The sequence below is a fragment of the Microcaecilia unicolor genome, chromosome 8 (genome assembly GCF_901765095.1).
Source record: "Microcaecilia unicolor chromosome 8, aMicUni1.1, whole genome shotgun sequence".
NCBI classification, from domain to species: domain Eukaryota; kingdom Metazoa; phylum Chordata; class Amphibia; order Gymnophiona; family Siphonopidae; genus Microcaecilia; species Microcaecilia unicolor.
Window position 1 is genome coordinate 214,397,176 of NC_044038.1, and position 121,896 is coordinate 214,519,071.

A 121,896-nucleotide genomic window follows, 5' to 3' on the forward strand; every position below is an offset into this window, starting at 1 on the left:
GCTATTTTGTCATCCATGTTCTTTATGTAATATCAACTGTACCTTTTTACTCTGGAATGGCGAATGCCATGACGGAACATTGTAAGCCTCACTGAGCCTGCAAGTAGGTGGGAAAATGTGGGATACAAATGCAACAAATAAATAAATCAATAAATAGAATCACACAGGGGAGGATTCTATATATGGTGCCTGAAAAATCCATGTAGTAAACATTTCCGCCTACGTGTATATTCTATAAGCGGTGCCTAAGTTTAGGCGCAGTATGTGGAACATGCCTAGGTGGAATTCTCAGTGCTTAAAACTATATGCATCCATTTACACCAACAAAAGTTATTCAAAGTTGTTAACTTGCAAGAGGATTGTGAAAAATTACAAGAGGACATTACAAGACTGGGAGTCTGGGCATCTAAATGGCAGATGACTTTTAATGTGAGCAAGTGCAAAGTGATGCATGTGGGAAAGAGGAACCTGAATTATAGCTACGTCATGCAAAGGTTCCAGGACCAGGAAAGGGATCTAGGTGTCATCGTTGATGATACATTAAAACCCTCTGCTCAGTGTGCGACGGCAGATAAGGAAGCAAATAGACTGTTAGGTATTATTGGGAAAGGAATGGAAAACAGAAATGAGGATGTTATAATGCCTTTGTTTCACCTCAAATACTGTGTGCAGTTCTGGTCACTGCATCTTAAAAGTGATATAGTGGAATTAGAAAAGGTACGGAGAAGGGCGACAAAAATGATAAAGGGGATGGGACGACTTCCCTATGAGGAAAGGCTAAAGCAGCTAGGGCTCTTCAGGCTTGGAGAAAGACGTTTGAGGGGAGATATGTTAGAGATCTATAAAATAATGAGTGGAGTAGAACGGGTAGACGTGAATCCGTGGCACTCCGTATAAGAGGTTTGGGGAGGCTAAGCTTCCCCAGCCCAACCATGACCTTCCCCTGGCTGCTGCCCCCACAAACGCAGGCACAGTCCCTCCTTCCTTCCTGCTCTCAGCTCCCAGACCGGCGGCCCTCCTCATCTCCGTTCCTCCCTCCTCCTCGTTCCTCCCTCCTCATCATTCCTCCCTCCTCCTCCTCCTCCCCCCCCCCCCATGCGTGCATGTGTTTTAACCCTTTTACTTTCCGTGGCAGCAACATAAGTGACGAAGAAGGCACTGCGGGCTCGCTTCCGGCTCCAGCTTCTCCCTTCCCTCTTCACATGATGATGCATTTCCTGTTTCCGTGAGGGCGGGACACTGTGAAGAGGGAAGGGAGAAGCTGGAGGTGAGCCTGCAGTGCCTTCTTCTTCACTGATGTCGCTGTCACGGAGAGTAAAAGGGTTAAACGCATGGGGGGGCAGGAAGGAACAGAGAGGAGGGCTGTCGGGGAGCTGAGGGAGGGCAGGGAGAATCGCTGGACATGATTGGGAGGGGAGAGGAGGGCAGGGCAGGGCAGGGGGAGAGAAGAGATCACTGGAGAGGAGGGGAGAGAGGAGAATTGCTGGCTAAGGATGGATGGAGGGGAGGCAGGGGAGAGAAGAGATAGCTGGACAGGAGATGAGTGGAGGGCAGGGGAGAGAGGAGAATTGCTGGACATGGATGGAGGGTGCAGGGGAGAGAGAGGAAATTTGCTGGATATGGATGGATGGAGGAGAGGGCAGGGGGAATGGAAAGTTGCTGGACATGGATGGATGGAGGGGAGGGCAGAGGAGAGGAGAATTGCTGGACATGGATGGATGAATGGGGTCAGGGGAGAGAGGAAATTTGCAGGATATGGGTGGATGGAGGAGAGGGCAGGGGAGAATGGAGAGTTCCTAGACATGGATGGAGGGAAGGGGATGGCAGGGGAGAGAGTAGAATTGCTGGACATGGATGGATGGAGGGGGCAGGGGAGAGAGGACATTTGCTGGATATGGATGGATGGAGGAGAGGGCAGGGGAGAATGGAGAGTTGTTGGACCTGGATGGATGGAGGGGATGGAAGTCAGAAAGGAGATGCACATGGATGGAGGGGAGGGAAGAGAGGAGAAATGCTGGACATGGATGGAGTGGAAGGCAGGGAAGAAAGGAGAAATGTTGGACAAGGATGGAGGGAAGGAAAGACAAAGGAAGGAGATGCACACGGATGGAATGGAAGGGAGAGAGGAGAAATGCTGGACATGGATGGAGGGGAGGGAAGACAGAGGAAGTAGATGCACATGGATGGAGGGGAGGGGAGTGAGGAGAAATGCTGGATATGGATGGAGAGAGGGGAAATTGCTGAAAGGGCTGGATTGGAACACTTTGAGGGTAGATGTTGAAACTGGAGAAAGGACAGAGACAGGGCTACAGATGGTAGACAGGACTCATAAGGACACAGAAGGATGGTGGACATGGTGAGAGAAAAAATATCAAATGGAAAGAAGACACTGGGACCAAAGCTAATAGGAAAACTAAATGCTCAGACAGCAAAGGTAGAAAACATTTTTTTATTCAGAATTTATTAATTGGAATATGTCAGCTTTTGGAAATGTGCATCTGTGATATTTTGCATGCAAGTTTCAATTTTTCTAGTATTGCTGCATGCTGAGTCTGACTTCTTGAGGCAACTTTCCAGTTCAGTATTTTGCCTTCATATCTATTGTGTCATGTGTTTTTCATGTGTGATCAAGATGCAGTATTCTGCTAGCGTGTAGTATTTGCAGCCTTTTTTTTCACTAGGTTGTGTACTGGTGTTTTAGAGTCCGGCGTAATTATAGCGCTGCCTTTCCACGCATAAGGTTGTAGCTCGTCCTGTCCTTGGACGTAGTGCTGTTATGGTTTGGTAAGGTTATGAGTGTGTTTTTGCACAAGTTTGTGTATAGTGTTTTGCAGTGGAGAGATTGTGTATTGGCCTTACTGAGGTGGCACCAAAACATCAGAAAGGGTGTAGAGCCTAAATCATGACACACTACCTCTTGAAGGATCTACATATGGTCATTAATAAAAGGAGCTCATTGAGAACACTATCCACCCTAAAAGGGTGTTTTGTGGCTCTACATGAGAATTGTGATATTATGATCCCTTGTTTCATATTGTTGGCGGTCTGCATTTTCCGTATGGGTGGTATATTGCTGTATTAGGTTCTGCACAGTGTAATATTTATGGTACAGTAAGGTTCTGAGTGTGTTTTTGCACAAAGTTGTGCATAGTGTTTTGCAGTTGAGCGATTGTGGTTAGTATAAGCTTTGAGCAACCACTTTATTCTTTGACATATGATACATATCTAATATCTAAATTTAATAAAAGGTATTAATTAATTATACCAGTTGCAATTTTGTCAGTCACACATTGTGAACGACTATACAGATTTTTATTAAGAACATATATGCCACCTAAGAGGGCTGCACGGGTGATAGAATCTTGTGATGGGACCTGCCCCAGGTGTGGTGGTGGGGAGGCTAGTTTAGGTCACATGTTTTGGTTGTGCCCCTTAGCAATGGAGTTTTGGGGGGAGATCACTCAAGTATTACAGCAAATGTAGGAGTGCACTTTGGTCCATGACCCCCTCCTGTTGTTCTACAAGTACAAATTCTCGGGATCACCACCTAAGGGGTTCAAACGTTTTGTGTGTCTGGCGACATCACATGGGATCTCCACCATCTTAAAGTTCTGGCTGTCTGACTTGAAACCTCCATTAGCCTATTGGAGAGCGCAGTTACTTCACCAAATGAAACTTGAAAGATGTAGCGTTCACTCTCTAGATAGTGTAGCGGGTGAGAAATTTCGCATACAATGGGAGCCTTTACGGCTGACCTTACCTTCCAGAGGCCGCTGTTATATTTTGAACATCTGAACAGCTCATTGGTGGGGAGGAGGGATGGGGGGGTGGGATAGTTACTTGGGGATGTGTGTTATATTGAGTTATTGATATGTGGGTTGGGTCTGGATGTTATTGTGCCTGAGTTCGAGACTGGACAGTTTCTATAGACCTTAAGAGAATTGCATTAATCTAAATGACAATGAGGATTTCACCCTGGAAGTGAACCACAAATCTAAACAACAAGGAAGTAAAAGGGATAAAAGGTTACGTTTGATGTTGTTGGTCTGTAGCATTTTGTTTGTAGGTGCTACTGCTCCTCGATCTTCTTTTTTTTTTTTTTGCACAATTTTATGGTAAGATATATTCCTTAATAAAGTTATCAATACAATGTTGAATTTTAGGTGGGGAAGGGTGGGAGAAGGGAAGATGGGTAAATTGTTAATCTTGATGACATATAGATATGTGCAGGATTGCTCAGTGTACTGTTATTGGTTTCTACATTGTACATGGCTGGAAGATTGTATTGTTTCTTGCTTGTGTGATGTCATCAATAAAAACCGTTGAATATAAAAGTTATTAATTGTGACTATTTTATTTTTACATTTTTTTCTGTGTGTTATCAGACAATTATGGATGTAAGCTCTGCCCCTTATCCCACCCCTAACCCCACCCCCTTTAGCCTCCCCAAACAGTTGGGCCACCGACCGCCTATGCGTGAATCACTTGTTTACTCTTTCCAAAAATACTAGGACTAGGGAGCACGCAATAAAGCGTAGTAAATTTAAAACGAATTAGAGAAAAACTTTCTTCATTCAATGTGTAATCAAACTCTGGAATTCATTGCCAGAGAATGTAGTAAACGCAGTTAGCTTAGCGGGGTTTTAAAAAGGTTTGGATGGCTTCCTAAAGCAAAAGTCCATAGACCATTATTAAAATGAACTTGGTGAAACTCCACTGCTTATTTCTAGGATAAGCAGCATAAAATGTTTTGTACTTTTTTGGGATCTTGCCAGGTACTTGTAACCTGGATTGGCCACTATCGGAAACAGGGTGCTGGACTTGATGGACCTTCGGTCTGTCTCGGCATGGCAATACTTATGTACTTATGAAAATGTGGCGTAAATCCCGGCACATAGATTTACATGCACTAGCCCATATTCTATAACAGTGTGATGAATTTTAGTACGCCTATGGAACGTCTATTTCCCCACCTATAACCATGCCCACGTTTGCCTGCATGCATTAGAATTTAGGCGCAGCGCATTACAGAATACATTTAGGGCCCTATTTAGCAAGCAGCATTCTAGTGCATTAACATTTTTAATGTGCGTTAACCATGTAAGTGCCTTCAATATCCCCATAGGCGCCTACATGATTAGCACGTGCGCTAAGTGTAGGTGTGCTAAAAACACTAATGCACTTTAGTAAACAGGGCCCTTAGGGAATTGTGCGTATAAATTCTAATTATTGCCAATTAGTGCTCATTATTGCTTAAGTGCTGTTAACAATGTTGATTAGCTTGTTAAGCCAATTAAGTTACACACGTTATTATATAATTCATTTGGATTTTGGCGTGGAAGTCTAGGCACGATATATAAAATCTGAGGGTTAGTGTATAACTGCACCTAGCTGTATGCACCTGCAATTAGACCTGCTATGAGCAGGCATAGGTGTAGGCATCTACAGGGAAAGGGAAATGGGAATTGATATACTGCTTTCTGAGGTTTTTGGAACTACGTTCAAAGCGGTTTACATATATTCAGGTACTTATTTTGTACCGGGGCAATGGAGGGTTAAGTGACTTACCCAGAGTCACAAGGACTTGCAGTGGGAATTGAACTCAGTTCCCCAGGATCAAAGTCCACTACACTAACCACTAGGCTACTGCTCTACAGTTAGGTGTGATTCTATAAGTACATGCATAAAATTTAGGAACGCCTCAGAACACCCCCAAAATGCCCCTAGCCACTCCCTAAATAGTTACACACGTTAGGATTGTGTTCAATTCTGGTCGCCGCATCTCAAAAAAGATATAGTGGAATTAGAAAAGGTGCAGAGAAGGGCGACGAAAATGATAAAGGGGATGGGACGACTTCCCTATGAGGAAAGGCTAAAGTGGCTAGGGATCTTCAGCTTGGAGAAAAGGCGGCTGAGGCAAGATATGATAGTGGTCTATAAAATAATGAGTGGAGTTGAATGGGTAGATGTGAAGCGTCTGTTCACGCTTTCCAAAAATACTAGGACTACGGGGCATGCGATGAAGCTACAATGTAGTAAATTTAAAAGAAATCATAGAAAATCTTTCTTCACTCAACGTGTAATTAAACTCTGGAATTCGTTGCCAGCGAATGTGGTAAAGGCAGTTAGCTTAGCGGAGTTTAAAAAAGGTTTGGACGGCTTCCTAAAGGAAAAGTCCATACACCGTTATTAAATGGACTTGGGTAAAATCCACTATTTCTGGGATAAGCAGTATAAAATGTTTTGTACATTTTTGGGATCTTGCCAGGTATTTGTGACCTGGATTGGCCACTGTTGGAAACAGGATACTGGGCTTGATGGACTTTTGGTCTTTCCCAGTATGGCAATACTTATGTACTTCTGATTTAAGTACAGATCATTATAGAATATGATATGTGCATAAATCCTAATTAGTGCTGATTGGCTCATTATTCAATTATGTGTGTTAAATTAGGTTCAACCAATTTAACAAGCGTAACTCTAGGTGCCATATATAAAATTTGGGCATTAGCACATTTTAATGTGGGATCTTCCTGCATGCTGAACCCATTTCTAGTGCACTTCTAAAATAGGGCTTTTTTTTTTCCAGGTCCTGCACTAATTATTCCATTAGCCAGCTTTGGAGTCTCCAGGCCATTTTTTTTATTTTTTTTATATATATATTGTTTTTTTTTTCCTTTTAGACCTATCCACAAAATATACAACTGAAGGTGTCTTCTGCCCAGATCTGTAAAATCACACAGGATTGTTTTTGTTTGGTCAGTCTTATGGATCTGCATGTGGAATTTTAATTAGCACTGTAAAAACAAACAAAGGACAAACCCCCTTTGGTCACAAAGTCTTGGGTTTTGAATCATCCGGTCATGCATTCCCAAACAAACAACAACAAAAAAATCCCCACACATACAATGAAATGGTTATGTTAGAAGCCCTGTTTCTGATTTGGACATGCAAAAATGGCATTTTGACGTGTATGGAAACAGAGAAAAATGAAGGCAGATCACACACACATCTAAATCCTGGATATACATGTCCAAATTACAAATATGACCTTTTATAGATGTCCACAGACTCCAGATAATCAACATGGGTAAAGGGTTGCTCAATAAACCTCAGCAGTAACTCACTGTGTTCCATGGGAGCCAACTTTTCAAAATGACTGAGGGTGCTAAACCCAACAGAAATTCTCTCTCCCTGGACACAGTCAAGGAATTTGTTCAATATTGGGGGTGCCTTGTGTTCAATTATACGTGGAGGGGCATTTTCGATAGAACGCCTCAATCAGAATTTGGACGCATGGGATAAACATAAAGGAATCCTGTTCAGAAGGAATGGATCCTAAGGAGCTTAGCCAAGATTGGGTGGCAGAGCCAGCCGGTGGTGGGAGGCGAGGATAGTGCTGGGCAGACTTATACGGTATGTGCCAGAGCCAGTGGTGGGAGGCGGGGCTGGTGGTTGGGAGGCGGGGATAGTGCTGGGCAGACTTATACGGTCTGTGCCCTGAAGAGGACAGGTACAAATCAAAGTAGGGTATACACAAAAAGTAGCACATATGAGTTTGTCTTGTTGGGCAGACTGGATGGACCATGCAGGTCTTTTTCTGCCATCATTTACTATGTTACTATGTTATGTATATGTTTTACAAAAATGTTCAAATTCTGAACAGGAAAGAAGGTCATGTTCGAAAAAAAATAGAAGTTTCTTTTTTTTTATTCGAAAATGCTATGGATGTCTTGTGATTTGGACGTCTTTTTTTTTTTTTTGGTCCATTTTTGAACAAAAGATATCCAAATGCAAGACTTCCAAAACAGAAGAGAAGTGAAGTGACTTAATGGTTATTGCAGTGGGCTGTGATCCTGGCAAAATGGGTTCAATTCCAACTACTGCTCCTTGTGGCTTTGGGCAAGTCAAATGCACAAGGTGCATTTTTGGATATGACATCTAAGTCTGAATTTGGACGTTGTTTGTAAAACGTCCAAAATCAGAACAGGAATGGTCATTTTCTACAAAAAAAAAAAAGTCTCTTCCTTTTGAAAATGCTGTTCGGAAAAATGTTTTGTGATTTGGGGGCATAAGGGTAGGTGATCCCCAATTCTCTCCAGTGGTCTTCTGATCACTTGGGTCACCTCTTGAATGGAGTAGAGGAGTAGCCTAGTGGTTAGTGCAGTAAACCTTGATCCTGTGGAAGTGGGTTCAATTCCCTACAGCTATTTGTTATAAAAACAGGTCTAGCTCAAAACATCTAAGTGTTAGTCTTGGCTGTTTTTGTTTTGTTCCATTATGGCTGAAAGACTTCTAAGTCTTTAGAACACCCAAGTCCCGCCTTGAACCAGTAGCGTAGGAAGGGGGGGCGGGAGGGGCGGTCCGCCCCGGGTGCACGCGCTCGGGGGGGTGCCGGCCCCGCTGGTTCCCTGCTCTCTCTGCCCCGGATCATCCTGTTCCGGGGCAGAGAGAGCAGAGAACCAGCGGGGCCAACACAGCTCCGAGTGACGTGCACTCAGGGTGGATCGGCCCTCCCGCAGGTAAGAATGCGGTCCGGGGGGGTTGCGCTCCGGGGGGGATCACGCCGTGCTGCACCTGGGGGGGTGCACAGCGGCGACCCGCCCCGGGTGCCATTAGCCCTCGCTACGGCACTGCCTTGAACACACCCCTAGCATGCCCCCTTGACATTTAGACGGACTTCAGAAAAAGGCGTCTAAAAATATGTTTCAAAAATTCTGATTTGGACGTCTTAGTGAGCTAAACGTCCAAATGCAGACAAGTCACTTTTTGGATGTTTTTCTCTTTTGAAAATGAGCCTGACAGTGTCTTACATACTCGAGTCTTCACTGGCTATACGACCGCCTCCTTGCTATGCGGTCATATAACCAGTGAAGACTCGAGTCTGTAAGACACTGTGTATGAGTAAAGTGAACACAGTGCACTACTGCTGAGGTTTATTGACCAACCCTTTACCCATGTTGATTCTCTGGAGTTTGTGGACGTCTATAAAATATATTAGATTTCCGGAATTGTTGTTGTTACACATATCCAGTATTTAAACGTAACAGGGTCTGACTGATTTGGTCAAATTACAGATATGTGCATACAACAAGTGGGCATAGTCTGGGTGTGTTTTTTTTTTGTTTTTTTTTACTTTAAAGTTTTTATTGGGTGTGTTTTTTTTTTTTTTTTTACTTTAAAGTTTTTATTGGGTGTGTTTTAGGTGGGACTAGGGAGGGCCTAAAGATTTACATGCACTTCCCATTACAGAAGGTGAATGCCTGTTTATGTCCACTGAGATCAACATCGGGATTTACATCTGCTCCCAGGCAGTGTTCCCTCTAAGCTGAGTGAGAGCAGCGGCGTACCAAGGACGGGGCGTTGGGGGCGGTCCACCCCAGGTGCACGCTGCAGAAGGGGTGCAGGGAGCGGCTCCACTAGTTCCCTGCTCCCTCTGCTGTTACTTCCTGTTCCGGGGAGCAGGGAGCAGGGAACCAGCGGAGCCGACAGCCGTGCAGCTGCTCCCAGCACACCAGCAGGTAAGAATGCACCCGGGGGGAGGGCTTGGAGGTGATGCGCTGGGGGGGGGGGGCGCTGCACTGGGGGAGGGGGTTGTGCTGCACCCAGGGTGGGACAGATGACGCTGCACCCAGGGGGGGGGGGGGTGCACAGTGATGATCCACCCTGGGCGATGGCCAACCAAAGAATGCCACTGAGCTGCCGGTAGGGGGTAGTGCTTCAATACAGTGTTTTCAATTACTCGAGACAGGCAGGTTCTCTAGAATTCTGCAGAGCTTGCCTATCCCTCACTATTGAAAATATGGCAGTAAACCAGCGCCTCCCTCTGTCAGGACTGAAGGTGGAGGACTCCTGCTCAGCTTAGATGGAACTGTGCTCCTGGAGACATATAGGTTATAGAAAGGTACTTGTTTTGTGCAATGCTCCATTGGTGGGATTAAGGAAGGTTACCCCCCCTTAACAACCCAAGCTTTTTGGCTCCCCCCCCCCCCCCCACCACCACCACCCTCAAAGCAATACTTAGAAAAATGTAGACATATATGCGCCCAATGTTTATTAAAAAAAAAAAAAAAAAAGCTGAGCTCCTAAGTCAGGATATTAAATTTTGTGCTCTATTTTCAGCCAAACTCAGGGCCACCTTTACCAAGCTGCAGCAGAAGGGGGCTGCGCTGGTGTTGGCGCATATTTTTCACACGCACCAAGGCCCCCTTTTACTGCAGCGGGCAAAAGGGAACAAACTGGCATAGACCAAAGGTCCATTAAGTCCAGTATCCTGTTTCCAACAGTGGACAATCCAGGTCACAAGTACCTGGCAAGATTCCAGAAGAGTAAAACAGCTTTTATGCTGCTAATCCTAGAAATAAGCAGTGGATTTTCCCAAATCCTTCTTAATAATGGCTTATGACTTTTCTTTTAGGAAATTATCCAAACTTTTTTTTTAAACCCTGCTAAGCTAACTGCTTTTGCCACATTCTCTGGCAATGAATTCCAGGGTTTATAAGTGAAGAAATATTTTCTCCAGTTTGTTTTAAATTTACTACTTAGTAGCTTCATTGAATGTCCCCTAGTCCTAGTATTTTTGGAAAGAGTAAACAAGTGATTCACGTCTACCCGTTCCACTCCACTCATTATTTTATAGACCTCTATTATATCTTCCCTCAGTCGCCTCTTCTCCAAGCTGAAGAGCCCTAGTTGCTTTAGCCCTTCCTCAAGGGAAGTCATCCCATCCTGTTTATCATTTTTGTCGCCCATCTCTGTACCTTTTCTAATTCCACTATATCTTTTTTGAGATGCGATGACCAGAAATGCACTGCAATGCGCACAGCTGGTACTCTGTAATTAGGTTCTAAACATCAAATTGCTAAATATTAATCTGTATTGTAAATAAACATGATAATTTTAACTTTGTTAGGCATGTACTAGCTTGTTTGATTGAAACTCGAATCAAATCATTTCAGTCCAGCATGCAGTTTTTTGCAACTTGAATTTTGCCACTAGGCACAGGAGAAATTAATAAGTTGACTTTTTTTAACTCCTTTGCTCTGAGAAACATGCAGCAATTTGATGTGGCTCTGTCAAATCTACCAGGTGTTTTGTGCGAACCTGCAACAGACTCACATACATCCACTGCGGACTTGGCTTGCTTAAAAAAAGAAAAGTTCTTTGCAAATCAACTAGAACCTGCAGATTTTGGGGGGGAATGGTCACATACTTTTTTTTTTTTTAATGTTTACATACTGCTAATCTCCATCACAAAGACTCTGAAAGATCTGCATTAGCCTGCAAAAATCATCCTATAACAAGGATCAAATTCCAGCAAACGCCTGAGTCAACACAGCCACTGAAATGAAGGTTAATTAGTGTCAGGGAGAATTGCATTATGATTTTATTCTCAGTGTCTCAGTGTAATTTTAGTGACTCCCCTTCGTGCACAGCAAATTTATTTGCACATCTGCTTGAACAATAAGAACAGCAATTTAGGGTTCTTTGTTCTACAGGGAGCAAACAAATGTTGAAACTATTAGCCAAGTTCTGTGCTTGTTCCACTCATCTACACTTCTGGTTAAGTGTACAATTTTATTAGTGCATCCCCTGTCCAAAAATTTAGAAATTGTGCGCTTAGCTAAGATTTAGAGACCAGCTGAATTTCGGTTTCGGTTATGGTGCTTAAGTAGAGGAGTGTGGTAGCCGTGTTAGTCCACTCTTAAGGTTATCAATAGAAATCAAACAAAATAAAACATGGAAAAGAAAATAAGATGATACCTTTTTTATTGGACATAACTTAATACATTTCTTGATTAGCTTTCGAAGGTCGCCCTTCTTCCTCAGATCGGAAATAAGCAAATGTGCTAGCTGACAGTGTATATAAGTGAAAACATTCAAGCATTACTATGACAGTAAAATAGATACCATTGGAGATTCTACATGGAATGTTGCTACTATTGGAGATTCTACATGGAATGTTGCTATTCCACTAGCAACATTCCATGTAGAAGGCTGCGCAGGCTTCTGTTTCTGTGAGTCTGACGTCCTGCACGTACGTGCAGGACGTCAGACTCACAGAAGCAGAAGCCTGCGCGGCCACGTTGGTGATCTACAAGGGCCGACTTCTACATGGAATGTTGCTAGTGGAATAGCAACATTCCATGTAGAATCTATAGAAATCAAACAAAATAAAACATGGAAAAGAAAATAAGATGATACCTTTTTTATTGGACATAACTTAATACATTTCTTGATTAGCTTTCGAAGGTTGCCCTTCTTCCTCAGATCGGAAATAATGGTGCTGAAATCAGTTTCAAAGCAGAAAATGTGTGCTTTTTGACCCATTTGTCTCCCTCCCTCCCTCCCTTATTTATTTATTTATTTATTTATTGCATTTGTATCCCACCTTTTTCCCACCTATTTGCAGGCTCAAAGTGGCTTACATAGTTTTGTTAACACAATTGTTCTTGGATGTCAGGTACAATTATTGTTGTACAGAGATTAGTTAAGGGAAGAAGTAGAGAGTAGAATAAAATGCTTACCCTCCCCTCCCCCAAAATAGAAGTTGTCTCTCCTCCAGGAACCCTTCCCCCCCCCCCCAGTGTGCCTCCTCCCTCCACCTGTAGACCCCCCCTTGGCCTATTTTACAATCCCTGGTGATGGTCTAGAGATATAGTTGGGGCAGGAGTGATCCTCAGTTACTCCTGCCCATTCTGACTCTGCTCTCAAAATGGCTGCCATGACTGGGGCATCTTTCCTGCTCTGACTACACTACTTGACCACCAGGGATTGTAAGGTAGTTTGGGGGAGAAGGGCTACTCTTTGGATCTACGGACTCTTAGTAGAGATTGGGTGGTGACGCCGGTAATTGGGAAGCAAAACCGGTGCTGGGCAGACATCTACAGGCTATGTCCTGATCATAACTGAATAGATAGGGATGGGTTGGAGAGTAAATTTTAAGGGGCTTTGATGTTAGCTTCAGAACTTTTAGTACAAGAAGCGTGCTGGGCAGACTTCTACGGTCTGTGCCCTGAGAAAGGCAAGGACAAATCAAACAGGTATACATGTAAAGTATAACATACCATGTAAAATGAGTTTATCTTGTTGGGCAGACTGGCTGGACCATACAGGCCTTTATCTGCTGTCATTTGTTATGTTACTCTGTATTTTTTTTTATACTGCAATTGCAAGTAATACAGTTATGATCTTGCATAAAAGTTTTTTATGCTAAATAGAATGCTCCAAATAAATGCTTTTGATAAAAAAAACTTTAGCAGGAATTCAAGTCTGTCAATTTGGGATGATAAGCTCCTGAGGAATTAGCCTCTCTGTGGAGTTAAGGATGTCAGCTGTCACTTCAAGCGTGGTGCAAAGTCAGACATCATAAAAGCACCAGAGCTTTTAATTTCAGTTTTCATTAGCTGTGTGGAGGTTATTTTGCTTGGAGGTAAAATACGATCTTTTATTACTTAAATTATTATATTCTGGCTTGGATACTGTGGGGTTAGCAGAGGGATGCAAACTCTGACAATCCCCAGCAGTCCTCACTGGTTCACATTCACACAGCCAAACTTGAGTTTTCAGCTTCGGTTTTGGCAAAAACCAGGTGATGAGTTTTGGCTGCAGTTTCAGCTTCAGCCGAAAGCTTTCAGATGGTTTCAGTTGACCTCTACTAAGATTAATACGTGACCATGTTCAGAATCTGTTGTACTCAACTTGCAACTCTATGTTAAGGGGGCAGGAGAGTTATCATGGTGCAGTATTAAAGGCAGGCTTTTACCACACCTTGATTTACCCATGGGAATCAAAAACCAGTGGTAGCCCAGTACTACAGGTTACTGACGTCTGTGGTATCGGTACTTTATGCTGCTTGTGTACTATCACACTAAGGGCTAAGGTTTGGAGTGGAGGAGTGACCTAGTGGTTAAAACACCAGTCTTGTAATCCAGAGGTGGCCAGTTCAAATCCCACTGCTGTTCCTTGTGATCTTGGGCAAGTCACTTAATCCTCCATAGTCTCAGGTACAAACTTAGATTGTGAGCCCTCCTGGGACAGAGAAATATTCAGAGTACATGAATATAACTCACTTGGAGCTACTACTGACAAAGGTGTAAGCAAAATCCAAATAAATTATTTGAGATTCTGTTGCTACTATCTGAGATTTTACATGGAATGTTGCTACTATTTGAGGTTCTACATGGAATATTTATATTATCTGAGATTCTACATGGAATGGTGCTACTATTTGAAATTCTGTTGCTACTATTTGAGATTCTACATGGAATGTTGCTATAGTGGATGAGTGGTCTAGTGGTTAAAACACCAGTCTTGCAATCCAGAGGTGGGCAGTTCAAATCCCTCTGCTGCTCCTTGTGATCTTGGGAAAGTCACCTAACCCTCCATTACCTCAGGTACAAACCTAGATTGTGAGCCCTCCTGGGACAGAGAAATATCCCCAGTACCTGAATATAACTCACCTTGAGCTACTACTGAAAAAGGTGTGAGCAAAATCTAAATAAATAAAAAGGCTTTACTAAATGGCACTATGGGCACATTAACATTTTTAACGTGTATAAATGCATTAAACACTAATGCACCCATAGAAATGTATAGGCACGTTAGCGTTTAGCGTGCCTTAAATTTACAGGCGCGTTAAAAACGCTAACGCACCTTAGTAAACATACCCCTAGGTGTCACTGGTGCCATTTTGGATCCTGGTGCAGACAAAGGCAGGAATGACTAGAGTTCGCTCCTGCCCCGTGACCCATTGGGCCACCAGAAGGAACCTTTCCTACCAGATTATCTTCCTCTGTAGTGGCTCTTATGAATTTATTTTGGAAGCGACTAAACACGGGAATTTGGGTTTTACTAGATGAATAAATGTCTGAAGAATGAATAGGCCTCATCAGTTAGTGAACTGCTTTTCTGAGCCCCAGCTACAAGAACGGTAATTTTCAAAGTCATTTTCATGGGTAAAGCAGTGTTTTGTGCATAGATTGTGACCCGTTACAAAATTGCCTACATTATTACAGTAATACAGCTACATTTATTTGTGCACAGTCTATATGAGTATGAATTTGTTCACTGCCTGAAGACACATTCCTGAGAGAAGAGTAAGGGATAGACTGGTATTTATATGTAAATTTAAGAAAATTTGAATGCATGCATAGAAGTTTATTTATTTATTTATTTATTGCATTTGTATCCCACATTTTCCCACCTTTTTGCGGGTTCAGTGTGGCTTACAATAAGAAATGAATGATGGAAGTACAATTTGTTACAAATTGGTTATGGATTACATTGTGCAGAATTATGCGAGACAATCGAAGTGTCATTAAGGAGTGCAACAATGGAACACAAACGTTGAACATTGGAAGGAGACAATGGGAGCTTAAAGGGCAATACTAAGGCATAAAGACATATGGTATACATATTTCTGTGAGTAAAGGTATGAGTGATGTGAGAGTACGGGGGATGAGAGTTCAGAAGTGGATGCATGGTGCATTAATGAACAGTAAGTGTGGACTTTATGTGTTTTGGCTCTTTCCGTAAATTTTTTCAAAAAGATGCGTCTTCAATAATCTGCGGAAGGAAGCTTGCTCGTGGATCGTTCTTAAGTTGCGCGGCAATGTATTCCAAAACTGCGTGCTCTTGTGAGAAAAGGTTGACGCGTGTAGCGTCTTGTATTTCAAGCCCTTGCAATTGGGGAAGTGGAGGTTGAGGAAAGTTTGGGATGATCTTTTGGCGTTTCTGGGTGGTAAGTCTATTAGCTCAGACAAGTAGGCTGGGGCTTCGCCGTGGATGATTTTGTGGACTAATGTGCATACTTTAAAAGTGACGCGTTCCTTGAGTGGAAGCCAGTGCAGTTTCTCTCGTAATGGTTTTGCACTTTCATATTTTGGCATTCCAAAGATGAGTCTGGCTGCTGTATTCTGGGCTGTTTGAAGTTTCCTCAGTATATGCTCTTTGCAACCTGCGTATAGTGAGTTGCAGTAGTCCAGATGGCTGAGTACGAGGGATTGCACTAGGCTGCGAAAGACGGATCTTGGGAAGAATGGTCTTATTCTTTTCAGTTTCCACATGCAGTAGAACATCTTTTTGGTTGTGTTGTTTGCATGAGTTTCGAGTGTTAGGTGGCGGTCGATAGTGACTCCAAGGATTTTTGAGCGTTTCTGAGATTGGAAGGTTTAGGTTTGGTGTGTTTATAGTGGTGAATTCCTTTGTGTTGTATTGGGAGGTGAGTATCAGGCATTGCAAGTTATGCAACCCATGTGCTGGTGTAAATTTCAGTGCACGTTTTTTTTTTTTTTAATAATTTTCAAAACAGAAATATGCATCTACTTTCAGTTTGAAAATCAAAGGAAGTCAGAACAAAAAGTTTGTATGTATTTTTTTTTATCCATGCATGCACTTATAAAATCAATCCCCTGTATGACACAAGTATTTTATTTTGTGCAACATTCTTCCAGAACATTCTAGCATTCACTGTAGAATCAATGGACCTTGGCATATCTCTTCCTCTTGTCTGGGTTATCTATTTAAGATAAAATGTGCTGATATTCTTTGCTGGAAGGTAGCTTACCATGCTCAACTTGTAAATGTTCAGTGTGCTTGTTGGAAAATAATGCAGATGCTGTTTCAGGGAGTTTTATTTTTATTTAAATTTTTGCTCACACCTTTTTCAGTAGTAGCTCAAGGTGAGTTACATTCAGGTACTCTGGATATTTCTCTGTCCCAGGAGGGCTCACAATGATCTAAGTTTGTACCTGAGGCAATGGAGGGTTAAGTGACTTGGCCAAGATCACAAGGAGCAGCAATGGGATTTGAACCGGCCACCTCTGGATTGCAAGACCAGTGCTCTAACCACTAGGCCACTCCTCCACTCAGCAACATTCCATCTAGAATCACCAATAATAGCAACATTCCATGTAGAATCTCAAATACTAGCAACGGAATCTCAAATAGTAGCAACGTTCAGTGTTCCACTGCACTAACCGCTAGGCTACTACTCCACTAGCAACATTCCATGTAGAAGCCTGCCCTTGCAGATCAGCTGCGCAGGCTTCTGTTTCTGTGAGTCTGACGTCCTGCACGTATGTGCAGGACGTCAGACTCACAGAAACAGAAGCCTGCACAGCTGCGTTGCTGATCTGCAAGGGCAGGCTTCTACATGGAATGTTGCTAGTGGAATAGCAAAATTCCATGTAGAATCTCAAATAATTTTTTAGTAGTAGCTCAAGGTGAGTTACATTCAGGTACTCTGGATATTTCTCTGTCCCAGGAGGGCTCACAATCTAAGTTTGTACCTGAGGCAAGTTTGAACAAGGATAATTTGGATCTGTTGTCTGATTTGCCTCCAAAATAGATGTAGTGTAATCAGGGGGCGTAGCCAGACTTCGGCAGGAGGAGGGGTCCAGAGCCCGAGGTGAGGGGGCACATTTTAGCCCCCCCCCCCCCCCGGCGGCGCCGACACCCCCCCACCATTGCTGACTTCCTCCCCCTGCCGCCGACCCTCTCGACCACCCCCTCCTGCCGCCAACCTGCCGTCGCCTACCTTTGCTGGCGGGGGACCCCAACCCCCGTCAGCCAAGGTCCTCTTCTTCTTGCCAAAGGGTTTCTTCTGTTTCTGACATTCTGCATATTGTACGGTGGGAGGGGGGGGGGTCGGGCGGGTCATCGGCAGTGGGGTCCAGGAACAAATCTATGGGGGCCCAGGCCCCCACTGGCCCCATGTAGTTACGTCACTGAGTGTAATAATTGGCAGAAAGTCTCACATAGAGCAGTAAAAAGATTTCTTCAGTGTTGCTGTGTTACCACTAAGTATTAAGGACCCTGTTTACAAAGCCGCGCTGTAGGCGCTCAAACTTTTTAGCGCTGCAAAAAAATATTGCTCGTTAATGATAGAGACACCCATTATAGTCCTATGAGTGTCTCTACATTAGCATGCGCACTCATTTTTAGCGCGCACTCAAATGTTTCTGCGCCTACAGCACGGCTTAGCAAACAGGGCCCGTAACCTCCTATGAATCTCATCTTAGTTTTTCAGCACAGATATTTACGTTTTTCACCCTCGTTACAAGTGACTTGTGTTTCCATTTCCCACCAGAAAGCCAAACTATATTTATGACTGTTGTGATGTTATTGTTGAAAATGAGTCATGCTCAGCCTGGTTTTTCCAGTAGGTCAAGCTTATATTGGGGTTAAAACTGAGCTAGGAGTGCATTAAGTAGGAAATCTTGTATGGTCATGGTATAACTAGAGCCCTTTCTGGTCTAGGCCTCACCCTCTGGAATGCACTTCCTGACAGGCTTCACTTAATGCAAGACTATCTCTACCTCAGGTGAAAGCATGGCTCTTCAACCAGGCCTTTAATGGAAGAACTAACTAACTTGCTAGTCTCACACACACACACACACACACACACACACAAGGAGTAGCGCTGGTTGCACATACTGTAGAAGGACTTGCTTATCCGCTCCTGCCCCAGCTGAGATCATATTCATCCACCTTTCTGACTTCATATGCAATTTTCTTTAAATTAGTCCCCTTATTTTCTAACTCCTGCTACTCTATCTTAGCTATCTATATAGTCCACCTCTTACGCTCCATGCCAGTGGTTCCTACTACTACTTATCATTTCTAAAGCGCTACTAGACGTACGCAGCGCTGTACACTTGAACATGAAGAGACAGCCCCTGCTCGACAGAGCTTACAATCTAATTAGGACAGACAAACAGGACAAACAAGAGATAAGGGAATATTAAAGTGAGGATGATAAAATAAGGGTTCTGAACAAGAGAATAAGGGTTAGGAGTTAAAAGCAGCATCAAAAAGGTGGGCTTTTAGTTTAGATTTGAAGACGGCCAGAGATGGAGGTTGATGTACCAGCTCAAGAAGTCTATTTCAGGCATATGGTGCAGCAAGATAAAAGAAACGGAGTCTGGAGTTAGCGGTGGAGGAGAAGGGTGCAGATAAGAGAGATTTACCCAGTGAACGGAGTTCCCGGGCAGGAAAGTAGGGAGAGATGAGAGCGGAGAGGTACTGAGGAGCTGCAGAGTGAATGCACTTATAGGTCAATAAGAGGAGTTTGAACTGTATGCGGAAACGGATAGAAAGCCAGTAAAGTGACATGAGGAGAGGGCTAATATGAGCATAATGACACTGGCGGAATATTAGTCGTGCAGCAGAATTTTGAATAGATTGAAGAGTTTTTTTGAACAGTTTATGGCACCCTTAGCATCCAATAAATTTTTTGCAGCACCCCCCCCCCCCCCCCCCCCCCCCGGCCACACAGGTCTCCACCCACCCCACCTGAACCAAACAGGTCTCCACTGCCCCCCTTCGCTACACATCATATCCAATATTTCTCCCTCTCTCTACTATGCATCATCTCTCCTTTCCCTCCACCCTTGTGTCCAACATTTCTTCCTCTCTGGCCCCTCTCCCCTCTCCCCTCTCCATGCAGCATCTCCCCCTTCCCTCGACCCCCATATACAAGATTTCACCCCTTCCTCTCCCTCCAACTCATGTCCAACACTAATGCCCCTCATTCCTCCTGCAGCATCTCTCCTTTCCTCCCCCACCCCACTCACAATTCTCCCTCTGCTTGAATGGGTCCCCGGCATGGTGCCTGTCGCTAACCCAGAAACCTCCCCTTGGTTTCATGATATTTTAACTTGCTGTTCTTACAGGGTCAGGATTAATTGTGCTTACTTTTGTTTATCTCTTTCTGTCTGCCAGCTGCATACAAAATCTCTCTCACCCACGGAGGACCGCTGTTTTCCTGCCACACATGGCTGGGGCAAGCTACCGATCACAGCTCAGCTGTGATTGGTCACAGAGCCTGTCTGGCACCTAAAAGGGTGATCCTGATTTGGAAACAAAGAGCCTCACTCCTTGCTTCCCAATCAGGATTGCCCTTTTAGGAGCCAGACAGGCTCCGTGACCAATCACAGCTGAGCTGTGATCAGTAGTTGATTCTGAATGGGCTAACCTATTTGTTTTTGAACAAGATATGAATGTGGTATTGAGACTCTTTTTCCATAATTCTCAAACTCTTTTCTTGGAAATAGGATTTGGATTTATCGGACGTTACTTAGCAAATTCAAGAGAGAAGAAAGGTGCTCTTGGCTATGCGGCAAGATACTTGAGCATTGGGGGCAACTTTTCAACTAACCTATCCTTGTAAAGTAACGTATCTATATATTTTTCTCACCAGAACAGCTGAGAACTTTACTTCATATGAAGAAAATTGTGGCTGGTAGAATCTAACTTCACAGCGGTTGGTTGTATTTGGAATATAAGTGAGCGGATTCATTGTGCTAGGGCCTTGTTCATTTAATAGTTTCTTTATTTGGATCTCCTTATCCTGACTGACCTTACTCTCTCTTAAATTAAGAAGGATTATGAATATATTACTTTATTAGGTGATTTCCTATTTTCTTTTGTTTCTTATCCATGTTTCTGTTTACAAGTGTTATCTTTTTTTTTTTTTTTTAATTATTGCTTGAATTTATAAATAAATACTTTAAAAAACATTGTAATAACAGCATAGAGCAGTGTTTTTCAAAGTGTGCACCACAGCACCCCAGTGCCCCACAGCAAACTCACAGGGGTGCCACGGGGCAGAGGGGAGGTTCACAGCCTAGCACCGGGACATCACTTAACTTTAACATATTTAAACAAAGTTAAGTTCCAGGAAATCTAACTACTTCTCAAGTCATTCACAATCAGTGCTTGATGTCACTGTTACTCAAAGTCTTCCTACACAAATTCTCCTTCGTTGAACTTGTCTCATGCAACAAACCAGGCATCCATGACCCTTCTGAGTAAGATTATTGCTTCATTCTGCCACTTTACTGCAAAGAGCTGTACAATTATGGCACGTGCCAGCCAGGAAACAAGCCTGCAACCCTCCAGGGTCCTTGCTGGCTAAACAAACTTCCATGGGTTGTAGAGGCTTTGCTGGAGAGTATTTCTGTATGGCCTGTAATTAATCCTGTGCTCTATCGGAAATCAAAACCCTTTCGTCAAGTTATTTCAGACAAGATGATGCATTGTGACACAGAAATCCAGAAAGAAAAACATAATGAAAAAGATGACCACCTTTGGTGTAGACCTTCCTCAAAGTAGCCAGCCAAAAGCTCAATGATTATAAAATACTTAATTCTAGGGCTTCCCACATCTGTCCCACATCCCAGAGCTACCCGGAAAGCCTGACAGGCTGTGGTGCCTCCAACAGGGGTGGATTGTACCAAAATACTAGCCCGAGGGGGGAGGAGTCACACTAGCTCATCCTCTTACCTCATGATACCATTGACCAGAAGAATCCCCATGGCCCAGTCTGCAATAACAAAAAAACGTGTGAAGCTCTGAGCAAATGAAATGTATTCTTACTCCTGTTATCAGCAAGGGCTATGTCTTCTTAGACAACGATCACGAATAGCAGAAAGGATCTGGTGAAAGACTGGATCTATATCCAGGAGTTTTTTTTTTTTTTGAGGGGGTACTGAGTACCGGCACCTTTTCCATTGTCTGCTAAAATTGGTGTGCTGGAGCAGGCTCTCACTGGCTCGCAAGAGCCGGTTGTTAAGTTTTTAAGAATTTGGGGAGCCGGTTGTTTAAGTAGGGCCCTCCATGGCTACTTTAACAACTGGCTCCCAAAATGTGGGCTTGGGCCCCCTGCTGAATTATCTTTTACTTTGCTGGTGGGGATACTGAGCCCTGCCAGCCAAGTAAATAGACTACTGCTGCTCCCCACTCCTTGTTTCCAGCTCTGGGCAGCAGGCTGGGACTTCTCGAGCACGTGAGAGAAGTTCCAGCATGCTGCTCAGAGCAAGATGTTGGGAGTGGTGGCAGTCCATTTATTGGCTGCCAGCAAAGGTATGCCTAGCGAAGGAAGGGAGGAGAGAGAGGCAAGTGTTGCTCACCCACCCCACCCCAGCCACCCCTGGCCCTTCCAACTGCAGAGCTGGCTACGTCCGGAGAAAGAGCCTGTTGTTAAAAATTTGCCAGCACACCCCTGCATGGACCCCAAGTTTTAATGAAAGAGCTCAGGTTCTACACATCAATTCTGCCTTGTCATAGATTCTGTGACTGGTTGCGGGGGGGGGGGGCCTGGCTTTTGTGGGGTGAGTCTCTCAGTGATCACCCCATCCCTAAAGGGTGGCCTGGCTTTTGAGTACCGGCACCTTTTTCGCTAGAAAAAATACACTGCCTGTATCAAATGTACTAAAGTACTAATTTACAAAGAGGCATTTTCAATAGTGCATCTAAGTCCGGCGTTTTACACAAAACGTCCAAAATCCGAATAGGAAACAAGGTGTTTTTTGAAAAAGAAAAACGTCTATCTTTTTTTTTTTTTTTTTTTAAATACTGTTTCAAACAAGGTTTTATGCTTTGGATGTTTTGTTTTTTGGTCCATTTTTGAAGAAAAAGAAATAAGTGCAACGCGTAGAGATCATACCATTGGGATGTAGGAGAAGCGCGTGCAGCGGTTCGACGAGACCACGCGATTATCTTCCAAACAGTCTTTTTCAAGACTATTATACCACTGTTGAAGAATCAATTACATCATTATCCAGTCATCTTTTGTGTAAGAGACTGTTGTGACATCTTCAAAGAATCTCCCATCGTCATTTTTCTGAACCACCCTGCACAGCAGACTCCTGATGCAGGCCTGACGGCCGAAACACAACGTTGTGTCGAGTCTTCGAAACTCTCAATAAACTTTCATTTTAAGAACATCCTCCAGTCTCTGATATCCTTGGTCGCTCTCCCACTTTCTGTTCTATGTAGGAGAAGCCAGCATTTTTAGTAGACTAGTCCCCTAGACATCCCAGGAGATCAATGGGGCATTCTAGAAGGCACTTCTGTGCACTTCATAAAAATACTCCCAGGTACACATCTCACCTTTGCTCCCTTATTTTGTCCCCTGAGCCCTCCAAAACCCATCTAAAACCTTCTACCCCCCCCCCCCCCCCCACTCTATACTTCTACAATAGCCCTCATAGGCTATTGTATGGGCTTATATGGGGGTACAGCAGGGTTTGGGTGACTTTGGGAGGGGTCACAGTTTCCACCACAAGTGTGATAGGTAGAGGGAGATAAGGACCTGAGTTCCCCCCCCCCCCCCATCCATAGTGCACTGCATCGACCACTACACTACTCCAGGGACCTTCATGCTGCTCTAATAGACCTGACTTTAACAACTGAGGCTGTCATATAGGCTGGTAAGTCATAATTTTATTCACATTTTTTGGAGGTGGTAGGGGGTCAGGGACCACTAGAGGGGTATTGGGGGGTCACCCCTGATTCCCTCCAGTTGTTATCTGGTCATTTAGGGCACCTTTTTGTGCTTTATTCATTATAAAAACAGGTCTAGCTCAAAACATCTTAGTTTTAGCCCTGAACGGTTTTGTTCTGTTCTATTATGGCTGAAAAACGTCTAAGTCTTAGGAACAGCCACATCCCACCCTTAACACATCCCCGACATGCCCCCTTGAAATTTGGACGCACTGCAGAAAATAGCATTGCAAAATGTCTGAAAAAAATAGCTTTCAAAAATACTGATTTGGACGTTTCTGTGAGAAAAACATCCAAAATCTGCTTTATGCCACTTTTTAGACATACATGGAGGGGCATAATTGAACGAAAACGCCTATCTCCATGGGCATTTATCTCCAAGAACGGGTCCGTGAAGGGGCGGACCGAACCGTATTTTGGGAAAAAATAGACGCCCATGTTTTATTCAACAATGTGTGAGCTGGGCGTTTTTGTTTTTCAGCGATAATGGAAAATGAAAGCGCCCAGCTCAAAAACGAATAAATCCAAGGCATTTGTTCGTGGGAGGGGCCAGGATTCGTAGTGCACTGGTCCCCCTCACATGCCAGGACACCAACCGGGCACCCTAGGGGGCACTTTTACAAAAACAAAAAAAAAGGTAAAAGAGCTCCCAGGTGCATAGCACCCTTCCCTTGTGTGTTGAGCCCCCCAAATCCCCCTCAAAACCCACTGCCCACAAGTCTACACCATTACTATAGCCCTAAGGGGTGAAGGGAGGCACCTACATGTGGGTACAGTGGGTTTGGGGGGGTTGGACGACTAATAAGCATTAAGCAGCACAATTGTAACAGGTAGGGGGGATGAGCCTGGGTCCACCTGCCTGAAGTCCACTGCACCCCCTAACAACTCCTCCAGTGACCTGCATACTGCTGTCAGGGAGCTGGGTATGACATGTGAGGGTGAAAATAAAAAGTTGAGAAACTTCATTTTTTGTGGTGGGAGGGGGTTAGTGACCACTGGGGGAGTCAGGGGAGGTCATCCCCGATTCCCTCCAGTGGTCATCTGGTCATTTAGGGCACTTTTTGGGGCCTTATTCGTGAAAAAACAGGGTCCAGGAAAAGTGTCCTAAATTCTAGCTAAAAACGCATACTTTTTTCCCATTATCGGTGAAATGCGCCCATCTCTGTTCGGCAGATAACCACGCCCCAGTTCCGCCTTCGCCACACCTCTGACACGCCCCCATCAACTTTGTCTGCATCCGCGACGGATTGCAGTTGAAAACGTCCAAAAATCGGCTTTCGATTATACCGCTTTATTCGTTTTTGTGAGATAAACGTCCATCTCCCGATTTAGGTCAGAACTTGGGCGTTTTTCTCATTCGATTATAAGCAGGACAGTAACATAGTAGATGACGGCAGAAAAAGACCTGCATGGTCCATCCAGTCTGCCCAACAAGATATACTCATATGTGTATACCTTACCTTGATTTGTACCTGCCTTTTTCAGGGCACAGACCGTACAAGTCTGCCCAGCAGTATTTCCTGCCTCTCAACCACCAGTCCCGCCTCCAATCACTGGCTCTGGCACAGACCGTATAAGGCTGCCCTCCACTATCCTCGCCTCCCAACCACCAACCCCTCTTCCCCCACCTGCTCCGCCACCCAATTTCGGCTAAGCTTCTGAGGATCCATTCCTACTGCACAGGATTCCTTTATGCATATCCCACGCATGTTTGAATTCCGTTACCGTTTTCATCTCCACCACCTCCCGCGGGAGGGCATTCCAAGCATCCACCACCCTCTCCGTGAAAAAATACTTTCTGACATCTTTTTTGATTCTGCCCCCCTTCAATCTCATTTCATGTCCTCTCGTTCTTCCGCCTTCCCATCTCCGGAAAAGATTTGTTTGCGGATTAATACCTTTCAAGTATTAATTTCTTTTTTGAAAATGAATCCCAAAGAGTGCCAGAATTAACTACCAGAAAGTCATTAAACATGCTAAGAGGTCTTATTGTACTAAATGAATGAAATCTAGCAACAGTCCTAGTAAGAAACTGTTTCTTATTGCTATGGATTTCTCTAATCAACTTCCTACAACTAATAGCTTGCCATTACCCAACCTTGCAGCTGATACATTTGGTAAGTATCTTTCTGAGAAAATTATGAATGTTTGTATCTATTCTTCTGTAAATATTGTGTGGAGGGAGTGGTCTAATGATTAGTGCAGCGGGCTTTGATCCTGGCAACCTGGTTTGATTCCCACTGCAGCTCCTTGTGACCTTGGGTAAACTCACTTAACTCTACATTGCCTCAGGTACAAAAACTTAGGGGGCCTTTAACTAAAGCTTAGCTTCAGTTATCTGCTGCAAGACCCATATGAATAAAATGGGCCCTGCTGAAGATAACTCGAGCTAAGCTTTAGTAAGAGACCCCCTTAGATTCGGAGCCTTCTAGGGATAGAGAAAGTACCTGCTTCAGAGATGCCAAGGTACCCAGCTCCAGGCTGGAGACTTTGAGCCAGTACTGGTTTTGAACTTACATCCCAAGGTAGTGCGGGATTTGTAGTGCCTGATCCTGGCCATGGTTATTAGTGCTGCAAATCCTATAATGCACCAGAATGAGGTGGTCAGAAATCCAGGATGGGCCTAAAATCTCCAGCCTGGAACTGGTTAACTTGGCATCTCTGCTGCTTATAATATGTACAGTGTTATAAGCAGCAGAGATGGAAAAAGAAATTAAAGAGTTACATTTATACCAAGAGACAATAATAAAGGATTTAATAACACTTAGACGGCGAACAGAATTTCTGGAAAATGTGACAAGGAATAATAATATTAGATTTTTGAATTTTCCTAAACAATTTGGGATACTACCAAGAGAAATGCTACGAAAATATATTAACGAGATACTAGGAGTTACAGAGGAAGTAATACCTCCATTCACACAGATATATTACCTACTTTCAAAAAACCCTGTATCCGAAAAACACTAGATGTCTCGGTGTTGTTGGAAACCTCAGACAGTGATTCAATAGTTAAATCTACATTGATAGCAACGGTGGCTTTATCACCAGACAAGAACTGGTTAATGAGACTATTTTTTCAAAATAAAGAGAACAGCTTTCTCAGACTTAAGGTTCGACTTTTTCCTGATGTTAATAAGGAAAGAGTGGAGGAGTGGCCTAGTGGTCAGAGTGGTGGACTTTGGTTCTGAGGAATTGAGTTCAATTCCCACTGCAGGTACAGGCAGCTCCTTGTGACTCTGGGCAAGTCACTTAACCCTCCATTGCCCCATGTAAGCCACATTGAGCCTGCCATGAGTGGGAAAGTGTGGGGTACAAATACAACAACAAAAAAAGAAGACAGAGATTTCTATTGATGAGACCAGGTGTACTCCAATTGGGTGGAACTTTTTTTCTCAAATACCCTTGCAAGTGTGTTATAAAATATCAGTCGAATAAGTTTATATTCTTTGAACCCTCTCAGCTCTCCACCTTTTTGGCAGCTAAAGGGACTACAGGGGTGTTGGAATATAGCTCTTAGCAAAGTAATTTGGGGTACTGTAAGAAGCACCGACACAGTCAATTTTCCCGCGTTTATTTCTTTAAAATATATCCATATTTCTCAATCTTGAATCTCACCATTGTGGACTTTAGCATAATGTGGCAGTACATTTTCTTAAACCTTACTATGTATATTATTTTCTTTACAAGTACTAGTTTGCTTGTTTGTATATTATAAATTAATAAATAAATAATAATTGAAAAAAATATGTACAGTGTTGCGTACATCTAGTAGTGCAATAGAAATAATTAGTAGTAGTACTTTGTAAACTATGGTAGCCCTGATCCTGTTCTGTCTGATGCTACACTTAATATGTTGAAGGTTTTTCCATCCAATCTCATCCTTTCAACATAGCAAAATTATAGAATCCATTGCCACCAGCAAATTAATGTCCAGTCTCAAATACACCATTTGTGTCCAAACTTCTGGAAAAACCTGTCCATAGGTGGCTCCATAGTCATCTCAGTAAAACCAATGCATTGCATCCATGCCTACATGGGTTCTGTCAGCATCATAGCACAGAAACCTACCTCACAGAATTCCAGAGTTCCATTTCATTGATTCTGGGAAAATAATTGTTGTGTCACCCAACCTCTCAGCTGCATTTCAGGTAATCAATCTCCTATTAACCAAATTATTTGAATTTGGTTGCAGGGGCTCCATATTAAAGTGGTTTTGGTCATTTCTAACTTCTAGATCATATCCGGTCTTTGCTATTGTTAAATCTTCAGATAATTTCCGCTCAGTACCCCCAAGGCTTTGTTCTGGCCCCTGTTCATCTCAATCTTTTCTTGAGTTCAATGTCAGCTTTGGTTCAGTCTCTTTGTCGACTATATACAGTTTATTGACCCTCTGACTCCTCAGCTGACCCTACTCAATACCTTGAGAAATAAAACGTAATTTATTGATAAAAACCAATTAAAACATATGCACATATAAAACATATATATATAAACAGCCCGACACAGGCCGTGTTTTGTCCAACAGGGCTGCTTCAGGGGCTTGACCGCTAGTACGCATGTGCGGGTGTTTTTTGCCTTCCATGCTGCTAGCGGATGTGTGTTCCTAGCTGCCGTTAGAAGTCGGTAAGAGTGATTGACAAATTTAAAGTTTTGATGTTTTAATAATGTGTAAAATATGTAAGTAGGATTGAATATTATGCACATTACATTTGTAGGATGAATGAATAACCCTTGAAGACGCCATAGTTGGCGAAACACAATTGTGTCGGGTTCTATGTTTCATTCTACAGTCTGGAAGAGTTTCAGGCAAAAGAAATCTTTATGGACATTTCTACTGGACTTATAACAAGTTTTGACGAAAAGAGCAGCGCCCTGGTGTCCAAGTATAGAGAAACACAATTCATACGACATCTGGTGGAATATCAGTAACGATAGACAATATCTATACTATTTAAGACTATATGGGACAGCAGATATGATTCACGATAGGATATGTCAAGATAGTTATATATGAAGGTCCAGTTGATATGTGATGATTTAATATGTGCAATAATAGGATGTTTTAAGAATTCATTAGGAAATTATATTAAGATTGAAGTGGATGAATGAAAGAAAGATCGAAAGTGTATGTGATCTGTTTTATTGGATGTGTGAGATATAAATATAAAAATATTTTTTGAGATAATGAAGTTTGCATCAGATTTAAATAGAAAACGGTTGTTTTTAATATTAAATTAAAAATAAAAAAAATTAAATATATATATATATATGTTTTAATTGGTTTTTATCAATAAATTACGTTTTATTTCTCAACGATCTGCTTTGTTCATCTTCCATCTTGGAGTCTGCAGACCATCTGCCCTTGTGCTTTCTTGGTCCCTACTCAATACCTGCCTTGACAAGGTAGCTCACTGACTACAGGTAAACTGTCTCAAGCTCAGCCCCCTAAAATTGTTTGCAATGGGCTCATTACATACAAAACTGATCCATCTATTTCAGCTCTTAGACAGATATTCTATTCATCTCTCAAACTCACTCACAATCTTGGATTTTTGTTATTGACACTGCATTGAGAGAGAGAGAGAGAGAGAGAGAGAGAGAGAGAGAGAGAGAGAGAGAGAGAGAGAGAGAGAGAGAGAGAGAGAGAGAGAGAGAGAGAGAGAGAGAGAGAGAGAGATCCCCTACATTCCTTCTTGGGTCTTGCAGTCAAAGGGGAGGAGTAGTCTAGTGGTTAGAGCACCAGTCTTGACATCCAGAGGTGGGAAAGGAAGAGAGAGAGAGAGAGAAAGAGATGATGAAACCAGAAAGGAGGAAATATTTTTTCCCTCAATGAATAATTAGGCTCTGGAACTTGATGCTGGAGGATGTGGTAACAGTGGTTACCCTATCTGGATTTAAAAAAAGGTTTGGACAAGTTCCTGGAGGAAAAGTCCATAGTCTGTTATCGAGATAGACATGGGGGAAGTCACTATTTGCCCCAGGATTGGTAGCATGGAATGTTGCTACTAATTGGGTTTCTGCCAGGTACTTGTGACCTGCATTGGCCACTGCTGGAAGCAGGATACTGGGCTAAATGGACCATTGGTCTGACCCAGTACAAACAAACAAAAAATTTAGTTACAACATTCTTATACTCCATTTCGTGTTGCACTGAAGACCTATTTGCTTGAAACAGCTTTTGCAGTCTTATAACTCTTATTGTTTTTATTTTTAATGAGAGACAAGAGTGCAGCAGTGCCCAGTGGTGAGACTGCAGTCTCTGAATGTGTGTATATCTTACTTACTCCTTTGGTTGGTTGGTTGGTTGGTTGGTTGGTTGATAGATTCTTTCCTTTTTTTATTATGGAGCTCTGCCTTTAATTCTATCAATTTTAACGTACAATGCTTTGATTTGACTACCAAAAAAAAGGTGGTATATTAAATTTTATTAAAAAAATATGCTGACACATACACATGCATTCCTGAGATACGTTACAAAAAGCTCTACATTGGCAAGTTTCAGTTCCGATGTCTGCGGTCTATGGAAAATGGGTCCCAAAATCTAGTAATCTAAATCATGTGCAACTTTCTTTAAATTAGTCACCTTACTTTCTAACTCCTCTTACTCTCTTACCTATCTATGGGCCTTGTTTGCTAAGGTGCGCTAGCGTTTTTAATGCGTGCACAAAAATTGTGCATGCTAACTGTGTAGGCGCCCATAGGAATATTGTAGGTGCCTACACAGTTAGCGCACGCTAATGGTTAGCGTGTGCTAAAAGCAGTAACATGCCTTTAGCGCAGCTTAGTACATGGGGCGCTATACGTTAACCATCTCTCTGACCTCATATGCAACTTGCTTTAAATTAGTCACCTTATTTTCTAACTCTTCTTACTCTCTCACCTATCTATATGTTCCATCTTTGCTTTACCCTTCACTATCAGTTAAAATGTTCTATTAGATATTGTGTTGACATTGTAAGTCATATTCTTCGAACATGGCTGATGTTTTTAGCGATCTACAGAACCCGCTACTACGCACTAGAATTTTAGTGGAGGAGTGGCCTAGTGGTTAGAGCACTGGCCTTGCAATCCAGAGGTGGCCAATTCAAATCCCACTGCTGCTCCTTGTGATATTGGGCAAGTCACTTTACCCTCCATTACCTCAGGTACAAAGTTAAATTGTGAGCCTTCCTGGGACAGAGAAATATCCAGAGTACCTGAATGTAACTCACCTTGAGCTACTACTGAAAAAGGTGTGAACAAAATATAAATAAATAGTGACAAACAAAACAGTGTGTTTACTGCAAGGTGGTCTATTTGCTCATTGACATTCAAGACATTCACCAATTGACCCCTGAAGCAGGCGCTGAAACACAGCCCAAGTCAGGTTATTTTTCATTAAAGTTTCCACGTTATTCCAACTTTGAAGGCTCTTTTGTGCTTTGTTTGTGTTGCCAAGTAGTATACTATGCCATACTTTGTTTTGTTATTTGAATATTTTTACTGCTGTAATTGCCTATCGTTCATGTTTGATCTATTCTTACTGTACACTGCCTTGAGTGAATTAACATAGTAACATAGTAGATGACGGCAGAAAAAGACCTGCACGGTCCATCCAGTCTGCCCAACAAGATAACTCATATTTGCTGCTTTTTGTGTATACCCTACTTTGATTTGTACCTGTGTTCTTCAGGGCACAGACCGTATAAGTCTGCCCAGCACTATCCCCGCCTCCCAACCACCAGCCCCTCCTCCCAACCACTGGCTCTGGCACAGACCGTATAAGTCTGCCCAGCACTATCCCCGCCTCCCAACCACCAGCTCGCCTCCCGATCTCGACTAAGCTCCTGAGGCTCCATTCCTTCGAATTCTTTCAAAACGTCGGTAAATCCTAATAAATAAATAAATAGTAATAAAGAACAAATAGTTTCATGATTAATATTGCTTCTTATACGTCTTGGATAAATATATTTTTCAAACGGTGGAATCTAAAGCCGCTGAAATAAAAAAATAAAAAAATAAATATTACTCCATTGCAACCAGTTGGGCATTTAGGTGCGAGAAGAACTTTCTATGAAAAATTGACTTCAGCCAAGCTTTGACCAATCGCTAACCAGGAATGATTTCTTTTCACCACCGTGACTCTATTACCCTCTGTTCGACCCCATCCAGATTCTCCGCACTGTAAACTGTAGGACACAGAAAAGGGCAGAGGTTAGCCTGCTATGTAGGGTCCAGAACTCATTCTTAATATACAAAGGAAATACATTTCAAAATACACTGCCAAATGACGCATTAGCCCGCTGCGCTGATGTTTAAGCATTGTCCGTCGGTCAGCTAGTTGGAAAGAATGCTTTAACATAAACTTTGTGTGTGAAAAAAGCAACTTAGGTGTTCTTCTCCCCTCCTACCAATGCAATTCTTTATCCTAAGAGTTTCTGATTATTATTATTTTTTTTTTTTATCACAAAGCCTTTGTTTTCTTTATAAAGAAGAGACAAAGTTTTCTTTCCTATCAACAGCTTAGCCTGCCATGCAATTTTACAGCAAAAAGAATCCCTTTGAAAATCAATATATCATTGCCAAGTCATACACAAACAGAGGGTGAAGCAAGCTTAGTAAACAAATAGGCAATTCGTTTTGAATTTATTTTCTCTCTCGCTCTCTCGCTCTCTCTCTCTTTAGCCAATCTATGGTAAGCTCAAGGTGACTATCAAACTATTGCACCTCTCTGGTTCATGTTTTGAATCAGTAGTCTGGGTGGGTTAAGTAAAAAAAAAAAAAAAGCTTTAGAAATCATATTTCACAGGCTCAGAATGGCCTTACTTTTCAGAGATGAGTGAACCTTATAATTATCTCCCAGCAAAACACTCATCATCTGACCTCCGTTGGTGGTGGTAGGCCAGCAGCATCCAGGACTGCTTGCATGCAATTTGGTTTTTTTATCTCTTTATGCCCGGATGCTAGAAGTGCCCTGAACAACTAGTTAAGATGTCAGGCATGCAACTGCAAAGGTACTTTATTATATTAAAGCTCACACTTAAGCAGCAGGCATATGGCTTTTTTTAGCAGTTTGGTTCTGTGGGACAGGAGCATAGCTAGATGGCAAATTTAGGTTAGGCCTCAGCCCAAAGAGGGTAGGCCCAGAAACTCATCTCTTCCCTGCCCTCCTCGGCCCCCCTCTGGTGCTCTCACTGCTCCCCCCCCCCCCCCCCCCCATCAAACAAAAAGAAATACCTGAGCTGGTGGATATATCCCACCAACTGAAGAACTCCTCCTGACAAAAAGAACATTTACTCCCTGCATGGTGGGTGGAAGTTTCCCAGAGCCATTGACATGTCCAGCCTCTGCGCATGCGTGCAAACTGAGCATGTGCGAGGGGTAGATCCATAGGAGCTGGCTCTATGGGTGCTTAAGCACCCCCAATATTGAGAATATTCCTTGTATCTGTCCAAGGAGGGGTTATTTCCATTGGGCTTAGCACCCTCAATAATTTTGAAAAGTTGGCTTCTACGGGTAAAGCAGCAGCGGCTCAGCAAAACTGCTGGCTGGACAGGGTGTGTTCTTTCTGCCGGGAGAAGACCTTCGGCTGGTGGGGCTTATGTTTCCCAGCCAGACAAGCCTACGGAACACTGATTTCACGTGGGCTGACCCCAAAGCGGGTGGGCCCCGCGTCCCACCCATGCCCATCCATGGCTACATCACTGTTGTGGGAAGGCAGGAGTAAGGTGGAGAAGAACAGGAGAAACACTTCCTAACCCCTTCTAGGTTCCTTTTAAATATAGTAGATATTTATGTTTATTCATTTACTTGATATACCACTATGCGGAACCTGATCAAAGCGGTTTACAGGCTTATTTTCGAAAGTGATCGCCGGCCATCTTCCGACATAAATCGGGAGATGGCCGGCGATTTCGCAAAAGTAACAAAATCGGTATAATCGAAAGCAGCGTTTTTGACACCATCGCCGCTTTCCCGTCGCCACACCGGTGAAAGTTCAAGGGGGCGTGTCGGCGGCGAAGCGAAGGCGGGACATGGGCGGGCATGGGCGTGGCTACCAGATGGACAGCTTTTGCGGATAATGGAAAACAAAAAAGCGGTGTTCATCAGTATTTCGCCGGGTTTACTTGGTCCTTTAATTTTCATGACCAAGCTACTACTACTATTTACTACTATTTAGCATTTCTATAGCGCTACAAGGCATACGCAGCCTCAAAAAGGTGCCCCAATTGACCAGATGACCACTGGAGGGAATGGGGGATGACCTCCCCATACTCCCCCAGTGGCCACCAACTCCCTCCCACACTAAAAAAATTAAAATAAAACACTTTTTTTGCCAGCCTGTATGCCAGCCTCAAATGTCATACCCAGCTCCCTGACAGCAGTATGCAAGTTCCTGGAGCAGTTTTTAATGGGTGCAGTGCACTTCAGGCAGGCAGACCCAGGTCCATTCCCCCCCCCCTACCTGTTACACTTGTGATGCTAAGTGTTGAGCCCTCCAAACCCCCCCAAAACCCACTGTACCCACATGTAGGTGCCCCTAATTGGTTGTTAAATATCAATTATTGGTGCAGGTTAGTGCGGGAGCCCCTCCCGCCATCTCAATGGATGGCGGGAAGGGCTCCCCACTGAAGTGGCCATGCGATTTTCTTTTCGTCAAAAATGGACAACCTTTTACCCGCTGTAGTAAAAGGGGGCCTCAGCGCGTGTCAAAAAAAAAAACACGCACTGACGCTAGTGCAGGCCCCCTTTCACCACAGCTTAGTAAAATGGCTGTTCTAGAGTGACGCAACTTATCAGTTGAATATAATGAATAAATATCTGACCCCTGATTTTATCTCCTCTTCTCCAAAATATAGAACAGGAAAAGTTCTCTACAATGACGAATCACAGAAGGCAAAAGTAGAGACTAATAGACGATTCACCACTGAAGACGTGAGTCCAACAGTCTTTGATCTAATAAAGACTGTTGGACTCACGTCTCCAGTGGTGAATCGTCTATTAGTCTCTACTTTTGCCTTCTGTGTATCTCCTCTTCTCCACCATCAAGGATCCTTCCTGCTTGTCTGGAAATATGCTAATTTATCAATTTCTTCTGAACAGTTCTGCCAACAAGATTTGTAGCAAATATGTTTTAAGGAATTTATCAGACACTGTTCAAGTGCAACATGAATTTACAGACACAGAAGCGAGCCCACCATATGTTACATGCAGAATGACTTGGTATTAGCTCAACATATTTTCTTGCATCAAATGTGTTTTTCCACTGGTATTTAAGAATTAAGATGCTAGACAAGAGTACCATTAGGGGAAAACGTTAATAACTGAGGCCCCCAGCAGTTATATAAAACAGTTCCAAATGTTTCAAAACCACATTCAGGAAGGGAAGTGCTGAAGAGGTTCTTTGATAGATATCAGCCCCATCTCTTTCCATGATTACATGTGCGATCAGCATAACTGCTCTTTTGGATTCTCAGGCAATGGGAAAGGTTTCTAGAACAAGTGTTAAATTAGCACTTTTCCACTTACCTACGGATGTTTTCATGAACAAGGTAACCTTTGCATGTCCACAGACAGGATTGGAGGAGTAGCCTAGTGGTTAGTGAAGTGGATTTTGATCCTGGGGAACTGGGTTCAATTCCCACTGCCTTGTGACTCTAGGCAAGTCACTTAACCCTCCATTGCCCCAGGTACAAATAAGTACTTCTATGTAAACCACTTTGAATGTATAGTTGCAGAAACCACAGAAAGGCAGTATATCAAGTCCCATTTCCCTTCCCTTCCCAAAACAGCTTCATCTCTTATTGGATCCAGAACAGCTGTAGCTGCAAAATATGTTCTATCTCAGTGTTTCCCAAGTCCGGTCCTGGAGTACCCCTTGCCAGTCAGGTTTTCAGGATATCCACAACGAATATGCATGAAAGAAATTTGCATATAATGGAGGCAGTGTATGCAAATCATGTTCATGCGTATTTGTTGTGGGTATCCTAAAAACCTGACTGGCAAGGGGTACTCCAGGACCGGACTTGGGAAACTCTGTTCTATCCTTCCACCAGGCAAGAGAAGTAACCTGATGCGGAGCAATGTGGACTCAGGGCTGCCGAGAGACATAGCTGGGCCTGGGGCAGAACCGGACCACTGCAAGCTGCCCCCCACCCCCACCCACTCACGCTGCCCCCCCCCAACTTGAACCGACACTTCCACCTGCCCACCCTCTTACCCTTCTATCTTTGCCTCCAAGGGGGGGCCCAGGCCTGGCACAGGAAAGCCACTTCCTACATGCCTGCTCCCGTGGTCTGTCCTCTTCTGCTCCTGTCCGTTCCCGGGAGTCAGGCAGTGGCGTAGCCACAGGTGGGCCTGGGTGGGCTGGGGCCCACCCACTTAGGGCTCAGGCCCACCCAACATTAGCACACATTTAGCGGTAGCCGGTGGGGATCCCAAGCTCCGCCAGCTGAAGACTTCCCCCCTGATGGTAACGAAAACGCTACTGTCCACAATACCAGCACCTGCGCATGCTCAACTTTCAGCGCATGCCTGCTACAGACTGCCAAGGTGGAAAGGAGCGTTTTTTCACAGGCTGAGATAAATGTTTTTGGTGGGGGGGGGGGGGGTGAAGGGAACACTTGGTGCCCACCCACTTCTTGCCTAGGCCCACCCAAAATCTGTTGTCTGGCCATGCCTCTGGAGTCAGGACCTGGATGATTGCGATATTGAGCTAATGAAACCATCCGGGTCCTGGGCGGCATGCAGGAGCAAAAAAGGACAAACCCAGAAGCAGGCAGCAAGAAGAAGCTTGCCGGCACTGGGCCTGGGAATTCCCCCCCCTGCCCCCCTCCTCTCGGCAGCCCAGAACCTGCAAATGGTCCTTCTTATTGGCACTTTCAGTACCATGTCATGTATTTTACTGCTATTATCACTATTTTCCACTTTTTACTTTAATCATTGTTTTACTTTGGCAACACGTGTAAGATTGTCCTGCCAATAAAGTTAGGTGAATCTAAATTTTAACACGCTGCTCAGTACAATCTCAATTACTTTAATTCTTTTGTAAGTAGAATGCAGGCAACCCCCTTTTATTTTCTGCACATGCAGTTGGGCTAACATGAAAAAAATCAGGGCTCTGAAACAGAGAGAAAGACTTGCCCATGACAGGTTCCAAAGATCCGATCAGAGATTGTAAGGCAGTGATACACAGCAACAATGCTTCAGGACATGATCCTTAACCAGAAAGCCTGCTGTTAAGAGAGGGTTTCTATCATAAGCAATGGGCAGAGGCTGATGTGAATCCGACATCTGTTGAAGCATGGTGCGTCAGCCTCCATGGACCTGAGAGCCCAGTTCTGAAACTCCTCAAGTAGATGTTAGCCTTTAAAGAACAGCTCATGCAGAAGTTGGAATGCTTCTTTGCTCAACTCAATGCGCAGGTTTAACATTGTCAATGATGAGAGCAGGGGCAGTCCAGCCAATACTTAAGACCTCTACCCTGCCTGAAACCGATGTCTTGGCACCGAGGCTGTCCCATTGTACATTTCTAGTGCATCAATGAAGGAATCTTCCCATCTCCCTACCATAAGAAAGCTGTGAGAGTGACTGTTCACAGAATCCTGAAGAAAGTACAGATGAATGTGGGAGATCCTCCTCTTTGTACCCCCCTATTCACTGGAGCCGACTCTGTGGGTGCTGTGGGTGCTTGAGCACCCCCAATATTGAGAAAATTCCTTGTATGCGTCCAGGGAGGGGTTATTTCCATTGGTCTTAGCACCCCCGATAATTTTGAAAAGTTGGCTCCTATGCTCCTATTAATGACGTTCAGGTTGACTGTATGTGCAGAATCCAGAAAGCTCTGGGGTTTGAGTAGCAGCAGTTTCCTCTCCATTTCATATAGGTCAGACTCGCTCTCAAAAGAGCCAAGAGTTCCAAGACTTACTCTTAACTGCTGCTGTGGAGAGAGGCTCGGACATTGGAGTCTTATGGAAAAAGGTTCTTTCAGAATGTTGTCCTTTTGACTCATATAGCATTCCATCAGCTCTTCATAAACATGTACTTGTGAAACTGTGCGCAATGTTTCAGAGTTTCCTAGGGATAAGTCCAAGAAATTATTCTCATTAGTAACCAAAGGAAAGGAGTGTGGACAGTATAGACCGAGTGACTTATGATATTTATGAAATATACGAAAAAGTGGGATGTTTGACCACGGAAACCAGACTGGAGAGATTAATTCTTCTAAAAACAAACGTTTATTAATAAAAAGACTTGACACAAACGCTGTGTTTCGGCACCTAGGCCTGCATCAGGAGTCTCACTAGGCGGAGGGCATCTGATGCGCAGATGTTGGAGATTATGAGCTGGTTAAGTATAAAGTCAGATGAAGTTGTTATGATATTTATGAAACAGCATTGAGAGATTCTGCCATGGGGTTTGGTTCGCAGACTCACCTGGCTGCAGGCCTCTGACCTCAGGAAAGGTATGTCTTTGGCCGTTTTCAAGTCCAGACTCAAAACCCACTTCTTTACCACTGCTTTTGACTCCTAACTCACTTACTGTGTCCTTTATCCTCACCTCTTTATTCCCTTACCCTTAATTGTTCTGTCTGTTTACCTGTCTTATCTAGATTGTAAGCTCTTTGAGCAGGGACTGTCTTTTGTGTATGGTGTACAGCGCTGCGTATGCCTTGTAGCATTATAGAAATGATAAGCAGTGATGATAAGTAGTAGTTTTACTTTGCTGACCCTTTCTCCTCAGAGGTGTTGTACTTCTTAACGGTAAATTTCCATGCACGTATGTGGACATACACATTGATGCATTTGTATTCCCTGCAGAAACAAAGAAAATCTTTCTTAGCCAAGATAACAGTAAATTTGAATTTGTAGACCACTTTTTATTAACCAAACAAGAGAGCGTTTCCATCAGTTCAGACACATATGCAGCCACCTCTGGGATGCATGAGCTGGCACCATATTCATCTCTCCCCATGGTTCTGGGGGTTATGCAATTATGGGATTGTTTTCATTCATTGTAGTCACCAAATAGTTTTCTGCTGGAAATGGTTCTAAGGTGTGAATCCAGGAGAATCAATATCCATTGCCCTCCTGCTCATTCTAAGATCAGCTAAAATAAGTACATAAGTAATGCCACACTGGGAAAAGACCAAGGGTCCATCGAGCCCAGCATCCTGTCCACGACAGCGGCCAATCCAGGTCAAGGGCACCTGGCGAGCTTCCCAAACGTACAAACATTCTATACATGTTATTCCTGGAATTGTGGATTTTTCCCAAGTCCATTTAGTAGTGGTTTATGGACTTGTTCTTTAGGAAACCGTCTAACCCCTTTTTAAACTCTGCCAAGCTAACCGCCCTCACCACGTTCTCCGGCAACGAATTCCAGAGTTTAATTATGCGTTGGGTGAAGAAAAATTTCACCTGGACGTTTTGATAAAATTTGATAGCACAAGAGAAAACTGTAGCAGAATCACTCATAAATGGCACTTTCGATAATCTACAATCTGTTCTGATCCAATCTATGTCACACGTGTCCCATTTACTAAGTTACAGTAAGGGTTTGCAGCTACCGAACGGTAATTGGCAAACCTCTGTGTTAACTATTGGGGAAATTACAGCAGCATCCAATCAATGCGCAGAAAAAAAGTTTTAATGTGTGTCACGTGCATGGCAGAAAACACATGTAGTTAGCGTCACCTACTGAGGTGACATTCATTAACCGATCCACGTTATCTGTTGCATTAACAATTAATGTACAGTCACTACCTCCACTTCAACTGTAATGCACAGTCCCTGCCCTTCCCATCCCCCCTTTCTGCGTTAGCTGTTTACATGGAAATTAGAGTATGCTGTTAAAGTATCTCAGGAACTGTTAGCACAAAATAACAGCCACATCAACAGCTAATGCAGCTTAGTAAATTGGTCCCATGTGACTTTCTCTGGATTTTTATTTATTTATTTGTTGCATTTGTACCCCACATTTTCCCAACTATTTGCAGGTTCAATGTGGCTTACATAGTTACCGTCAAAGACGTTTGCCCAGTCGGTTGATAACAAGTACAAGGTTGAAATGTGATCGTATGAGGTATTTGTGGAGGGTCGGGAAGGATAACGATTGCATGTTGTCCAGTACGGTCAAAGTCATGCTGTGTTGCTGGGTGAAGAGGGTTATGTGGGGTCGTTGGGGTAGGCCTTTTTGAAGAGGTTGGTTTTTAGTGATTTCCTGAAGTTCTGGTGGTCGTGGATTGTTTTCAGGACTTTTGGGAGGCCATTCCATAGTTGTGCGCTTATGTAGGAGAAGCCAGCTGCGTAATTTGTTTTGTATTTCAGTCCTTTGCAATTTGGGTAGTGTAGGTTTAAGTAGGATCTTGACAGTCTGACTTTGTTTCTTATAGGTAGATCAACAAGGTCTGTCATGTTTCCTGGGACAACGCCGTATATGATTTTGTGGACTAAGGTGCAGATTTTGAAGATGATCCGTTCTTTGATTGGGAGCCAATGCAACTTTTCACGAAGAGGTTTGGCACTTTCGAAGCGTGTTTTGCTGAATATCAGCCTGGCTGATATTTCCTTCCAAGGCCTGGCTTCAAGCATTATCGATGAGCTAGGTTTAGCAGAGTCTCTCATTTCCAGACTGTTTCTTAGGGTTTTTCATGGGTTGATGCTTTCACTATAGATCATAAAATAGCAAACTACCTGCAAACACATACACACACACACACGCTCATACTCCAACCAGATTTCTTATCAACCTTGTTTGGATGTGTGAAGGGGACTCAGTTAATGAGGGGCTAATGCAGAAAATACACTGATGGCTGAGCGCACAGCTTCTAACGTGAACATAACGCTTAAGTTTTGCTTGCCCATGCAGCAAGCTAAACATATGCAAATTTGAAGAACTCAGAAGTTTTGTGCTAATCAGGACAAGCATACCAGACACATGTGCATCAGGCTTTGCGCTGAGGTGGTTAGTACTGTGCACATCTGAGCAAAATGATAGTGTTTGCACATGTGCTGTATTGTTATTCTGAGGACAAATATCAGCATTGCAAAATTTTTTGTGCACATAAAATTTATGTAGGGCCAATATTTATGCAGAGAAATCATTCTACTACCTGCACAGATACAATTTATTTCTGCTCGGACTGTGCACAGAACCATCACCTCCTATTCTCGCTTACAAGCAGTAGCACAGTCATGGGGGGCTTCAGCGCATTGGGCCCCCCACACACACACTTTGGGCTTAGACCCCCTTTAAAATTGTGGCACCAGATGCACGGCTGGCGGGGATGCCCAAGCTAGCAGGGTGGTCCAGCTACTGGTTCAGGCACTTCCGCACATGCTCAGTTTATGCATTGAACTGAGCATGTTGGGATGTGCCGGTGTCAGAAGCTGGAGCACCCTGCCGGTTTCCTCGCTGCGTCAGCAGTACAGGCGTGGCTTCGGACAAGAATCTCTTCTGCTGGCGGGGCTTGAACATCCCCACCAGCAAAGGCATGATTCAGGTATTGGGAAGGGGGAGGAGGAGGAGAGAGGAGAACTGACAGGAAATACTTGCACCCCCCCCCCCCAAATTGAGTCCTGGCTAGGCCCCTGCTTACAAGTTGTGGGTACTGTTATTTTTGCAAGAAACTTGCATTAAATCCTCACAGACACTACTGTAGAAGAGTGAGCTCCTTCCCAGACCTGGCATTCAAGTTCTCACTTTGCGTTCGCCTTAGTCTTTCGCATACGTTTCTGCATTGGGGCTGAATAGCTAATAGCCTCATTACTATTCATTTTAATACCCTGTGCAGTGTGCAGTGGTGTCTAGCACAAGGTTCTATGCAGGATTAGCTGCTATGCAAAATCCCTTTCTGCATCTTGCAGCTAGAAACTTGTGTGGAGACATCTCCTTAACCAAACCCTACCTTCTGCACTAGTTTTCAGCCTCAGCCCCTCAGCACTTTCCTTTCAGAGATGTTGTTCTTAGATCCTGCCAGCTGGAAGCAAAATGCGACATGCGCAACCTTCAAACATCTGGTGAACAGTTCAATACAGCCAGCTGTAGAGAAAAGAAAAGAAAATATAAACAATTTATTTAAGTTTTCAGATTTTTCATTCGTGATTGATTTACAAGTTAAGAAACATTGACCTGCCATGACTGTGAAGTATCCCGTTTTCGGTGCTATAGGAATGTGTTGTTCTCGACTCCTCCCTCTCCTTTTTTGCGCATATCCAGCAGATAGCCAAGACCTGTCTCTTCTTCCTCTATAACATTAGCAAAATTCGCCCCTTCCTCTCCGAGCACACCACTCGAACTCTCATCCACTCTCTCATTACCTCTCGCCTTGACTACTGCAACCTACTCCAGACCAGCCTCCCACGTAGCCATCTATCCCCCCTTCAGTCCATCCAGAACTCGGCCGCACGTCTTATCTTCCGCCTTAACCGATATACTCATATCACCCCTCTCCTCAAGTCACTCCACTGGCTCCCAATCAGATACCGCATACAGTTCAAGCTTCTCTTACTCACCTACCTTCTCTTACTCGATCTGCGGCCCCTCCTTACCTCTCTACCCTCATCTCCCCTTACATCCCTACCCGTAACCTCCGCTCTCAAGACAAATCCCTCCTTTCAGTACCCTTCTCCACCACCTCCAACTCCAGGCTCCGCCCTTTCTGTCTCGCCTCACCCCATGCCTGGAACAAACTCCCTGAGCCCATACGCCGTGCCCCCTCCCTACCCATCTTCAAATCAATGCTCAAAGCCCACCTCTTCAATGTCGCCTTCGGCACCTAATCACTACACCTCTTCTCAGGAAATCTTAACTACCCCAACTAGACATTTCGTCTTTTAGATTGTAAGCTCTTCTGAGCAGGGACCGTCCTTAATTGTTAATTTGTACAGCGCTGCGTAACCCTAGTAGCGCTCTAGAAATGTTAAGTAGTAGTAGTAGTAGTTCTTGACAGCGGTAAACCTGGAGCATTGGGTTGTGTGCTATCTCTGTAGGTTTTAGGTTTCTACTATCCTTCACCCAACGCGTAATTAAACTCTGGAATTCATTGCCGGAGAACGTGGTGAAGGCGGTTAGCTTGGCAGAGTTTAAAAAGGGGTTAGACAGTTTCCTAAAGGACAAGTCCATAAACCACTACTAAATGGACTTGGGAAAAATCCACAATTCCAGGAATACCATGTATAGAATGTTTGTACATTTGGGAAGCTTGCCAAGTGCCCTTGGCCTGGATTGGCCGCTGTCGTGGACAGGATGCTGGGTTCGATGGACCCTTGGTCTTTTCCCAGTGTGGTATTACTTATGTACTTCTGCACAGAGAAATATCATTAATGCTTCCTCAGAGTGTGTGCAGTTTTCAGGAGGAGGAGATATTTGATACTGTTTTTGAACATGGACTGCATTTTTATCATTGAGATATTTCATGCTATCATCTTTGAGTTGTCACACTTCCTAGTACAGCTTGGCTAGGGTCCATTTATTCTCAAAAAGACCTTTTCTCAAGCACCTATATTTTATCCCTTTCAGTTCAAACACCTCCTTCTTCTGGATCTGAAAGTGTCCCAGAGAGAGTGGGCTGAGGGGAGTTCCCCCAACTGTTAGTTATTTATGAGCTGTCCTTATGTCTTAAAAGCTGGTTGAAGGCTTTGCATTGGATTTACAATGAGTACTGAAAATATGTTTATGTTTAATATAACATCTACTATAATAAAACTCACCCTCAACGTTCTGAAGACAACGTTCTGAAGTCACTCAGTCACTCACTGAAGGGTTCATGGATTCATGGTGGTAAAGCCACAACACTGACCATGTCTCTCTGCCCTGCCCTTGCATGACGGACCAATCAGAAAAAACACCCTCAACATTCTGAAATACAAAGGACCATCACAACACCGTTCCCAGGCAACACTAGGCAACGTAAGACGGACCAATCAGAGGAAACTATGTGACAATAAGGGAGGAGCATTCCCCAGCAGAATGGCTCATTATCTGTGCAGCACGGAGAGCACAGAACCACCGCTGGAACGAGAGAAAAATATTTCTGCTGTGGGTATGTGCAAAAATAGACCGGGGGAGGGGGGGAGAAATTTTTAAATGCCTAATGCCAGTACTGAAGAGTGCCAGAGGGCCTATAGCACAGACTATATTTGGGTTCGCTTGACATGGAGTCAGAGGAGCTGGAAAACAACGTGTCCGTCACCATCTGGGACGTGGGCGAACAGAACAAGCTGCGGCCCAACTGGAAGGATTACCCGCGACCCAGCCAGCAGCAAACAGCGACCAAGGAAGGGGAAGGAGTACTCCTTCCCTGCCTAGGAATCGCTGGAGACTGGCTGCCAAACTAACGAAACAACCGCACACCGACGCACCACCTCATCATTCAAAAGGCATCCACTCTTTCTTCAACAGAAATGCAAACTAATAATACAAAACAAACAAAGAATACATGGTTTCTCAGGCAGCTGCAGGTAACTCCCCGCCCCCTTCCTCTTCCCCTTTTGCGAAAGTGGCCAAGGACGTGCCCAACCATCCCCAGCCTCAGGCAAGCTGTCTCCCACCTCGGGGATTCCCCGAGCACCTGGAAAACGACGGCGCTGATTCCTGCAGCGCATAAATGTTCCAGCATTCCCCTGCAGCCGGCCTGAAATGGACCAAACATACCGGATCACCCCCCAACGGCCCGAGACCATGCTCTTCTCCCTTCCGCCAACTTAAAACAACCATCCCCGTCCTCAGGCAAGCCGTAACCCACCTCCAGGATGCCCAGAACCCCAGCCCAATAGAAAAAGATGGCGCTGCTTCCAACAGCACATTTCTCTTCCAGCATTCCCCTACAGCAGGCCTGAAAAGGCCAAAAAATACCGACAGACAAAGAACGTGCTCCTCTACCTTCCGCCCATCTAAAACAACACTGCTGCCTCAGCACAACACAAAAAAAAAACATGGGAAAAAAAAAACTACACTCAACAAAGGCTGACCCCCCTACAACCACATTTACATTTCACCAACAGAAAGACCCCCCTCCACAAACCTCCTTGACAGACAAAACCACACACACACAATACAACAGAAACACACCCTCAAAGCCACACACCAATCCAACCCACTTTGCCAGCACAGCACAGCACATCCCCCAACCCCCAAGCAAGAAACAAAACAAAAAAAGACACACATCAACAACCTGCACACACACCGCACCCTCACACACACACAAAATAACTCTGTGACACATACAAACACACACAAAAAAACCACATGCTAGCCCCCGTTTCATTAGTTTCGGAAACGGGCCTTTTTTTTACTAGTTTTATATACTGCCAAGCTTAAACAGATCATGGCAGTTAACAACTAGATAAAAATAAATACAATATAAAAGAAAAGAACTCCAATAAAAAGACAGAAAAGATCTAAAATACACAAGGTGAAATGTGTACACACTTTAAAATGTATTTTCTGTATTGAGATCCAGTTAAGAATCATTAATGTATTTTTTTATATAGTATGAGAATACCAGAGATGAAACAATCCCTTTATTATTGATTGATTGATTGATTGATTGATACAGTGTCTATTTCTAAGAGGTCCTTTTACTGAGTAGCATTAGGTGTTAATGCATGTCTAATGGCGTACTGTGGGGCTGCTTCAGGCATCCTGCAGTAACTCCAAAATGTGCACGCACTAACCGCACACTAAAAATATGTGTTCTTTTTTCTTGGAGGAGTGTGTCAGGAGGTAGAGAATGGGCATTCCTGTGCTAATCGGTTAGGGGTACTTTTACTAAGCCATGATGAAAAGTGGCCTGCGCTAGTGAGCTGCAGGATGATTGCCTCATTCCACTCTTCCTTGGCCTAGGAAGAGTGGAATAAGGCAATCATCAAGAGCAGACCACCACACAAGAAGTTAAGTGTTTCAGACCTTCTTGTAGCGAAGGGACATTATTCTTTATGATTAGGAAGCATTATCGGTGCTTCGTTGTGTTGAATTAATGTTTAAAAACATTGGGGGGTTTTTGCCTATGATGAGGTACAAATCCCCTTAAGACCAGCAATTGGTCAACGGGAGTACGTGTTGCTAGTGAGATCAGAGTTGGATCCTGTAGCACCTTGAGGTTTTCTCCCCATTTGTCATTATCAGCGGGGTGGTGTTTTAAAAATTTTTTTGCCACCCAAAGTTGTTTTTCTTCCATACATGAGCAGTGGGAAGCATTCGGTGTTGATAACTATATATCCTGCCACCACCTTTTAGTTTTTTTGAATGAGGGCACTAAATGGCCGTGTGCTAAAATCAAAAGTAGTGCATGGCTATTTACTGCCTGAGCCCTTCCCACCACCCATTGACCTAGCAGTAAGACTCATGCACTACACATGCGGTACTCATGCAGCGTGCACCAACGTGGCCGTGCTGCCGATGATCGTGGGAAACAGCGCATTCCAACTTTGACATTACCATTGGGTGGGTGCAATAGCTGCCCCCAGCGGTAGAAGATAGAAAAATATTTTCTACCGCAGGAAACAGTATGCGCCAACTTCAAAATTACTGCCAGGTGGGTGTGCTAACCAGGTGGTAGCAGTGGCGTAGCTACAGGTGGGCCTGGGTGGGCTGTGGCCCACCCAATTTGTACTCGGGCCCACCCAAAATTGTGGCTCTCTTGCTGTGGCTAGTGGCAGTCTTCAAACCCCACCAGAATTTCCTCATCATCAGGCAGTCAATGCTCTTCCAAACGGCAGCTGGCACCACACACTGGCCCCTCTGCACATGCTCAGTTTTCACCAGGCGGAAGCACTGAGCATGTATGGGCTACCGGCAGCAGCAACATCTCAAGTCAAGTGCTGCTAGCTGCTGTTTGGAAGAGCACTGGCTGCTCCAGGAGGAGGAAATCTTCAGCTGGTGCAGTTTGGGGATCCCCATCAGCTCAGGTATTTAATATTTTGTGTTTGAGGGTAGGGGGCGAGCACAGTTGAGGGAGGCCAGGAGGGGCTGAATTCCATGCCCATCCACTTTGGACTGAGGCCCATCCATAATTGGTCGTCTGGCTACGCCCCTGGGTGGTAGTGTTGATTTGGCACACGCTACATGTGTGTAGCCCTACCACCACATTGTAAAAGGGCCTCTGATTGTGTTTACCCAATTATTAGCATGAATTGGCTCATTAGCCAATTTAGTTGGGCATGCAGCTCAGGATAGCACGCAATTTTGCTTGTGGAATTTGCATGCCATTTACTGAATCCAGCCGTTGGTTCATTGGCATACCTTCTGAATTTTAGTGCATGCTAAATCCATTTAACAGGCAGTAACATATGTATCAACACACATTAAAAAAAGTTTCAATGCAGGTTAAACATTTTTGTTTTCTTATTAAAAACAAATGTGTGAAACTAACCAGATTCCAAAAATTGAGATAAAAGCCCAAAGGAACTCAAGCACATATTTACTCTTTCCTTTCTCATAAGATAGGTAATAAACAGAAATAAAACAAAACATAGAAAAAAAATAAGATGATACCTTTTTTATTGGACTAACTTAATACATTAAGGTATCATCTTATTTTCTTTTCTATGTTTTGTTTAATTTCTATTTACTACCTTTAAAAGTGGGCTAACACGGCTACCACATTACTCTGCTCGTAAGATAGCAAACTCGTCCTGTTAAAACTGAATCTATGCTCTCCTAATCTTCCTTGACTGGGTTTGGATGTTGTAAAGACAACACAGAGAAATGAAGTCCTGGATATTTTCCATAACTGAGCTTCAAAGCTAGCATAATTAATAAGTCTACACTGAAACCTAAAGCTGATATTAAGTCTAAAATATTTATGTGCAGCTGAGATAATCATCTTAAGGATGTGACCTGCTTAGTTTGATAAAGAATTCTTTAATGATAGCCCTAGATTCACACTTGCATAATGACAGCTTGCAACCAACAGGAAGTTGTATGAAAAATGTTTTTCAAGCATTGTTCCTTCCTGATCTCAAAGATGGTGCTAAGTATTTAAGTCTACACCCTGCATCACCCAGCATAGAGATGTTAATTGTTCAGTGAACTACCCTTTTTGCATTTAAATGCAGAAAAAAAAAAGTTACATCTTCAGTAGAAATTCCTTCTTCACAGTCTGGCAATCAGCAACTGTTCTCCAGTAACACAGGAATCAGAAATGATAAAGGTTCTGCAATTGTTTCAAGTTTTTATTGATTGTATTATAGTATTCTGTTGTTATTTAGATATATTGTTTGATTCCTTGATTCAGGGGGTTTTGGATGCCAGCTTTACACTAAGATTTCATTATTGTATTCGCTTTCCATGAAAATTCTTTTAAACTGCCTAGGGTATAGAGCAGGATATAAATGAAAAATTAAGGAATTTGTTGAATCAAAGAATCATTGAGATAAGCTCTTTTAAACAGGGTGGTCTTTAATAGTTTCCTGAAGTTCAAATAGTTCTGGGTTGATTTTAAGATTCTGGGTAGAGCATTCCATAATTGAGTTCCTATGAATGAGAGGCTGGACGCATAGGTGGACTTATATTTAAGGCCGTTGCAATCTGGGTAATGTAGTGTTAAATATGAGCGGGCGGAACTAGAACTGTTTCTGGGTGGAAGGTCAATAAGATCTAGCATGTAACCAGGAACTTCTCCATAAATTATCCTGTGGATCAAGGTGCAGACCTTAAAGGCAATGCGTTGCTTAATGGGGAGCCAATACAATTTTTCACGAATGGGCTTGGCAGATTCGAATTTTGATATACCAAAGATCAGTCTCACTGCAGTGTTCTGGGCGGTCTGTAGTTTTTTGATTAACTGTTCTTTGCAACCTGCATAGATTCCGTTGCAGTAGTCTAAATGGCTAAGTACCAAGGATTCTGTTAGTTTGCGGAAGACATCATGAGGAAAAAAAGGTTTTATACGTATAAGTTTCCACATTGAGTAGAACATTTTCTTCGTGGTGCAGTTACAACTCTATGTTTGATTTTCAAGGTCCTCAGACAAAATGGGCCAGAGTACTTAAAGAATAAGCTAGCCCTTTGCACACCCTTAAGACCTCTAAGGTCCTCTCAAGGATCATCACTATCTGTACCTTCCTCAAAAGAAATTGTATGATGTGGGTACACTAGTGAGCTTTCTCAGTAGTAGCCCCCAGGCTCTGAAATTTACTCCAAGATGGGCTACCTATAACTCGAGACTACCTCTACTTCAGGAAGCAGGTGAAAGCTTGACTCTTCTCCCAATCCTTTAATACATAGGGTGACTGACTATACACCTATTTCTGCACCTGGACTAGCTTGCTACACTCACTGTAACTCAGATCAGTTCCTTATCTCTTGCTGAACAAAGAACTTGCCTTGATTTTAGCTCACCATCAAATTATCCCAACTGACTCTGTACCACGCATCTTGTTCCCTTGGTCCCTCAGCTATATGGTAAGCCGTATTGTAGAAAATCTTTGACACCTTATCTCTGTTAGTTGAATGTTCTAATGCATGCTTATTAGGTATATCATTAGTACTATACTAACACTGTATTATATCTCTGGTATTTGAATTCCAGTGCTGTTAAATGTGCATATTTTTGATACTGATTCACAGTAGTTCTATTATTAGGTTTCAATTTACTGTTTTCAAGTTTACCTCGCTTATAGTATTTATGTTTATTCTTGGTTATTTTACTATTGTAAGTTTTATGTTAAACTGTACCTGCTGTACACCGCCTTCGGTGAATCTCTTCATATAGGCGGTTAATAAATCCCAATAAATACATAAACAATGAGATGATTAGTATTAAAATAAGCATTCAGAGCAAAGCACAGCCATTTCCGAGCAATGCACAGAAAGGAGCACCTACCTTTAACGTGCAAAGTTTTCCAGGAGGTCTGGAGCTGTCATGTAGCATGACGGTGACTTCTTGCCCCCCCCCCCCCCGCCTCCCCACCCCCCTCTTGGCAGCCCTCCTGTGAAAAATTTGTCATGGAACAAAAACAAAAAGTCTAAAGCACATTGTGGAGGCGTGTCCACGGCACCCACAGCTGGAAAAAAAGCTACACACAGCTTTCATACATGCATATATAAACAATAAAACCCCCGGGATGTGAAAGTTGTCGTGGAACCTTACGGAGCTTTTCCAGTGGACATGTATGACACACGCCTAGGATGCATGGCTATGGCGCAGTTGTAGCTTTTTTTTTTCTTAGGCATGCATATAGCATCGACGCTTAGGGAGCGACTGTTCTACGCATCTGCTAGGCACCTTATCTACCGAGCTGCTTGCTGAAATTGCACTCAGCTCATTTGCATATGATTTCCTTTGAACATCACTCCCTATTTCGAAATCAGCAAATTCAACTGCAGATTTATTCATTTATTGATTTTATTGCACTTGTATCCCACATTTTCACACCTATTTGCAGGCTCACTATGGCTTACAAAGACCTGTAATGTCTTCACCATTACAGGATAAAAAGATACAAACTAAGAGCACGTGGTTTTTAATAGTGACTTTTGAGCATTGGCCCCTAGAATGGACTGCAACTTAACACTAGAGAGCCAAGTGACATCCACAACAAAGAAAATGTTCCACTCAATGTGGAAACTCAAACGCATGAAACAATTCTTACCGAGGGAAACATTCTGCAACCTGATACAATCAATGGTACTAAGCCATGTAGACTACTGCAATGGAATTTATGCGGGATGCAAAGAACAAACCTTAAAATTAACTTCAGACCGCTCAAAACACGGCAGCTAGGCTTATCTTCGGAAAAACGCGATCTGAAAGTGCAAAACCCCTTCGCGAAAAACTACACTGGCTCCCAATCAAAGAACTCATTGCTTTCAAAAATCTGCAGTCTGGTTCACAAAATTATCTATGGGTGAAGCTCCGGGATACATGACAGACTTGATCGACCTACCAACTAGAAACACATCCGAATCAACACGAACGTACCTAAATCTGCACTACCCAAGCTGCAAAGGACTCAAATAGAAATCAACTTACGTGTCCAGTTTTTCCTACATAAGCACACAACTGTGGAACGCATTACCAAAAGCCTTGAAAACTACGAACGACCACCTAAACTTCCGGAAAACACTAAAAACTAACCTGTTCAAAAAGGCATACCCTACCGATCCAAGTTAATGCCTAATCTCTGCAACACAACAAAACTAAAGAATGTATTGGACATAACACAACTCTTTTGCTGTACGATTCCTTAGTGTGGTTGTGCCACATGAACTTTATCTTACCACAACATCACTTTATATTTGTTTACACCAGAGTCTGTAACACCTCTCCGGTACTATGTAAGCCACATTGAGCCTACAAATAGGTGGGAAAATGAGGGATATAAATGTAACAAATAATAATAATAAGTGCTAACACACATTTAACATAGGAAAAATGAACTAATGCAGGAATTGGCAAAGTGCTTTGTGTTGTTTTGCTATTTGCGCATGCTGTGTGGTATTTATTTATTTATTTATTTTATTTTCGGGGCGGGGGGTGGGGGGAAGAGCATGTCAGGGTTGGATAATAAATCAATGAAAAAATATATGAACCCTAAGGGAAAAATAAATTAGCAAAAAACAAAAGGGGAATCAATCCCACAAACAAATCACTGCAACTCGGCAGACACCAAGGGACCTGTAGGTGGTAACATACAATGAATTTTTTCAAAGAATACATAAAAGGAAATACGGAGAATTCAGTATAGGCTATGACTGACAGCTGAGCTAAATCCAGTGAGAAAAACTGAAATATTTGGCTCACTTAAAAAGCTCTGTACATCATTAGACTCCTCAATATTTCCTTCACCAAGCTTTTTTAATAATATTCTTTATTTCTTTATATGTTTTATATTTCTTTAAACCAACAGGTTCCCAAAGAGACTTATGAGTGTAGAAAAATACATAAAGCATCCATCTACTAAAAATAACTGTCTCTCAATGAAAAAGAAAGGACCAAATGTCCATAGAATAAACTCGAAAGCACCAGTCTTTCAAAAAGTAGTAAGAACATGACTTATCTTATTATTTCAACGTTCTCCCTTAAACTGCTTTGCAAAATGTCCAACAGGGCACCCTGTTTCAGCAACTCCTTCATCAGTGACGCCAGTGCTATAATACTAAAGAATTATTTATTTATTTATAAACATTTATAATCCGCCCATCCAAAAATCTGGGCAGAGTACACTAAAACAAACATAACCAAATCACATAAAACACCATCAATAATATCAATAGCATAGACAGAACCCTGATCCTGAAGCCCAAACCAACCCCTCAGTGGATATCTCATCAAAGTGGGATGGAGAATAGGCTTGGAATGTACCGAGAAGGGCAACGAAAATGATAAAGGGGATGGGATGACTTCCCTATGAGGAAAGGCTGAAGTGGCTAGGGCTCTTCAGCTTGGAGAAAAGGCGGCTGAGGAGAGATATGATAGAGGTCTATAAAATAATGAGTGGAGTGGAACGGGTACATGTGAATCGTTTGTTTACACTTTCCAAAAATACTAGGACTAGAGGGCACGCGATGAAGCTACAAAGTAGTAAATTTAAAATGAATCAAAGAAAAATTTTCTTCACTCAATGTTTAATTAAACTCTGGAATTCATTGCCAGAGAATGTAGTAAAAGCAGTTAGCTTAGCAGGGTTTAAAAAAGGTTTGGATGGCTTCCTTAAGGAAAAATCTATAGACCATTGTTAAAATAGACATGGGGCAAAGCCACTGCTTGTTTCTAGGATAAGCAGCATAAAATGTATTGTGCTTTTTTGGGATCTTGCCAGGTACTGGTGACCTGGATTGGTCACTGTTGGAAACAGGATGCTGGGCTTGATGGACCTTCAGTCTGTCCCAGTATGGCAATACTTATATACTTACATACACTAATATTAGTACATGCTAACTGAATAATGCTGACATAATGCAGGAGCCCTTAGTACCTCCAAGATAGGAGGTGGTAAGTGGCCCCATGCTAATACTAACATTAACGCATGGCCAGAAAAAGATATACTCAGAAAAGGCCATATTTACAGCAACATTAGAAACGGGCTTAGTGCATAGTAAAGTCCTGTGTTAGGACATGCTAAGCCAATTTACTAGTGCGGCTTAGTAAAAGGGCCCCTACATTAATTAGACCTTAAAAATCGAGACTGAAATTACATATGAAGTTATCCATAGGACCCTTCTTAAAAAACAGGACATCAGAAATGTACCAGAATTAGTTAACACTGAATTATTCTTATTTTGGTTACTTTATCATATTGTCATTATTGAACGCTTTTCACTACCCTTAATTTCAGCAGTTGAAATGTATTGATTACCAATTTTATTCTAATTTACTGTGTGTACTCTATATACTCTGATTGGAACATTCTTCTGTATTTCTTATTCCTGAAATGGCGATCGCCACTACGGTATTTGTAAGCCACAATGAGCCTGCAAAGAGGTGGGAAAATGTGGGATATAAATGCAGAAAATAAATATATTAATTTTATGTTTACTCTTTGTAAAGATTTTCACATACTCAGTAAAGTCAAATTTATTCACAATAAATTGCCAGAAAGCTATGCTTGACCATGCAAAATCGGCGAAGGCAATCATTGAAGAAATCTGACTTATTTTGAAAGTAAATAATATAACTTCAGGGTTGGTTAACTTTTCAGGGTAGAAATAGAGGAAAACCTGATCAGTCAAAGCAGACTGTCTAATGTTCTCTACAGGAGGTCTGAATAATAGGGAGTATGCTCAATTTATCACTCTCCAAGTCACAGGACACCCCCAGCAAGTTTCAATCAGGAGGTTTCCCAGAAGAAGGCATAATGTGAGAAGGAAAATTGTTAAGTGTCTCTGCCTTAGCTTTAGGGCTTGATGTTCAAAGCTCCGGTGCTGAATCCAACAGTAACAGAAAAACACTGCTATCACAACTCCCTAATGCTCAACACTAATGAGATGCAAATGTAGGTGGGCTCATAGCTTGTTTGGAAGTTAGGGAAAGGATGGTGCCTGGCGAATGCACTCAAGAGTTGAGCCTTAAGCACAGCTCTGCAGCGCATGTCCAGATCACCAGAGGGGAGGAGGGAAGGAGGAGGATGAGGTGCCAACTATGGGCGAAAGCCGAAGGACCCCCACTTCTCTCTGTTGTGCCAGGATTTCTACCTTGGGATCCCATGAAAAAGGCAGCATTACATAGAAAAGGAGCAGAAGGCAGGGAAAGAAAATTAAAACAGAAGGGGACAGGCGAGACAACAGAAAGAAAATGTGCATGGAAGTGAAAACAGAGACTGAACATGAGAGGCAAAGTGGCAGAGTGCGCCTTGAAGAAAACTGTTTGCTAATTATTCTAAAAGCCATTTGAAAGATCTGAAACAGTTCAGAGAGCTCTCCAGAATCTTAATTTTAAAACTTCTCCATGAAGTAAAATGAATCCTTGCTGGAGCGTAGCCAGGCACCCAATTTTGGGTGGGCCTGGGCCCAACATGGGTGGGCAGAAGAACTCCGCCCTGTCCCACAAGTGATTTGAGCTCGCCCTCTCTTGCCTGCATGCCATATGATCTCTCAAACATCCCTCCTCCCCTGCATACCTTTTAAGTAGCACATTTTCACCGGCAGCGAGCAGCAACTAATACACACTGCTCATTTTGGCCCTACAGCCTTCCCTCTGATGCAACTTCCTGTTTCTGCATAGGCGGGAATATGTCAGAGGGAAGGCTGTAGGACCGGTGCGAAGAAGATTGTATCAGTCGCTGCTCGCTGCAGGTGAAGATCTGCTATTTACAAGGTATGCAGGAGGGACAGTTGTTGGGAGTTTTTGGCTGGTAGGGCTTGGGGATACCTGCCAGCCACTTCATAGGTGTGCTGCTACTGAGTGGGCCTGGGCCCACCCTTGGCTACGCCACTGAATCCTTGAAGAGAGATACTGTGCCCCTTCACTGGTTCCTAAGGGAAGTCTGTAGCACCTTTAGCTGCCTTCCCTATTCCTCTCAGCAAACAGATCACAGCTTGGCACAACCCTAATACCAGGTCCAAACTGGTTGACAGCAGGAAGCAGGGCCGGTCTTAGCAAGTGCGGGGCCCTATGCAGACCAATTTGGTGGGGCCCCATCCTAGCCCCGCCCCCAGCCCAAGCTAAACTTGTACAGAAAAACTGTTTGAAATAATAAGCACAATGCTATCATGAACCCCCCCCCCCCCCCCCCCCCAGAAATTATTCAGTTCAAGTCCACTACAATTAGTAGTTCCAATTCTCATAACCCCGGGGGGGTCAGAAGTGCGGACACACAATCTCTCCACTGCAAAACACTATACACAAACTTGTGCAAAAACACACTCATAACCTTACCAAATCATAACAGCACTAATTCCAAGGACAGGACGAGCTACAACCTTATGCGTGAAAAGACAGCACTGTAATTACACCAGGCTCTAAAACATCAATACACTACCTCGTGAAAAAAAACAAAACAAAAAGGGCTGCAAATGCTACATGCTAGCAGGATACTGCACCTTGATCACGCATGAAAAACACATGACACAACAGATATGAAGGCAAAATAAACTGGAAAGTTACCTCAAGAAGTCAGACTCAGCATGCAGCAATACTAGAAAAATTGAAACTTACATGCAAAATATCACAGATGCACATTTCCAAAAGCTGACATATTCCAATTAATAAATTCTGAATACAATACTTTTTTCTACCTTTGTTGACTGGTCATTTAGTTTTTCTATTCGCTTTGGTCCCAGTGTCTTCTGTTTTATGCAGTGTCTTCTTTCCATTTGATAGTTTTTCTCTCACCATGTCCACCATCCTCCTGTGTCCTTATGTGTCCTGTCTACCATCTGTAGCCCTGTTCCTATCCTTTCTCCAGTTTCAGCATCTGCCTTCAAAGTGTTCCGATCCAGTCCTTAAATTCAGCAATTTCCCCTCCATGCATATCCAGCATTTCTTCTCACTCCTCTCCTTCCATGTGCATCTTCTTTCCTCCCCTCCCCTACATCCATGTCCAGCATTTCTCCTCTATCCCTTCTCCTCCATCCATGTGCATCTCCTTCCTTTGTCTTTCCTTCCCAACATTTCTCCTCTCTCCCCTGCCCTCCATGTCCAGCAATTTCTCCTCTCTCCCTGAGCCCTGCCCTCCCATCCATGCTCCTCTCCCCTGCCCCCTCCATTCATCATCCCTATCCAGCAATTCCCCTCTCTCCCTGAGCCCCCTCCCATCCATGCTCCTCTCCCCTGCCCCCTCCATTCCATCCATCATCCCTATCCAGCAATTCCCCTCTCTCCCTGAGCCCCCTCCCATCCATGTTCCTCTCCCCTGCCCCCTCCATTCATCATCCCTATCCAGCCATTCCCATCTCTCCCTGAGCCCCCTCCCATCCATGCTCCTCTCCCCTGCCCCCTCCATTCATCATCCCTATCCAGCCATTACCATCTCTCCCTGAGCCCTGCCATCCATGTCCAGGTCCTCTCTCCCTTACCCTCCCGCTCCCACGTTCAACTGCCTGCCCGCCCTGGCGCCCTCTTTTCACCCCCCAACCAAGGATGGCTCTTCGTTTTTTTTTTTAACTTTACCCGCCTCCATCGCCGCAATACAAGCGTCACGAAAAGCGCTCCTCCTCTCCCGAGTTTCCCCGACGTCTCTAGCAGAATGCAGCAGAACTGGAGCTCTTCCTGATTCGTTCATTCTCAGTGTCCCGCCCTCGAGGGCGGGACACTGAGAATGAACGAATCAGGAAGAGCTCCAGTTCTGCTAGAGACGTCGGGGGGACTCGGGAGAGGAGGAGCGCTTTCAGTGACGCTCGGATTCCGGCGAGGCGACGACGGAGGGTAAAGTTAAAAGGAAAATGAAGATCCTTGCGGCCGGGAAGAGGCTGACTGAGGCGTGCCGCGCGGGGCCCCCCTAAGCGCGGGGCCCTATGCGGCCGCCTCGGTCACCTCGGCTTAAGACCGGCCCTGGCAGGAAGAGCGCCCTTGTTTGGCGCGCTATCTGCTGAGCATTGGGGAGGAATATGGAATGACCTCTTCAGCAGGCATTTGCATGCTCATTGCGCTCTGTGCCTGCAAACTCATTGGCTCATGCGCTCGTTGGCTCTCAGCATTTGGCACTACCAAATGCAGGCGCTAATCTGGGACTAATGACCTCTAGTGCCCGCACTTGCTTCTGAGCATCGGGGCCTAGGCTCTGTATTTATAAAGAATATTTGCCATGTAGACTGGAAAAGATAGACTCCTGGTCTTTAATTCTAGAAGGGTGTGTGCCAAAATTTCCAACTAGTGTGAAAATGTGCATACACAACTTATAGAATAAGGTCAGTTGCATGTATAACTTAATGAAACAATAAGATGCATATTGGCCTCAACAACCAATTATTGTTTATCATTAGTACTAATTGACAAAGGAAAGGGGATGGGACTTGATATATTGCCTTTCTGTGGTTACAATCAAAGCGGTTTACATATTATATATAAGCTACTTATTTTGTACCTGGGGCAATGGAGGGTTAAGTAACTTGCCCAGAGTTACAAGGAGCTGTAGTGGGAATCAAACCCAGTTCCCCAGTATCAAAATCACTCCAAGGGGAGACATAGACATAGGAGAGACATAGGTGGATCGGGGACATGTCAGGCAGTTATGTACATAGGTTATAGACCGTAAGAATAGCCATACTGGGTCAAACCATGGTTGATTTAGCCCAGTATTCTGCTTCCAACAGTGGCCAATCCAGGTCACAAGTACTGGCAGAAGCCCAATTAGTAGCAACATTCCATGTAGAACCCCAAAGAGTAGCAAAATTCCATTCAGAACCCCAAAGAGTAGCCACATTCCATTCAGAACCCCAAAGAGTAGCAAGATTCCATTCAGAATCTCAAATGGCAGCAACATTCCAGAAACCCAAAGAGAAACAAGATTCCAGAATCTCAAAGAGCAGCAGCATTCCATGCTACCAATCCCATGGAAAGCAGTAGCTTCCCCCATATATATCAATAACAGACTGTGGACTTTTCCTCCAGGAACTTGTCCAGCTATGCACCTAACTGCCTAAGGTTAGGCACAAGCATTCATGCCAGCCGTTGAGCTAGTGTAAGTGCTCATAACTAAAGTCTGACACATAAATGCAAACTTACAGTAGTATTATATAATAGTGGTTGCACACACAACTACTAATACAGGATTCGCACTTACCCCTGAATTCTATAAAAACTGCGCACGCAAATTTGGGCAGATGCCAAATTTACTTGTGCACTTTACTTACATAACAAGCCAATTAGTGACAACAATTGACTTTTTAAGAAGCAATTATTGCCACTGATTAGATTTAGTTAGAACTTAGGCATGGCCCCAAAATGGGGGCAGGGAAATGGGATAGCCATGGACATTTGAGGGTGAATCGGGGGTGTGGTTTTGAGTTACATGCATAATTATAGAATATGGGGGCTCTTCACCACGTTTTCATTGGGCCAAATGGTAGCACCAAAATTTACGCGCGACCCCTGTGTCTAAGCTCTGTTCTATAAACCGCGCCTAACTTTAAGCACGGTTTATAGAATAGCACTTTTTTCAGTGCCGATTTTTTTTTGTGTCATATATAGTGTGCATCATCCCAGCACCTAACTTTACATAAGTACATAAGTAATGCCACACTGGGAAAAGACCAAGGGTCCATTGAGCCCAGCATCCTGTCCACGACAGCGGCCAATCCAGGCCAAGGGCACCTGGCGAGCTTCCCAAACATACAAACATTCTATACATGTTATTCCCAGAATTGTGGATTTTTCCCAAGTCCATTTCGTAGTGGTTTATGGACTTGTCCATTAGGAAACCGTCTAACCCCTTTTTAAACTCTGCTAAGCTAACCGCCTTCACCACATTCTCCGGCAATGAATTCCAGAATTTAATTATGCGTTGGGTGAAGAAACATTTTCTCCGATTTGTTTTAAATTTACTACACTGTAGTTTCATCGCATGCCCCCTAGGTGATCTATAGAGAATTACTCCCCTCTCCGCCCACACACACAATTCCCGATATTGAGACATGATAGGCAATGTGGTAGAATGCATCTTGAAGAAAACTGTTTGCTTATTACTGCAAAAGCCATTTGAAGATCTGAAACGGTTTAGAGTAGTAAATTTAAAACAAATTGGAGAAAATATTTCTTCACTTAACGTGTAATTAAACTCTGGAATTCGTTGCAAGAGAATGTACTAAAATTGGTTAGCTTAGCAGGGTTTTAAAAAGGTTTGGATGGCTTCCTAAAGGAAAAGTCCGTAGACCGTTATTAAAATGGACTTGGGGAGAATCCACTGCTTATTTCTAGAACAAGCAGCATAAAATTTATTGTACTGTTTTGGGATCTTGCCAGGTACTTTTGACCTGAATTGACCACTGTTGGAAACAGGATACTGGGCTTGATGGACCTTCGGTCTGTCCCAGTATGGCAACACTTATGTACTTATGAGACAGCGAGAGTTAGACCGGCTAAATCCTACTGTCACTGGTGGATCTAGAAATTCAATTCCAGGGCTGTATCTGGCCACCAACATTGAATTTCTGGATTTTTTTTTTTTTTGGTTGGGTGCTGCAAACATTGCCAGTTAAGACAATATTCATTGGCTGACCAGCTAGGTTCTAGTGGCCAGAGACACCTGCTATTTATGCAGGTCTATCTGGCCACTAAACTTAACTGGTTAGCCACAGAAAACCAGTGGTAACTGGCTATGTTACCCGACATAGCCGCTGACCAGACTAGCCGCTGACCAGGATATTCAGCAGGGGATGAATATTGGCAAATAGCCAGCTTGAGGGTATTTAACCGGCCAGGTGCCATTCCTGGCCGGTTAAATACTTCTGAATATCGAGCAGACACTGTTTAATCAATATTTGGCAAATCATGATTCAACAGTGCCAAGCCCCTCCATGAAAAACTGCATTGGCTGCCAATCAAAGAACATATTACTTTCAAAATCTGCACCCTAGTCCACAAAATTATCTATGGCCAAGTCCCAGGATACATGACAGAACTTATAGACCTACCAGTCAGAAACATAACCAGATCATCTCGAACATACCTAAACCTCCACTATCCAAACTGCAAACAAATTAAATACAAAACAACCTATGCGTCCAGCTTCTCCTATACAAGCACACAATTATGGAACGCACTGCCAACCTACGACCACCTAAACTTCAGGAAATCATTAAAGACCTACCTGTTGAAAAAGGCATACCCCGCCGACCCAACACAATACAACCAAAGTTTGAACTGGACACTAAATAGTCTTTCCTCTCCTTGATTCCCATTGTAACTGAAACATATGTTCCTTACTCAACCATAATACCACCTGTATTTGTTTCTTTACCAGACTGGCAAATGCTTCTATGGTACTATGTAAGCCTCATTGAGCCTGCAAATAGGTGGGAAAATGTGGGATACAAATGTAACAAATAAAAATATGCCCAGGTACCACCTATTCTTGACTAATTCTTTGACTCCTCTCTCTCCTTCTCTGCGCATATCCAGCAGATAGCCAAGACCTGTCGCTTCTTCCTCTTTAACATCAGCAAAATTCACCCTTTCCTCGCTGAACACACCACCCGAACTCTCGTCCATGCTCTCATTACCTCTCGCCTTGACTACTGCAACTTACTCCTCACCGGCCTCCCACTTAGCCATCTATCCCCCCTTCAATCTGTTCAGAACTCTGCTGCACGTCTCATATTCCGCCAGAACCGATATACTCATATCACCCCTCTCCTCAGGTCACTTCACTGGCTTCCGATCAGATACCGCATTCAATTCAAGCTTCTCCTTCTTACCTACAAATGCACTCAGTCTGCTGCCCCTCACTACCTCTCTACCCTCATCTCCCCTTACGTTCCCCCCCGTAACCCTCTTCCTGTCAATACCCTCCTCCACCACCGCCAACTCCAGGCTCCGCTCATTCTGCCTCGCCTCATCCTATGCTTGGAACAACCTTCCTGAGCCCTTACGCCAAGCCCCCTCCCTGCCCATCTTCAAGTCTTTGCTTAAAGCCCACCTCTTCAATGCTGCGTTCGGCACCTAACCCTTACCGTTCAGTGAATCCAGACTGCCCCAATTTGACTGCCCCTATCGGACCGACCGTTCACTTGTCTATTAGATTGTAAGCTCTTTGAGCAGGGACTGTCTCTCTTTGTTAAATTGTACAGCGCTGCGTAACCCTAGTAGCACTCTAGAAATGTTAAGTAGTAGTAGTAGTAGTAGTATTACATATAGCAGTGATTTAACCAGAGCTGAGATTGTGATGTCATAATGCCTCATTCCACCAATGCCTAAGAGCCAACCTCATCAGTGATGTCACAATGGCTTGATTGTCCTATATTTGTCTCACTCTTATCTATTAGATTGTAAGCTCTTTGAGCAGGGACTGTCTCTCTTTGTTAAATTGTACAGCGCTGCGTAACCCTAGTAGCGCTCTAGAAATGTTAAGTAGTAGTAGTAGTAATTGATGCCCTTAAATTGCCACAGTAACCAATATTTAAGCAATATTTCACAAAGCAGCCTCTGATCACTTAATAACTGCAAAGAATGTAAGTTAGTTGTCTCAAACAAAAGGCGCCGGTCAAAGCCTTTTTTTTTTTCTGGTGATGTCCCGGCACTCTGTCAATCTGACTGGTTGTCTGTTCCCCCCCTCACTTCCAGCCCCAACTGCCCCTATCCTTATCCCCAGTGCTTTGTAATAAATTTTGATGGGCTAAGGTTGAGCGTGAGAGTGGGCGATTGAAGTCAGGTCACTTTTAACTCACTCATCCCTAAGATTACATCCTGCAAAATGGAACTGGATAGCTATCGTTTATTCACAGGATATGGCCCTGTTCCAAGACTCACAACAGCTCCGCTGAATATGGGTAAGAGTGAGCTCAGGAAGACTTTGTGAGCAGTGGTTACATGGAATCAGGCTATGTTGTGGATTCCAGGTGTTTTGAGTGATACTTTTCAGCAAACATCTTTGGGTATTGCTAATGTATATCCAAAAACATTCAGTAGAGGTCCACCAAAGTGGAGAACTCTCAGATCCCACAGGATGTGGTAACAGCAGAAAACAAGTGGGAAATTGACCGTGGACTCCAGAAACGAGAGTGACAACCTCGATATTTTAAAGAACATTTATTGATGAAAGTATCAAGGATGTCTCTCTCGTTTCTGGAGTCCACGGTCAATTTCCCACTTGTTTAATGCTGTATCCAAAATAATTACCATACTGGAGTATTGTACATGTGACATGGCTTTATATTTTAACATTTTTATGGCACCCATTAACAATATCTCAATGCAGTGTTTAAAAAAAAACCTAAATCTGAAAATGATATAGGGTAAAACAAGGAAAACTTATTCATGGAGGTCACAGGACCAAGTGAAGGAATAGCTTAGTGGTACAGTATGGGTTTGACATCCAGAAGTGACCGGTTCAAATCCCGCTGCTGCTCCTTGTGATCTTGGCCAAGTCATTTAACCCTCCTTTACCTCAGGTACAAAATTAGATGGTGAGCCCTTCAGGGACAGGGAAATACCTATTGTACCTGAATGTAACTCACCTTAAGCTACTACTGAATCACAGTTAGTATAGTTCATACTGGAGACACTATACTCTAGTATGAACTATACTAACTGTGAAAGTTAAGTACTTTAGTGAGGATCAATGAGGATTGCGGTGGTGCCCCTTGAAAACTGCATGGCTCAGTTAAGCCAATACGGAAGCACACACGCTGATCTGACGATCCCATAAATAAAATAAAGCCTGAGTAGATCTGTATAATCAAGCTTTATATTGATGTGAAGTTGAGCATTCTGAAGTTGTTGATCAATACGCTCCCTTCACCAGCTATATTAGTATATGCAGTATGTCAACAAGATATGCTGTGGACATCCTCACAAAACATCCCTATGGAGGAGCAGGGAAACCAGTATTATCGAAACAAGATGGACGTCTATCTTTCATTTCAATAATACGGTCGGGGACGCCCAAATCTTGAAATTTAGGTCGTCCATAGAGATGGTCGTCCCTAGACTTGGTCGTTTCTGATTTTCAGCGATAATGGAAACCAAGGATGCCCATCTCAGAAATGACCAAATGCAAGCCCTTTGGTCGAGGGAAGAGCCAGAATTCATAGTGCACTGGTCCCCCTGACATGCCAGGACACCAACTGGGCACCCTAGGTAGCACTGCAGTGGACTTCATAAATTGTTCCCAGGTACATAGCTCCCTTACCTTGTGTGCTGAGCCCCCCAAACCCACTCCCCACAACTGTACACCACTATCATAGCTCTTACGGGTGAAGGGGGGCACTTGGATGTGGGTACAGTGGGTTTGTGGGGGGTTTTGGAGGGCTCACATTTACCACCACAAGTGTAACAGGTAGGGGGGGATGGGTCTGGGTCCGCCTGCCTGAAGTGCACTGCACCCACTAAAACTGCTCCAGGGACCTGCATACTGCTGTGATGGACCTGAGTATGACATTTGAGGCTGGCACAAAATATTTTGAAAGATTTTTTTAAGGGTGGGAGGGGGTTAGTGACCACTGGGGGAGTAAGGGGAGGTCATCCCTGATTCTCTCTGGTGGTCATCTGGTCAGTTCGGGCACCTTTTTGTGCCTTAGTCATAACAAAAACACGACCAGGTAAAGTCGTCCAAGTGCTCATCAGGGACGCTCTTTTTTTTTTCCATTATGGGTTGATGACGTCCATGTGTTAGGCACGCCCAAGTCCCGCCTTTGCTACACCTCGACACACCCCCGTGAACTTTGGCCATCCCTGCGACAGAAAGCAGTTGGGGACGTCCAAAATCGGCTTTCGATTATACCAATTTGGATGACCCTGTGAGAAGGATGCCCATCTTCCGATTTGTGTTGAAAGATGGGCGCCCTTCTCTTTCAAAAACAAGCCCGTAAGGGACCCTTTTGTCAAGCGGTGGTGAAAAGTGGCCCGTGGTAGTGTTGGCACATGGGATTGGCATGGTCAAGGCCAGTTTTTACCATGACGGGGAAGAGGCATTTTTTTTTAGTTGCTAATGGCTATACGCTAATATGAATATTAGCGTGCGGCCAATTACTACCTGAGCCCTTACTGCCATCTATTTAAAAGGCGGTAAGGGTTCACATGCTAACCTGGCAATAATTGGGCAGTGCACACCAATGTGCCTATGCAGTTCGATTACTGCCAGGAACACCTAGTCCCTGCCCTCCGTGCTAGAAAATAAAAATTATTTTCTAACGTGGGAAACAGCACACAGAAAACTCAGAACTATCGCCAGGAGCCTGGGCACGCCTGGTGGTAGCGCTGTTTTGCCGTGCACTACCCGTGTGGTAGCCCTACCGCCGCTTGATAAAAGGGCCCCTAAACATATTAGGGTCACACATGCACATACATGGTGTTATCATAACTCGTCTCTTTAGAAAGTAGGTTAAAAGGACACAATTATATTTTTCATTTATTTGGCACTGTCTTTGTACTGATCACCTTATGACCAATTAAGTAATGAGGGTGGACAGTGTACCTGACCCCTGAGTTGAGGAGTAGCCTAATGGTTAGTGCAGCGGGCTTTGATCCTGGCAACCTGCGTTCAATTCATAAGTACATAAGTAATGCCATACTGGGAAAAGACCAAAGGCCCATCAAGCCCAGCATCCTGTCCCCGACAGTGGCCAATCCAGGTCAAGGGCACCTGGCAGCTTCCCAAATGTACAAACATTCTATACATGTTATTCCTGAAATTATGGATTTTTCCCAAGTCAATTTAGTAGCGGTTTATGGACTTGTCCTTTAGGAAACCATCCAAACCCTTTTTAAACTCTGCCAAGCTAACTAACCACCTTCACCACATTCTCCGGCAACGAATTCCAGAGTTTAATTATGCGTTGGGTGAAGAAACATTTCCTCCGATTTGTTTTAAATTTACTACACTGTAGTTTCATCGCATGCCCCCTAGTCCTAGTATTTTTGGAAAGCGTGAATAGATGCTTCACATCCACCTGTTCCACACCACTCATTATTTTATATACCTCTATCATGTCTCCCCTCAGCCATCTGTTCTCCAAGCTGAAAAGCCCTAGCCTCTTTAGTCTTTCTTTATAGGGAAGTTGTCCCATCCCCGCTATCATTTTTGTCGCCCTTCGCTGCACCACTGCAGCTGCTTGTGACCTTGGGAAGTCACTTAACCCTCCATTGCCCCAGGTACAAAAAACTTAGGGGTCCTTTTATGAAGGTGCGATGAAAAAATGGCCTGCGGTAGTGTAGGCACAGGTTTTGGGCGCGCACAGAATCATTTTTAAGCGCACCTGTAAAAAAGGCCTTTTTTAACTTTTTGCCGAAAATGGACGTGCAGCAAAATCAAAATTGCAGCGTGTCCATTTTGGGTCTGAGACCTTACCACCAGCCATTGACCTAGCAGTAAAGTCTCACGTGGTAACCGGGCGGTAATGACCTACATGCGCCAAATGCCACTTGGTGCGCATCCGAAAATAAAAATTATTTTTCAGCCACGCGTATCGGATGCACGCCAAAAATGAAATTACCGCAACAGCCGTGTGGTAACTCCATTTTGGTGTGTATTGGGCGCGCGTAGATGCTTACGAGGCTTAGTAATATGGCCCCTAAGATTGGGAGATCCCTAGGGACAGAGAAAGTACCTGCGTATAATGCATACAGCGCTGTGTACGTCTAGTAGCGCTATAGAAATGGTTGGTAGTAAGAGTTGTGATGTAGAGTTAAGTGACTTTCTTGAGATCATTCTACTAGTGGAACTGCAAAAGGGCTTCCACCTCATAATTCCAGTATACACTGGATTTTCCAGCACTACTACTACTACTACTTAACATTTCTAGAGCGCTACTAGGGTTACGCAGCGCTGTACAGTTTATCAGAGAAGGACAGTCCCTGCTCAAAGGAGCTTACAATCTAATGGGCGAAATGTCAAGTTGGGGCAGTCTAGATTTCCTGAATAGAGGTATGGTGGTTAGGTGCCGAAGGCGACATCGAAGAGGTGGGCTTTGAGCAAGGATTTGAATATGGGCAGGGAGGGGGCCTGGCGAATGGGCTCAGGGAGTTTATTCCAAGCATGGGGTGAGGCGAGGCAGAAAGGGCGGAGCCTGGAGTTGGCGTGGCTGACTGAAGCTCCCTGCCTAAACTGAAGCATTTGCATTAACAGTAATATTGGAAAATAAATATAAGCAAATAAGCTGAAGACCGTTTCCTGATCTTGGCAATAGAACTGCCTAAAAGAATAGCTTCAGTCCAACAAGAAGGCACTTTTAATTAAAGACACAGCAATTTCCTGACAACTAACCTGGAATGTACCACTTGCATTTTTATGCTAGGTAAACAAACTCTTCTGCATCTGCTATTTCCCCTCACCTCAAATATTTGTCTCAGCTCTACTTTGGCCTTTATCATTTGGATGTTCCAGCAAAACAGAAAAAACACTTGTTTGTTTATTTACCCATCCCGCATGCTCAGCATTCTTCTGGTTTCATTAGTGCCTTTTGGAATGTATTTCTACACCTTCATATTATTACTCTAAAAGGACTGGGGGATGGGAAAGCAGAGATGCCATATTTCTTAATAGGGGCGGACTGACCTTTTGTGTAACCAGGCAGTGCTCGAGGGCCCCGGTGCAGTTGGGGGCCCAGTACCTCCTCCCCACAACTGTTTCCCTTCCGTCACTGGGTCTGGCACCCCTCTCACTCCCCCTCTTGGTTTACCTCAAAAGTCACTTTCTCCTTATAGGGCCCGGATGTTTGCTGCTGACCAGAACCTTCTCTCTGCCATGACTCCCCCTCTTTCTGACGTAACTTCCTGCTTCCTCAAGGGCAGGCTGAGGCAGAGAGGTTCTGGTCAGCCGCAGACAGCCAGGACCTTGTATAGAAAGGGATTTTTGACGTAAACGCGAGGGGAGAGAGCCAGATCCAGGGACAGAGAGGAGAGGATTGCCTTGGAGGGGGAGAGATGTTAGACCTGGAGGTGCATAATTTTATGTGCTGGGATATCAACTAAGCGTATTCTATATACATCTAGGTGTCGCTTATAGAATAGACAGCCGAAATGTTTACCGCATGGATTTTTTAGGCGCCATATCTAGAATCTGGCCTTTTTGTGGTAGCCTGTTCTCAAATGCTAACCTACATTAATCCACTGACTCTATAAAGGTCACCAAAAATTGCATGCGCAAATTTAGACACGTTCCTGATTTGCCTGTGTAATTTAATAGAATAATAATGAGCCAATTAGTGCCAATAATTGAGTTTTTAACAAACAATTGTTGATACTAATTAGATTTAATTGGGACTAATATGTGTAAATGACAGTTGCCTAAACTTGTGCACAATCTCTCCGCTTATACAGTTCTTCGATAAACCATACCGAACTTTAGGCGCGGCTTATAGAATACTGTTTATGCGAGTATTTTTGGTGCCATTTGTACCATATAACAGTGGCGTAACTATGTGGGGCTACGGGGGCCTGGGCCCCTGTAGATTTGGCCCTGGACCCCCCTGCCGATGACCCTCTCAACCCCCCTTCCCGCCGCCAACCCGCCATCGCCTACCTTTGCTGGTGGGGGACCCCAACCCCCGCCAGCCGAGGTCCTCTTCTTCTGGCGCAAGGCTTTGTTCAGTTTCTGAGTCTGACATCCTGTTCAGGACGTCCAACTCAGAAGCTGAACGAAGCCTTGCGCCGGAAGAAGAGGACCTCGGCTGGTGGGGGTTGGGGTCCCCCGCCAGCAAAGGTAGGCGACAGCGGTGGCAGGGGAGGGTTGGCAGTGGGAGGGGGGATCGAGAGGGTCATCAGCAAGGGGGGGTCAAAGTTGGTGGTGGTGGTGGCGGCGGGGGGTGTCGGCGGAGGTGGGGGGGGGACTAAAATGTGCCCCCTCACCTCGAACTCTGGACCCCCCTCCTGCCGAAGTCTGGCTACATCCCTGCTACAGAATCTAGTGCTAAGGACATAGCTCCCTTTAGCAAAAGGGCCTGCAAAGTTTTTTGCTATGCATTTGGAGACATTTTCTTCCATTATAGGCAGTGGAACAGGTTAGACCATAAAGGCCAAGGCCTCACCAAATTTGTCAACAGCCAAGTGGGAAGTTGGAGATGGCTTGAGAAAGACCAGGGACACGGGATGATCATCAATGATAAAAACACTTTATTGCTGATACATGCAAGGCCCGACATGGCACCATGTTTCGGCACTAACTGACTGCCTCAGGGGTCTGTGGGACATGAAACATAAATAAAATATGATGAAACATGAAAATATAAAACAGTATGAAATACATACAATTAGATTAATGTACATATAAATGTACATAAAAACAAATAAATATTGCACTTCCAGACATATTGTTACACAGAATGATGATTCAAGAGGGATATAGTTGAGCATGTGTATTAGTGATATGTGCATGAAAAATATACATTTGTCAATGAATATAATTATCATAACACTAGTAAAGAAGGCCCGTTTCAAAATGCAATGAAACGGGCGCTAGGAAGGCCCCCCTCCGTCCCTTCGTGTCTCCCTCCCTCCCGAGTTGCACACCCCGTCGCTCGCAATTGAACCTTCACGGCCCTCCCACCGAGTTTTAGACTCCCTCCTCCCTCCGATTACAACCCCCTCCCTTCGCGTTACTGCCTGGCTCCCCCCCCCCGCGGCGCGACCCTGTGGACACCACCTTTAGCGCCGGAAAACCTGCCCCGAAGACTCTGCGTACCTGTGCTGAGGGAGGTGAAGTTGTTTTCAGGGCTGCGGGGTGTTCCTTGTTGACGGAGCATCTGTTGACGTGTCTGTGCGTGCATCTGATGTCAGACGCACGCACAGAGACGACAGATACTCCATCAAGGCAGGCCCCGCACTCGAGAAGAGAAGTTCGTCGGCGTTAGCAGAGGTAGGGGAAGGGTTCGGGGGAGGTTTTTCGGAGGAAGGGGCGGTGTGCAGAGGGTCGCGGCAGGAGGGGTCCAGGGGGCAGTAATGTGGAGGGGGCGTGTTGGACTCGGAGGGAGGGGGGAGTGTGTAAGTGGTTGTTAGGGGCGTGACGAGCCTTGAAGTGGGAGGGATGGAGGGAGTGAGATGTGGGTGGGTGGGTGGGGGCTGGTGTGTTGATGGCCGTCTGTGTTGGGCCCTCAACGTCATGACGTTTGATGCAAGGGCGGGGAACACAGACATGGTGAGTTTCATGGCTTCACCACTATGAAATAACAAACCCTTCAGGGAGTGTGCAGATGGCTTCATCAGGTTTTGTCTTCAGAACGTTGAGGTAGCGTTTTATGTACAGATGGGGCTTGGCTGAGGGCGGGTCTATGAGTGAGGGTGACTGGTCCTGATAGCCTAGCCTACAAAGACTACAGGAGTTCAGTGCTTCAGTGCCTTGAAGTGAGCTTCAGAACGTTCGAGGTGGGATTTATTTATATAGATAATCACACATTTAAAGTCATAAAAACTTTGTAACAAAAGACTTCATTAAAAACTTTATAAAAAATTTGTCCCCATATAGCATCAGATGAGGGGGATGAGGAATGCAGGGAGAGAACTTGGTTTGTTTGGCCCTCCCTTGGATCTACAGTACATCTCCCATGTTGACTAAGCAAAAATTAGGAGTACCACAGAGATGGGAGCAAGTATCATTTGGTGAACAGCAAAATCAACCACTTTCAGTCAGATTTAAAGTAATTTCTCCTTTGATACATGTGTGGTGCGACATTTCAGTGGTATGCACACCCCTAGCTAGAATTTCAAGTTGATTAGGATGAAATGTTCTCCAGTTGAGTTGCTTTATACTGTCGTTCAACTCATAGGTTTGTTAACAAATAAAGCTGCAGAAAAGAAAAAGAATGAGGTTCAGAGAAGAAACGCAGTTCCATATCCAACATCAAAATCCCTTTCAAGAGTTTCAGTCATTGATGCTGCTTCTGACCTTGAGCAAATCAACTTTGGCAGAGCTGCCAAGTTACCCATTCCAGGAGAGACCCGACTTTTTGGCCAGTCCTGGATTTCTGCCATCCTCAACCTGGTGCATTTTGGGACCTGCAGCACTGATTTCAGTGGATAGAATCATGGACTACAAATGCTACACTGCTTTGGGATATAAATTTAGAACCAGGACTGGCTACCAAGTTTCCCTGCTCCTGGAATGGTAACTTGGCAGCTCTGCTATGGGGCCATTTTACTAAAGCTTAGCACAAAGCTAACTTCTAAGAAGCCCATGAATATAAAATGGGCTTCTCAGCATTTAGTGCATGCTAAGATTTAGTCAGTGGCGTTCCTAGCCTGGATGACACCCAGGGCGGATCGCCGATGCGCCCCCCCTGGGTGCAGTGCACCCCCCCCCTGTGAAATGGCACCTTCCCCCCTGGTGAAATGACACCCCCCCCGGGTGCACACCGCTGGGGGGTGGGGTGCCGCGGCACGCGCCTTTCGGCTCCAAGTTCACTAACTTCGCTCGTTCGCTGCAGCTCCTTCTGCCCCGGAACAGTTCCGGGGCAGAGGGAGCTGTAGCGAACGAGCGAAGTTAGCGAACTCGGAGCCGACAGGTGCGCGCCATGGCACCCCCCCAGCAGCGTGCACCCGGGCGGACCGCCCCCCCTTGGTACGCCACTGGATTTAGTAAAACAGCCCTTTTATCTTCCATTCAGTGGCGTACCAAGGGGGGGCGGTCCGCCCCGGGTGCACGCCGCTGGGGGGTTGCTGCGCGCCTGTCCACTACGTTCGTTCTGTGCTCCCTCTGCCCCGGAACAGGTTACTTCCTGTTCCGGGGCAGAGGGAGCATGGAAACGAACAAAGCGGACAGGCACGCGGCACCCCCCCAGCGGCGTGCACCCGGGGGGGGTCTTTTGCCGGAGGGGTGTCCTTTCGCCGGAGGGGGGTAGCTACACCCGGGGTGCAGGGCACATCGGCGATCCGCCCCAGGTGTCAGCCCCCCCCCTAGGAACGCCACTGCTTCCATTGCCTCCTTCATTTGTTTTTCTGTGTCCAAGTGTGCTGACATGGATCACACCACTTTATCATGGCTTTGGAATGCACTTAATAAAAAAAAGTAATCTATTAGCACAATCAGTTGCATTATAACTTTGCCGAGAGGCACGAACACAATTGAAAATATACAAAGTACATTAGGAAGAGGAAGCTGATATGCTCCTCAGTCTGCCTGTGATGTTCTGCTGAAACAGGTCCTCCTCCACAGCAGAATTGTAGCAAAACACAGTACTGGTTTCCAAAATGTAGGTGCATAGCCGGTACATAAGTATTGCCATACTGGGGCAGACCGAAGGTCCATCAAGGCCAGCATCCTGTTTCCAACAGTGGCCAATCCAGGTCACAAGTATCTAGCAAGATCCCAAAACAATTCAATATATCTTATGCTGCTTATTCTATCATGCAGCAAAGAAAGGGAGCAGAGTACAAAAAAAGTACCAGGAGCCTTCAAAAAAAGGGGAATAAAACCTTTAATCATATATTTTGAGGAACAAATCTTTGAATGGACTCAACACGGTCCGTGCTTCAGCGCTGAGCACCTGCCTCAGGGGTCATGAAGTACGTACGGCTGTATTATACAATTCAGTATGTTTGATGGAAGCAATATGCTGCGCCACCATGCTAGCCCTTCGCATAGAATCAAGTAGAGAAATACTCTCATGAACAAACTCCTCTAGTCTCGAAATCTGTAAAGCTCCTGGTACTTTTTTTGTTATGCTGCTTGTTCTAGAAATAAGCAGTGGATTCTCCCCAAGTCCATTTTATTAATGGTCTATGGACTTTTCCTTTAGGAAGCCATCCAAACCTTTTTTAAACCCCGCTAAGCTAACTGCTTTTACTACATTCTTTGGCAACGAATTCCAGAGTTTAATTACACGTTGAGTGATGAAACATTTTAGCCGATTTGTTTTAAATTTACTACTGTGTAGCTTCATTGCATGCCCCCTGGTCCTAGTATTTTTGGAAAGAGTAAACAAGCGATTCATGTCTACCGGTTCCACTCCACTCATTAATGAGTGCCCTAGGCAAATTTTCAGGCTTCCACCCTCTCAAGTAAATTTTAGGCCCTTAGCCTGCAGCCCTGCCCCCCCAAGATTTTGATTATCAAAGTTAACAGTCATGATCATCACACAAAAATCTTATAAAAATGTAGGTCAGGTATGTGCTGATGGTTCGTTGAGTTTGTGTGGCTGTCAGGATCCATTGTTTTGCTTTCAGTTCAGCTGCCCCAAGAAGCTGCCACCCTAGGCAGCCATTTAGCGGTAAATTTAAGGAATGGCACCTAAATTTAGGCACTGATATACTGAGTGCATTTTTTCTAGTGAAAAAGGTGCCAGTACTCAAATGCCAGGCCACCTTTCAGGGGTGTGGTGATCACTGAGAGACCCACCCCACAATAACCAGGCCCCCTGCAACCAGTTAGAGAACCTATGACAAGGCTGAATTGGTGTGTAGAGCCTGAAATCTTTCATTAAAATGTGAGGACCATGGGTCAATTTTAGCAGACAATGGAAAAGGTGTCAGTACTCAGTACCCCCAAGTACTCCCTCAAAAAAAGCCCTGGATATACTGTGCACAAAGCATACATTCTATAATTTATTTATTTATTTATTATCACATTTGTATCCCACCTTTTCCCACTGATTGCGGGCTCAAAGTGGCTTACAATAATACCGTAGTATAGTTACAATGCAAGAAGTACAATTTTTTTTTTTTTTTTTTTGCAAATTTCGGAGCTGCACACACAACTGTCATTATAAAATACTAGCGTAGGTCTGCATTCACTTTAGATATAACCACTTACACCCACCAAAGTCTGGTGTAAATAATCTTGCCTAACTCTAAGGAGTTAGGCATGTAAATGTTAGTAATCTATAACCTGTGTGAATTAAGGGTATACATTCCCCTGAGCTGCTCATGCCCTTGAGAACCAACAGAAGAGGCGATGATCTGCAAACCAGCGTACCAGCAGAAAAAGAAGCAGACCAAAAAAAACCTGAAGTGCTGAGCAATTTTATTGAGACTGTCACTCGACGTGGCCATGTTTCGCCCTACAGCTGCATCAGGGGTTAAAAGCTATAGGGGATGGAGCAACCAGCTGTCAGTAAGGTGGTGAATCTGCTCTTTTGAAAAGAAGTACTGCACTGCCATTTTGGATAAGTTATTTTTTTTTAACTATTAGGAGAATGCTGGTTGCTCCATCCCCTATAGTTTTTAACCCCTGACGCAGCCATAGGGTGAAAGTGACCACGTCAGGTGACTGTCTCAATAAATTTGCTCAGCACTTAGTCTTTTTGGTCTGCTTCTTTCTTTTTCTGCTGCTGCTCATGCAATCTCCATATCCACACCCCCCCCCCCCCCCCCCGATAATATCAACATTCCATATAGAATCTCAAATAGTAGCAACATGCTATGTAAAATCTCAGATGGTAGCAACAGAATCTCAAATAATTTTGCTCATACCTTTTTCAGCAGTAGCTCAAGGTGAGTTACATTTAGGTACACTGCATATTTCTCTGTCCCAGGAGGGCTCACAATCTAAGTTTGTACCTAAGGCAACGGAGGGTTAAGTGACTTGCCCAAGGTCACAAGGAGCAGCAGCGGGATTTGAACTGGCCATCTCTAGATTGCAAGACTAGTGCTCTAACCACTAGGCCACTCCAGCAACATTCCATGTAGACCAACATTCCATATGGAATCTCAGATATTATCAACATTCCATATAGAATCTCAAATAGTAGCAACATTCCATGTAAAATCTCAGATAGTAGCAACAGAATCTCAAATAATTTATTTGGATTTTGCTCACACCTTTTTCAGTAGTAGCTCAAAGTGAGTTACATTCAGGTACTCTGGATATTTCTCTGTCCCAGGAGGGCTCACGATCTAAGTTTGTACCTGAGGCAATGGAGAGTTAAGTGACTTGTCCAAGATCACAAGGAGCAGCAGTGGGGTTTGAACTGGCCATCTCTGGATTGCAAGACCAGTGCTCTAACCACTAGGCCACTCCTCTGATTAATTTAAGCAACAAATTACCTTATTCTATAAATTGCACTCACAACCTTGCACACTAAGGGCAAGATCCAATAAATGGTGCCCAAAGTTAGGCACCGGATGATCCGTGTTAAGCTAGAATTCTGTAAAGGGTGCACTGCGGGGAGGAAAACATTTCTGCCTAAGCGTATTCTATAAGTGGCACTTAGATTTAGGTGCGGTATATAGAATATGCTTAGTTGATATCCCAGCACCTAAAACTACACCAATGAAAATGTGGCATAAATCCCGGCATGTAGATTTAAGCGCAGAGGGCCATATTTATTTATTGCATTTATATCCCACATTTTCCCACCTTGCTTCAGGCTCAATGTGGCTTACAATTGTCTGTCATGACTTATGCCATTTCAGAGTAAAGAATAAATTGGTAATAGATATATAACATGGATGATAAAGTGAACAGTCAAGTAACAAAGGGAAAAACATACAATAGGCATCACATATTGAACATGAATGACATAATAAAATTAACCAATAATGTAGTTATTCTATAACCACATGTGTAAATTTCAGAATGCCCATAAAATGCCCATTTCCCCACACATAACCATGCACCTTTTTGCCTGCGTGCTGTTAGAAGTTTGGCGCACTGCGTTATAGAATGCGCTTAGCGAGTTGTGTGCATAAATTCTAATTATTGCCAATGAGTGCTCATTATTGCTGTTATCAATGCTAATTAGCTTGTTAAGCTCATTAAGTTACGCGCATTGTTATAGAATCTGCCTGGATTTCACAGCGGATCTCTAGGCGCACTATATAGAATCCAGGAGTTTGCGCCAAATTTTGGATGCAAGCAGTGAGTCCAGAACTTTAAGTTAAGTACTGAATAAATATGTTTAAGAAGATTGTACTTTTATATAAAGGACCAATGAGGATTGGAAGTGAAGAAAAGGCAGTTATGTGCAGACTATTATGGCTCACTAGCTCTGATGGTCCAAAAATGTTTTGAAAACATTTGCATTGGTGTGGAAAAATTGAAAAGAAAATAAAAAATGAAATAAACTTGAATGACTGCATGAATGTCAGTTTTGTTTGTAAGATAAGCTTGAATTGCTGGGACTAAGATTATTTTTGTGTGAATTGAGAGCCCAAATGATGGCAGTTGGGAATGTATAGTAATGTGGTGACCCATTTATTAAAGGTTTGGCACTTGGCAGTGGGCTTGCCGTGTGCCAATCTGGAACCACCACAGGAGCCTGGTGGTAGTTCCCACCCCCAGCATGTGCCATTTCTGGCGCTACAAAAATATCTATTTTTGTAGCGCCGGTGCTTAACCTGGCAAAAATAGGGTAGTGCCACACGCTGACCGGTTACCGCCAGGTTAAGCGCAGGAGCCCTTACTGCCATCTCAATGGAACATTGTAAGTCTATGTGCTTTGAAAATATGCCTCATAATATCACCTAGAGACTGAAGAAAATAAAATGTTAAGACGAAAGAGTGATAGAATAGAATGCTGAGGTATTTCCCCACGCTAGAGGCTCTGGTTTTGAACGCCTAGCGTTCCGACATATGCTTTGAGACCTCTCCAGTAGCAAGGAGTAAAACCAGTTCTCTGGCCAGATTTGATAGTAAAACCAAAGGTGAAACCTCTAAAAAAAATTGTATTCAGACTCTTCCTTATCTGAACCTTTCTGTAGGTTGTCTATTTATTTATTTATTTGGATTTATTTACTGCCTTTTTGAAGGAATTCACTCAAGGCGGTGTACAGTAAGACTAAATCAAATATGAGCAACAGACAATTACAGCATAAAAATAACAATAAAAGTATGGCATAGTACACTACTTACAGTGTCAACAATACATAATAGAACATTTTAATTGACAGGGTAGTGTGTAAGCAAAGAAGGACCATATAGATAGTAACATAGTAACATAGTAGATGACGGCAGAAAAAGACCTGCACGGTCCATCCAGTCTGCCCAACAAGATAACTCATATTTGCTGCTTTTTGTGTATACCCTACTTTGATTTGTACCTGTGCTCTTCAGGGCACAGACTGCATAAGTCTGCCCAGCACTATCCCCGCCTCCCAACCACCAGCCCCTCCTCCCAACCACCGGCTCTGGCACAGACCGTATAAGTCTGCCCAGCACTATCCTCACCTCCCAACCACCAGCCCTGCCTCCCGATCTTGACTAAGCTCCTGAGGATCCATTCCTTCGGCACAGGATTCCTTTATGCTTATCCCACGCATGTTTGAATTCCGTTACCGTTTTCATTTCCACCACCTCCCGCGGGAGGGCATTCCAAGCATCCACTACTCTCTCCGTGAAAAAATACTTCCTGACATTTTTCTTGAGTCTGCCCCCCTTCAATCTCATTTCATGTCCTCTCGTTCTACCACCTTCCTATCTCCGGAAAAGGTTCGTTTGCGGATTAATACCTTTCAAATATTTGAACGTCTGTATCATATCACCCCTGTTTCTCCTTTCCTCCAGAGTATACATGTTTAGTTCAGCAAGTCTCTCCTCATACGTCTTGTAACGCAAATAAGAGAATGGATAGATAGGTAAGGAATGGATCCTCAGAAGCTTACCCGAGATTGGGTGGCAGAGCCGGTGGGGGGAGGCAGGGCTGGTGGTTGGGAGGCGGGGCTAGTGCTGGGCAAGACTTCTACGGTCTGTGCCCTGAAAATGGCAGATACAAATCAAGGTAAGGTATACACAAAAAGTAGCACATATGAGTTTATCTTGTTGGGCAGACTGGATGGACCGTGCAGGTCTTTTTCTGCCATCATCTGCTGTGTTACTATGAGGCTTATTTTCAAAGCACTTAGCCTCCCAAAGTTCCATAGAAACATATGGAACTTAGCCTCCCAAAGTGCTTTGAAAATATGCCTCTATGTATGTTACTAAGAGAGTATGAGGAGTTAGAAAATAAGGTGACTAATTTAAAGAAAGTTGTACGTGAGGTCAGAGAGATGGTTAACATATAGATAGGTAAGAGGAGTCAGCAGTGTTCCTGTCCCATGACTAGGCCTGGAGTGCAGGAGTAGCCTAGTGGCTAGTGTAGCAGACTTTGACCTTGGGGAACTGGGTTTGATTCCCACTGTAGCTACTTGTGACCTTGGGCAACTCACTTAACCCTCCATTGCCCTAGGTATCAAAACTTAGATTGTGAGCCCTCTAGGGACAGAGAAAGCACCTTCATATAATGTGTACAATGCTATGTCTGGTAGCCTGAAGCCCCACTGAGAATGGTCCAAACCCTCCTCGGCAGGAAATCCTGTGGTTCATGAGTGATAATGTGTACCAATAGTTTACCTTGATCAAAGTTTCAATGCACGTCTGCTGCTGTGGTCTTCCTCTGGGCCTTCCTCCTTCAACACTTCCAGTATGTTCCAGCTCTCTCTTCTTTCCACATGTCTTAAACACCCCACTCTTCTTTCCGTCATCTTTTCCGCACTGTCTAGTTTCTCGGTTCCTGACCTTGTCGTGTCCTGTCACCCCCCCCCCCAAAGCATCTGACATAACCTCCTCCTCTATCACACCCCCATCGCTCATTCTTTTCTCTTTCTTACACTCCGACAATCTGCCCTGTAGTCTACTTTTGGTTTCATTACCATCTGGTTCGCCTTTCCTTTTTTTAAATCAGGCTACTCACGTCTTTGCATTTCAACCATCTAGTTCATGGTCTCCACTCTGATCCTTCCGGCAAGGCATCCACATGTGGTTATTGCCGTTCTAGGTACCTAAACTCATCTCGCTTTCTTCCCTCCAGTTCTTGCTCTTTCCATTTCATCACTTTCAGGGCTGAATTTTGCTGCCATATACTATGTTTTTGTTTTGACGATATTCAGTTTCCATATTTGGAAAAAAAAGATGAAACAGAGAACATGTTGACAGGTAGAGATGTGAGACCCACTAGATTTCGATTTTCCTTTCCTGTTGTGATACCACAAACCTTCCTTCATCTCTGGCTTACTGTCACTTCCTCACAAGGAAGGGTCATATGATTAGTACCATGACAAATACCTCAGCCAGCATGGGAGCCAATCAAACCAAAGAAAAAATGCTGGTACAGGGTTTCACCGGCTTTTATTTTACTAAGCCACATAGGTGCCTCCTCGTGCCCAACATGCATTAATTTTGAGTTACTGCCTGGCTACCGCGTCTGCTAAGCTCGCCGGAAAATATTTTTATTTTCTGGCATGGGCGGTAATCGGCATTTTATGCAGATATACCATTACCGCCCAGTTACCACATGAACCCTTACCGCTAGGTCAATGGCTGGCGGTAAGGTCTCAGACCCAAAATGGACGCGGGGCAATTTTCATTTTGTCGCACGCCCATTTTCAGCAAAAATTTTGAAAAGGAATTTTTTTTACAGGCGCACTGAAAAATGATTCTGCGCATGCTCCAAACACGCGCCTACATGACCGCAGGCCATTTTTCAGCATGCCTTTGTAAAAGGGCCCCTCAATGTCTAGCATACTGGAAAAAGGGGCACCATTGTCGTGTTAGTCCACTTGAATTTGTTAACTCCCCAAAAATTAGTCAGGAAATGTAATGACTTAGCTTATACATCAGTGCTTCTCAATCTAGCCCTTCAGCAATCAAGTTTTCAGGATATTCACAATGAATACTATCAGTACACAAAAATACTTTACTATCAACATGTTCGCTCCTTCAAAAGCAAAGTCCACTGCACTTTCATGCATTTAAATTGATCTGAAACAAAACGGGGAGGAAAAAGCCTCAGATATTGCATGGCTCTGTGTGCCTGGGCTCTTTTTATCTGCTGCTGTAAAAACAGCCCTGGTGTACAGGAAAAACGGCCCTTGCCAGCGTAGCCCCCCCCCCCCCCCCCGCAGCTTGGTACAAGGACCCCTAAGTCACAGGGAGCTGAACCTGCTTCCCCAGGATCTCAATCCACTGATGTCCATCAGGCAGCAGTGGGAATTGAACTGGTTCCCCAGGTCTGCACCCGGCTTCACTAACCACTGGGTCTCTCCTCCACTCACCTTATTGTGGATATCCTAAATACCCAACTGGGCTGGGTTTACACTGAGGACTGGGTTGAGAGCTACTGCAATAAATTGATACCACATTATGGATATGTTTTGTTTTAACTATATAGTTTTCTTTATTCCTTTTCTGTTCTAGAATCAGTTGTGGAGCCTGAGTAAAACAGCAGCAAAGCAGTGACTGCCTATGCTGGAGTAAAAAAGATGTATAAGTGGTGTGGAAACACAAAACAATCCAACAAATTCCAGAAAAATCCACAAATTGAAAAATGACTATATTTAAAGGGAAATGGCCTCAAACAGCTCCAAGATCAAAAGCAATCTCAAGGAGCTTAAACAGACCTAACGGTCTCATCATCATTGGCCAAAAAACCTTGTAATGCCACAGACCTGAATCTTCTTCTAGTGTCTATGGTCAAAAGATATTGTAAACGTAGATCACTGCTAGAACCAGGGCTTTTTTTGAGGGGGTACTCGGGGGTACTGAGTACCGGCACCTTTTCCAGCGTCTGGTAAAATTGACCCATGGACCACAAGTTTTAATGAAAGAGCTCAGGCTCAACACACCAGTTCTGCCTTGTCATAGATTCTGTGACTGGTTGCAGGGGGCCTGGCTATTGTGGGGTGAGTCCCTCAGTGATCACCGCACCCCTGAAGGGTGGCCTGGCATTTGAGTACCGGCACCTTTTTTTGCTAGAAAAATTGCACTGGCTAGAACACTATGCAATATCTAATATACACAATTACACTTATCTTTATGAAGTGGTGCTCAATGGATTGCTGCTCTAGGCTGTGTGCGGTCCTTCACTTCCAGCCCCGAGCCGACGATGGCCAGCGTTTCGCTGCTTCTTCAGGGTCTTGGGCCAAAAATGGGACACACGCACAGCTCTCCAATGCAGCGTACTACCAGTGTATGGTGGAGTAAAATCAACAGTTTATATTATAATGTAATTTCAATTCATTAGCTTAAAGCCACGAGTAAATCCATGTACTTAACAGCAGGGAGTTTTGTCATATGTTAAATGTTTATTTTGTAATAGAATTCTGGTTCTCAGGCTGAAAATACAGTCTCCTGTTCTCCATTCTAATATTTTGTGTCTCTTAATAATATTAGGGGCAGGTGTGTTAGTATCTGCCCCACAACATATCGTACACAACACTATTCGGTTCCTGTAAAATTGTGTTTGGGATTAAATTTTAAATGATATAAAGCCAGGCAATTACATACCCAAAAATAAAAACATGACAATTTTCTAAATACACTTGCACTGGTAATCTACAGCTGAAACTATTTGGAAGTTGAAAAGAAATATATAAAAGAGATTCTACTGGAGCAGTTCAAAGATTCATCAACTACAATTTTGTTAAGCTCTAGTTCATGATGTGATTTTAGCTGAATTATTTTTCTCTCTACGTTATCCAGAAAATCGGTGCAAGGAGTTAATGAAAAACTCTTTGAAAGTGTTAAAAAAAACACAAGGGCGCTCAGCAATGAAAAGCAAAGCGGGATATTGTTGCATTAGGATCGTTCCTATTATTAATTTCCGAGCGGACTTCAAGTCAGTTCAGAAGAACAGAAAAGGATGCACCGGTTACAAAAGCCTGGCAGCCGGGCAGCGGCCGTTTTGGTTGCGGGCAGAGGGGCCAAACTACAGCCCCCAGAATCCCTCAGCGCGCCCTGATCAATGGAACTTATTTGAATAATCTGCGAGTCTCTTGGACTCAGGCCAATCAGCTGTCAGGGACTCATGATAAATCGCAATGCATTATTGATAATCATAATTACCCTGACATGCGCGTTTCCAGCCAAAGGGCTAATTTCCCAACTCTTGGAATTTGTTGTGAAGCTGGAAATAATTGCAGCGATTTCGGTGGTGGCCGATGCCTGCACCATGTCGAGGCGCAAACAGGCGAACCCCCAGCACATCAACTCCGAAGAGCCGCTCCTGGATGCGAGTGGTGAGTAGCAGCTACTGTAGGGAAGGGGAAACAAACTTCAGAGAGCTCCTTTTTTTTTTTTTTTTTTTTTTGCTTAATGGATTTTTTTCTTTTTCCTCCTCGCACTGGACTTTGGCCGGGATCACGACCTCCGACTGACCAGTCGATATTTGCAAAAGTTAAAGATTGTTTTTTTTTTACTGTTAATGCACGTACATCTTTCTTTTTATATATCTACATATAATGTAATAATGAGGTAGGAAATGGATTATTGAAGATATCTGGCTGCAAAAGGGAAAGAAAAAAAAATTGTTGACCAGGAACAAGGGGATCAGGACCTTGTGTGGCGGCCGCTGACCACCAGCCATAACTCCATTACAAAAGATACTCGGACAGTTGGGAGTGATCGCCCCCTCCCCCCCTTTTTCCGGGCGTCCGATCTTGTCTAGGGGAGTTATTGGGGGGTGGGGGTCACAGCCCCGGGCATCGGGAGCAGTTTTTGTTTGTTTTGCAAGGGTGGGGGAGGGGGGGTTGGGAGATAGATCGGGGACGCCGCTGATCTGTTGCGTGCGGGTGGCGTCCGGCTTCCCCCTGGAGCTGGTTACTGTTTCATCAGAAGAAGGTGAACGCCAGTCCCAACTTCAATCGATCCTGGATCCCTGCTGCTCCCAAACCGATTCCCAGCTTCACTTCTCTTACCCAGGTCCTTCCTTTGGCCCCGGGGAGGGGGGAGCAGAGTTGCTGCTGTGCGCGTGCTGCTGCTTTGGGATTTTGTTTCGTGTACCTCTTTCGTTATTATTTTGCACGCCTGAGATCCTAATCGCCCTGGACCTTTGCAGCCTGACCTCCAGCCATCTTTGATTTCCGACTTCCAAAAATAACTCCGGTGAGCTAATGCGGTTGAAATATCGCGAAGGGCCCCCGCTTTGCAGGGCGGCTCTTTATTTATAAGCTAAGCAAAATAGACTAAGTTTTGAATTGTGAACCTGGACTGGATGCCCGGGAACGAAAGTGAAGAGCAAGTTAGCTGTGTAGATAAGAGTCAGTAATATAAACGAAATGTAGGAATGTAACTTTTTTTAAACTTGGTTTTAGAATGCAATATTTAACCCTGCCTTTGTAAGGTAATCGTTTCCTCAGTGGGGTCGCGTGGCAGGGCGTTAACCCCCACCCGGGGTTGGACAGGTTATCAATCTCTGCAAAAAAAAAAAAAAAATCAAGACAGACCTTTATGTTTTTGATCTTTGGCCAAAAATGAATTTTTTTTTTGTAAATTTTGTGTTGGAAATTAATTTCTCAGCTCTCTATAGATTTCTTCCAGTAGTGAGACCTAAGCCCTTGTTTGGGGAGGCTGCTTTTCAGTTCACGTGTTTAGGATAAGGTTGCTTTGCTTTGCTCCCTATGGATCGCCTAGTTTACAGTTCAGGAGGAGCCCGATCCTGAAAGGCAGGAGATGCCTGTGGCTTGAATCAGGATTGAAAAAAGATCTGATCCATGCTGCGATTTAGAAAAAGCTGGGACTGGCCCCGTCCTCGGTAACGATGAACCATAGAGTTTCGTTTTGGTTTTATGATTTTCTGATATTTTTCTATTTGATGTTTGTATTATTTTGGACGCTGCCTCGAGTCCACAGCGTGGCAACGATTTAATATTAGTTTCAGGTTGGAACTGGGTTATATAGATCACGATCATGCATTTTATTAAAACAGATGCCTGGATTTTACAGTAGGGGAGGTGGGTATTATTTGCCTGTAATGAATTAATAATCCATTTTGTGGACATTGTATACCGTTTCAGAACAGATGACAAGTTAATTTTTGTGTTCTCTCACTTTTTTCTTTCTTTTGGTTACTTGATGAATGAAAGAGGGTAGGGGGTGGAAATTGAAACACTGCCCCACCCCCAACCCTTTAAGCCGAAACCTACGTTTGTTTTAGAGGTCCGGTTAATGGTGACTCAAACAACTAGCTCGCCAGAAGGCAATAAATCCCATGTTTAATGCATGACTGTTTTCCTTTGTGCATATGGTGAGGCTGGGGGGATGGAGGTGATGTTTCCACTTGAAAATCTCTGTCCGCTGCTGGAGCTGCAGAGCTAGTGCAGAGCGTAGGGGGACTTGATAACTATATCTCACTAACATTTTAAAACAAATGTACTTTTTTTTATTGTTGTTGTTTTGAAACATTTTGTAGGTAATCACCTGAAATGCGGATGCATTTTTAAATACTTTGATACGCAGCAAACATTTCCAAATAACTGGCAGCCCCTCTGTAGGCTCACCTGTTGCATCTTATATAATATATATTTTTTAATTACATATGGTCAATGATCACCCCACGTCCATCCCGCTGTACTGTAGCCTTTCGTAGGTGGCAAATCTGGGCTCTTGGGATGCTGCTGAGAACTGGGTTGCCCGAGGGCGCCACCTAGGGGCACGTGGCCGCATCCGCAGAGAAACTTTGTCTCTTTAAATGCCCCGAAGGAACGTACGAAACTGACGCCTCAAGATTTACGTGGATTGTAGAGATAATGGGACTCTGCTGGTTCTTTCAATTTTTTTGGGGCGGGGGGGGGAGCATTTTGTAATTAAGCACTGTGCTTTCTGGATTGTTTACAGTACAATATGGTAGGCGACACACTTAATTAAGGTGGAGTCAAAGCAAGCGATAATAAATAATAAAAAGCCCTTAAATGACCATTGGACAGGATGGTCACTTCGTGGCTTAATCTGGAATATCTAGTAGATTTTCAAACATTTGCTCCAAACAAAATTAACGTTATCAGATTTACGCGTATAAGACTGTCCCCTTCGGGCTTTGTTGCAAAAAGAGTCTGATTTTTCTCGTCCTAGTATATGGATTGTTTGTCTCAGATGAAACACATTTTAAAATATTAGCACCTCGAGGGTGCGATGTTCTTCTGGAACATTTTTGAAAATCTAATTTCCAAAGCCATTTGAGACCCACCTCTGAGAACAATGCGGCGTTTTAGTGCAGACCGGTGAGTAATTAACAGATCAAAAAACCAGCAGGTGGCCTGGGGAGCACAATGCAACATATTGAGCATTAGCATCTGTACAAAAGAGTTAAAATGCTCATTACTGTGGAAAAGATACTGGATTACACTACCATGATCTGTATTTTAATCTTTAGAATTTTAACTTGTTTGTTTCTGAAACACTTGAAGTGGGAGAGGTTATGATTTTGTTTTCATAGGTGTAGTTGGTGGACATTGAAACATACATGATGGGAGACTGGGGCATATTATTGATCCATATTCAGTATTGGTGATTTCTTGTGTAGCTTATTTTTTTGTATCTTGAGGGAAAAATCAGATTCTGCTGGAATCTCTTTGCAGGAAGTAATTTTTACATTTTTATTTTTGCCCTATGCAAATAAGTCTGTTTTCTGTTCAGCGAAACTTATAAAGAATCTGTGATCTAGCTGAGTCATAAAAAGTTATATTTCCACATCGCCAAGCGAATTAGTATTGTGCAAGCTCTAACTTTAAAAGGTGTTCAGTCAAGTAGTGGTTGTCGGAATGGACCTTAAGTACCCCCTAGCCAACCAGGTTTTTGGGATAAATTAGAAATGCAGAAGAAAGCACTACAGCAATGAATAAGTATAGGCGAGATCTGTGCATTGCCTATACTGCTCGTACACTGCTGAGATCTGGAAAACTAGACCGGTAAGGTCAGAGGTGGGCAAACCTACAGACTTGTCCAAGTTTAGTCCTTGAGGGCTGCAAACAGAATATCTCTAATGAATATTCAGTCATTACATCATATTACATCTGTTGATGTAATGATAAAATTGTTTGCTCAGTTTAGAAAGTTTACTCGTTTAGTATTAATGAATATTCAGGAGATAGGGCTGCAAACAGAATGTCTCTAATGAATATTCACAAGACTATACAACTATGTATACTTTTTTCACGGTAGTTCTATTAGTTTTCAGTCTACTTTTTTTCAAGTTTACCTTATTGATTGTATTTGTTTATTTTTGGTTATTTTATTCTTGGTTATTTTATTCTTGTTATGCTGTTAACAAAATTGTAAGTTTTTTTATGTTAAACTGTACCAGCTGTACACCTCCTTAGGTGAATCTCTCCCAATAAATAAATAAATTCATTAGGGGGTAAATTGAAAATCTGGCCTGTTTGTGGCCCACGGACTGAACTTGGACAAGCCTGCTGTACACCAGTCCCAGGAGTCCTTTCCTCTGTCTCACCGGTAACATAGTAGATAGTAACATAGCAACATAGTAGATGACGGCAGAGAAAGACCTGCACGTCCAGCTCTGCCACCCAATTTCCGCTAAGCTTCTGAGGATCCATTCCATCTGAACAGGATTCCTTTATGTTTATCCCACACATTTTTGAATTCCGTTACCGTTTTCATCTCCACCACCTCCCGCGGGAGGGCATTCCAAGTATCCACCACTCCGTGAAAAAATACTTCCTGGCATTTTTCTTGAGTCTGCCCCCCTTCAATCTCATTTCATGTCCTCTAGTTCTACCGCTTTCCCATCTCCGGAAAAGGTTCGTTTGCGGATTAATACCTTTCAAATATTTGAACGTCTGTATCATATCACCCCTGTTTCTTCGGTACATTGCCTTAGAGTTCATCCAGGCCAGTATCCATTACCCAAGACCAGTTTCATGCATGTGTTGTATAACATGGACTTTCTAGGCCTTTGTTGATGAAAGTTAGGAGGGAGGTCTCCAAGTTACAGCATGAGAGGGTCAGTAATGCTGTGTTCTGTTTTCCTTCGGGGAAGGAGGAGCAGACACAAGCCATAGCTATCCCCCCCCCCCCCCACCCAAAAAAAAATCCTTGTGGCTGGGTGGTGGTGAGGGAGGGCCAAGATGAGAATTGTTCTTTGAAAGAGTCAGAGTCTTGGACACTCCTCATATTTCCATGTATAATTTCTAGGGCTGAACATTATTTTTAGTGTTCTAACTCGAAAGTAGTTCATTTTTACTCCTTTCCACTTCTAGCATTACCCTCATGCCAGTTAGAGGCACACACTTGGAACTGATGGGGGGGAAAAAAGATACAAATTGAAAAATACTTTTGCATCCTAGTCGGTTTTTCTTTTTAGCGATGCTCTGTGTATGGCTTTTTTTTGTTTTGGTCCTCATTTGGCCTGCTGTGCTCCAGTGACTGATATCTTTGCATTTTGGGGATACATTTCCTGAAGGATTGTGCCTGCTTTAGTTTTTTATCAACATCCTGTTGTACTATAAAACTGAAACCCCACAAAAGAAAGACAGCTTGTCTCAGCTTAACTTTCCTGGGTTACTTTTATTTCCCTTGTGGCACAGCTGCAAGGAAATGCTAATTTAATTAAGCGTATTGCCTGGCCTGCTGAGCCAGTTCAGCGTTAGCTGAGTGTTGGTCTGATTTTGGCCACTTGGTTATAACCATCTGTGTTCCGCCAAGCTTCACAAGACTTGGAAGCATTTTTCAGCATTTTCAGTTATTTAACTGCTTTTAAAATCTTAACATGCTGTCTGTACACATGCTGTTTCTTGTTCATTTTATATTTAGTGCATAGTGCATGTCTTCCCCCCCCCCCCCCCCAACTAGTAGCTCAAGGTACAGTAAGTAGTTACCAGTCTCCACAGGCCTTACAATTTTAAGGGGTCCTTTCCAAGCTGTGGGGTAAGTTCGCCTTGGTGTACCTTTTGTTAAGGTTTTTCCCCACCTGCTAGGGCCATTTTTCCCGCAGCCAGAAAATGGCTGATATTCTATCTTTTTGAATTAATGGCCATGTGCTAATGTTCAGTTCAAATCCTTCCAACCTCTCTTTTCACTTATATATCTCCGATCCTATACAATTCATCCACAGTTCTTAATAACTTTTTACTCAAGTGACCTCAGTGATGCTCACCGCCCACCACCCTTACAGGATTTACGTGGCGATTTCTAAAGCATCTTCCTCTTCATCGGTCAACTTTTCTTTAGAACATATATATAAACTTTTATCCAATGATTTTTAATTTACTTATCTTTTCAAAACTTAGTCTAAAGTTTTGAAAAGATAAGTAAATTAAAAATAATTGGATTAAAGTTTATATATATATATATATATATATATATATATATATATATAGTAATGTTCTAAGTTGACCGGTGAAGAGGTAGATGCTTTAGAAATCGCCACGTAAATCCTGTAAGGGTGGTGGGCAGTGAGCATCACTGAGGTCACTTGAGTAAAAAGTTATTAAGAACTGTATAGAAATTGTATAGGATCGGAGATATATTGAATGAAAAATTGAACTGACAATGACTGAGATATATAAGTGAAAAGAGAGGTTGGAAGGATTTGAACTGGATGTGAAGAAGCATTTGTGGTTACACTTTGGGATCCAGTATAAAGACCAGACAGTGGGCTAGTAAATGAGCCATGTGCTAATGTTGACATTATTGCATGTACATTAATGAAAATTAGCGCATAAGCTCTTACTACACCACCCATTTTGTAGGCAGTCTTAAAGGGTCATGTACTAATCAGCATGCGGTAATGTAGATATGCTGAGTAGGTCAAAAACACCCGCTCTCTGCCCCGGCACGCCCTACATGAGAACATTTTTAAAAATTCTTTTCTGCATGGTTTGCACATGCTAATGCCAAACTTGCTGCACGACACCTGAGTGCATCTTGCAGTAAGCCCAGAACTTGCATTGGCGCATCACGTAGCCTACTAAAGGGCCCTAAGTTCGTACCTGAGGCAGTGGAGGGTTCAGTGATTTTTGCCCAAGGTCATAAGGAAGGTCATCATTGTTGCCTGATAAGTTTGGCCTGGCTCTATGTCTCAGATTTGTAGCATTTCGATGACCATTTTTCAACCATTGGGTTAAACTTGGGTTTTCCCAAGCTTGCAGTTTAAACCAGATGAGAGATCTGCATACATAGACCTTGAGTGTTCAAAATTTACTTCTTGTTCACTGCAGGTATTCCTCAGGGAGAGGAAGTGCCCTATTGGTTGGAACCAGGGATTCCAGGGTTCAAGTTCTGCTTCTGCCACGGACATTCCTTGTGATAAGTCGTCACTTTAGGGTCCTTTTTTACTAAGCTGTGTTAAGCAGCTAGTTCAGGTTTTACCATACATTAAGCTGGCTGCCACCTTTTAAACCAGCCAGCATAGTAAAAAAACAGGGCTAGCTATTTAACAGGGTAGAGGTGGGAATCGGGCATGACCCAGGTGGGCTGGAGGAGTGAATGGCCCCAATATAGACCATTGACAATGCCTTTTCCCTTCCTCCCAGATCCCTTTGTGGAAGGCTGACCCCTAGTGGTAGTACAGTGAGAATACCGCTAGGGGTCAGTGGTGTCATTTTGGAACTGGACAGGATAGGAGCAGATGGACCACTCTTGCCTTGTTCCACTAGCCCACCAGAGATGGATCTAGGATACATTCCAGGGGTGATCAGAGGGATTTGAGGGGTGGCGGGAGAATTGGCTTTTGGGAACTGTGGCAGGGGCTTGGGGGATCTAATTGGGAGGGAATTGGATTGGGGTAGAGGGTTTGGATTTGGAGATTAGAAGGTGCTGCCACCACATTACATGCAGTGACAGATACTAGTGGTGCCCAAACTAAGTGTGCCCTAAGTAGAGTAGAGGCTGGGCATGTACCCTGCATTTACTACACTGTCTTAACACTTCCCATGTGCTAGTTTTTCCACCTGACACAAGGTAGGAGCAAAATCCTATTGGGCTTTAGTAAAAGGGCCCCTTCATCTTCCTTGCCTCGGGTATAGCTTGTAAGCTCTTCATGGTAAGGGTATATTTTATCGGAGTACTGTACCATTGTACAGTACAATGCTGGAAAAATAAGCATTAAGTATTCTGAAAATACAACTGGTCATGGGGTCACCAAGATCAGCTTAAGGAAGCCTGGATTAAGTGTATTCTCTTTTTGTAACACTTGGATTTGTGTGGGTGTTGAAGACACTTGTCTATCGTCTTTAAGTAAGTGAAACAGAATATTACTAGCAGCGATCGTCTCTGCTAACGTGTTCCACATACAACCCTGACAGACCTTCTGCCTTAACCTTCGCCACCTCCTGCCCTCTGTGGTTGGTAAGTTAATGTCAGGCTTACAAATAGGACTTCCCTGCCGTTGACCTTGGCCGCAGCCTTTCTGCTTCGTAACTCAAGTCTTAAAACACTGTATTAGTGTGAAATGTGGTGTACGTGCAGATTTGGTTGAGAAGGAGCCAACAGCTTTAAGAGTGAAGAAAGTTATCTGGTAAGTATCTAGAGATCATTGTACCTGCAAGTGGTAGGTTTGCTACATAGCTTCTAGCTTTTTTAAAACATTTTCTGAGGATCTTTCTTTCCTGGCCTCTTTTATTCAGTGAAGAAAGAGTTCACATTACGTGGGATTTAGCTACTGTGAGATACCAAACGTTTTGGTGATGGCGTTCAGTGCGTGGACCGAACCCTGACGCAGCAATAGTGAAACATGCTGCATGTCGGCCAATGGTCCTTACATAGAGTAATCAAGTTGATTTTATAAAGTTAACTAAGTATGAAAAATCTATAAAAGTCTTAAAGCAAATTGGAAAATAAAAGAATTTCTTAATTATAAGACGCTGGGCCAAAATTTTTTTTTTATTATAGTTTAGAGAGGTGCAGAGCTTACAACAGTGTAAATTTAGCATGCTTAGCTACCACCCCTTATGAACAATTTGGGGAGGGGGTTGATACTGTGGTAAAGCGGATGTCCCTTTTTGCATAGACAGAATATTGCATTTTAGCTCGTGCTTTCTCAGCACTATAAAGCAAATATTTCCCTGTCCTGGAGAGCTTACGATCTTTACTGAAAGACATTACTACACACTAACATGCATAAACTGTGTCTGTTGCAGGTTTCATGTTTACTAACGCTTGTGCCATGATAAAATGATAAATATAGCCTTAACTTTGTACCTGAGTTAACAGCGAATGAAGTTGGCAATTCTTCATGAAAATTTCACATCACTGCGTTTAGACTGTTTAGCCCTTGGGAGTGGGTTTCAGGCTTGTTTGGAATTGCTCCAGTACCCTCTAACTTGACTTAAGGAGGAGGGGGGGGGGGTTATCAATATAAGCTACTATTAAGACATGTTGTTTTACTGTTAACCCCAGTTATTAGTAACTAGGTCTCATTGAGGCATATTTTCAAAGCACTTTGGGAGGCTAAGTTCCATAGGTTTCTATGGAACTTTGGGAGGCTAAGTGCTTTGAAAATGAGCCCCATTGTCTACAATAGGACCTGTGCAAAAATAGCACAAGCTAGTGGTAAATAATGTCTTAATGGTAGCACACATTGATAACTATGCCCTTAAGCTTGGTTCTGGGGCAGTATCGGAACAGATTTGTTATACAGCTTCATTGTTTCCGCTTAAGTAGTAATGAGGTTCTCCATAGTGTTGAACAACTTTAGGCAGAAAACGTAGTTGGGCCAGGATAGATGGATACCTGCTTAAACATGATCTAGTCGGACTTAATTTTTTTATTTTTGAGGTTTTAAAGAATTAACCTGCTCGTCTGCTGATACAATTGTACCAGAAGCAGTGTCAATGGGCTCCCATTTTTTAATTGTGTGATAACATTGACCTCCTACTTGTGAAAAGGGACTCTTCAGAGATTGTAGACCATTCCCGGAATGTTACTGTACAGTTACAGAAGCCCATCGGCATATACTTAACCTGAAGACTTTTATTGTGGTGGGATTCCAACTAACTTACTGCTTGTGTGTCCTTGTTTTTTCACTTTTTAAATATTTTAATTAACTTTTTTTTTCTAGTTGAACATAGCTGCAATATAAGCTAGATTGCCAAATGTGCAACTGTTCAAGGTTCTTTTAAATAGGTCTAACCCCTATCAAGGGAGAGTAGTTCTTAAAAGTTAGTTATGTATTAAATTATACAAATAAAAAGGTAAAATGTAATACTTTTATATATGTAAGAGGATCGATAGGGGAGCCACGTGGGTAGTAGGTTGTAATTTTTAAATAATTAAAACAAAGCTGGCACACTACAATAATTTGACAATTCTCTCAACCTTGCTGATGCCAAACTTGTAATGTAACAGGATCTACAGTCATGTGGATGTGTTTTTTTTTTTTTGGGGGGGGGTGTCTCCTTATGCATTTGGTAGTGATTGAATCTGAAACCCCTGCTGGGTGGACTGCATTCTTTTAACTTATTGTATAACTAACTAGATGCTGAGAGATAACATTCCAGAAATTGGGGAGGGGGAGGAGAGAAGATGGGAAAACAGAAGATGGTTATCAATCTTTATCAGAAAACATAAGAGGATTCTCCTCTCTCTCTCTCTCTCTCTCTCTCCCCCCCCCCCCCCCCCCCCCACCCCCCCAGGAACCAACATGGTAAATGATTTGTTTGAGAGAAAGGGAAATTGAACTTAAATTATCATTTTGTGTTCATGATTTTCTCCTGTTGGCTAAGCGTTTTTTTTTGTTTGTTTTTTTTTTTACCCCCCCACACTCGGCACTTTACACTACTGGTTATCTGCTTCTTCCACAGTTAAGATCACATAATGTACATGTTCTCTAAACTTCAGTAGCTTTTTTTTTTTTTTTTTTTGTATTAACGATTTTTGTTGACTTCTTCCTGCTCCTGGGGAGAAGGTACTTGAGTCTTTTGAAGAATTATTGGGGTTAACTGAAGTGCATGTGTGAGGTATTGTTCAACAGGACATTCCTGGTTCTTAGCAAATACAGCCATAGTATTTGAACAGGGCTACCCTAAAGATGTGGCCATGCAGAAGGGGGTTTGCACAGAGCTAAACTTGCTTGACTGTTTAAACATATATGTCACTGATGATGGTTTCTATTGAAAGTAGAGCAAGGCATGTGGGGGAGGGGGAGGGAATTAGGTGGTGGTCTGGCTGCAGTTTGCAGGAGTTGCTCTAGGTTCCTCGCAGGGAAAGATGTAGTTTTGTGAATTGACAGGAGATTTATAGCTTGCTAAAAATGCTTCTGCAAGCCCTTCTTGGGAGGGGGAATTCAACTTACTTTTGTATATTGTCAAACTGCACAGGAGAGCTTCATATTTTGTTTAAAAAGTGAGATGTTTTTTTTATGGTGGTTCAGGTTTGGTTTAGCTTTTTAATAAGAAAATATTTGTTTCCTTACAGGATAGGATTATTGTGTAATGGTGGTGTGGATTTTCTCCCAAGAAGTTGGCTGCAGTAAATGCATTCCGTTATTGTTACTGCCTCTTTAAGAAGAGGTGGTAAGTGTACCCCTGCTATCTGCAACAGTGACAGCACAGGGTAATTTTGCCCTGTGCTATCTGCAGTCCCACACCCTTAACATGCCCATTCTCCTTTCCCCCTGCTACTGCAAGCATTTAGTGTGCACATTAATATGTACAACTGTCATGCATGCTAATTTAAGCAGTTACCCCCCCCCCCCCCTCAAACAATGAATGGCACCCAAAGATAAGCACATAATTGGGTGTTTGGTTATAGAATACGATCATCATTTACACAGGTAAACTAATGTGCTTAATTGGTGATAACATCAATTGGCTTTAACAAGCACTGATTGTCACAAATGAGCAGTTACGCATTTAAATATTCTATGCCCCTATTCTATAAACAGCGGACCTTATTTTCTATAGTGTGCAACTCCAGAGGGGGCGTGGTCAGTGGAGGGGCATGGGCAGGTCAGGCTTTGCCTAGCACTTAGGCATGGTTTTATAGAACATTTGCACTTGTGTACTTAAATACCAGCAGTTTTGTGTGAAAATGCAGACTTTAGTATTCTATAAGGTAGCTCTGTGTGGAACCGCCATCATGTAATTCGCGCTTAGGTGCGAATTGTATAAATCGTGCCTAAAAACTGCTTGAATGTTATTCTATAAGCTGCACCTAAAGTTTTTAAGATGCAGTTTATAGAATAAACAGGTCGCGTGTAAACTTAGGCACATCCATTTGCAGTAATAAAATAAAATGTGGTGCAAATGCCCCGCCTATATTTACGTGCATATCCTCTTATTCTATAATTATGTGTGTAACCAAAAACCACGGCCACGATCCACCCTGAACCGTTCATGACCTTCCCATTTCTGTGGGAAAAAAAGAAAAGAGCAGATCGATAAGAGAGAAATGCCAATTTATTATATGACAAAAATATTCAGAATCAGGCTGATTCTGAATATTTTTGTCATATAATAAATTGATATTTCTCTCATATTGATCTGCGCTCTTGTTTTTTCCATTTTGAAGTTTGCAGACCAGTTGCCCTGTTGTTTTCTTGGACCTTCCCATTTCTGTGCCCCCGTTTTTAGGGTGCACATAAAATTTATTCACGGAACATATTTACACGTGTACATCTTGATTTCAGTTAGCTCCAATAAGTGCTCGTTCAGCCAATTGGTACTAATTGGCTTGTTCAATTAAATTGTGCATGCAAATTGGGCGCATATGCAATTTTTGGTGATTTGTTTTTTTTTTGTTTTTTTTTTTAAAGAACAAAGGGGTTAGTGTCCAGGTCCCTAACTTTATTGACCCTTAATGCTTACCACACTTAAGTAGAATAGGTCCTTGTATGTTTGTTCCAGAATTCTTATTTCTTACTTCAGAGAGAATGATATGGGATTTGCGTTAAGACGTATGAGGAGAGACTTTCTGACCTGAACATGTATACCCTGGAGAAACAGGGGTGATATGATACAGTCGTTCACATATTTGAAAGGTATTAATCCGCAAACGAACCTTTTCCGGAGATGGGAAGGCGGTAGAGCTAGAGGACATGAAATGAGATTGAAGGTGGGCAGACTCAAGAAAAACGTCAGGAAGTATTTTTTCACAGAGAAGAATGGTGGATACTTGGAATGCCCTCCCGCGGGAGGTGGTGGAGATGAAAACGGTAACGGAATTCAAACATGCATGGGATAAACATAAAGGAATCCTGTTCGGAAGGAATGGATCCTCAGAAGCTTAGCTGAGATTGGGTGGCAGAGTCGGTGGGGGGAGGCGGGGCTGGTGGTTGGGAGGTGGGGCTAGTGCTGGACAAGATTTCTACGGTCTGTGCCCTAAAAATGGCAGATACAAATCAAGGTAAGGTATACACAAAACGTAAAACATATGAGTTTGTCTTGTTGGGCAGACTGGATGGACCGTGCAGTTCTTTTTCTGCCGTCATCTACTATGTATCTAGTAGTGGAGGGAGTCTGACACTGGTTCCATTTGGATAGTTCTGTTCTGCTGTTGGTACTGAAAGGATTTCTATGAAAGCAGAATAACTGGCTTTCAGATTGTAGGAAAGGTAATAAATAGGCGTTCACTGGGAGGTGTCTGAATTTGGACGTCGGATGATTTAAAAGCGGTGATGATGGTGTTCATAGAATTAAGCTCCATATCACCTTCTTCCAGTCGTTGCTCTTTCAGAGGATATTGTGAAGGGGAGACGGCTTCTCTGGAGCTTAGCAACAGGAATAATGCTGGGCAGACTGCGTGGATCTTGTGGTCCTTTTCATGGAGTAGTTTTAATGGTTAAAGCAGTGGGCTGAGAACCTGGGGAACTGGGTTTGATTCCCACTGCAGCGTCTTGTGACTTTGGGCAAGTCACTTAACCCTCCGTTGCTCAGATACAACACTTACATTGTGAACCCACTAGGGACAGAGAAAGTACCAGCATGTAATACATGGGCTACCACCAAAGCAGTTTACAAAAGTGGTAAATCAAATCCATCACCCCTTTCTGATGTCACGCTTCTGTGTTAAGTAATAATGATCCTTTAAAAGTCCCATATACTAATGCTCATTTCTGTTGTGCTGTTGGACATTATAAACACTTTTTTAGTAACGTGCATATATTTCTGAAAGTATTTGTGATTGTAGGCACTACTTTATAAAATGAGCACTTGCAACTGTGTAGATGCATTAATGTGAGTGTCTCATGGGTGTGTTATAATTGTTTCATCTAGCAAAGATTGCGTGGCATGGTGCACTTAATCCTGGCACTGAATTGACATCAGTAGCCACGTCTATATTTCGGTATACCAGTGCTGCCTTACACCTGTGTCCTATAACGTAGACACACTTAAGTGCTGTTATAGAATTGGCACTAAGCATGGCTCTTTGTGATGATTCATAGAATTGTCACTTTTTTTTCATAGTAACATAGTAGGTGACGGCCGATTAAAAGACCTGTAAAATCTAGTGTGCCCAAAAAGATAAATTTATGTGATACTTCATATGTATACCTGATCTTGATAGTAGTTTCCACTATTTTGGTCAGCACTGAAGTCAGGCTTTGTTAGGCTTCTCACAGAAACACTGGGTTTGTGAGCCCTTGGACCACTGCCATAGGGCGGCAGTGGCAGGCAAAACCCCCCAACCAGTACTGGGCTAGCAGAACAACAAGGCAGGGTGCAGACGTAGATAAATAAGCAGGAACACTCTGGACTAAGCACACTGGGACTGGAGCAAGCCTTCACCTACCCTTGACTGCTGTTCCCCAGGCAGACTCAGAAACAGAACGCAGGAATAAAAGGACCTCGGCTGGCGGGGGTTGGGGTCCCCCGCCAGCAAAGGTAGGCGACGGCAGGTTGGCAGCGGGAGGGGGGTCGAGAAGGGCGTTGGCAGGGGGGTCCAGGGCCAAATTTACACGGGCCCAGGCCCCCGTGGCCCCACGTAGCTACGCCCCTGCTGCTGCCTACAATGAGGTGTCTTCTTGTAGGATAAAGTTAGTCACAGCAGATTTTTCTCAGGAAGTATGCTACTTTTGCGCGGTAAAAAGGTATCAATGAGTTCTAGTAGAAGTCTAGTAGAAGCTCGGCTGAACATGTTGTGATTGGCTTAGAGACTTACATGGAGGCATATTTTCAAAGCACTTTGGGAGGCTAAGTTTCATAGGTTTCTATGGAACTTTGGGAGGCTAAGTGCTTTGAAAATGAGCCCCATGGTAACATAGTAGATGACGGCAGAAAAAGACCTGCATGGTCCATCCAGTCTGCCCAACAAGATAAACTCATATGTGCTACTTTTTGTGTATACCTTACCTTGATTTGTACCTGTCCTTTTCAGGGCACAGACCGTATAAGTCTGCCCAGCACTACCCCTGCCTCCCAACCCCCGGCTCTGGGACAGACCGTATAAGTCTGCCCAGCAATATCCTCGCCTCCCAACCACTACCCCTGCCTCCCACCACCGGCGCTACCACCTAATCTCAGCTAAGCTTCTGAGGATCCATTCTCTCGGAACAGGATTCCTTTATGTTTATCCCATGCATGTTTGAATTCCGTTACCGTTTTCCTCTCCACCACCTCCCGCGGGAGAGCATTCCAAGCATCCACCACTGTCTCCGTGAAAAAATACTTCCTGACATTTTTCTTGAGTCTGCCTCCCTTCAGTCTCATATCGTGCCCTCTAGTTCTACCGCCTTCCCATCTCCAGAAAAGGTTTGTTTGCGGATTAATACCTTTCAGATATTTGAACGTCTGTATCATATCACCCCTGTTTCTCCTTTCCTCCAGGGTATACATGTTCAGGTCTCAGCTGAGTGAAGCACTGCAAAAAAAAGACGTTTTTATTATTGCAGGGGGGAATGACAGCCAAAACTGCACTGTCCTCTGTTGAGCCACATCGGAGGGGGTGAGCAGCGCGGCGTCTTCGGGCGTGCCAGGGAGGCGTATTTGGCATGCGCAGAGCAGCCAGCATAACGCTTGGCTGCTCTGCGCATGCTCCACCAGCCGACTGGCCGACTGTTTAACGACGGAATAGAGAATGCAAGTGAGCTACAATGAGCAGCTCATTTGCATTCCTTTTCCTTGACGCATGCCCGTTCCTTACCGATTCGCTAAGGGATCGGTAAGGAATGGGCTTTAACGAGTCTTTAGTGCATCTTGCCCTCAATCTTTCTAAGATGTTGCATACTCAAAAATGCTCTTCTAGATAGCATCAAAATCTGATTTTTTTTTTTTTTCCAAGGACAGAGTGGAATCCAACAGGGCTGCTGAGAAAAGCAGGCAGGAGGGGGCAAGATAACCCTGAGCCTGGCCTCCAGTGGAAGCCCAGCATTGGCATTAGAAGAGCTGCTTTTGTCAGGCATCTGCTGGTAGGCAAAGTCAGAAGGCTGGTTTGATCTCCTGCTGTGCCAGGTTATCTCCTTAATTCTGCTCACCGGTTTTTCTTCCTGCTGCATCCCCCCACCCCTACTTGTACAGTAATAGGAAGTAGGACATGGCTGGCAGATCACATTAACTCTGCTCTTCATTTGGCAATATTTTCCTACTGACGGCATTTTTCGGATCTATTGAGTATAGGCTGTATTGTTAGGATTTACCAAGCTATTTGAAAAGAATAAGACAATTGGGACGTTTCTGACCCCTGATGCAGACTGATTTATGCCGAAACACTGCCCATGTCGGGTCATATTTTTTAAATACATTTTCTTCCATTTTTTTTGTTTGTTCATATTTGGTTTGTGTACCTTGGATCCCTCGTTTTGTTTTCTGTATGCCTATATGTGTGGCATTTAGGAATGAGCACTTACAACTCTACGGCTGATGTGCATTCTTAAATTATAGATGTATATTTCACGTGTTATGCTAGTATTCTGTAAAGGAAAGTGGGCACCCTGATACAGAATTATCCTCCCAAATCTTTTCCATGGAAGAAAATGTTTCATTCAAAAAGAAGTCATAGCATCAAATGCTTATTCCTGTATTGGTTGACCATCTAGTTGTGAGGATATGTGAATGATAAAAGGATATTTAGAGGTAAGCGATTCTTATGCAATTCTGGTTTGTGAGTGTAGGGGTGGATAAAGGTTTCCACATTAGGGGGGGGGGGGGGGAACTTGTTTTTCCTTTCACTGCTTTTCTTGGCCTCTCTTGTTGCTTAATAACTTGACCTTTTGTAGGGGAGGTTTGAAAGCATTTAATAAGTTTTTGCCGGGACATTGGAACTAGGTGGTTGAGGAGCTTCATATTAAAGCCTGCTAAAGCACTTGCTTTTTTCTACCTTTGTGGTCAAGGATGTAATCTGATCCCATTAGTCCATTTGAGACCTTATTCCATTTTATTGTCCATCTTTGACTGAATTTGAATGTTGGTCACACCGGTGAGATGATGGAAGTGACTTTCTTCAATGAACAACCTCCTCACCAAACCTGTATTTCTGGAATAGTTCACCATATACTGTTTTTTTTTTTACTACAGGGCATTAGAATCTGGACTTAGCGTGTCTTAACCTGGGATCTTCCTGTGTGCTAAGCCCGGATTCAGTGCAGGTCTTTTCTGCGGCTCCTGTGCTAATTTTTCCATTAATGTGCAGGACCCACTAATGCAGGAGCATTTACTGCTTCTGTGTAGGAGGTGCTAATTGTCCCCTGCATTAATTCTGCATTGGTGCATGCTAATGTGAACCAGGGGCATAGCCAGACCTCTGCGGGATGGGGGTCCAGAGCCCGAGGTGTGGGGGGGGGCACAGTTTAGTCCACCTCCCCCAGCTGCCGACTTTCCCCCATCGCCACCGCCTTCGCTGATCTGTTTCTGTCAGTCCTGACGTCCTGCGTGCACGTCCTGCACAGGGCCACATGCAGGACGTCAGGACTGACAGAAACAGATCAGCAAAGGCGCTGGAGACCGGCACTGAAGAAGACTTTGGCTGACGGGGGTTGGGGACCCCCCCCCATCAGCAAAGGTACCTGGTGGTGATGGGGGAGGGTTGAAAGTAGAGGGTGCCAGGACTAAATCTGTGGGGGCTCATGCCCCCGTGGCCCCACCTAGCTACGCCCCTGATGTGAACATGCCAGCTGGTTAATGCTTCTACACCCATTCTCCACCCATGACAGCACCCTCTACAGGATCTGAATCTATACTCAAAAACTCGCTAGACATAGGAGCATGAAAAGTGGGTGGCAATAGCTGTAGGTTTAGGGTGGGACAAAAAGGTTATCAGGGCAATTCTATAAATCGGTGCCCCCATGAATGGCACCTTGGCACCAAGATTCCATTATACAACAGTAGCATATGCCATCATTGGCATGCCTGTGTGAAGGTACACCCTCTTATGCCATGTCAGTGGCAGACATAAGCTGGTACGCTTAAGTGTACCTCCCCGTTACTTCAGAAGTCTTATTGGTTGCCTATTCGACAACGGATAATTTTCAAACTTCTTACTCTTAACTTTCAAAGCACATAGGATGGGTCTTCCTCTTTCTTTGAATTCTCCCATCCCATTTACTTTGTTCTCTAAATAATCACCACCTTATTCTATCGGGTCCAAAACTTGCTCAAATGGAATTTACTAGAACTCGCGCTTTCTTTGCCCTTCTTTTTGGAATTCACTCCCCCTGCATATTCGTCCAGAGCCTTCTGCATTCAAAGCTGCACTAAAGGCTTGGCTTCTTACTCAAGCTTTTATTATTACCTAGATTTGTTCCCATGGGATTGGGCTCTGTTGCTGTCTGTTGCTTTTAGGGCCTAATTAAGTCCTTATCCTCCTCTTACCCATCTCTTCCCTTCCTTAGTTTGCTTTATTTTTAAGTTGCTCATCTGTTGGATGCGTACCGTTCCTATCAAAATTTTAGTTCTATTTTTTAAATATTGATTTTAATTATTGTAAACCACTGAGACCTGCTAGTTAGCATTATCGGTATAGCAAATTTTAAATTTATGGCGCCAAAAAGTACTATTCTATCAGCTGCGCTTAAAAGTTAAACACAGTTTATAAAAGACCAGCACTTAAATTTGTTCTATAACACGCATAAATGCTAGGAATGCCCCCGTTCCACCCATGACCTGCCCTTTTTTACTCGCGTGTAAAATTTAGGCGTGTTCCAGTTGAAGATAATTAGTGCCAATAATTGCTTGTTAAGCTAATTATTGGCACTGATTGGCTCATTAATTTGCGCACACGCCCAAATGTGCATGCTCAATTTTAGATGACTTTATAGAATTAGGGGTTTGTGCTTAGACCCTCATGCTTCACCCATGTATATGCCCCTCCCCCTTTGCGCACACACACTTGTCAGTTGATGGTGCCTTTGACATGCGAGTCTCTCATGCCAGTTTATAGAATTAACCTGCATGAGCTTTAGTACTGATTTCAGCTCTAGACTCGAACTTAAGCTCGTTGAAGCTAACAAATGGCAGGCCTAAATTTAATAAGCCTAGCCTTTTTAAGTGCCAAAAGGAAGATGAAATTTTAGCTGACAACTTATACAGCTAAGTTTGGCTAAAAGTAGAGCACAAATTAGAATCTCGACTTTTAATATAAAGCCTTTGATTTTTTTTTCCAACCCAACAGAATATTGGAACAAAATTTATACCTAAAGGTCAAAACTTGATGCTAATCTGTCTTGGGGCAAAATAACTTTCCAAAAGGTTTAGCAGAGCATGACCAAATTTTGACATGGGGGGGAAAAAGAAGCCAGGTGAGACTTATTGAGTTTTGAAAATAGGCCAGATCAGATAGGGGGTCCAAAGAAATGTAGCTCCCTAAAAATGGTCGTAGATTTCTATGGAAGAGGCAGTTTAGCAGCAACATTGGTATATTGAAACATAGCAGTTAGGGAATTGCCCCTTTCAAATTCTCCTCCCTCTCCTGGTTTGATTTAATTTATTGACTTAATACCCCTCAACACAGCTAATGGTTACACTCAGTTATAAAAAAACAATATTAGAATATAATATATTTATTTATTATATTTGTATCCCGCACTTTCCCACTAAAAGCAGGCTCAATGCGGCTTACATAGTAATAGGTAACGCAGAATTTTGTTATGTAAAGTAGGAAATTAAGTATAACATAATAGAAGGACGGATGGGTAGTAAATGGATGGGTGGGTAGGTAGGTAGAGACAGGTGATAGAGAGAGGAGGGTAAGGTGGGAGATAGATTCTGGGTCAATGTCGTTTTCAGTATATGTAAGGTAGATGGGGGGTCATGAGATTAATCTGGGTCTTTTGGGTAGACTTGTTTGAATAGATGGGTTTTTAGTGCTTTTCTGAATGGTAGGTGGTCATGGATTGCTCAGATAGGTCTAGGGAGAGCGTTCCATAGACGGCTGCCCAGGAAGGAGAAATTGGATCCATAATAAGTTTTGTACTTGAGACCTTTACAGCTGGGGTAGTGCCGGTTGAGGTACTTTCGTGAGGATACAGACATGTTCCTTGCTGGAAGGTCGACCAGATTTATCATATAGTTCGGAGATTCTCCGTGTATTATCTTGTGGATTAAATATATAATTACAATGTCCACACACAGAGGTTGAAGAGATTTGCCGTGCCCAGCAGACTGTTCCTCACTTGTTTAACACGGATTAGAATGATTTGGTGGAGTCAAAGGATGATGGAGGCATGAACCAAAAGATGGAAGGAGGAACTTTTCAACTTAAGCACAGTTTCTTCAGTGTATGCAAGTTTGCATCAAATGAAGCAAACTTCTCTTGTTGTTGTGGTTTTTTTTTTGTTTGTTTGTTACATTTGTACCCCGTGCTTTCTCACTCATGGCAGGCTCAATGCAGCTTACATGGGGCAATGGAGGGTTAAGTGACTTGCCCAGAGTCACTAGGAGCTGCCTGTGCCGGGAATAGAACTTAGTTCTTCAGTTCCCCAGGACCAAAGTCCACCACCCTAACCACTAGGCCACTCCTCCACTGTTGCTACTATTTGAGATTCTACATGGAATGTTGCTATTCCACTAGCAACATTCCATGTAGAAGTCGGCCCTTGCAGATCACCAATGTGGCCGCGCAGGCTTCTACATGGAATGTTGCTAGTGGAATAGCAACATTCCATGTAGAATCTCCAATAGTAGCAGCATTCCATGTAGAATCTCCAATAGTATCTATTTTATTTTTGTTACATTTGTACCCTGCGCTTTCCCACTCATGGCAGGCTCAATGCGGCTTACATGGGGCAATGGAGGGTTAAGTGACTTGCCCAGAGTCACAAGGAGCTGCCTGTGCCGGGAATCGAACTCAGTTCCTCAGGACCAAAGTCCACCACCCTAACCACTAGGCCTCTCCTCCACACTGTGGATGGCTGTGATGGCTTAACAAAAATAGTTCAGCTAAATGTAGTGGCTGGAACAATCGCTTCCTAAGGAGTCTGTGATGCTCTTTGCATGAGGGGTGTTGCTGGTTTTGTGGTGGCTTTTTTTGTTTGTTTGTTTTTTTCTTCATCCTCTAGTGTAGATCAGCAGTGTAGGCTGCATGAAGGGCACCTGCAACACAAGGAATGATTTGTGGTTTCACATCAGAACAGTTATTTTTATTTTTAGAATCTGGTGTTAACAAGGCACAGACCCCATTGTTCATGTTGATGCTTGACTCTTCCTCTTTGAGTTGCAATGTTGTCCCGCCCTTATGCTATCTTGTACCTTCTTCTTCGCTTATCTTCATGCTGCTCCGAAAGGGGATAAGCTATAAACAAGCTATAAATTTATATATATTTTTTTCTACTGACCATGCAGTTACTTCCTATAGGCTTCCAGTTCTATCAGAATTGTCTTTGAGCCATGTGTTTTCTGTGGTTAGAGACGCAGGTGGTGATCCAGAGTTTGGACCTTGGATTCCCTGCTTCCTCCACAGACCTTTTTGTCCGAGCTGTAAATTAAGAGCCTCATTTATAAAATTCATTAAAAAAAGAAAAAAAAAACATCCTGAAGGTGTAACTTGTATTAACAGTTAAGGTGCGTTAAGCCACAGGGCCTATTGTTCTGCATGGATGCTACTGCATTAGCCATTCAACTGTTAGCAAATGTCCCCCACAGCTTGTCAGTGGGGATCATGTACTAATAATAAGGCTTGCATTAAATGACATTGATGCATGTTAAGTTACCAATAAGGTTATTTAGATTGAAGCTAGTTGTGCCAGAGAAATACCTACTGAACCTGAAATTTAACTTGTTTAAAGCTCAGGTTTGGAAAGGCAAGCAATCTACTTTTAAGTTTGCAACTACTCAAATGATCCCCTGCCCCCCCCCCCCTTCTCTCTGTATTCTGTGGTTTGCTGTAGAGCTCAGCTAAATGTGTACCCCCAAATCTGGTCTCTAGGTGTCACTGTTGAAGACTAAGGTTCCTTTCCCCCAGTGGCAGCTGGTACTTCCTCTGCATAATCCCCAGCCAACTTGGTAATGGGAATCTAACCCATATCCTTCTGTTACAGTGCAGAGCCCTTGCTATTGACCCATTGGGGTGGTCTACAAAATTTGCTTGTATTTAATTCCTGTCTCCATGTTGCAAGAATTGTTTGATCTGTGGCAGAGAAGAGAGTCTATGGAAAAACTCGTGGTGGATTACAAGGATGGCAGAAAAGGAATCGTAGGCATCTGTCAGTGCTGCTTAACCCTTCATTGTCTTGGGTACAAACTTAGATTGTAAGCCCTCTAGAAACCAGAGTACTATAACTGAATAACTCACCTTCAGCTACAACTATAAAAGTGTGAACCATCTCCAAGTACTGGATCCAGAGTGACGAAGAACCAGAGAATAAGACGGCTGGATGGACTAATAGATCCCCCGTGCCGTAATCTGTGGCCACATTAGTATAGTAATGCTGTCTGTATTTATTATACACGTCTTACAAAGAACTCGCAATAATGCCTGTAAAACAATTTGAAGAAAGAATGCCTATATTTTAACTGAGCTAACCGCAAACCTCTGACCTAGATCAGTATTGCATAACCTCATTGTTAACCTATTAAGTATATTCAGAGAGGTGTTTTTTTTTTCCTTTGAGTTTATAACAGTTTGTGGTGGGAGTTTGTACCAGAGTGCCGTGCCTAAACCTTTACCTAGGAGTACTTAACGTAATAACTTGTCGTGACACATGCAGTTAATACATATGTTTCTATTTTTTTGCATCACTTAAACAGTTCTCATGCCCAGTCGTCTGTTCCATTTTTGCCACTGCATCTAATATCTTGGTTTTTACCTGAGGTTCCCCTGGCTACAGCCCCAGCCTGTGTAACAAGTAGTGCTTGGATCTCTCCTGCATGATCCTAAATTTCTTTGTCCCTTTTTTTTTTAGGTGGCCCTGTGGATTGCCTTGGTAATGGACATTGTGGAGTGAGTTCAAAGAGATGCAGGACGGAGGAGACCAATGTCTGTGAGAAATGCTGTGCGGAGTTTTTTGATCCTTCAGAATTTCTTGCACATAAGAAAAATTGCACTAAAACGCCACCCGTCCTAATCATGAGTGACGGTGAAGGAAGGATGCCCCCTGAGGAGTACTCGCACGTTTCCCCTCAAAGTCTTCCAAGCAATCAAACAGATACCCAGAGTGCCAAAGACACCCAGTCAAAGAGTTGCGCCGGTTCCACATTAAAAATGGAAGTGGCAAAAGCTGAGGCTGTATCGGAACAGACAGCATGCCAGAAAACAGCCACCCTGCCAACCCCTGCGGCCCCAGGGGTAAGCTATGTACCAAAACCCAAAGTACCAGACACTAATGTGACTTTACAGACTATACAAAGCACTAAAGTAGCTGTGAATCAACATTTGTCTGACAGTGTCTCAGCATCGGCAACTGGCCTTGGTGCTATTCCTATGATCCTTGAACAGCTTGTCTGTCTGCAGCAGCAACAGCTTCAGCAAATTCAGCTCACGGAGCAAATTCGAATCCAGATAGCCATGATGGCGCCTCATGCCTTGCACCCGACCATTGCAGCTGCCACGGATCCATTAAAAGCTTTGGGTACTCACTTATCTCAGCAGCTCTCTGCAGCAGTTGCTTTAATTGGTCAGAAAGCTGGAAGCCAAAGTCTGTCACTGGAGTCCTTAAAACAAGGAAAGCTACCTCATCCTACCATTGGCATTCCAACTGTTAGTACCATGCCTGTTGGTCTTTCTTCCTCTTTGCTGAAGCCAGAAGCAAGCCGAGGTATCCCAAACTCTGTCTCTAGATTTCCAAACCCATTGCTACCTCAATCGCCAGGCTCTGTTATCTTCCAGAACCCAATTTCCGCAATGCCCCTGTCGCCAGCAATGGACCCCTCGAAAAAAGGGAAAGGCAAGCCTCCCAACGTTATTCTACCTGACAGTAAACCCAGCACAGAGGAGCCATTTTTCAAACATAAATGCAAGTTTTGTGGAAAAGTGTTTGGCAATGATAGTGCTCTACAAATACACCTTCGTTCTCATACCGGAGAGAGGCCATACAAGTGTAACATTTGTGGTAACCGGTTTACAACAAAAGGGAACCTCAAAGTGCATTTCCAACGTCATAAAGACAAGTACCCTCACATTAGAATGAATCCTTATCCTGTACCTGAGCATCTAGATAACATTCCCACCACTAGTGGCATCCCATACGGTATGTCTGTGCCATTAGATGAGTCAAACGTAATTGTGGACACCAAGCCGCCGGTTGTGGCAGCCCTGCCTACCACAGCCATTTTGAATCTGTCTACTATATCAAGCCTCAAGGATCCCCTCAGTGGCACAGCATCAAGTAATGGTCAGCCACGACCAGCTTCAGGAAGTGAAAGTGGATCATTAAATATAGCCTGTCATGAATCTGCAACCAAGCAAACTTCCAGTTTGCCACAAACCGGTAGTGTTGGCATAGGTGGAACAGGTGGGCAGAGGTCGGAGACGTCTAAGCTCCAGCAACTTGTTGAAAATATTGACAAATCTGCCGCCGATCCCAATGAGTGTGTGGTCTGCCATAGAGTGCTCAGCTGCCAGAGTTCACTAAAAATGCATTACCGCACTCACACTGGAGAAAGGCCCTTCAAGTGTAAAATCTGTGGCCGTGCTTTCTCAACAAAAGGTAACCTTAAGACTCACTATGGTGTTCACCAGGCAAATACGCCATTAAAGATGCAGCATTCTTGCCCCATTTGCCAGAAGAAGTTCACAAATGCAGTTGTACTACAGCAGCATATCCGTATGCACATGGGTGGACAGATCCCCAATACACCTCTACCAGAAACGATTTGTGAGAAAGCAGATGTTGAGCCTTCGGTAGCTGATGAGAAGAAGAGCCTGAATAATAGTTTCACAGATGAGAACATTGAAGACATAGATATGGAAGTGGATTCAGAATCTCAGGAAGCACCAAGTGGCTCTTCCAAACCACCTACTCCCCATAGCGAGGTTCAGTTAGAATCTTCACCTGTGGTTCTCTCCGGTGTTGCAACTCTAGAACATCAAATGAAGTTGGCAAATCCTCTGAACTTGCATAGACAAAGCAGCATGAAGTCCAGTGAGACCGGCTCTACAGAAAGCGATGGTATGACCAATGATTCATCATCTGTGGCTGGAGATCAAGAGTATCAAAATGGCAGGAGTCCAGCAGCCTCTGAGTCTACCTCTTTTCAGGCCTTATCACCAACTAACAGTCAAGCTGAAAGCATTCCATCCAAGTCTCCAGGGTTCAGTTGTCAAGATGACGTTGTTGGATTATCCATCAAAACAGAGTGTTGTGAAAATATCTTCATGGACCCAGACACTGATGGTGCTCTGGATCTAACTTCAGGAAATTTTGGTAGAAAGATCATCAAAGAAGAACCAGGCCTTCATTTTACAAATGGAGATTATGGTAAGCCTCAAAAGAATGCATGCACACTACCTAGGGATGGGTCTGGGGTCTGTCTCTTCCTCATTCCCCTGTCTGACTGGTCATTTTTAAATAGACCCAGTGCTGATAAATATTGTTGGGCTATGACTTGAATGTAGCTCTTCAGGTATGATTAGTGTATCTTAAAGTGTTTAAATGGCATAGAAATGTTTATATATAGTAAACTAAGGCAGAATGATCTCCTGGCCCATCTGGTCTACCTAGTTACTTTTTTCCAAATTGTGAATGCATTAAGCAGCTGGGATTTGTCTTAACATGTAAGATACATAAGTGATCTTTCAACTTATGCCCCTTAAGGGTGTTTAGTCCATAAATAGCATTTTGAGTTGACTGGTAATGTGCACCTTCAATGTAGGATAATCCTATGGCAGAAGGTTATGCTCTTTGTATCGTATGTCTCAAATTCCTTAAATCTCTATGTAAGCTGTCCAGTTTAATGCAGATACATGTAGATTTCCTTTATAGATTCATGTTTGTAACCACGCTGAAATATCACTGATGGTAACGGAATTCAAACATGCGTGGGATAAACATAAAGGAATCCTGTTCGGAAGGAAGGGATCCTCAGAAGCTTAGCTGAGATTGGGTGGTGGGAGGCGGGGCTAGTGCTGGGCAGACTTCTACGGTCTGTGTCCTGAAAATGACAGATACAAATCAAGGTAAGGTATACACAAAAAGTAGCAGATATGAATTTATCTCGTTGGGCAGACTGGATGGACCGTGCAGGTCTTTTTCTGCCGTCATCTATTACGTTACTATGTAACTTGTTGGAGAGATGGAATACAGACTCTAAAGCCTTGTGTGCCCTTGAAATGTATTTAAAAAAATGTCGAGATGATGCTGTAATAAGTTTAATATCTTAAACACGTACAATGTGGTGTTTCTTTCCAGGTAGGAGCAGTATCCCAGCCTCTTTTGTCAGAGGTCCACCAACGCTCATAAAAGTAGAAGTGTCTGCAGAGCGTCCCATGGGCTCGGCACACTTCATTGGTCCGTCGGCTGCATCATCTGGGATGACGTCCCTTTTGGTACCTCCCCGTCGTACCGCAAAGCAGCACATCTGTCACACGTGTGGGAAGAATTTTTCCTCTGCAAGTGCCCTTCAGATCCATGAAAGAACACACACTGGTGAAAAGCCATTTGCTTGCACGATATGTGGGAGGGCATTTACAACGAAAGGGAACCTAAAGGTAATAATATTCCTCACTAGTGAACGCAAAAAAGGCAATTCTATAAAGCTGGTGTGTCATGTTAGGCACCAAGGGGGAGAGTCTATATATGGTGCCTAGAAAATCCGCGCAGAAATCATTTTTGCCTAAGCGTATTCTATAATTATCCGCAGTGTATAGAATACGCTTAATAGCCCAGTGCCTAAAACTACGCACCTCCATTTACACCCAATGAAAACGTGTCGTAAATCCCTGTGCGTAGATTGACGGAGACTGGGCCAGATTCTATAATGCGTATAAATTTGAGAATGCTCATAGCCACACCCCTATTTATCTGCACGCTTTAGACTTTAGGCACAGTTCATTACTGCATACGCTTAGTGAGTTATGCGCGTAAATTTTAGTTATTGCCAATTAGTGCTCATTATTGCTTGTGCTGTTAACGATGCTGATTGGCTTGTTAGGCCAATTAAGTTATGCCCATTGTTATGGAATATGCTCGGATTTAGGTGCAGAACGCTAGTCATGCTATATAGAATCCGGGGGGCAACTGCGCACCTAGGTTGGCAGCAGTAATTGGCATTTGTGCACATAAAGTGCTAGCCACCAGATGTTGGGCATGCAGTTTTGGGCACCGATCAGATTTGCATGCTAGCTAATTAGTCAGTGACAATAAATTATTGGTGACTAATAAGAGGCCCGTTTCCAACAGACATGAAACAGGTGCTAGCAAGGTTCCAGGGCCCCCTCCCTCTCTCTCTCCTCCTAGTTCAACCCCCCCCCCCCCCCCCCCCCAAGTTCATTTTTTAGTTCTGTCAATAGTCTGGGATGTACACCATCCTGTCCAGGTGATTTGCAGCTCTTTTTTAGGTTTGCCAAATTGCCCTTTTTTTCAGGTTTACAGATATTTCAGTTTCTTTGACACATCAGCATTTAATACCACTTCTGATATCACTGGTATCTCTCCCACATCGTCCTCAGTGAAAACAGATGTTGTTCCTTATGGGGAAGAAAGGCTAAAGAGGTTAGGGCTCTTTTTTTTTTTTTTTTCCCCCCCCAATAATTTTTTTTAAAGGTTTAAGTTCAAATAACCATCATACAATTACAGCAAGAACTGAGCATTAACAAATGTCCCCAAGTCCCCCCTCCCCTTCCCTGCTATCAAGTCTCGTAATCCAACTGACGACCGTTGTTTATGGGTCTCTAAGTACATCATTCACATCGGTGGAACGATCAGCCTGGGTGCGTCCAGATCAATCCCATCTTGAGATCTCCATGCCGCATACTTGTCCCATTGTCTAATCCGCGGTTAGGGCTCTTCTGCTTGGAAAAGAGACAGCTGAGGGAGGATATAATTGTCTTTAAAATTCTGAGTGGAGTAGAATGGGTAGAAAAGTGAATCGATTTTTCACTCTTTCAAAAAGTACAAAGACCAGGGGACATTTTATTTAGCTAGATTTTTGCTCACACCTTTTTCAGTAGTAGCTCAAGGTGAGTTACATTCATTTTTCTGTTCCAGGAGGGCTCACAATCTAAGTTTTAAACTACATGAAAATATTTTAAAACAAGTAGTTGGAAATACTTTTTTCACTCAAATAGTTAAGCCCTGGAACTCGCTTCCGGAGGATGTGGTAACAGTGATTAATATATCTGGGTTAAAAAAAAAAGGTTTGAACAAGTCCCTGGTTTGTTGTTGAGATGGACATGGGGGAAGCCACTCCTTGCCCCGGGATTGCTAGCATGGAATGTTGCTACTTATTGGGTTTCTGCAGGTACTTGTGACCTGGATTGGCTACTGTTGGAAGCAGGATACTGGGCTAGATGGACCATTGGTTTGACCCAGTATGGCTGTTCTTATGTATTTGCGTGCCTAATTTCCAACAGTTGGGCGTGATCATTTTACACCAGCCTTCAGAGTCGTGAAATGTGCCCTAAGCTAGTAGTCTGTAAAGGTCATTTCACACAGAGCGCCCTTTACAGAATCTTTAGGTACTAGTGTATAAAGTAGGCACCAAAATAGCTTGGCTCATAATTCCAGTGGGTCATTGAGGTTTTTTGTATGTAATTTGTTTTGTTACCTATGTTTTTGTGAATGTTGTAACCAGTGGCGTGGCCGTAGATTTGGGCCTGGACCCCCCCCCCCCCCCGGACTCTCCCCCCCCCCAGCTGCCAACCCGCCGTCGCTGTCCTTTGCTGGCGGGGGACCCCAACCCCTGCCAGCCGACGTCATCTTCTTCCCGCAAAGGCTTCGTTCTGACTGTTTCTGACGTCATGCAGGACGTCAGACTCACAGAAACAGAACGGCTTCGTGAGTCTGACGTCCTGCACGTACAACGTGCAGGACGTCAGAAACAGAACGAAGCCTTTGCGTGGGAAGAAGAGGACCTCGGCTGGCGGGGGTTGGGGTTCCTCACCAGCAAAGGTAAGCGACAGTGGGAGAAGGTGGCCGTGGGAGGGAGTCAAAGGTGGTGGTGGCGGTGGCGGCGGCGCCGGGGGGGGGGGGCGGCAGCGCCGGAGGGGGACTAAAATGTGCCCCCTCACCTCGGGCTCTGGACCCCCCCCCCCCCCCCCCCCCCCCCCCCCGTCGAAGTCTGGCTACGCCCCTGGTTGTAACTTGTATTATGTCTTGTTAAAGGTGGAAAAGAAATTTTAACCTTTAACCCATCAGTTGCATATATTGTAGGGCACACTTAGATGTGCCAACTTGCATCATCCATTAACCTGCTGTAAATGGGGACACTTACCGTATTTTTCGGACTATAAGACGCACCGGACCATAAGACGCACCTAGGTTTTAGAGGAGGGAAATAGGAAAAAAAATTTTCCTTTTTCCCTCTAAAACCTAGGTGCTCCGGTGCGTCTTGTCAGAGTTTGGGATCGCCCTCCCGTACTTATGTCACGCGATGTTCCCTGGTGGTCTAGTGACGTCGGGGCAGGAAAGAGGGGGCTCTTTCCTGCCCAGCGCGCTGCTCTCCGTCCTCCTGACTGCTTCCTGACGGTCTCGGCGAGATTCACTAGACCACCAGGGAACATCGCGTGATGTAAGTACGGGAGGGCGATCCCGAACTCGCTACCTTCGGACTATAAGACGCACCCCCCCCCCATTTTCCTCCCAAATTTTGGGGGAAAAAAGTGCGTCTTATAGTCCAAAAAATACGGTAAGTTTCAGCGTGCCAATGTGCCTTTTGTAGTAGTATTCTATAACTGCTTAGGCACACCCTGATCTGTTATAGAATTGATACTAAGTATTCACCATTGTGACTCTTAAATCAAGGCGCCAAGTTATGGGCAGCATTCTGTGTAGTCTGCCTTTGCAGGCAGAGCAGCACCGATATAACATTTGACTCCCAGCTTCCCTACACACTCGCCTGTCCTGCGTGTAGGAAGAGGAGCTGCGCAGCCACATGTCGAGCTGTTTCCTCCTCTGCTGGGGCAGATCGTTTAAGCCACGCGGTTCAAAGGAAGAGTCGGCACAGGACGGCAGAGGAGCAGAAAGCAGCCCGACGTGCAGCTCTGCAGCTTCTATTACCACTGCACTGGGCCAGTGAGTGTACAGACGGAGAGGGTCTGGGAAAATATAGACGGTGTGGGCACAGGGAAAGGGGGCTGAGAAAAAAGGTAGATGGTGCGTGTGTGCTATAGGAATAGAGTGAAGGTCTGCATAAAAGTGCATGGGAAACTTTGGTGGGGGTGGGGTATTTCATGCCTGAAGGAGATGCTTGCACTTATAGGGGAATTATGCACAAAATATATATTTTTTTTTTAAGTGTGCAGAATGTTCAATTTTTTTGCTCAGAATTCCCGCTCCTGGAGTAAGATTTCCTGCTCCCTAATTTCTCTACCATATTATCAGTTTGTGCCACAAGTTTTTAAATGCAAGGCTTTAGCAGAGTGGCTACTTAATGGCCAATTTATGGCTACTGCTCATCCATACACCAGGATGAGCAGTAGCCATAAATTGGAGAGAATGAGCTCATACCCAACCCACTTTGGCTTAAAAGTGTAATCTGTGCATAACCAATCTGTTTGGAGACTGCTGCCCTCTAGAAAAGTAATCCCATTCAAAAATGTTCTTCCTCTGCAGGAAACTGGGGAATGCTGGGAAAGAACTCTGGTTTGTGGCAGACACTGAATTGTGTATTGGATGGCTCAGACTGCTAGATATGCATTTTCTGTCTCCATGAAGAAAACCATGGAGAAGGGGATTTGTCTCCTTAAGTGAAACTGTCTTTGGAGGGCTGTGCTCATGTGAGGCCATACGAGCCAGCTCTTTAGCTGCTGGTCACTCCTATTATTAAGGAAACTCCTTGGGAGTGCCCAACATAATCCAAATTACCCTGCCCTGAGCACAATAGTCATTTTGAAATGTTCCATGCCTATGTGTGAAACTTAATTGGCAAGGAAAGCTGGGTCTGTTACCAAGGTTTGAACCTATATGTACCGGTCTATATGGTTAAAATAAAGAGGTCATACAAAAAAATAAAAGGTTATGGTTTAAATCTGATACACTATTCATAAGAACAGCATCGTGGTTCACAATTTAAAAAAAGTAGGAATGCCAAAAGATCATCCCGCACATTCCTTGATCTGCACTTCCCCAACTGCAAAGGAATGAAATACAAACTAATGCATGCGTCAAACTTTACCTACCTGAGCCCACAGTTATGGAACGCACTGCTGCGCAGCTTAAAATCGATCTACGAAAGAACGAACTTCCGTATATTACTGAAGACCCATCTCTTTAATAAAGCATACCTCAAAGATCAACCAATGTAAATATGCACAACTCGCCCATCTATATTCAGAACTGTTTCTTAATATCTGCTGTATACTATTACTTTGTTTTATTATCATCATGCTGACCAAGATCCTGCAGTACTAAATGTTTATTTACTAACATTCTTCCACTACTCATGATGTATTGTAAGCCACTTTGAGCCTGCAAAGAGGTGGGATACAAATGCAACAAATAAATAAATAAAAATGAAATAAAGGACAGAGAAATAGTTCATATTAGAGTTAGAGAGATAACACACCAGGGGCGTATCTTCGTGGGGCCACAGGGGCCTGGGCCCCCGCAGATTTCGCCCCGGACCCCCCTACCGCCGTCACCTACCCCCGAGGTCCGCTTCCTCCTGCCGGCTTTTTAAAATATTGCTTCAGCTGGCGGGGGACCCCAACCCCCCACCAGCCCAGCCACGGTCGTCTTTAACTTCATCCTCCATCCAACTGGAACTAAGCATGCATGCAGCTTTCAGCACGACGAGGATGAAGAAGTTAAAGAAGACTGTGGCTGGGCTGGCGGGGGGTTGGGGTCCCCCGCCAGCTGAAGCAATATTTTAAAAAGCCGGCAGGAGGAAGTGGACCTCGGGGGTAGGTGACGGCGGTAGGGGGGGGCTATAATGTGCCCCCTCACTCTAGCCCCTGCCCCCCCCCTACTGCCGAACCTCAGATACGCCCCTGTAACACACTATCATTATGCAATCAGAGCAGAACTCAGTTCAACAATGTTGGGCTCCAGATGCTAATCAAAGGACATCCCCAAACGCAGCCCTAAAAAGGTGTGCTTTTAGGGCTGACAAACTTTGGGATGATAACTCAAAACGGAAGGGATGGGGCCAGGCGATAGAAGGCTGTTTGTCTTGTAGAATCAAGTCTTGCTGCTGTTGGTGAGGGAAGCTGTAAACGCCGATCATTCAGGGGCCCTTTTACTAAGCCGCATAAGCGTTTACACTCGCCCAACGCGCACCAAAATGGAGCTACTGCATTGCTCTTGCGGTAATTTCGTTTTTGGCACGCGGCTGAAAAATAATTTTTATTTTCTGCTGCGCGTATCGGACGCGCGCCAAGTGGCATTTGGCGATTGTAGGTCATTACCACCTGGTTACCGCGTGAGACTTTACCGCTAGGTCAATGGCTGGTGGTAAGGTCTCAGACCCAAAAGGGACGCGCGGCAGTGTTCATTTTGCCGCGCGTCCATTTTCGTCAAAAATTTTTTTTTAAAAGGCCTTTTTACAAGAGCGCTGAAAAATGATTGTGCACGCGCTCAAAACCTGCGCCTATGCTACCGCAGGCCATTTTTTTAGCGCACCTTAGTAAAAGGACCCCTCAAAGATCAGAGGAGTCTAGGCCGCTTTAAAAGTCACAGAAGTCATTGATGCAAAATGGTGGGGGGGATAGGGGGAGAGAGCCTGAACACAAGACTTATTTTTTTTATTTTTATGGTGTTTTTATACTGTTTTTATAGGTTCTCCTTATACAGTATATAGTGAAGATTTTGTTTTCCATTAATCATAGACCTTGTGAACAAGAAATTCTTCACAGTTCACAATTTTCCAGACCAGGCATCAAAACTAACCAACTTACACCACTTAACTTCCTTTCTGCACAATTAAATATTAGCTTTTAAGGTCCCTCATTCTGGGGGAGGGGGGGAAGCAGGGTTGCCGACAGGTGTTACCAACAATTTTGATTTATGCACGTATCTTGCTAAGAGGTATTCTATAAAGATGCGCATGTAAATTCTTTAGCGCACAGCTGAAAAGGGGGCGTAGCCCTGGGAGGGGCATTCACCAAAGATGTGCCCAGTAATACAGAATTCGGAGGATCTGCACCGGATTTAAGCGTGAGGATTTACACCAGGTTTTGGTTGGTGTAAATCCTCATGCTCAAAGTTGGGGGCGCAGATCCTGGTGCTATGCTATAAACTGTGCCCAACTTGACGTGCCATTTATAGCGCTTGGTGTATTTTTTTGGCTCCCAAATTTCAGTGCCGCTTAATGAATCTAGTCCATAGTATATAAATGCTGGGGGGTGTTCACATGGGAGGGGCATGGGCAGTAATTGAGATTTACACACGCAACTTACAGAATCCCATAAGTTACACAAAAAAAAATCTTTATTTCATAAATATAAAAATTAAAACCTGCTAAATTTATCTTACCTTGCTAGCCTTAGCTTTATCGTCTTCATTCTATTTTCAAAATGGCAACTGGGAATGAGAACACTAATATATCCTATATAATAAAAAGCACCTCCAACGTTCTGAAGCTGACTTCTTGGCACTGTGGCAGTGTAGGGTTTGTAAGTCTGTAACTCAGCGTTTCATTGGCTCTCACTGTCCCGCAACGTCACAAGAACGAAGACCCAATCAACAGTCTGTAAAAAAACACCCAACCCGCCTGCCCGGTCCGTCATTGCCACCCAGCGATTCTCCTCTCTCCCATGCCCCCCCCCCCTCTAGGCACCCACCGAGTCTCCGTCGCTCCTTTGAAAGCCCTGCCCGTCTGTAGCCTTCCTTTCCAGTTCGTTCCCTTAGAGTCCTGCCCTCGCGGAAAGAGGAAATGACGACAGAAGGCGGGACTCGGAGGGAACAAACTCGAAGGTAAGGCTACAGACGGGCAGGGCTTTCAAAGGAGCGACGGAGACTCAGTGGGTGCCTGGAGGGGGGGCATGGGAGAGAGGAGAATCGCTGGGTGGCTGGAGAGGGGGGGCAGAGGAGAGAGGAGAATCGCTGGGTGGCTGGAGAGGCGGGGCAGGGGAGAGAAGAGAATGTGGCTGGATAGGGGTGGCAGGGGAGAGAGGAGAATCGCTGGGTGCCTTGAGGGGGAGCAGGGGAAAGAGGAGACAGTCTCTCTCTTGTCACACATACACACTCACACATTCACTATCTCGCTCTCACACACAGTCACTGTCAAACATACACACTCCGAGGAAAACCTTGCTAGCACCCGTTTCATTTCTGTAAGAAACGGGCCTTTTTTTACTAGTGTGTATGAATGTGTGTGTATATATGTGTATGTATATATATATATATATATATTTTTTTTTTTTTTTTTTTACATCATAAACTGAATGGCATAGGTTATTACCAATCAGCAGACCTGCTCACTGAAGGGACCACCAATCTATCTCTAAGTTGAATTTATATCAGTTGAAAACGAAATATCAGGGAAGGCTGAACTTAGAGATTGGTGCCCCTTCTGTGAGCAGGTGTGCTGATTGGTAATAAAATGAAATGACATCACTATATATGTTAGCGTTCTCATTCTCAGTCACCATTTTGAAAATAGAATGAAGATGATAAAGCTGAGGCTAGTGAGGGAAGTTTAAAAATTAAACCCGCTAAATTTACGTTTATGAAATCCATTTTAAGATGATTATTTTTCGTAGGACCAAGCCCCAATGCAGGTTTCTGAAACATGGAACATGTAGGTGTGGGTCCTTCAGTGAGATAATATAGTCAAAAAGTTTTATGTAAGATATTGGAATTAAACTGACCGATGATGATATCGGTGAATCACTGAGTTGTATCTCGGTATGAAATGAGTCACTGCCAAGGTCAACTATGGAATGGCCTCCCAAAAGCCCTGAAAACAATCCACGACCACCTGAACTTCAGGAATCACTAAAAACCAACCTCTTCAAAAAGGCCTACCCCAACAACCCCACGTAAACCTCTTCACCCAGCAATACAGCATGACTTTGACCGTACTGGACAACACGCAATCTTCATCCCTCCCAACCCTCCATATATACCTCATACGATCACTTTCCAACCTTGTACTTGTTAACAACCGACTGGGCAAACGCCTGTGACGGTACTATGTAAGCCACATTGAGTCTGCAAATAGGTGGGAAAATGTGGGGTACAAATGCAACAAATAAAAGAAAATGTACCCCTTGCTGCATTTTAGGCACCTTTGGTTATGCCAGGTTTATGGCTATAAGTGCGAGAATGTATATAGGCATGCTGATGACTGGGTTATGCTGGTATTCTAGAACAAACTCTGGGTGTCTACATGGCATCAGGGTACCTAAAAGGAGGCACCCACTTAAAGAATTGCTCCCTTAGGGGTCCTTTTACAATTTGTGGTTAAAAAGTGGCCTGTGGTAGTGTGGGCATGTCTTTTGGGCATGGTCTGGGCCACTTTTTACCGTGGCTGGGAAAAAGGCCATTTTTAAATGGGCTGGGAAATGGGCTGGGTGCAAAAATTAAAACTAGCGCTCGCCTATTTACAGGCTGAGCCCTTACCGCAAGCCATTGACTTGGCGGTAAGGGCTCACGTGCTACCCGTGTGGTAACTGTACAGCGTGCGACAATGTGGCTGCACTGCTGATTGCCATGGGATCTGACACCCACCAGACTCGGAATTGCCACCGGGTGCATGTGCTACCCCGACAGTAGTGACGATTTGGCGTGCACTACCCGTGCGTTAGTCCTCCCGCGGCTTTGCAAAAAACTAGATAGTGATTTGCACTTTTACTGTGCTTTAAGTGGGATTCTCTGCAGTCTTCCCCCCCCCCCCCCCCCCCCCCCCCTCTCAATAGGAAAAAGGTCAAACAACTAAAGATTGACAACTTTAAAAGTTTAGTTGTTGAATTTGTTGAGTGCTTTTCAATTCCACTTAAACACTTTGAAGTTGATTCAATCCATTATACTATACAGAGGCACATCTGCAAATTCACCAATCTGGTCGAAGCTTGAATGGACGTTATGAGTTGAGCATCTACCTGAGGAGTCCTTTTACTAAGGAGTGATGAAAAATGGGCTGTGGTAGTGTAGGCGCGTGTCATGGACGCACGCAGAAAAATGTTTCAGTGCACCTGCAAAAATAAAAAAGGCCTCTTTAAATTTTTGCCGAAAAGGAACTGCGACAAAATTAAAAATGGGCGCACGTCTATTTTGGGTCCGAGACCTTACCACCAGCCGTTGACTTAGTGGTAAGGTCTCTCACGTTTAACCGTGCGGTAATCGCCTACTTGTGTCAAGTCAGAGTTTCTGTCCGATTTTCGCCATGTGTCAGAAAATAAAATGTTTTCTAGTGCTCATAGCAGACGCGCGTCAAAAATGAAATGACTGCACGGGCCACGTGGTAGCCAGCGGTAACTTGAAATTGGCACATGGGCGCGCGTAGGCGCCTACAAGACTAAGTAAAAGGGCCCTTTAGTCTGGTAATGATGAAGTCTTTTTCAATATGATGAAAAGTAGGAAAAGCTTTACAGACTTCCTGCATAGACCTCATTTTCACTAAAATCTTTTCTTCACGAAAAGGCTAACCTGCTCTGTTAACCCCCAACAGGGGGGCCTTTTACTAAATTACATTAATCTACTAACATGGGGAATACTAACAGTTAATATGGTACAACTAGTTCACACTAATTCCCATATGGACTTCAATTTGCAGGTAAAGCGCAGTAAATTGAGGTGCATGGGCTGCTAATGGCATATACCCCTCCCCCCGAGATTGTGTATAGCGCGCCTAGTTTTCCACGCTGAAATCCAAGCAGATTCTACAATAGTGTGCGTAACGTAATTGGTTTAACAAGCTAATCGGCATTGATAACAGCACTAAAAAAGCAGTAATGAGCAATAATTGGCAATTAGAATTTACACGCACAGCTCTCTAAGCGTATTCTGTAATGCGCTACACCTAACTTCTAACGCGTGCAAGCAGAAAGGGGCGTGGTTATGGGCAGGGAAATGGGTGTTTCAAGGGCATTCTGAAATTTACACGTGTGCGCCTAAAACTACGGGATTTACGCCATGTTTTAATTGGTGTAAATGGATGCACGTAATTTTAGGTGCTGGAATATCAACTTAAGTGTATTCTATATACCGTGTCTAAGTCTAGGCCCTGCTTATAAAATACACTTAAGCGGAAATGTTTTCCGTGAGGATTTTTTAGGCACCGTATGTAGAATCCCCCCCCCCCCCCCCCCCCCCCATAATGTTGAATATTTAATGCAATCTCAGTAGGTGATAAGTCTGTCTGCATTGCTTGAAGTACAGATAGACACTTCTGTAAATGTGCGCAAAATTTTAGGGGGTTATTTTACTAAGCTGCGGTAAGCACTAACGCATGCTTACCAGCGCAAAACATGCCTTAACTGCAGGGCATGCTCAGGCATCCCATGGCAATATTGGGATGGGCGTATGCTAGCCATATGCTAAGAAACATTTTTAGCACCGAGAGCAGAGAGTGGGTGTGTTTTGCGCTAATCGGTTAGCGCAGCTACAGTGATGCATGCTAACTGGTCAGCCCTTACTGTCTACAAAGTAAGTGGTAGTAGGGGCTCGCACCCTAATGGGTAAATTAGCATGTGGCCATTAATATTGCAAATAAAAATATCGTAACTCTCTAAAAGGAGTTTGCAAAGTTTATATATAGTTAGTTTGTGAGTGTCCCTTTAATTGTGGAAAAACCTCCACTTTAAATATATTACAAACCAATTGAAACCTCAAACCTCCAAACAGGAAAAATACAAAAGTATTTATTATATCCTTGTTTTATCAGGAGTAGGTTAATATCATTGGTTCCCTAAGAAGGAAAAAGAGAAAAAAAACCGACGCAAAAAACTCACATTTAGTGAGAAAAAGCAAATGAGATGAAAAACTCTCTTACCTTCTTTAAGAGAGTTTAATGTTCACGCTTTCCAAAAATACTAGGACTAGGGGGCATGCGATGAAACTACAGTGTAGTAAATTTAAAACAAATCGGAGAAAATTTTTCTTCACCCAACGTGTAATTAAACTCTGGAATTCATTGCCGGAAAATGTGGTGAAGGCGGTTAGCTTAGCAGAGTTTAAAAAGGGGTTGGGCGGTTTCCTAAAGGACAAGTCCATAAACCGCTACTAAACGGACTTGGAAATATCCAAAATCCCAGGAATAACATGTATAGAATGTTTGTACGTTTGGGAAGCTTGCCAGGTGCCCTTGGCCTGGATTGGCCGCTGTCGTGGACAAGATGCTGGGCTCAATGGACCCTTGGTCTTTTCCCAGTATGGCATTACTTATGTATAAACTTTGCAAACTCCTTTTTAGAGAGTTAGAATATTCCAATAGTTTGTTTTTCTCCTGTTCAATATTAGAGTGTTTCTAAATAACAATATCGGCCATTTTACCCCAGAGGAAAAATGGTCTTAGTAAACAGGAATGACCTGCATAAGGACGCACTGCAGCCATTTTCCCCACAGTCAAAGGGCCCCCAGGTGTCCACCTTGAGGTGAATTCTATATATGGCACCAAAAAAATTTGGCACAAAAAAAGTGGTAATATCTAAGCCATGCTTAAAGTTAGGCGTGGCTTATTGAATAGCGCTCAGGCCTGGGAATCGCATCTAACGTTAGGCGCAGTCATTTGTACCATTTGAAACATGGCGCAAATGTACATGCCTAAATTAGGCGCACATCTCCTCTTATGCTATAATATGGGTAAATGCAAGGAACACTCCCATTCTGCCCGTGACCCTCCCATTTCCATGCCTCCTTTTTTTTCAACATGCATAAAATTTAGACGTGTATAAATTAAATCTAGTTGGTGCCGATAATTGTTAAAGTCAATTTTTGGCGCTGATAGCTTGTTTAATCAAATTGCATGTGCAAATCAGGCACATGCCCAAATTTGTGCACACAATTTTTGGTTACTTTCATAGAACTGGGGGGGTTTATGTGCATAATTACTGTTATATATTAGGCTCACAGCTTCTGTTACAGATAACTAGCATAAGTTAGGCACATTCGCATATGCCATGTCCATAGGCATAAATGTATTCACCTAAATTTGGCACTTGTGCATGTAACTTAGGAGTATTCTGTAAGGCAGTGGTTCCCAAAGGTTTTCAGGATACCCACAATGAATATTCATGAGAGAGATTTACATGCACTATCTCTACTGCATGTAAATCTCATGAATATTCATTGTGGATATACTGAAAACCTTTACTGGCCGGGGTGCCTCCAGGATCAAGTTTGGGAACCACTGCTGTAAGGCGGTGTTGTGTATCTGCTTTTATACACAAGTGGGAAACATCCATGCTCTTCCCCCTCCCCACCCAGTGAATGCCCCTTGCATTTACGTATTAATTGAATGCCAGTTATATACAGGGCTTGTTTTGAGGGGGTACTGAGTACCGGCACCTTTTCCATTGTCTGCTAAAATTGATCCATGATCCCCAAGTTTTAATGAAAGAGCTCAGGCTCTACACACCAATTCTGCCTGGTTGCAGGGGGCCTGGCTATTGTGGGGTGGGTCTCTCCGTAATCACCCCACCCTTGAAAGGTGGCCTGCCATTTGAGTACCGGCACCTTTTTTGCTAGGAAAAACTCACTGGTTATACAGTACCACTAAGCGTGTTCCTAGCACGTGTGTATAACTGTTAGGCGCCAGTTAGGTGCGTAAGTTCTAGGATATTTGCACAAAGTTATAGACGAAGGGGTTGATGCACAGAAAGTGTACCGTCTCTGCATTAATTGTATGGGAAGATGCTGGCCATTGTCCTAACAGCTTGTGTACAAGCTCTTCAGTTACTGCTTTTTGATTTTTAGCACACTTTAGTTATTTATTTATTTGTAGCATTTGTATCCCACATTTTCCCACCAATTTGCAGGCTCAATGTGGCTTACATTATGCCGTAATGGCGATCGCCATTTCCGGGTAGAGAATTACAAATGGTATTGCATTAAGGTGCATACATTCATGCAGACGCCCCACTATACATGCTAAACCTAGTGGACCTACCGCCCAGAAACGCCAAAAGATCAGCCCGCAAATTCCTCAACCTGAATTTCCCCAGCTGCAAAGGAGTGAAATACAAACAGGCTTATGCTACGACCTTTGCATACAAAAGCACACAGTCTTGGAATGCGCTACCCAAGGCCCTGAAAACCATGAACAATCTAACCAGCTTCCGCAAAGCTCTGAAAACCCACCTCTTTAACAAAGCTTACAAAAGTCACCCTCAATGATACTAATCATCCCCAAACCACCCAAGCACACCTAAAACACTTCACATAAGCCACCCGGCATCTGTCCATCTAACGCCTTGTCTACCTCAGCTCATGATCAACTATCTCTTAATCATGTACTAACTTTAGCTAACTCCTTGTTTACCTCAGCCCTTGATCAACTGTATTTTAATCATGTACTGACTTTAACATAACCCTACTCTGTAAGCCACATTGAGCCTGCAAAAAGGTGGGATAATGTGGGGTACAAATGAAATAAATAAATAAATAAATAAAGTAGAATACAATATGATATTGCATAGAGGTTCCTGAGTGACAGAGTGAATTATAACAAAAGTTAGATAATCAACTATAGAAAGTTCATTTCTGGCATGAGAAACTTTAGTAAAACGCGTGTGTATCCCTGTTTAAAGCTTAATATATCTTTTATTTTCTTCTCAGGTCCATGTTGGAACCCATATGTGGAACAATTCAGCCAGACGTGGAAGGAGACTGTCCATCGACGGTCCCATAGCGCTTTTGGGGAGCGATTCCAAGAAACCACCTGATATGTTTCCAAAAGATATGGTGCCTCCCCCTGTGAACATGGATCCCACAGTATGGAACCAGTATGCAGCAGTTCTTAGCAATGGGCTGGCTATGAAGACTAACGAAATTTCGGTAATCCAGAGTGGTGGCATTCCGCCTTTGCCTGTCAGTATCGGTGGAGGCTCTTTAGTGAGCACAGGCCCAGTCTCTAAGCTAGATGGCTCCCAGTCTGGAATAAGTCAGGCAATCTCCGAAATGGAAAACCCTGGTACAGAAAATGCACCAAAGCACCAATTTCCTCATTATATGGAAGAAAAAAACATTGCTGTCAACTAAAACTGCTCTTTTTGAAGGAGAAATGGCAGACAGAGCTATTATATGTGTACATATATATATATTTTTAAGATGTCAACCATTGCCACTTTTTTTTTTTTTTCGCTACTGGATGTGCAAATGACTTTGTGGGTGTCTATTTTTCTGTTAGATTGCCCAGAGTACAATCATGCTGTTGCTTTGCAAAATGAGAGGATTTATTTCTATTGTGAAAGATGCGGGTCATTGCAAAGTAGTTTTTTTTTTTTTACTAATGACTTGAGTTGTGGAACATTCTAGAATTTTTCTTTCGCTATAAAGTTCTTTTATGTCCCCCCCCTCCCCCAAAGGTTAAGATGTTTACCTCTTGTTGAA

The 121,896-nt window shown here is 43.7% G+C and overlaps 1 protein-coding gene across 2 annotated transcripts; it reads left to right on the forward strand.

Annotated features, from left to right (window-relative positions):
- Window positions 1-80,069: 80,069 nt before the first annotated feature.
- SALL4 (spalt like transcription factor 4) lies at window positions 80,070-121,545 on the forward strand. Of its 2 annotated transcripts, none has more exons than XM_030213351.1 (4): window positions 80,070-80,227; window positions 103,213-105,726; window positions 106,657-106,955; window positions 121,123-121,545. In XM_030213351.1, the coding sequence occupies exons 1-4, from the start codon at window positions 80,161-80,163 to the stop codon at window positions 121,543-121,545; spliced, it is 3,303 nt and encodes a 1,100-aa protein (XP_030069211.1). In that variant the 5' UTR covers window positions 80,070-80,160. The 2 variants fall into 2 exon arrangements, with proteins under 2 accessions (XP_030069211.1, XP_030069212.1); XM_030213352.1 differs by lacking the exon at window positions 121,123-121,545 and adding an exon at window positions 111,019-111,388.
- The last annotated feature ends 351 nt before the right edge of the window (window positions 121,546-121,896 follow it).

Coding starts and splice junctions, on each gene's coding strand:
- SALL4 (XM_030213351.1), top strand. CDS start 80,161: ATGTCGAGGCGCAAACAGGCGAACCCCCAGCACATCAACTCCGAAGAG. Junction 105,727..106,656: donor TTTTACAAATGGAGATTATG/GTAAGCCTCAAA, acceptor GTTTCTTTCCAG/GTAGGAGCAGTATCCCAGCC. Junction 106,956..121,122: donor CAACGAAAGGGAACCTAAAG/GTAATAATATTC, acceptor TTTTCTTCTCAG/GTCCATGTTGGAACCCATAT.